This window comes from Lycium barbarum, chromosome 11, assembly GCF_019175385.1.
Source record: "Lycium barbarum isolate Lr01 chromosome 11, ASM1917538v2, whole genome shotgun sequence".
Taxonomy (NCBI): Eukaryota; Viridiplantae; Streptophyta; class Magnoliopsida; order Solanales; family Solanaceae; genus Lycium; species Lycium barbarum.
In genome coordinates this window covers 113,172,938-113,317,116 of record NC_083347.1, presented here as the reverse complement: position 1 = coordinate 113,317,116, position 144,179 = coordinate 113,172,938, and the positions used below count along the sequence as shown (strand labels likewise).

General features: G+C 34.7%; 9 protein-coding genes, 1 long non-coding RNA gene and 2 other non-coding genes across 20 annotated transcripts; 5 read left to right on the top strand and 7 right to left on the bottom strand.

The window, feature by feature from the left end:
• The first annotated feature begins 27,442 nt into the window (after positions 1-27,442).
• LOC132618643 (F-box protein At4g35930) lies at positions 27,443-30,546 on the top strand. Its single transcript, XM_060333669.1, has 5 exons — positions 27,443-27,591; positions 28,283-28,809; positions 29,699-29,773; positions 29,867-29,976; positions 30,064-30,546. The coding sequence occupies exons 2-5, from the start codon at positions 28,423-28,425 to the stop codon at positions 30,323-30,325; spliced, it is 834 nt and encodes a 277-aa protein (XP_060189652.1). The 5' UTR covers positions 27,443-27,591; positions 28,283-28,422; the 3' UTR covers positions 30,326-30,546.
• Positions 30,547-33,974: 3,428 nt separating this feature from the next.
• Positions 33,975-46,474, top strand: LOC132620420 (vacuolar protein sorting-associated protein 35A-like). Of its 3 annotated transcripts, none has more exons than XR_009574892.1 (23): positions 33,975-34,269; positions 35,406-35,502; positions 37,606-37,729; positions 39,043-39,228; positions 39,701-39,788; positions 39,989-40,045; positions 40,139-40,228; positions 40,334-40,456; positions 40,862-40,936; positions 41,009-41,068; positions 41,932-42,048; positions 42,229-42,468; positions 42,552-42,617; positions 42,751-42,840; positions 44,094-44,183; positions 44,466-44,555; positions 44,768-44,836; positions 44,922-45,002; positions 45,141-45,248; positions 45,345-45,448; positions 45,684-45,797; positions 45,903-46,167; positions 46,241-46,474. XR_009574892.1 is itself a non-coding variant. In XM_060335094.1 (22 exons), exons 1-22 carry the CDS (start codon positions 34,177-34,179, stop codon positions 46,111-46,113), a joined length of 2,373 nt encoding a protein of 790 aa, XP_060191077.1. In that variant the 5' UTR covers positions 33,975-34,176; the 3' UTR covers positions 46,114-46,474. The 3 variants fall into 3 exon arrangements, 1 of the variants encoding a protein (XP_060191077.1); XR_009574891.1 differs by having other exon boundaries at positions 33,976-34,269; positions 46,244-46,474; XM_060335094.1 differs by having other exon boundaries at positions 45,903-46,474.
• Positions 46,475-47,219: 745 nt separating this feature from the next.
• On the bottom strand, positions 47,220-49,526 carry LOC132620421 (ubiquitin-conjugating enzyme E2 10-like). The gene is made up of 4 exons (XM_060335095.1): positions 49,355-49,526; positions 48,762-48,889; positions 48,112-48,216; positions 47,220-47,580 (listed from the first exon to the last, which is right to left on the bottom strand). The coding sequence occupies exons 1-4, from the start codon at positions 49,422-49,424 to the stop codon at positions 47,437-47,439; spliced, it is 447 nt and encodes a 148-aa protein (XP_060191078.1). The 5' UTR covers positions 49,425-49,526; the 3' UTR covers positions 47,220-47,436.
• A 1,841-nt stretch (positions 49,527-51,367) lies between these two features.
• TRNAE-CUC (transfer RNA glutamic acid (anticodon CUC)) lies at positions 51,368-51,440 on the bottom strand. Its single transcript has one exon. It is a non-coding gene; the product is annotated as a tRNA-Glu (tRNA).
• A 1,497-nt stretch (positions 51,441-52,937) lies between these two features.
• On the bottom strand, positions 52,938-58,743 carry LOC132617082 (rac-like GTP-binding protein RHO1). Of its 2 annotated transcripts, none has more exons than XM_060331971.1 (8): positions 58,565-58,743; positions 57,169-57,416; positions 55,569-55,656; positions 55,317-55,426; positions 55,162-55,225; positions 53,777-53,841; positions 53,474-53,539; positions 52,938-53,383 (listed from the first exon to the last, which is right to left on the bottom strand). In XM_060331971.1, exons 2-8 carry the CDS (start codon positions 57,265-57,267, stop codon positions 53,282-53,284), a joined length of 594 nt encoding a protein of 197 aa, XP_060187954.1. In that variant the 5' UTR covers positions 57,268-57,416; positions 58,565-58,743; the 3' UTR covers positions 52,938-53,281. The 2 variants fall into 2 exon arrangements, with proteins under 2 accessions (XP_060187954.1, XP_060187955.1); XM_060331972.1 differs by lacking the exon at positions 58,565-58,743 and adding an exon at positions 58,300-58,528.
• Positions 58,744-64,723: 5,980 nt separating this feature from the next.
• LOC132619331 (protein POLLENLESS 3-LIKE 2-like) lies at positions 64,724-68,345 on the bottom strand. The gene is made up of 4 exons (XM_060334266.1): positions 68,049-68,345; positions 66,628-66,840; positions 66,362-66,517; positions 64,724-65,728 (listed from the first exon to the last, which is right to left on the bottom strand). The coding sequence occupies exons 1-4, from the start codon at positions 68,214-68,216 to the stop codon at positions 64,928-64,930; spliced, it is 1,338 nt and encodes a 445-aa protein (XP_060190249.1). The 5' UTR covers positions 68,217-68,345; the 3' UTR covers positions 64,724-64,927.
• Positions 68,346-70,465: 2,120 nt separating this feature from the next.
• Positions 70,466-75,512, bottom strand: LOC132618394 (uncharacterized). The gene is made up of 3 exons (XM_060333453.1): positions 75,365-75,512; positions 72,353-72,466; positions 70,466-70,791 (listed from the first exon to the last, which is right to left on the bottom strand). The coding sequence occupies exons 1-3, from the start codon at positions 75,404-75,406 to the stop codon at positions 70,663-70,665; spliced, it is 285 nt and encodes a 94-aa protein (XP_060189436.1). The 5' UTR covers positions 75,407-75,512; the 3' UTR covers positions 70,466-70,662.
• TRNAI-AAU (transfer RNA isoleucine (anticodon AAU)) lies at positions 75,513-75,586 on the top strand. The gene has a single exon. It is a non-coding gene; the product is annotated as a tRNA-Ile (tRNA).
• Positions 75,587-80,568: 4,982 nt separating this feature from the next.
• On the top strand, positions 80,569-91,089 carry LOC132616704 (uncharacterized). 4 transcript variants are annotated; one of them, XR_009573343.1, is made up of 3 exons: positions 80,569-81,916; positions 83,123-83,211; positions 89,987-90,177. It is a non-coding gene; the product is annotated as an uncharacterized LOC132616704 (long non-coding RNA). The 4 variants fall into 4 exon arrangements; XR_009573341.1 differs by lacking the exon at positions 89,987-90,177 and adding an exon at positions 90,513-91,089 and having other exon boundaries at positions 80,569-83,211; XR_009573340.1 differs by having other exon boundaries at positions 80,569-83,211.
• Positions 91,090-96,510: 5,421 nt separating this feature from the next.
• LOC132617346 (26S proteasome non-ATPase regulatory subunit 4 homolog) lies at positions 96,511-107,945 on the bottom strand. Of its 2 annotated transcripts, none has more exons than XM_060332338.1 (11): positions 107,810-107,945; positions 107,563-107,676; positions 104,367-104,472; positions 102,074-102,188; positions 101,781-101,990; positions 101,387-101,696; positions 99,100-99,223; positions 98,178-98,281; positions 97,981-98,049; positions 96,952-97,021; positions 96,511-96,863 (listed from the first exon to the last, which is right to left on the bottom strand). In XM_060332338.1, the coding sequence occupies exons 1-10, from the start codon at positions 107,819-107,821 to the stop codon at positions 96,980-96,982; spliced, it is 1,206 nt and encodes a 401-aa protein (XP_060188321.1). In that variant the 5' UTR covers positions 107,822-107,945; the 3' UTR covers positions 96,511-96,863; positions 96,952-96,979. The 2 variants fall into 2 exon arrangements, with proteins under 2 accessions (XP_060188321.1, XP_060188322.1); XM_060332339.1 differs by having other exon boundaries at positions 96,952-97,018.
• A 6,708-nt stretch (positions 107,946-114,653) lies between these two features.
• On the bottom strand, positions 114,654-115,178 carry LOC132620135 (uncharacterized mitochondrial protein AtMg00860-like). The gene has a single exon (XM_060334836.1). It carries the CDS (start codon positions 115,176-115,178, stop codon positions 114,654-114,656), a length of 525 nt encoding a protein of 174 aa, XP_060190819.1.
• Positions 115,179-124,345: 9,167 nt separating this feature from the next.
• Positions 124,346-132,676, top strand: LOC132618253 (uncharacterized). 2 transcript variants are annotated; one of them, XM_060333317.1, is made up of 11 exons: positions 124,346-124,531; positions 125,491-125,620; positions 127,014-127,158; positions 127,502-127,592; positions 128,508-128,717; positions 128,843-129,084; positions 129,292-129,423; positions 131,247-131,314; positions 131,417-131,478; positions 132,006-132,146; positions 132,268-132,676. In XM_060333317.1, the coding sequence occupies exons 2-10, from the start codon at positions 125,499-125,501 to the stop codon at positions 132,137-132,139; spliced, it is 1,206 nt and encodes a 401-aa protein (XP_060189300.1). In that variant the 5' UTR covers positions 124,346-124,531; positions 125,491-125,498; the 3' UTR covers positions 132,140-132,146; positions 132,268-132,676. The 2 variants fall into 2 exon arrangements, with proteins under 2 accessions (XP_060189300.1, XP_060189299.1); XM_060333316.1 differs by having other exon boundaries at positions 124,347-124,655.
• The last annotated feature ends 11,503 nt before the right edge of the window (positions 132,677-144,179 follow it).

Genomic DNA, 144,179 nt, shown 5'->3' with positions numbered 1-144,179 from the left:
GGCAGGCTGCAGCAATTCTGAAAATCGGCTGAGCCCATTTAGCCCATTTACTCTTCTGTTTTATTCCATTTGGTGCATTTAATTTGTAATTGCATAACTAACACTTCACCTATTTTTTATTTGCTTAGATTAGGTGAACCTTAGCGGAACTAATGGGGTTGATTTTATTAAAATGAGTAGGAAGAACCAATAATTAATTTCGTAGTTTCATTTTTCACATTAAATTATTTATAGTACCTATAATATTTATCTATATTAAAGCAATTGATTTTCAAAGACGTGAAGTCGTTAACATATACGTTGGATTAAGATCACATTTCTATTCTTATTTTATTAGAAATTTCAAAACGTCACTAAATAACAATTTAAATATATCGTATAAACTTTGTTCCAAGATTCTTCTAACCACACATGTTTTAAATCAAATGTAGTCAAATAGAATTAATACAAGAGAAAGAAAACTCACTTCCTTTTGCTCTCCATTAAAGAATAGTCTAAATTCTCTATATATTCATATTCATATCACATTATTCAAAAAAATTCAATTTTTTCGCGAAATCTTCTTTTAAAGCTATTACTCATATGCAAATTATTTTTTACAGGTTTTATTTTAAAATAGTATTTAAAATTATATCAACATATTTCTAAGTGTTACTTAGCATTTCGAACCTTCTCTGTTAAATGGCATTTTGAAATTCCCTTTCTATACAAATTATCATATTTTCTATTCATCTTATTCGTCTCATTTAAAACCTTAGTAATAAGCATTATTTTAAAATAGCATTATCATATTTTTATCCTTTTTAAACCTTAGTAATAGTTTACGAAATTATTTTCTTAAGTATTATATCCACATTTAATCCCAATTAATTAACTTAAGTCTGGTCGGATAACCGTAAGTTAACGGATTCTAAAGGATGCCTAACCCCTTCCCTTTAGGATAATATAGAGCCCTTACCTAGAATTACACTGGTTAAGCAGACTATTAACAGAGGTTTAGTTAGCTTTACCTTAGTTAACATTTAGGTGTCCTAATTCACCGTTAAATTAATTAGGTGGCGACTCTTTAAAACAAATAATTTAGGAATCCCCAATATGTCATACCCTAAATCAACCCGGTTAAAATGGGGTGTGACAGCTTGAACTTGCTTTTCTTATGGGATGTTTATCAAAGACAAGTCAGGCATTTAACTTGAGTATAGAAAGAGTGTTTGATTATCCATTTGTTGTTTGGTTTCAGTAATCTTAAGTTTGGTTATAACCTGTCCTGTTATATGTTAACCTTAAACCATAGACCCTGCTATGTGTTAATCTTGAACTACAAATAACATGGGGCACTTAATGTGAACTTATCTCAGGTGTCAATAGGAAAACTAACTTAAAACTAGTTTGTTATGTGTTGAATCTGCTACCTAGATGTCATTTATTTTGAGTATGGTGAGCTGGTCATTGTATGCTATTGTTCAAATTTCTATTTTTTTTTTAAAAAGCAACATAAAAATGGTACAGTTAGGTCCTATTTGCAACTAAGCCTGATTAATGTAAGGTTTGGCTCTAGTTAAATCCGGCAAATGGTGTTGATCCGTGTTAAGTTGAAACTTGACTTAGTCTTTAAAAATATAGATTCTGGTATAAGAGATGTAGTTTCATCATTTGTTTAAACTTCATGCTAGTTGTTTGAGTGTTGTCCTCCTCTTTGATTAAGACCATGTCTACATTTAATCAACATAACCTGTATTCCCTTTCCTACACTGTTTTGTAGCAACTCATTGAAGGATCATGTTTGTCCCTTGTTTAAGTTTTTGCTATGAAATAATGATATATGATGATTTTAATATGTCTGTGTGTTGATCCTATATGCACCGTTTGGCATTATCAGTTCTAAGTGTCCCTTTCTTTTCTAGAAGTTAACCAAGGCAGTTGGCATGTATATCTATGTATCATCTAGTATACCCTCATCTAATACATTAATAGAGAGCTTTGAGTGGTCATTAAGGATCAAGCTTAAGCCCTCCCCTGTGTTTGCCATGCCTAGGGGTCAAAGAAACCCGTTGAATCTTGTGCGACATCGGGAATAAATGGGGTAAGAGCTTTCGTATAATTTACCATTCAAGAATCTCTACGGATGTGTGTGATCATGTATACTATGGGTGTATATAGATGTATTCCATCTCTTTTTTGGTCTAAAGATTGAATATTTTACTTGAATTTTGTACTGTTTTTGGAAGTTCTTTTTATTTGGATTCGATGGTTTGTTCAAATGTTGGCCTAAGTGTGTATACATGATATTGGTTCCTTATCTTTTATTTATTTATTTATTTTGGGAATCCCCTCTTTGCAGGGTCATTTCTCTACAAATACAAGGATTGGGCCTACTTCTGCCAGAGTTGAAATTCGTTGTTTGCAAGGGAAGCTATGTTTTTTGCAAAGGCCCAACATAGGTAAAAACTGGGAAGACCCAACTATGGGTGAGAATAGTGTTAGTGGGTGCGGGTAGCCCATTAACTAAGTTTGTTTGCTCTCTCTTGCTTGATCATATTGATGTATTTTTCTTGTTGTTTTTATGTAAAATTAAACCTCTACTATTAGTGAAACCCTCATGAATATAGACTAGGATTAACACTCAGCTAAGTAAGTCATTATTTTTAAATGTGCGCAAATCTTTTTTTTTTTTCTAACAAAATCTCGACTTTTATGAAAAAAGAAAAATGTTTTGCTTACTTGGCCTTTAAACAATTTTGGGATATAAAAACGGTGAAGATTTGTTAAAACAGTCTTGAAACTGGATTAAATGGATTATTTCAGCAATGGAAAGGCATTTTTTAAATTAATTTCGTGAAATAAATTGGCTAATAGCTTTGAATTTAAATGGTCTGTCCAACCAAATAATAGTCCTTTGATACAAAAAAATGTTTTTTAATGGATGATTCGTTTTGGACCTGGAAGTCCGCATAAACTTGGACCAAAACCATTTGAAAAAAGAACGTCTGGGCTACTCTTCTTTGAGAAAATAAGGCACGTTTTTGGATCTATTGAACTTGAGGAATTTGGGCTAAAAACGGGACTATATCTTTGGACTGAAACTGAAAATAGGCTTTGCGTGAGGAATGACTTTTGAAAACCAGTCCCTTGGGCTGAAAATGTTGTGACACGTGATGGGCCAAATTCGACTGGATTGAAAAAAATAGATCTTGGGCCTGGTTCAAGGTTGGACGGATCAGATTATGTGGAATATAGTATGGACATATTGGGCTTCACTGAAAATGGGCTTAATAATATGGACTTTTATATATATACACATATATTTATATCAAAACGGAAATATATCCCATATTTCCATAAGTATAAAAACCGTAATTACTAAACACATTTCGTTAGGACTAGAATAGTAGCGATTCTACTCGGTAGCGATCCCGGGTATGTCCTAGTCCGGAAACGAAGTGGGTTGAACACTTACGCGGATTTAAAAAAAAAAACCCCTTAGTTATAAGGGGAATTTTTGCCAAATTTGGAGATGATGATATAAATGCTATACTTTTGCGAAAAAACTTTAACACATAAACAAATGAATAAACCTTACAGTGAAGCTCGTAGGTCAATCGTATTCTACGGATCTTTAATACTAGAGTGCTTAAAACCTTCCCTAGTGGATCACCAGAACCCTTACCTCGAACTCTGATCCAAAAGACTTTTTTCTCAGTTTGAAAAAATTCTTTAAATCCGATTTTCCCTAATTTTTCTTTTGAATAAATTAGGTGGCGACTCTAAAAATATAAAATCCAAATAGAGTACCAACTGTCACACCCCATTTTAACCGGGTTGATTTAGGGTGTATGACGTATTGGTGATTCCTATTTATTTGTTTTAAAGAGTCGCCACCTAATTAATTTAACGGTGAATTAGGACACCTAAATGTTAACTAAGGCAAAGTTAAAACTAAACCTCAGTTAATAGTCTGCTTAATCAGTGTAATTCTAAGTAAGGGCTCTATATTATCCTAAAGGGAAGGGGTTAGGCATCCTTTAGAATCCGTTAACTTACGGTTGTCCGACCAACTTAGGTTAATTAATTAAGATTAAATATAAAATTTAGAAAATGACTTTAAAATATTCCTGAAGTTTTTAAAAGAAAATAATGTTAGTTGGAATAAGATTTACACAAAAGAGGACTTTAAATGCTATTTTAAATAAACTCATAAATATTACTACGGCTTTAAATGAAATGCTATTTTGGAAATGAAAACTTATGAAAAGATAGTTTGCATAAAAGAGAATTTTAGATGTTTAGATAAAGCTTAAAATGTTGCTAAGATTTCATATGAAATATAGTAACTATTATTTAAAATAAGACTTGTAGAAAATATAACGTGAATGTAGCAATGTAAAAAAAAAAAATCTGAACTTATAATAGGATTCAAAAGGAAGTGAATTTTCTTACTAATTATGCCCAGTTAAAAGTATGCATGATTGACTCCAAATTTGAAGAGTTTTTTATAAATATACTTGAATTTATATTTGCATATTGACGACGTTTTGAAATGTTTAGGTAATAAGAATAAAATGATTCTCTTTACTTGATATACATACATACATACATACATACATATATATATATATATATATGTATATATATATATAACCATCCTATTTTGTAAATTGATTTTTTAAACATAATAAATATTAGACATTGTAAGGGATTTTAACATGAAAAGGAAGGAGTGGTACTTATGAAACTAATGTTAATACCTCACTTAAATTAACTACCCGCGACTAAAACTAAACCTACTAATTAATCACGATTTATCCAAACTAATAAAAAAAAGGAGTTAGTTACATGATATAAATTAAGTGCACAAGAAAAATAGAAGAAGAGATAATTTAAATGGGGCTCAGCCCATTTTAAGACAGGCTGTTGTGATCCGTTCACGCTATTGGGCTTTGGCCCAAAATTCATTTATTTCTTTTGAATATATGCTGCTATATATTCTGTCGTTTGGGCCTCGGCCCAATGCATTTTTATTCCTGCAGGCTGCAGATTTGGGCTGACGCGGAAGGAGAGTTTGTTGGGCCTTGGCCCGACGCTGAATGCGGGAGATGACGAGTCGCTTGGACTCATACGCGATAGTCATGCAAAAATAAAAGGAAAAGGATTAGGATATAATCGAATAAACGAGGTCAAACACATTAGATATACCCAAACAAGTTAGCCATGCAGGTAGATTGTACGTATATTTGGAATATACTTTACATAAACATGGATATACCACCTCACTGCCTTAACAAAATGAATATATATAAAAAAAAAAAAGGCACTTATAGGTATATTGGGAATATTCCAATCAATCACACAACAGCCAATGACCACTGCAAAACTAACTACAAATGCGCGAAGACGAAGAATCTGCATCGCGGTAGCAGTAACGGAGGATTTTCAAATTATGAATGATTTACGAATCATCTAATATCACACATGAACATATCACCACAATGAGCAGGGCAGGATTCTGAATCCCTCTGCCAGATAATGACCCAAAACAAAGGTGAAATAAAAGGTATTCACAAATGGTAGAACCAACAGGTTGTACGTATATCTCGTAGTTTTCGATTAGGACCGACAAACATATCCTTTCGTCTTTCTCAATAAAGAGGACTAAACATTTAGACATCCTAAGCAAATCAATATCCTAAAAGAACAGATCAGTCAATTCTGGGTATTTTGAGATGAGGGGAGCATATGAGTAATGAACACCCGAAAATATTCATCTTGTAATGTTGCATATTCAGATAGACAAACCCATTTACTCTTTACTCTCATTCATACCAACTGATGACTACCAGAGAAACAAATGATCAGCTTCAACATTCAGCAAACACAATATGATGACCAATTAATTACACAACCAGTCGATATATTAAAGTTTAAAACAGACACTGTCCTAAGCAATGAAGCAGAGATCAATTATAATCTTATTTGACAAATCTGGGCAAAGTGTATGTGTATCAAGATTACCATTCATACCACAGGATTATCTTAAGTAATAGAGACAAACATGTCGATGTCCAATATCACTTGTCTATATTAGATAAGAGTGACACCTATAATTATCAACCAAATAGTGTTTCAACATGCACATGAACCATAATGAATATTCAGCCATATTCAAACAAGCTAAATACAAACTTATAAAAAAGCAACACAGGCAGTCATGGACAAGTTTTAAATTGAACCAAGCCATGCCAAAAATGGGAAACTATATAGACACAAAACAACAAGTTTGTAGAGCAAGGCTGAAGTGAAATTGGAAAGTAACGCAATACTAATCTGATGATGGAGTCAAACAATGAGCTAAACATGTTGGAAGGCCAAGTAAGAATTTTGATTCAAACTCCTATATGCATATCTAAACCCCAATTCGACTTCATACATACAACCTCATTATACTACTGACACATGATAAGGACCAATATTTGCCACAGGAATGAATTAACAACATACCCAGATCTTGTAGAATATACTTCAGATAATCAAGACACGAAATTTAGTTAAATATATGCTAGCAATAGGGTCTGGAAATTGATGATTCTCAAGTCACATCATCTCGACTGTGCAAAATAAACTAAACCAACATGAACATGTTGGCTGGAACATAATTAATCCAAGCTATCAGATAATCATACTAAGCAGACCCACACCTAAGCATTCCAAACAAAGAAGACTATGATAACTAATGCATAATCATGCTTAGCGGAGTGGAATGATCATATAGGACCTACTGATCTTAAGCTAATCCAGGAATACCGTACAGGTTTAACTATTAGATAAGGTAGAGAGCATTATTTATCTGATTATGCTCAACAATCAAATAAGCTAACACATATAACTTTATTAAGGCAAATTAAACTACACATGATATGATTCTTATATCTAGGGCAAACTGAATCAGTAAACATACTTAGCAAAATAACTAATCCTCATGCTAAATCGGAAATCAATACGAAACTAAACTAATCAGACTACACAAGTTTACATAGAACAGAACCGAAGCAAAGGGAGAATGAGGATCACTGACCTTTTGGGGGTGCAGCGAAATGAGGCGAAGGTCTCGATACCTACTCGAACACTTTGAAATTCGAACTCGTGTATGTTCGGATTCGGACGAATATCCACAGCAAAAAAAAGAATAGGATCTAATATTTATGACGATATTGAGCAAATCGAAAGCCGAGGTTTTAACAGGGGAACTAGAACAATTAAAGACTCGTATCTTTTAGAGAAATTTGGCGATTCAAGCACTTCGATTCTTAGGGGGTTTTCAGACTGCCTTGGTTCGAATTTTCCCCTGTTTCTTGAAGGGATTTTGGGGATCCAAGACCGAGTTTTAGTAAGGGGTTTCAGGTATTGAAAGAGTTTATCTTGTAGGGGTTTTTCAAATCCAAAACTCCTTCCTCAACGATCATAGAAATCAATATTTATAGGGGAGATCTAGGGTTTCTTGAAGGAAAGAGAGAGCGGCGTGGGGAACAAAATTGAGTGGGGATGACAGTGGTGTGGGTGTCGTGGTGTAGTGGAGGGTGTCAGAGGCGTGGTGTAGTGGAGTGATGGGTGTGACAGAGGTGTCGGAGGCGAGTGGGATGTCGGTGGTGAAGTGGGGATCACGTGGTGAAGTGGGGGTATGGGGTAGTGATGGAGGATAGATGGTTGCTGGTGATGGAGGTGGGTGGCGACGGAGATGGGAGATGACGACGAGAGAGGGAGGCGGAGGAAGGTGGGGGGAGGTGAAGCGGCGGTGATGAGGTGGGAAAGAAATGAGGGGAAACCCTAAAAGGGTTCCCCTTATTTTCACTGAAATGGGTCAGACCCGGTTCATTTACGGACCGGGTCAATTTTTAGACCGGGTATTAAAAATGGGCTAATGAATTAAAAATATGGACTGGTCTAAAAATTGAGATAAAAAATATGATCTAGTCCAAAAAATGTTAGGAGTTAATCGGACTTTGATTTGAGGTCCGGTAAGTCAAAATACGGACCGAGTGCAAGAAATAGTTTGGCTTTTAAATTTGAATAAAAGATCCATTTTAATTAATGATATACCGAGGGTGACAAAATATTACTTAATACCAAAAAAAATGTGTGATTATTAGACTCGGGTAATAAGATCATATGGTGTTATAATAGCCGTGTAATAATATATATTATTTTTTTCTTCGAAAATCCGCACTAAAATAAATACTTTTTATTTAATTATGCAAAGATAAATGCGATGCGTGCGCGTAAGCTGGTAAAATGCCGAAATGCTAAAAATTGTGAATAATAATAATAATAATAATAATAATAATAATAATAATAATAAAATACGGTAAATAATAATAATTGATAGAATGATACAATGGCGGTATTGATAAGAGGCTAATAATTATAGTAAACATAATATATATTTTTTTTATTTTTCCCAAAAATATTAGAAGCTTAAAAATAGGTATTTTGGCAGAGAGACGGGACAAAATTGGGTGTCAACAACTTGTCCCTCTTTGCCCGGTAATGATGAAAAGAGTTGTCGGGCAAAGACGTTGACTTAGTAGCCTATTTTGTCCCGGCTAAAGGAAACTTGAGAGGATTATGACCGGACTCCGGTCTCTGAGTTGCCTACATATCTCGGGCTATACGAGAATCAGGTCGAGTGTAGTTCTGGGACAATTACGACACTTGAACCCCAATTGGCGCGAAACTTGCAAAATATTGTCCTAGGGCTGAATTATGATAACACTGGGTATTGTGATAGAAACTTTAGAATTCTGAAAATTGAATTGTTGGAACGCAAGAGAATACTTGTAATTAGAGGCGAGTGTTCGAGGTAGATCTTTGACCCGTGTCGGGAAGTCTGATTATCCTTCCCGACAAATTGCCCCAGTTCGCTGCCGAAGAAATAGTTCCACGATTTGATGTGTGATGCCAACTTTGATGTTGTCAAAAGCCACCAGCTAAAAACAATTGTTAGCAATAAAGAAATATATGTAAATAAGACAGGGTTGGAGAAGTTACACTTGCAGCCCCTGTTTCGAAAGTTGAATCCACATTCGGAGGTGGGTGCCTGAATGAAATGTAAGATATCTGCATTCGGAGGTGGATGCTTGAACTGAAATATAAGATACCCGCATTCGGAGGTGGGTGCCTGAACTCGAAATATAAGATACCCGCATTCGGAGGTGGGCGCCTGAATTGAAATATAAGATACCCGCATTCGGAGGTGGGTGCCTGAACTTGAAATATAAGATACCCGCATTCGGAGGTGGGCGCCTGAACTTGAAATATAAGATACCCGCATTCGGAGGTGGGCGCCTGAACTTGAAATATAAGATACCCGCATTCGGAGGTGGGCGCCTGAACTTGAAATATAAGATACCTGCATTCGGAGGTGGGTGCCTGAACTGAACATTGAAATACCCGCATTCTAAGGTGGGTGCCTAAATTGAAAATTGACATACCCGCATTCTAAGGTGGGTGCCTAATTTGAACATTGAAATACCCGCATTCTAAGGTGGGTGCCTGAATTGAACATTGAAATACCCGCATTCTAAGGTGGGTGCCTGGATTGAAATTGACATACCCGCATTCTAAGGTGGGTGCCTAAATTAATTTTGAAATACCCGCATTCTAAGGTGGGTGCCTAAATTAAATTTTGAAATACCCGCATTCTAAGGTGGGTGCCTAATTTGAACATTGAAATACCCGCATTCTAAGGTGGGTGCCTAATTTGAACATTGAAATACCCGCATTCTAAGGTGGGTGCCTGGATTGAACATTGAAATACCCGCATTCTAAGGTGGGTGCCTAAATTAAATTTTGAAATACCCGCATTCTAAGGTGGGTGCCTAAAATTGAAAATTGACATACCCGTATTCTAAGGTGGGTGCCTAAATTAAATTTTGAAATACCCGCATTTTAAGGTGGGTGCCTATATCATGTCCACTTCCCATGGTGCAAAAAATGTAAATCCATATCCACTTTCAGGGTGCAGAAAAATAAATCCAAGTCCACTTTCACAGTTCAAAATATAAATCTACGTCCGCATTTCACGGTACAAAATATAAATCCACGTCGACTTTGACGTCCGTATTATACGGTACAACAGTAAATTTACATCTACTTTTACGTCTGCAATATACGGCGCAAAAATAAATTCACTTTTACTTTCGAAAACATAAATCTGTATCCACTTTCTACAATTATATGTATATTTGTTTTTTGTAATATAATTCTATTTCCACTTCCATGCGCGCATCCACAATATAAATGTAATCCACGTCCACTTTAGAGATAATATCGTAAAAAGATATCCACATCTTACTCCATGTCCCATTGTGACGGAAGTTAAATATATAATTAACCCCCACAATTTGATATACGATGCAATATTTCGATCTTGTTATCTTATTAACATACTTCATTCTAAAAGAATTTGATAATGATTTGAACATGTATGAAGTGATGACGAAATTGAGGAATTCTAACCAATAACAGGTGATCAAGGTCAGTGTCCATGATTATATGTATTCGATCCATCGATGAATGTCACGAGCTAAAACAACTGTTAGTGATAAGAATCAATAGCTGGGTCTAAAAGAATTATACTTACAACCCTTGGTTGAGAAGATGAACTTGTGTCCACTGTTGCAATTGAAATTTCGTGATGAGTGGAACGACGCCCACCGTTCGGCATAAGCTACCTTTGCATCCACGCTGAAGAGTATTTGCATTTTGAAGAAAGTTAACTTTTTGATCACGCCCATAATTTAATACATGCACCGTGTTCATGTTAATTGGACCTGTCTCAACAAAGAAAAATTGTGAGTTTAAAAGAAAATTGGTTGACTTGTGCATGTCGGGGAACTTGGCCCTTGAATTGACTTTTGTCTCGGTCGCGTCCACGTTCTTCGATGTCTCACCACATATCTTGCTTTGCCGGGGAGTTTCAGTTATAAAAAAAATGTATTTTGAAAATAAAAGTAATGAGATTTGGATGACTTTGAAAGGAAATACTTAGTGGCTCTAATATGTAACATGATTAAGAAGACTCGATTTTTGAATTTACTCACATTTTAGAAATATGGATGGACTTTTGTTTAAGACCACTTTTATGCTACTTCTAAAAATTTGTCCCAGTTTCAGTCTTAGAGATGCTTGATTCTGGACAATTGAAAAATAAGAACTTATAATGAAAGTTTTCGAAAGTGATTTGACCGACTTCGAAATTTGTCCCAGTTTCAAGTCCTGGAAACGCTTGGTTCTAAACGATCGAAAAGTGAGAAAATTGTAATGAAAATTTTTTGAAAGTGATTTGACCGATTTCAAAAATTTGTCTCAGTTTCAAGATACTAAGACACATGAATTTAAGCGGTGGGGAAGACCAAGTTTTGTATAAAAATCCTTATGTATTTTATAGGAACCAAAATGTTTGGACAAACTGAAAAATTTCAAAATAGAAGGGCCGAACCCGCCTCGGGTTGCCTACGTATCCCCAAAGGAATTAGGCCAGACGTAGTTCGTGATGAACATAAAGATTTTTGAGTTTGTTTTGTTTTTTAATAAAGGGGGGGCCGAACCCGATATGGGTTGCCTACGTATCCAAAAGGAAATCAGGCCACACGTAGTTCCACTCATACAACAAAACACTGAAATATTTTGAAAAAGTGGCCGAACCCGATGTGGGCTGCCTACGTATCCAACAGGAAGTCAGGCCAAACGTAGTTCCAACCACAAAACAAAGACGTTGAAATAATTTGAAAAAAGTGGCCGAACCCGATATGGGCTGCCTACGTATCCAACAGGAAGTCAGGCCAAACGTAGTTCGTTACAAACAAAATGACAGAATCTTAATTTAAAAAGGCCGTAACAAAACATAGAGGCAACATGACAAAAGGAACTAAATGTTCTAGTTGATGCCTCCGGCCTACTACAAAAGGAAATTTAAACTGAAAATACTGAAACTCCCGACGAACCGGGGATAATATAGAAGTTCAATTTTGCAACTCAAGTCCTGGCTCAGCAGCCTATAAAGTCAATATTTCAGCAAAGTCTTTGATTATCGCAGCATGATCATCTTCATCTTCCACGAACAGGTTCTTGACTCCCTCCACGATATCATCATAGGCAACTTCAACAATCAGATCTGAAGGTTTTGAGAAAGTTTGATCAATGGTAGGAATAGGTTTTGGCAACGCAATCTCCTTCCTTTTATTCTTTCGTGCTTTCTTCACTTCTTCCTCAGTTGGCTCATATCCCAAACCGAATGTAAACTGTTGCGTAGGGAGAACGACTTGCTCAACCCGCCCATTTAGTGTTTTCCCTAGCCCAAAGCCAGGTAGGTACCCATTTCTCACCATTTCTTTTGCAACCATAATTGCGGCGCATGATCTTTTGAATTCTTGAGTTTGACACACTTCACTCTCTTTAGTGACATTCACAACCTCCCAAGCGTGGTAAGCTGCTCCGTCGAACCCTCCTTCTGCCTCGACGAATGGGGTGGATTGCTCTAGATAGAAAGACGTGTCTCCTTCCCCGTGTATACATATTTGTTGCTGATCCCACTCGAATTTGACAGTTTGGTGCAACGTAGATGGTACGGCCCCAGCCAAATGGATCCACGGTCTACCTAACAACATGTTGTATGTCGTGGAAATATCAAGTACTTGAAAATCCATAATGAATTCAACAGGACCAATCAACACTTTCAACTCTATTTCTCCAATGGGGCGCCTCTGAGCCCCATCAAATGCTCGAATATTCAAATCACTTGTCTTAAGCTCACTAACATTGTATCCGATCTTCTTTAAACTTGTTAATGGACAGATGTTGAGTCCAGAACCCCCATCAATCAATACTTTAGCCACAAACATGTTACGACATTTGACAGTTATATGGAGTGCTTTGTTATGCATGCATCCTTCTGGCGGCAGTTCTTCATTATCGAAGCTGATTCGATGACTGTCAAGCACGCGCTCAATCATCCCAGCTAACGCCTCACTAGTTGTTTCGCTTGGAACATATGCTTCATTCAAAATCCTCAACAGTGCATTTCTGTGCATATCTGAACTCAAAAGCAAAGAGAGAATAGGAATTTGAGCATTGGTCTTTTTCAACTGATCCACAACTGAGTACTCACTAGCTTTAATTTTCCTCAGAAATTCTTCTGCTTCGAATTCAGTCACGACCCTTTTGGGAGGTACGTTGGTTTCCTTAAGTTGCCCCAATCTAACTAGTTCTTCTGGAGAATAGCACCTCCCAGACCTTGTCATTCCTGACGTCTTAACCTTGTCAGTGATCGTGTCCTTTCCTCGACATTCCATCACAGTTTGTTGATAATTCCATGGTACGACTTTTGTATCGAGCACTGGCAACTGATTTGGTGCTCGAACTACTTCCACAGGTATTGATGAAGCTCCTAATATCTCGACAGGCACACAACCCCTTATCACTACAGCCGGAGAAGCAACGGCTACAAAATCATGATCCTCCACACGATCCACAGGCACTATAAATTCGGCTGGGTCGTCAACATTTTCATCTATTCCAATCATATTTATCGTGGCCCCATCATGGGTCGGGAGTGGATTGTTAACCACATTTGGTGTTGGTGGTTTGACCGTGATATGTTTTGCTTCGATAAGATCCTCAACCTTATGCTTCAATGCGTAACAACGATCAGTGGAATGGCCTTTTACCCCCGAATGATATGCACATGTTTTAGTGGGATCAAAGCTTCTGGGTAATGGATCTGGAATTCTACCTTCCACAGGATATACTAAGCCTGAAGCTTGCAGCCTTTCAAAAACAACGCTCAGTGGCTCTCCTAATGGTGTGAAATTGCGAAACGGTTTATTTGGGCGAGGTGCGGATGCATTGTTTGGATGATGAGTTTGTGATGGTGGAGCTGGATATGTTGGTTGTGTGTTGTAAACAGGGTAGGATATTTGTGGTGATTGAGGTTGGTAAGATGACAAAGTTTGGTCGTATGTATATGGAGAATATTGGAAATATTGTGAGTGGTGAGCGTTAGGCTGGTATTGTGGTGGTCGTTGATGGCGGTATGATGTGTTTCCCAAGGCCATCACCGATGCTGCTTCTTTCTCTTTTTTCTTTCCATTTCCGAGAGTACCAGTTTGTATAGCCCTACTGGTAGACTGCAAAGCTGCTAGACTTGTTATTCTCCCTGTCTTAATGCCATCTTCGATCATGTCCCCGGCTTTGATCACTTCTGCAAAAGTTTTTCCACTCATTGTCACCAAACGTTCATAGTATTCCGGTTCTAGTGCTTGAATGAAGAAAGTAACCATTTCTGTCTCATCCATGGGTGGGTGTACCCTAGATGCTTCTTCTCTCCACCGTATAGCATATTCTCGAAATGATTCGATCGCCTTTTTCTGCAACTTTGTAATTGAGATTCTGTCAGGAGCGATCTCAACATGAAACTTGTAGTGATCCACAAAAGCATTTGCCAAGTCATCCCAAGTACGCCATTTGGTTGTATCTTGCTTAGAATACCACTCCAAGGCTTTTCCACTCAAACTCTGATTGAATAGTTTGACTCTTATCCCTTCATTCTTCCCCACACCAATCAACTTTTCACAATAGACCTTCAAATGGAAGAAAGGGTTCCCCGACCCATCAAACTTCTCAAATTTTGGAATCTTGTAACCTGGTGGCAATTCTACCTCAGGGAATGCACATAATTCTTCATATCTTACGCTTTGGTTACTACCAAGTCCACGCAAACTTCTCATGGCATCCTCCAAACTTTTGAGCTTTCTATTTATCATTTCATCATTAATTGACCGTGCCTCATTTTCAACTTCGACATAATGATCAACATCTGTGCGACATTGTCCCTGGATTTGTGTCATGGGTGGAGCTGTGGTATAAGTATACACTGGCGGACCTTGATGTGTATCATGTGCCGGCGGTATGAATTGAGCTTTTGAAGAGGTGGTTGTAAATAAAAAGGGAGCATTTTGAGTGAGGTGTTCGGAGCGAACTGGCTGAGAAGTGGTAAAATAATTTGCTTGGTTAAATTCGTCCAAATTTGGGAATGGAGGTGGCATAGGCAAAGTCTGACGAACCCCATGAGATGGAGTCATATGTGGTGGCGTTTGAGAAAATGACCGGTTGTGAAGTACCATGTGACTTAATTCAGCAACTCGTCGCTCCAAACGAGCAATGATCTCCAAATGTGTTTCTGGTTGATTAGAAGATGTGGGATCACTCGTGATCGGCAAACTAAGAGATGGCTCAGATGAAGTGGTTGCATTGATCAAACTTTGATCCATTTTAGAACGAGTCTTTTTAGTTAACCAGATGATTAGTGATGAGTCAGAGTCTGATTTCTTGGCTCTAGACCGTGTGAAATATGGATGCTCCGCCAGTTCCCCTTTAGCACAAGTCAACCTTTTACTTTGAAAATAAATTTTAAAAAGAAAAAAGATAAAACAAGAAAAAGAAAAAAGAAAATGAGTCAGTATACGGTAAGGACATATTATTGCATATAAACACATTATTGCACATAATACATCGCGTTTTATAATGCAAGGGACCTCTTTATGCCAGAGGTAGGCCTAACGAATATTTGAAGGACAAAACATGTCTTTTATGTATCATTCCACAACTCCTCCTAAAAGTAATTTACAAGAAAAAAAAAATTATTACGTGCCAATCAATAATACATCTCGAAATCAACCTAAGATATCTAATATTTCCACTCCACTAATTTCCTTTGGTTGTCTTCAATCTGCGGCATTAATTTTGGATGCTCCATGACAACCTGCAACAAAAGGTCAATTTTCTTGAAATATTTATCTATAGAGTATTAGGTCCACATATTCCACATCTTTGTCCTTCAAATAATGCACATAGATAGTGAGTAGTGTCACTTAGAGTCATAGACTCATTTGGACATTTGGTAAGGTTGACTAATGAACTTAATACACCAAGGGTATTAAGCTTCCTAGGTTTAAAATGATGCATGCCCTTACAAGGTTTTGGTTTCGCTCTACCCTAGGTAGACTAAGAATGGTTTTCCTATGACACAAGGCTCCCCAAGCGGACAACTTGGAAGTGGAAAGTCTGTGGCCGTCGACTGCACCGCCGATCGACTAAATCCACAAGACCAATCCAACTAAAGGGGTAATTTAGTAGTGTACGGGCGCAAACTGCGAAGCCGCTTTAAGTGTGTGAATATGTGTGAGTTTTCCAGGAGTGGAAGAAATATGAGCGAAATGCCAATTTAAGGAAAGCAATAATATACATATTACATAGAAAAATTTACATAAGGAATAAAATACAAACACTTAAAACCATATAAGGGAAACGCAATAATGAAGGCAAAAAGAAAACAAACAAGATATTCAACAAATTAACTATTAACCTAAGTCTGTTATGGTTAGAGCCTAAAGTCCCCAGCGGAGTCGCCAAGCTGTCACACCCCATTTTAACCGGGTTGATTTAGGGTGTATGACGTATTGGTGATTCCTATTTATTTGTTTTAAAGAGTCGCCACCTAATTAATTTAACGGTGAATTAGGACACCTAAATGTTAACTAAGGCAAAGTTAAAACTAAACCTCAGTTAATAGTCTGCTTAATCAGTGTAATTCTAAGTAAGGGCTCTATATTATCCTAAAGGGAAGGGGTTAGGCATCCTTTAGAATCCGTTAACTTACGGTTGTCCGACCAACTTAGGTTAATTAATTAAGATTAAATATAAAATTTAGAAAATGACTTTAAAATATTCCTGAAGTTTTTAAAAGAAAATAATGTTAGTTGGAATAAGATTTACACAAAAGAGGACTTTAAATGCTATTTTAAATAAACTCATAAATATTACTACGGCTTTAAATGAAATGCTATTTTGGAAATGAAAACTTATGAAAAGATAGTTTGCATAAAAGAGAATTTTAGATGTTTAGATAAAGCTTAAAATGTTGCTAAGATTTCATATGAAATATAGTAACTATTATTTAAAATAAGACTTGTAGAAAATATAACGTGAATGTAGCAATGTAAAAAAAAAAAAATCTGAACTTATAATAGGATTCAAAAGGAAGTGAATTTTCTTACTAATTATGCCCAGTTAAAAGTATGCATGATTGACTCCAAATTTGAAGAGTTGTTTATAAATATACTTGAATTTATATTTGCATATTGACGACGTTTTGAAATGTTTAGGTAATAAGAATAAAATGATTCTCTTTACTTGATATACATACATACATACACACATATATATATATATATATATATATATATATATATATATATATATATATATATATGTATATATATATATAACCATCCTATTTTGTAAATTGATTTTTTAAACATAATAAATATTAGACATTGTAAGGGATTTTAACATGAAAAGGAAGGAGTGGTACTTATGAAACTAATGTTAATACCTCACTTAAATTAACTACCCGCGACTAAAACTAAACCTACTAATTAATCACGATTTATCCAAACTAATAAAAAAAAAGGAGTTAGTTACATGATATAAATTAAGTGCACAAGAAAAATAGAAGAAGAGATAATTTAAATGGGGCTCAGCCCATTTTAAGACAGGCTGTTGTGATCCGTTCACGCTATTGGGCTTTGGCCCAAAATTCATTTATTTCTTTTGAATATATGCTGCTATATATTCTGTCGTTTGGGCCTCGGCCCAATGCATTTTTATTCCTGCAGGCTGCAGATTTGGGCTGACGCGGAAGGAGAGTTTGTTGGGCCTTGGCCCGACGCTGAATGCGGGAGATGACGAGTCGCTTGGACTCATACGCGATAGTCATGCAAAAATAAAAGGAAAAGGATTAGGATATAATCGAATAAACGAGGTCAAACACATTAGATATACCCAAACAAGTTAGCCATGCAGGTAGATTGTACGTATATTTGGAATATACTTTACATAAACATGGATATACCACCTCACTGCCTTAACAAAATGAATATATATAAAAAAAAAAAAGGCACTTATAGGTATATTGGGAATATTCCAATCAATCACACAACAGCCAATGACCACTGCAAAACTAACTACAAATGCGCGAAGACGAAGAATCTGCATCGCGGTAGCAGTAACGGAGGATTTTCAAATTATGAATGATTTACGAATCATCTAATATCACACATGAACATATCACCACAATGAGCAGGGCAGGATTCTGAATCCCTCTGCCAGATAATGACCCAAAACAAAGGTGAAATAAAAGGTATTCACAAATGGTAGAACCAACAGGTTGTACGTATATCTCGTAGTTTTCGATTAGGACCGACAAACATATCCTTTCGTCTTTCTCAATAAAGAGGACTAAACATTTAGACATCCTAAGCAAATCAATATCCTAAAAGAACAGATCAGTCAATTCTGGGTATTTTGAGATGAGGGGAGCATATGAGTAATGAACACCCGAAAATATTCATCTTGTAATGTTGCATATTCAGATAGACAAACCCATTTACTCTTTACTCTCATTCATACCAACTGATGACTACCAGAGAAACAAATGATCAGCTTCAACATTCAGCAAACACAATATGATGACCAATTAATTACACAACCAGTCGATATATTAAAGTTTAAAACAGACACTGTCCTAAGCAATGAAGCAGAGATCAATTATAATCTTATTTGACAAATCTGGGCAAAGTGTATGTGTATCAAGATTACCATTCATACCACAGGATTATCTTAAGTAATAGAGACAAACATGTCGATGTCCAATATCACTTGTCTATATTAGATAAGAGTGACACCTATAATTATCAACCAAATAGTGTTTCAACATGCACATGAACCATAATGAATATTCAGCCATATTCAAACAAGCTAAATACAAACTTATAAAAAAGCAACACAGGCAGTCATGGACAAGTTTTAAATTGAACCAAGCCATGCCAAAAATGGGAAACTATATAGACACAAAACAACAAGTTTGTAGAGCAAGGCTGAAGTGAAATTGGAAAGTAACGCAATACTAATCTGATGATGGAGTCAAACAATGAGCTAAACATGTTGGAAGGCCAAGTAAGAATTTTGATTCAAACTCCTATATGCATATCTAAACCCCAATTCGACTTCATACATACAACCTCATTATACTACTGACACATGATAAGGACCAATATTTGCCACAGGAATGAATTAACAACATACCCAGATCTTGTAGAATATACTTCAGATAATCAAGACACGAAATTTAGTTAAATATATGCTAGCAATAGGGTCTGGAAATTGATGATTCTCAAGTCACATCATCTCGACTGTGCAAAATAAACTAAACCAACATGAACATGTTGGCTGGAACATAATTAATCCAAGCTATCAGATAATCATACTAAGCAGACCCACACCTAAGCATTCCAAACAAAGAAGACTATGATAACTAATGCATAATCATGCTTAGCGGAGTGGAATGATCATATAGGACCTACTGATCTTAAGCTAATCCAGGAATACCGTACAGGTTTAACTATTAGATAAGGTAGAGAGCATTATTTATCTGATTATGCTCAACAATCAAATAAGCTAACACATATAACTTTATTAAGGCAAATTAAACTACACATGATATGATTCTTATATCTAGGGCAAACTGAATCAGTAAACATACTTAGCAAAATAACTAATCCTCATGCTAAATCGGAAATCAATACGAAACTAAACTAATCAGACTACACAAGTTTACATAGAACAGAACCGAAGCAAAGGGAGAATGAGGATCACTGACCTTTTGGGGGTGCAGCGAAATGAGGCGAAGGTCTCGATACCTACTCGAACACTTTGAAATTCGAACTCGTGTATGTTCGGATTCGGACGAATATCCACAGCAAAAAAAAGAATAGGATCTAATATTTATGACGATATTGAGCAAATCGAAAGCCGAGGTTTTAACAGGGGAACTAGAACAATTAAAGACTCGTATCTTTTAGAGAAATTTGGCGATTCAAGCACTTCGATTCTTAGGGGGTTTTCAGACTGCCTTGGTTCGAATTTTCCCCTGTTTCTTGAAGGGATTTTGGGGATCCAAGACCGAGTTTTAGTAAGGGGTTTCAGGTATTGAAAGAGTTTATCTTGTAGGGGTTTTTCAAATCCAAAACTCCTTCCTCAACGATCATAGAAATCAATATTTATAGGGGAGATCTAGGGTTTCTTGAAGGAAAGAGAGAGCGGCGTGGGGAACAAAATTGAGTGGGGATGACAGTGGTGTGGGTGTCGTGGTGTAGTGGAGGGTGTCAGAGGCGTGGTGTAGTGGAGTGATGGGTGTGACAGAGGTGTCGGAGGCGAGTGGGATGTCGGTGGTGAAGTGGGGATCACGTGGTGAAGTGGGGGTATGGGGTAGTGATGGAGGATAGATGGTTGCTGGTGATGGAGGTGGGTGGCGACGGAGATGGGAGATGACGACGAGAGAGGGAGGCGGAGGAAGGTGGGGAGAGGTGAAGCGGCGGTGATGAGGTGGGAAAGAAATGAGGGGAAACCCTAAAAGGGTTCCCCTTATTTTCACTGAAATGGGTCAGACCCGGTTCATTTACGGACCGGGTCAATTTTTAGACCGGGTATTAAAAATGGGCTAATGAATTAAAAATATGGACTGGTCTAAAAATTGAGATAAAAAATATGATCTAGTCCAAAAAATGTTAGGAGTTAATCGGACTTTGATTTGAGGTCCGGTAAGTCAAAATACGGACCGAGTGCAAGAAATAGTTTGGCTTTTAAATTTGAATAAAAGATCCATTTTAATTAATGATATACCGAGGGTGACAAAATATTACTTAATACCAAAAAAAATGTGTGATTATTAGACTCGGGTAATAAGATCATATGGTGTTATAATAGCCGTGTAATAATATATATTATTTTTTTCTTCGAAAATCCGCACTAAAATAAATACTTTTTATTTAATTATGCAAAGATAAATGCGATGCGTGCGCGTAAGCTGGTAAAATGCCGAAATGCTAAAAATTGTGAATAATAATAATAATAATAATAATAATAATAATAATAATAATAATAATAATAATAATAATAATAAAATACGGTAAATAATAATAATTGATAGAATGATACAATGGCGGTATTGATAAGAGGCTAATAATTATAGTAAACATAATATATATTTTTTTTATTTTTCCCAAAAATATTAGAAGCTTAAAAATAGGTATTTTGGCAGAGAGACGGGACAAAATTGGGTGTCAACACCAACAACCTCGTAGTAACTTTTATACCTTAACCCGTGTAAAAGTGAACCGTAACAGGGAGTAGACGCGTTTTTGAGATGACTTGTGGAAATTGCCATACCTCTTTTCAATCGCTGCCAAGGTATATGGTGGCTCTACAACATTTTAATGCTGGTACTGTTGTAGAGTGGCAGCTTATAGAGGGTAAAATTTTCAACTTCGTATTTTGGACATTTAAACCATGTATTGATGGGTTTGCTCACTGCCGACCAGTGATATCCATAGATGGCACGCATGTGTATGGATGCCAATGGGTCAATATTCCCTCTTGCTTTCACAATTGCCGCTAACGAGAGTAACGACACATGGGGGATCTTTTTGACCCATTTGAAGGCTCATGTTATTAAGGATCGTACAGGCATATGCGTGCTGTCTGATCGTCATAAAGGCATATTGCACAATATGGATAATTTGTTGGGGTGGCAGCCTCCCCTTGTTTATCATCGCTATTGCTTAAGGCACTTGAAGGTAAATTTGCAATCAAAGTTTCACAATGACACTCTAAACGAATTGATGTGGGGGGCTACAATGGAGCATCAACAAAGAAAATGGGCTGCAAAAATGGATTTGATCAGGGTAGTTACTGAACCCGCATACGTTTGGTTGATGAAGCTCGAAATTGAAAAATGAATGCTTCATGCTGATGGAGGCAAAAGATGGGGCATGCTCACAACAAATAGCTCAGAGTCTTTCAATGGCTTGCTGAAATCTGCTCGGGGACTACCTGTCACCGCAATGGTGAGAATGACTTTCAAGCAGGTTGTGGAGCGATTTGTGATTAGGACAAGGCAGACCAAAGCGATATTATGGATGCCAAAGCCCTTCAAAAAGATGGAGCATTATAGAAAAAATGTGAGTTTCACCAAATGACCAAGTATGACCCCATTCAACGTGTGTATGAAGTTAGGACGAGTTATTACAACGGTAAGGTTGGAAACGTGCATATCGTTTATGAGGCAACAAGAACATACACTTGTGGTAAGTGACAAACGTACCACAGGCTGTGTTCTCATGTTGTACGGTGCTTCGAGAGAATGACAAAAACGGTAACAAGTTATGTGGTGGGGGAATACAAGGTCCACAGTTACCTTAAAGCATATTCCGGCCAATTCCGGCCATTTGATAATGAAGCTTATTGGCCAAACGAGCTATTTTCGATGGTTGCTAACAAGAATTACATCAAGAAATTAGGCATTAACTCACGGAGTCGTAGACCCAATCAAATGGATTTTAGTGAAAGAACTTACTCTCGCAAGTGCTCTACATGTAAGCAATATGTCCATGACAAGCGTTCGTGTGGGCAACAAGGTCGTGGTGGTACAAGCACGTCTCGAAGTAATAGAGCCTCTAGAACTTGAATATTGTATTGTTATTGTAATTTAGTAATGTATTGCTTTGAATTAGTACTGTAATTTAATAGAATGAATTATTTTTGAATTAGTATAAACCTCTCGTATTGGATGAATTATTGTTAAATAAAATATTTATATTTTTACATTCAATTATAATATTTAAACATAAAGATAACAAGTTTCCAAACAATACAAAATACACATTACATTAAAAAAAATGCGGATTACACAAAAGACATAGAAAAAATAAAAAAGACAAAAAAGAAAAATAACAACATAATATAAAAAATTGAAGGTAGATCAAAATATTTTTATTTGTACATTCGATTTGACTAAATAATAAAACACTTAGATCAAAATCCTATAAAATATGACGCTTAAACTTAAAGATGACAAGTTTTCAAACAAACAAAACTTACTTCGGGGCACTTTATAACCCCTAAAACGACGATCCAAACATTTAGTTATACTTGATGTAATGAGCCGAGATTATTGTATGAAAAAAAATAGTAAGTTCTATATAAAATATTGATATTTCGGAATTTTGAAGCATGACTAATCTTTGCCCTAAGTATAGAAAAAATGTGAGTTTGATAGCTTAAAACAAAAAGAGGTAGCCTCTTTCACGCACAGAATCTATGTGTGAAAGGACCAAACTGTAAAGTTACAGTTTGGTGTGAAACCTACTTTTGTATTATTATTTTTTTGTGTTATTTTGGTTCCAATTTTTTGTTTTTGTGTCACTTAAGTCGCAGACTCAAGACTTTGCAAAAAGTTTTGCCTTATGCAACATACTTTGCCTTCAAGCATAACTAAAAGTTTGTCCCATACGGCAGAACTTTTCCTTATGCCTTTGCTTATAAGGCAAACTTGCTTATAACGCAAACTTTTAGTTATGCCTTAAGGAAAAATTCTGCCTTATGAGACAGACTTTTAGTTAAGGCATAACTAAAAGTCTACCCTATAAAGCGAAACTTTTCCTTAAGGCATAGACTTTGCCTTATAAGGCGAAGTTCTACCCTCTTCGACAGACTTTTAGTTATGCTTCAAGGCAAAGTCTGGCGCATAAGGCAGAAGTTTTCACAAGCCTTGCCTTGCGATTTATTTTTATTTTTATGACTAAGCCGGGATTCGAACTCAGATCCTCGGGATATTCTAGGCGAAGGGAAAAAAATTAAAGACCAACAATTTGAGGGGCAAAAACTAAAGACCACCCCTAACGAAGGGCAATTGTGCAAATTTCCCTTTATTTTTTATTCGTGATATGGACGGTCCGGATAAAATCTTATGATAAGAAAAGTTTAAATTTATCAATCTTAAATTCTTAAAACCTGAAATGGATTCTAGATAGCTGTAATTTTATTTTTAGATCACTAAGGGTTTTTTTCCTTCATTTTTTTTGTCAGGAATGCCCTTCAAAGGCACTGGTTTTTAATTCTTGTCCCTCAAATCGGTGGTCTTTAAGTTTTACGCTTCGCTAAAAACTCCTTGGTTTCGGGTTCGATCCGTCGCTCAATCAAAATAAAATAAAATTGCAAGGTAGAGTTTAGATTCACAAGACGTAAGTTGGGTTTCAAACTCTGCCTTGACCCAGAGTTTCAAACTCTGCCTTACGGCATAAGTTGGGTTTCAACTTATGCCTTAAGGCAAAAAATAAAAATAAAAAAAATAAAAATTACTTAGCTGGAATTTTGCGAAACTGTGCCTTAAGGCCTAACTTTTGTCCCAATAGACCTAATTTTGAGCAAAAGTTAGTCCTTAAGGCAGAAGTTTGCCTTAAGGTCTAATTTTGGGGTAAAAATTCGTCTTAAGGCCTAACTTTTGCCCGAATAGGCTTAATTTTGATACAACCTTTGCCTTGCGTTTTTTTTTTTTTTGACTAAGCCTAAGTTCAAACCCAGGACCTCGGGATATTAAGCGAATGACAAAAATTAAAGACGAGAGCCTTTTTCCTTTAACAATTGTAGAATCTCTGTTGTCCAATTTAATCTGAGATGTTCTCTCTTTAACTATGTGAGCAAGAAGTAAATGGCTTAAGCTTATGAATTTGAAATACAAAGGACAATTCCTCCATATAAAGCGTCATAAATTAATTTGACAAATTTTATTCATCAACCAAATAAAGTAGCAAGGACAATAAGCGTGACATGGAGCGGTGGAGCATCGTTTGTGTGAATGAAATAAGTTTATCAAATTACTTCTTCATGTTTCCATGAATATTTCAACATGGTACAAACACTTATGTTTGTGTTTTAAGATGTTTGGTTAAGCTTATAAGCTAATCAAACTTGTTTATAAGTATCTTTTAATAAATATTTAAAGTGATAATAAGTCAAGTGTTTATAAGCAAAAATTAGTCAAAAGTTATAAGTTAGTTATTCCTATCTTATGGAGTATAACAGCTTTAAAGCATATGGTTTGATCAAACTTTGTACGGTTTTATCTCTAATATCTTTTGTATTATGCAAAATACTCTTTCTAAAATATAACTTTTAATTATCTCTCGATGATATTTCTATCATTCATCATTTTTTTATGTAAAAATACTTCTAAATTTATATTTTTTTAAAATAACTTTAAGGTTTAAGTTATTTTAATAAAAATAATGATTATCAATGCCTTTTTACCGAACATACCAATTACTTATTATTAATTTCAGCATTTAAAAGTGCTTCTCAACCTTTAACATTTATTCGTTGCTTTTAATCAGCTAATCCAAACGGAATTATTTTGGAAAATACATTCATAAGATATTACAGTGAGGTATGTTTATACGCAGTACCCTATCTTTTTTTTTTTAACTAGAATTTACAGTGGCCTTTCGGTATAAAATACTGTATGTTTTAAAACTAGCATCCTAAACTTTCCTTCACAAGAGAATCCAATGAAAAAGAAGTTGTACAACATAAGGTCTTTAATCCTCTTAATATTCCTTTCTCCTATTCACATAGGATCCTTTTATAAGTAATTAATAACATTCAGTTAAACACATTTTAAAATCATTTTTTCCATCTAGACAATTCATTTTTAACTAACCGAATTCTCTATTTTTCCAAAATTTAAAAATTATTTCACATGTTGTTTTAATTTTCTTGTCAACATACTTTGTTCAATGATAATTGATTGGGTTGACGTATGTGAAATTTTTTTCTTATCGACATATTTTGTTCAATGTGGATAATAATGAACCACTATGAATTGTGATGGGATAAATATGATTCTTTCACCTCTAATCAGTCAGATCAAAGCTTTTGGTATGAAAAAAAATCTTGGTAGGAACTTCTCCTCTTGTAATATAATCTTTCTGTCCCAATTTATGTGATATAATTCGAATTTTGAGAGTCAAACTTCTTTATATTGACTGTGAATTAGGACATACAATCTTTCAGTTTTTTGATAAATAATTTACATATTTAGAAACTAAATAAAAAGTTCTATGAGTCACAATAAGTAACAATATAAAATATTTAAAGGGCATTAAAATAAATTGTGGTCAAAGATTTTCTTGTTTAACTCTCGAAATCTGAATCGACCCCATACGAATCGTATGTAATGATTGTTCCCTCTCTCTTTATTGGCTTGAATCCATAACCAATACGATTTCCAAAAGAAGATTATCACATAAATTGAGACAAAAAAAGTTATAGGTTTTACAAGGCGCAAGATTAAATTATTCGAGCCTCAATATGAATGTCGAATCGAACACAGAATGAGAAACCAAAATAATAGCCACCACGAGGAATTTTTTCTCGTATTTTACTCTGAAAATAATTATAAAAATACGGATAATATCTACTTTTTTATCGGATAATACCTACTTATCACACAAAAAAAATCTACAGTAATTGTCAAATCAATTTTCCCTCCCAAAAATAATATTTTTTTTTTCCAACCCAAAAATAATTACTCAGTAAATTTTAAAAAGACAGACAATATCTATAAATTAAAAAAAAAAAACTAATTACAAGTCAAGTTTGCCGCCATCTACGCCGTAGGGAAATACCCCACGTCAGAATCCCAACATTGGATTCCTACTTGAGCCCTTAAAATACTGTCAGTACAGCCAATAGGGACTCGACACGTCAGCTTTATCTATTCCCCATACCCCACGTGGGCCAAGCCCAGTGTCCAAGTCCACAACGTGGGCCCTAGATTCATCAGATTTGATTTTATTTGAGAAGATAACTGCACTCTGGTCCCTCAATTATTGATCAATTTTGGTCTTGATCCTTATAATACAAAAAACTTACTAGTATAGTTTGACCTTTAATTAACTAAAATATGAGTTTTTGTCCATTTATATAGGAAATATGTGATATTTAAAATATTTTAAAATTAAATCTCAAATATGAAATATTAGTACAAATTTAATATAATACGTCGATAAATCAATCTTTTACTTGAGCTGAGCGTCTATCGGAAACAGCCTATCTGCATTTAGAATGTAGGGGTACGGCCATGTACACGCCACCCTTTCCAGATCCATTAATTAATGAAGATTTAAGAGATCAAAATGCACATATTGATTTATTAAATGTTAAGTATTTATAATTGAAATATCACAAAGAGCAAAATTAAAATTTATTGATATTTAAGGAATTAAAAATGATAATTCGAATATTATAACACTTAATAATTCAATTTATCAATGAAAACTCACAATTCGAGGTATAAAAATTGCATACATTCATTAGTCAGGTTAAATATTCGTAACGGATAATTATAAGGATCAAAATAATATTCATTAATATTTGAGGGACTAGAAGTACTAATATCACTTTTTATTTTTATATTTATAGTATAGGAGTATAATAATATATGGTAACAGTTGGTGAAAAATTTGGCGGGCATTTACAAGAAATTCAAATAAATTAAACCAAAACCCTAGCACAATACTTACTTCCCTCTATTTCATTTTCCCTTTTTTCCAGGGTTTTGGTTTCTCTCTATTGGGTTCATCTCAGGTTCGTAATTTATTTTTTATGTGTAATTTTTTATTTTCAATTTATGTTCTTATTTTTATTTTTTATTTTTATTTTAATCTTTTGTGGAATTTTTTTAAATTTACTTGTTTAGGACTGAGGCGTGGTTTTTGTGTTATAGCTGTTTTATGTAGTTTTGAGTTTAATTTTTTTTTGTTTTTAATTGTTCTTTTTTTCTCATGGAGGTTCTGGTTTTGTTGTTTGCATTTATCTTTTGTCAAACAATGGGTTAGGGTGGGGGTGGTGGAGTGGGAGGTGGTTTGGGGGGGTGGAGGTGGGGTGGTGGGTTGTTGATGGGTGGTGTGAGGTGGGTTGGTGGTGGGAGTTGGGTGGGGCTTGCTGTGTGGTGGTCGGTAGGTGGGGGTGGTGTGGGGTGGTTGGTGGTGGGGAGGTGGTTTGGGGGGGTGGAGGTGGGGTGGTGTGTGGTTGTGGGAGGTGGGTGGGGTGGTTGGTGGTTGGAGGTATGCTCCAATATTTGATTTTCCGTGTGTATGCTTGTTTCTATTTTGAGTGCTCTGTTTCACCCGGATCCAGTTGTTTTAATTCTGAAGCAGTTAATTATAACATCCATTTGTTGTGGTTTTCTGATTTTGATGTCCTTTGTTAGTTGGTTTCTTAAAAGTTGGATCTTTTCCAGTTTTGATGTGTATTTTTGGAATTTTTTCCTTTCCAGGTCAATGTTGAAGAGTAATCTGAGTTAGATTTGGTCTGATTTGATTAATAAGCAAGGGAAATGATTAAAGTTGAGACCTTGAGAAGTTAGGTGATAAATTGATTAAACTGCTCGGTGAGTATAAATTAAATCAGAATAAGATGGGTAAAGTGTCACCCAAAGATGGTCAATCAAAGACTCCAAAACAGAAAAGGCGGTCGAGGAGTACAAAGGGAAAGTATTTGAAACCAGGTGCTTTGGCACAGCTTCGTTACACTAAGGTATCAGCTGCTAAGTCTTGTACGGATCTTGGCAAGAAAAGGGTGGCTGTACTGACTTCAGATGAACCAAAGGATCAAGCTGCGGTTCAAAATAATATTGTTGATGAAAGTCCTGCATTTTTATCACCCGTGAAGTTTTGTTATGGTTCTGTTAATACACCCATTGACGCATCTAAGCTGACTAAATTGCAAATGACACCAAAGACACCTGGTGCTTTTGAGTGCACATCAGAGTCAAGACTCGAGTCGCTTCCAATGGATTTAATGGTATACAACGTTCTCTTCCTTTTGCTTTCATAATTGATCGTATGCCATTACTTGCATGTTTTGAACTGTGGATTCTGGATCTTGTCTCACATGTAGAACGAAATAAGAGACACATGTTCATTAACAATCTCGCACTGTTCTTGTGTCATTTTGATTTAAAGTTTTGATGTGTTTGGATATGTGAAAAATATGATGTTTAACATTTATAGCATTTGATTTCATTAATTTGTTCGGAAAACCTTGATGAATTGAAGCTACATAACTGTGTCTGATACACAAAACATCATATCAGCTAGATCTGTTTTTTGGTTTCCTATTGGGTTGATGATTCCTTAACAGTGTGAATCATCTACTGACTCATGAGTATATTTTAGTATCTGGCCACCTTCTTTTTGGTTTCTGCTGTGTTTCCTGTCTCCTATCGTTAGCATCACTCAGATAACCTGCTTACTGTCTGTTAGATTTGTAATTAAACCGAATTAAAGAAAACACAAAGGAAAAAAAGGAGGAAGTTGGAAGGACTAGGTGATCAGCTGAAAATAGCTGATCTGAAAGTGTTATGACATATTCCAAAGAGTAATGGCCTTTGTGCCTTATAAAAAACTAGTGGGTTTGTGAAACATGATAAGTTAGTTGATGTTTGTGCTTTTTCTTTATATAGAGTCTCAGTTGATCATCAAATTGTATTCATCTGAAAGAAGTTAGTTGTATAAATGTGCTCTGCATTTGCTGAAAATTGAATGGAAGACCTGCACGGCGTGTGTCTTAGTCTTTCCGTGAGTGCTACTCTTGTTGATATGATATAGGAAACCAATCTTTTAAGTACTCTGTTTTGCTCCATTCATTGTCTGGGCTGAATGACTGATAGAATTTTTACTTTTTGATTAAGGTCAAAATACTTTGCCATCTGCACCACGACCAGCTTAAAGCAGTTTTCCATGTCTCTCAAAAGATCAGGAAGGCAGTGAGTCTCTTGCTCTCTATCTTTCTCCGTGTTCATCTCTCTTTTAAACATGGGTAATGTATTGGAATCTAATTAATGGTGCAAACTCAATAGGTAATTCAGGCAAGACTTTTCCATTTTAATTATACTACTCCAGATAGAACACGGCAGGAGTTGTTAAGCACCATGACTCCTCTCCCCACTGATCACTGGCCTTTTGTAAGGTAATATTTAATCTCATCTCCATCCCCTCTTGATGACTAGAGTAGACAAATAGCTGTTGAATTTTCTCATATGCATGTCTCTTGCAGCAAAGAGAACGGAAAAGGCGCATGGCTCAACACTCCTCACACTCCTAAGGCTCCAAAACATGGTCCCCGTCCTCCATCCCGTGTCAAGTTCACAGAGATGAGTCATATTGCAGCTGTTCTTTTCCAGGAGTCTGCATTTCCTTCAAGATGCTTGGTTCCATCTGTTATACCAAAGCCCCTATGCAAGTCCTTGGGTTCTAATAGAGTTCTATTCTATGAGGATGAATTATGCCAGGCTGTTGCTCAGAACAAACTCCGTTGATTTCGGGTGTTCTCATCTCCTGATATGTGTATAATAGAAAACTATCTCGTTTTCATCTTTGGTAGCAAAATGGATAGGGTGCAAGTTTTGTAATATTACCGGGGGCACTCGTTGAAGGTGGTTTAAGATTACTAGGTTTAGAAAGATTTGAAGGTTTTCGCGAATAATATATGGAGACTGGGCTTGTGTATAATATATAAGTTCTATTTATTGGGTTTTGAGAGTTGCTTGCTAGTCTCGGTGTCCGTCTGTTATAGCCCTCAGTGTGTCCACAAAGAAGCTTCAACAAGAGTTTGTACTAAAGGAAATTTACAACAAAAATTGATAATCTTCATTTAATAGAGGGTATTCCACTTTGTGGAGCATATTGCATATTGAAATAAAGTAACTTTTGGATTTCTCATAATGGGTGCATTTTCCAGTTGTCTACTGATTTCTTGCAACAGTATTCGATTTCAACTACAATTAGAGTACGAAATCTTATCGATGTGTTCTTGTAACCAAAATGCAATTTCTTTATGAGTTTGTTGAATGTATAAAAGCATAATGGTGATTCTTTTAGGTATATGAGCATATAAGATTGTTCATATTTCTTTAGAGCCTTGTACATTTGAAGCAGATGAACTGCATTTGTATCAATTCCTGGCTTTTCTATGCAAGGAGACTTCTGGACCTCTTCATATATCAAACCAACGTAAGTGAATGGACAAACCAACTACAAATGACTATCTGGTAAACAAAACTCAAATACATAGGTACAAATATAAAACAAGAAAAAGACTTATCCTCTAATAATTCTCAATTTGGAAATGAATTTTTTTGGTAAGTATGTAGTTATAAAAATGGGGTACCAAATACAATTGTTCAACTGCTATTTTAAACGTTTTGTATTCCAAAATGAACCCTGCCGGTAAATTAAAAATAAAATTTAAAAACAGTAACCAAGACCCAATCAAAAGCAATTTGGGAAGGCATTAGAGGTGGCTTGAGGCCAGTAAAGCCATTGCTTTAGGCCCCCAATTTTTTTAGGCCCCAAAATTTAAGGATGGATTTTATGATTTTTTTTATGTTAGACAATGTTGAAAATTGTGAAAAGAAGTACAATATTTATATAATAAAAGAAAGAAAGAAAGAAAGAAAAACTGTCTTCTTTTGAAGAGAAATATTTTTACAACTTTGAACTAAACAAATAAAAATTTTATAATAATATCCAACGTAATGTATTTAAAATACATGGCTAAAATCTTATTAACTTGAATCAATCCTCGCTATTATAAATATCAATGTTACTATGTGAAGTAAAAGGCAACAAGTACGGGAAAAAAAGAAAAGAAAAAAACAACGCTAAATATTCTTATATAAGTGCATGTACTTAAGCCTCACATTAAAATTTGACTTTAGACTACTAATTTCATTGAGACGCCCAAGGCATCAAATATGAAAAGTAGGTCTTTCAAGCCCACTTAAGGGAAATAAACTCTACTTAATCCTACTTATATTAGGATTACAAATCTACTTTCTCCATGATTCGGATTTCTAATAATACCTATATGTACACCTTATGTACTCTCCAACAAAGTATCACAAATACTCACAAACTCTTTGTACTGTTTTCTCTCGTAAAAGTTAAAACGTTAATTGTTATGAAAATGGTGGAGTAAGAAATTAAATAGGGTTAAACAAGGCAATATGAAAAGATAAAATAACGAAGTGACCATACCAAATCGATCATATAAAATGAACGAATTTAACGATTCACTAGGCAACCAGTTAACAACCATCCAAACAAACAGTTAATTTCTTTGTTTCTTCGTTATGAGCCATTGTTAATGCCTTCTTAAAATCTTTTTTTTCTGTTTTGGGGGATGAAATAAACTATTTTTTGAAAATTTTACAGGTTACATAAAAAAAAAAAAAGGATGGTTTATCCACCACCGTGATTCAACACCACTACTAACCACCATATAATTCTTAAAAATATTTTATTAATACAATATTAGACTAATTAATATTTATTTAATTTCATATTTATTAACAATATAACATCTATTGTATATATATTCATATTTAGGTATCTTAATTTTAAACACATATTATTATTCGAATGTGTATTATTAAGCCAAAAAGGGGGGGGGGGGGGGGGGGGGGGGGAAACCAAAGTAAGGGCAAATTCGAATTTTGCAACGGACCCGACCCAATCTGTTTTCTCTGACCGGCAGTCGCTAGAGCGCAATGTTACCAAATTGAACTCAAAATACCAAAAAAAAAAAACCCCAGAACCCAGAAAGCTCTTCAAACTTATGAAATCACTGATAAATAGATCGAAGAACAGTATGATCCCTAACAGAGTCGAAGATGAAGACAAATTCCTATCAGCTTGAATCACAGGCCTTCAACAGAACGCCTTTTGACATGCATTGCGCTCTTGTATTTTCACTAAACCCCCCAAATTTTCATACATTTATGTTTTTGGTTTACAGAAACCTAAATTTTGAGTTTTTTGCATGGTTAATGAATGGTAGGACTCGAGTAATCTGAAAGATGCACTTAAATTCTAATAACCTAAGAATTTTTATGGAGAAATTGCATGATTTCCCCCTTCAAATAGGCCGTTCTTTCATTTTTTTTCCTTTTCAAATGAGCTGTTATTTATTTTTTGCTCTTCAAAATTGAACTTATACCTAACAGGATATCAGTTATTTAAAGCGTGGGGCATACTTTGTGTGATATTAGGAAGCAAATATATAAATTTACGTCTCGCAAAAAAAAATACGTTTCTCGTTGCAATTTATGTGACACACTTTCCATTTTAGTTAGTCAAAAAAAAAAACACATTTCTATATTTAAAAATAATCTAACTTTATAAGATGATCAATCACATAAATATCTAAAAAAGTTTTTGGACAACAAATTATAAAAAGTTTTCTTTTATTCTTTTTTTAAACATCGTACCTAATTAATAAGGGAAAATGACATAATAATACTACTTAAAACTCTATATTACTAAACATAAGAATATTTTTCCTTATTTACAAAATATACAACTTAATTAGCAAACATATCAGATTTGAAAAAATTAAAAGCCACCCTTTCCTTCCTTTTCCCCATTCTCAGTTTCATCCAAAACTGAGCCACCCACCCTTCTTTCCCCTTTTCCCTATTTTCTATTGTTTTAGTTGTATTAAATTTATATGAATATTGTATGAAAGTTGAATATAATATTGTTGAAGTTGTATTAAATTTTCTAAAACCGAACATGAGCTTTATACAACATGTATACAATTATATACATATTTCATAATCACTTTTAGACAGTTTTTATTAAAAAAATCATGACCGAAATTCTAAGCCTTGAGTCATACACATTTCGTACATGACAAATGTGAGCGAAATTCTAAATCCTAAGAGATATACATATTTCATACAGTTTTGATACACAAAATATTGAGTGAAATTTTCTAAGTCTTGAGCGAGAAATACACATTTCATGCATAAATTATTAAGCAAATTTTTTTATAAGAAATCTATTATTATGTTCTGTAAACTAAAAGATATCGTCATATTTCATAAATATATCCTATTGTTATGTATATATATATATATGTCATTCCAACAAATAATGAGCATTTGTTCTGAGGGACAAAATTTATAGACCAACACAAAATTGCGGGCAAACGTAAGGTAAAAAAAGGGCAAATTCGGGCTTTGCACCCGACCCGACCCGACCCATTACAGTTGCAAGACGCAATGTCACCAAACTGAAGTCAAAAGACCAAAAAGAAAAACGCAAAAACCCATCAAAGTTCTTCAAACTTGCAAATTTCACCCATAAAATCGAATCGAAAAGCAGTATGATCCCTAACGGTGTTGAAGATGAAGACAAATTCCTATCAGCTGGAATCGCCGGTCTTCAACAGAACGCTTTTTACATGCATCGCGCTCTTGTATTTTCACTAAACCCCCTAATTTTTCTATATATTTACGTTTTTGGTTTCCAGTAACCTAATTTTGAGCTTTTTCCATGAATTGTAGGACCTAATTTGAGTTTTTTTCACTGATCTGATCTTAATTATTGCTCACTTGATCAATTGAAACTTAATTTCAAAATTTTGGTTATTATTATAGCTCCTTAACATTATCAGTATTAGAAGTGTGTTGTTGTTTGTTTGTATTTTTTTTTTTTGAAAATTACTTTACATGCACATTGCTGATATGCTGCAAAATGTTGAATTTCAGTATTTGAGTTTTTTGCATGGCTAATATATATATATATATATATATATATATATTATTTTTTTTTCCCACCGATTTGATCTTAATTATTGCTCACTTGATAAATTGAAACTTAATTTTCAAAATTTTATTTATAATTATAGCTCCTTAACCTCAGTATTAGAAGTCTGGTATTTTCACAAAACCTCCTAATTATTCCATATATTTATGTTTTTGGTTTGCAGTAACCTAATTTTGAGTTTTTTGCTTGAATTATAGGACCTAATTTGAGTTTTTTTGCATGAAATTAACACCTAAATTAATTTATATGTAAATTTCAGCATTTGATCTGAAGCTCTTTAACCTCAGTAGAACATTGTTATTGTTATTTTATTCTGTTATTTGTAAATTTCTAAATTTGTTATAATCTGAAAGATGCATTCAAATACTCAGCAAGGTTACTAAGCTTATCTCAATTATTGCTCACTTGATAACTGAAACTTAATTTTTTTAAAATTTTATTTATAATTATAGCTCCTTAGCCTCGGTATTAGAATTCTGTTGTTGTTTGTTTGTATGTTTGCTCTTTTTAATGACAAATTTCTAGCTGCTGGAATCACCGGCCTTCAACCGAACGCTTTTTACATGCTTTGCGCTCTTGTATTTTCACAAAACCCCCTAAGTTTTCATACATTTATATTTTTGGTTTCGAGGCACCCAAATTTTGAGCGTTTTGCACGAATTGTAGGACCTAATTTGAGTTTTTTTGCAAGAATTGTAGCACCTAAATTCCTTTATATATATATATATATATATTTTAGGTTTCCAGAGACCTAATTTGAGTTTTTGCTATGTTAATGAATTGTAGGACTCGAATAATCTGAAAGATGCACTGAAATACTCAGCTCAGATGTTGTCGGAGCTCCGAACTTCAAGGCTTTCCCCTCACAAATACTACGAGCTATGTATGTATTTTTTTCACTGATCTGATCTTAATTATTGCTCACTTGATAAATTTGAAACTTAATTTCATAACTTTATTTATAATTATAGCTCCTTAACCGCAGTATTAGAATTATACTGTTGTTTGTTTGTATTGCTTTTTCCTTTAAATTACTTCAAATGCACATTGCTGAAATGCTGATTTTTTTTTATATATAATTATAGCTCCTTAACCTCAGTATTAGAGTTATGTTGCTGTTTGTTTATAAGTTTGCTTTTTTAATAACTTTAAAATGCACATTGCTTATATGCTGAAAATTTTAAATTTCAGCACAAATACTACGAGCTGTTTGTGTACTTTTCACTGATCTGATCTTAATTTTTGCTCACATAACTAAAAAACAACAACAACAACAAAACACCCAATGTAATCCCACAAGTGGGGTCCGGGGAGGGTAGTATGTATGCAGACCTTACCTCTACCTTGGGAAGGTAGAGAGGCTGTTTCCGGGAGACCCTCGGCTCATAGAAAGACGAAAAAGGCATTAGCAACAAGCAGAAACAATAGCAAGATAATAAGATAACCGCGGCTAAAGAAATAACATATAGTAATAAAAATCTAAAAATAAGAAAATACAAGAATAATGCTAAAACTCCGGGAACGGAAATGAAAAGCGCCCCATTACCCACTGCCCTTCTACCCTAATTCTCGACCTCAACACCTTCCTATCAAGGGTCATGTAGTTGCGCCGTGTCCTGCCTAATCACCTCACCCCAATACTCCTTCGGCCTACGTCTACCCCTCCTCAAGCACACAATGGCCAACCTCTCGCACCTCCTTACCAGGGCATCTGCATCCCTCCTCCTCACATGCCCGAACCATCTCAGCCTCACTTTCCGCATCCTATCATCTACGGGGCGCACTCCTACCTTGTCCCGGATATCTACATTCCTAATCTTATCGCTTTTGTTGTGCCCGCATATCCATCTCAGCATCTGCATCTACTGCTGCTCTCATCGTTTGAACATGGGAGTTCTTGACTGGCCAACACTCCGCCCCATATAGCATAGTCGGTCTAACCACCACCCTGTAGAACTGGCCTTTAAGTCTTGGCAGCATATTCTTATCACACAGAACACCGGACGCGAGCCTCCATTTCATTCACCCCGCCCCAATACGATGTGTGATATCCTCGTCAATCTCCCCATTACCTTGGACCCAGGTACTTGAAACTTCCTTTCTTGGGGATGACCTGAGAGTGAAGTCTCATGTCCACGTCCACTTCAAGAGTCACGTCAATGAACTTACATCAAGTATTCAGCTTTAGTCCGGCTCAACTTGAAACCTTCCGACTTCAGGGTTTGTCTTCAAACCTCCAGCCTCGCGTTAACTCCACCTCTCATCTCATCAATCAGTTCTATGTCATTCGCAAATAATATGCTCCAAGGCACCTCCCCTTGAATATGTCGCGTCAGCACGTCCATCGCCAAAGTGCTCACATGACTAATTGAAACTTAATTTTAACATTTTAGATCTAGCTCCTTAACCTCAGTTTTAGAACTGTGTTGTCATTGAAATTGATACTTAGTTTCAAAATTTTACCTCTGTATTAGAACTGTGTATGTTGTTTTTTTGCATGTTTGCTTTTTGAAATAATCTTAGATGCACATTGCTGATATGCTGAAAATTTTGAATTTCAGAAACATTGCTGATATGCTGAAAATTTTGAATTTCAGTATTATCCTTCATTTTAGTTTTAGTTCTCGATAAATTATATTTAATCTTTAATCAATTGAAATGTGTATTTTTTATCTCTTAGACTTCTTTTAAAATTATATTACCCTTAAATATAGAATAATAATACAAATTTAACATAACACATAGGTAAATAAGTGGTGGAACAGTTGATATTTATGGTAAATATCTGAAAATTCACAAGTAAAGGGATCAAAAGTGCACGTCTCAATTAATTGAAGGTTAGATGTGCTTAGTTAGATATCAAAAATTAAAATTAGAAGTTATTTGAAGCTTCTTAACCTCAATAGAACAGTGTTGTTGTTATTTTATTTTATTACTTGTAAATCTTAGTTTCTTTTAAATTTTAAAATGCGTATTGCTTTGTTAGATATGCGAGCATTTGATGAATTGAGAAAGCTAGAAATTTTCTTCAAGGAGGAGACGAATCGGGGTTGCTCAATTGTGGAGTTGTATGAACTCGTGCAGCACGCTGGCAACATTTTGCCTAGACTGTAAGTTGTAGTGATGATCCGACTGCATATTCCTGTTTATCTCCGTTTTCTGAAAGCTTTATCTTGAAGTTCTTCAGCAAGTAATTTGATGTTTTCGGATTGGATTAAAGATTTGCAGTGTGTAGCTATTTCATATGTTTCCAAAGAGGGTTACTTTGGGCTTAGATTATCAGGAATAAAGGTTTTGTAGGATAGTAATCAGATTAAAGACTCAAATAGATCATAGAGAAAACCTATTAATGATGGCCGAACAGTAGGAAGAGTAAATAATATACTTAATGTGTTAGAGGATTAGGAAATCTACACCCAAAAAGGCACAGGCAAAACAGTAAAGAAGATCCGATAACAGGTATAGTGAAAAAAGTCTTTAGCTCACACCTATTTTTGATGGAGAATCCGCAAATTTAGGTAGAAAGAACAACTAGTGTCACAGAGATGACTTTTGTTGAACTTTTGTTTTACATGAAGTGAAGTATTTGGGACCTTTTGCATTTGTTCTTTGCTGAATTGCTCTTAAGTTGTCATGATAATCTTACAGTTGTTCTTCGCTGAACTGATTACAGACATCTCCTCTCAACCTTTGTTTGGCCTTGGTTGGATGTACCTTTACGAATCACATGAATGCAAGTTTTGCTGCTTTAGCAGTTTGGTTTCTAGAAATCAAGCTAGAGCTTGCATTATTGTTTATTGAAACTGGAATATATCTAATAAATTATTTAAATTTTTCTGGAAATTGCTGTCCCTATCTGACTTTTTGTCTTGTTTTCTCTCTTGAGCCGAGGGTCTTTCGGAAACAGCCTCCCTACCTTTCAAGGTGGGGGTAAGGTCTGCGTACACTCTACCCTCCCCAGACCCCACATTGTGGGATTCTACTGGGCATGTTGTTGTTGTTGTTGTTGTTGAGAACTGGTGATTGCCGTAGCAAATAGGAAAGGGTAAGTGGAAATTATGCTAATTTGACTAGTTTAGGATGGGTAGGTGGAGAGGTCAGGAAGTTAGTGGGATAATTTAAGACATATAGGGGTTTGGGATGCTGAGATACTAAATTTCGATACTAAGTGTCCACTGCTATATAAGTTGCTACTTTTATCCCAGATCTTGATAAAAATATGGAACTGTGGAGTGGTAATAATCGCGCATCATTTCGTTGTTTCCTTTATTCTTTAGTTGACTTTTTTTGTTCTTTAGTTGTTTAACCTATGTCAAAGAGATGTTCATTTTATTATTTGGTTGTTTTAAGCTTGTCTTAGGTTTGTTCTTTATTATTGCTCATCAGGATGTCTAAAGTTCATACCCTGCTTTTTATTCCCCAGGTATCTACTTTGCACAGTGGGGTCTGTGTATATCAAATCCAAGGAGGCTCCCGCCAAGGATATCCTTAAAGACCTGGTTGAAATGTGCCGTGGTATACAGCATCCTTTACGTGGACTCTTTCTGAGGAGTTACCTCTCCCAAGTCAGCAAGGATAAATTGCCTGATATAGGTTCTGAGCATGAAGGGTAAGGGTGTATCTCAGCTCCATGGTGTTTTGCCATCAATTTAGTTATAAGAATTATGTGTCAGTGTCCAAGTTTGATAACAATGTTCTACCTGCTAGATGTAAGTGCTTAGGAGAGAAAAATACACAACGATGAAGTGTCAACCTGAATGCACGAACCACTGACATGATTCAAACTGATTGCCAAGACCAACAGTATATCCATATGCTATTTTAATTTTAAATAAAATGCTCGACTAGTAGATTATGCTGTTCATATAATCTGCTCTATGGTTGTCTACTGCCGAATTGATTAATTGAGGGTTTCCTCAACTACATAAACATAGTATGATCTTAACACAGGAAAGAACATATAAAAAAAGAAAAGAAAAAAGGGACTATGTTACCTTCATTTTAAGCTTCTTTTATATGTAATTTCACCTGTAATATGAACATTATTGTTGGATGCACTAATGTCTTGTTCCCTTCCACAGTGATGCTGACACCGTTGTGGATGCTGTAGAGTTCGTTCTCCAAAATTTCACGGAAATGAACAAACTGTGGGTCAGAATGCAACATCAGGTTGGTTGAAACATCTGTGGATGCTATAACATGCTCTCATGTCTTGACATGCATAGTACCACAATGCTTGCATGTCATGAAGGTAATTGTAAATCATGAGGGCATAATTTGTGGTCATGCAGGTGTTTTAATGCTTGTGAATGATTCATACTCTTTGCTGATCATGAGTTGAGGCTAGCATCGGGCTTTCTCATCTGCAGGGACCTGCTCGGGAAAAGGAGAAACGCGAAAAAGAAAGGAGCGAGCTTCGTGATCTCGTATGAGCTGTTACTTCATCATGTTTACTAGCACCCAAATAAGCAGTGGAAGTTTACACTCATGCGGGGATATTCCTTTTTTGCTTTTGGTAGGTCGGGAAGAACCTGCATGTTCTCGGTCAAATTGAGGGTATCGACCTTGAGATGTACAAAGAGACGGTGCTTCCAAGAGTTTTAGAGCAGGTGATTTGTCTAGGAATTTAGTGTCCTGATAATTTTTGCAGTTTGTTTAAGCCAAATATGAACCTTTTTTTTTGTCTCAAAATGTGTAACTCTGTTTGTGTTTAGGTTGTCAACTGTAAAGATGAGATTGCTCAGGGCTATTTGATGGATTGCATGATTCAAGTCTTCCCTGATGAATATCACTTACAAACTCTTGAAACATTATTGGGTGCTTGTCCCCAGCTTCAGGTGTGTATTGTTGGTTTGTAAAACAAGCTTCTAGTTAAACAGAACAGTTAAGTGTAGAAGGAAAAATGTCATGCCTGGTAGGATGCCAGGAGTTTGAGATTGGTTTACTATCTGCAACAGTGTAATATGTAACATGGGCTTCCTCAGAAGAAAGGTTTGGTTTGATGATTTATAAGGAGTGTTGTTTGTTTATGGCGTTGGATGTTGGTTGACAACTTACCCTATTAGGCATACTTAAGTTCGTCCTAAAAAATGGTAGATTGAAGTTCAGTATCTTTATTATTGGTCTTCCATAGGATCTTAGACAAATGCCAGTGACAGTTCTAGATAACTTCCAATTAATGCTTAACTTCTATTAGAATTTAAACTTCCAAGCACTGTTTTCCATGTCATTTGCTTCTTCAGCCATCTGTTGATATCAAAATGGTGCTTGCTCGGCTTATGGAAAGGCTCTCGAACTATGCTGCTTTAAGTACAGATGTAAGTAACACATTATTATTTTTCTGGAATCAGATTCTGTATATGCAGTTTCTAAATCATTTCCAACTGCAGGTCTTACCTGAGTTTTTCCAAGTGGAAGCTTTTGCAAAACTAAATAGTGCCATAGGGAAGGTAAATGAGATTACCACCCTCAAGTAAAATGCACTTCTTGCTTATGAAGGTGTCAGATGTTGTAAAAGATAACTCTCCCAGGCCTGCGTTTTCTACCTCCAGGTGGAGATTAAGTGGAACTCAAAGAACTTTATAAAACTCTTAACCAATTCTTTGACTAATTAAAAAATTAGTAAGATGAAAAATAGAAATTGACCAAAGATCTGTGGATATCGGTGGAAAGTTAAGTCATGGAGACTCTGCCTTTGTCACAACTGTAGAGTGGTACTATTGTGATTTATGCATGCAAAATGCCACAGATGACGTGGAGGTTGAGGGTTAGGGTAGACGGTTATTAGGTAGTGGTAGAGCATGGTTTCAGTCTGGAGCACCTATCCGTTCCCTTTACCAGTAGTATTATTATTATGCTATTCTTCTATTCTTTTGATACTGGTGGGTTGTTTACTTTGGTTGTTTTTACTGTCATTACTTTTTTCTTTCTTCAGCATTTTCATTATAACTAGCGTCTCTTGCATTTCTTCCAAACCTGTTCTGAAAAATGATTTCCTTGAGCCGAGGGTCTATCGGAAACAGCCTCTCTACCTCAAAAAGGTAGGGGTAAGGTCTGCCGTCTGTGTACACCACACACTCCCCAGACCCCACATGTGGGATTATACTGGGTATGTTGTTGTTGTTGTTGTTTTAGTGCCACAGATGGTTATGATTTTCTTCCAACTTTTGCCTCCCCAAACTTATCCTCTTTTGACTTTTTCTTGTTTTCTGACTTGAGGAGTAATCGTACGTTTTTAACCTTCCCAATATCAATGGTGTCCTCTGACTTTTCAAGTAGTTCAGGTATGATGCCCATCACTGTCTTGGTGCAGGTGATAGAAGCCCAAGAAGACATGCCTATAGCTGGAGTTGTGACTCTATTTTCATCTCTTTTAACTTTTACTCTTCATGTCCACCCTGATCGCCTTGATTATGTGGATCAGATTTTGGTAGGTCAACTCTTTTCTTTTCCTTTTTCTTTATCAGCCTTTAATGCTTTTCAGATATGATTTTTAGGTCAATAAAAAATAAGGTTGATTAAAAGCTGCATGTATTTAAATAACTTTCTGGCCTGCCTTGTGCATATGGTACCGATAACGTGCTAATGATTACTCTATTTGTCGTGTCAGGGTGCATGTGTTAAGAAACTTTCTGGTAAAGGAAAGCTCAAAGACAGTAAAGCAACAAAACAGATCGTGGCCCTTCTAAGTGCTCCACTGGAGAAGTATAAGGATATTGATACTGCATTAAAGCTGTCAAATTATCCTCATGTTATGGAGTACCTTGATGACGCAACTAGCAAAGAGATGGCTAATGTTTTAGTTCAAACTATTTTAAAAAATAAGACTTGCATCTCAACAGCTGAAAAGGTTAGGTTCCTTTTGATTCTTGTTCTTAAATTTTGTTTGTAATAAAATAACCTTTGTATTACCTGAAATCATTCGTCTGTCAGGTAGAGGCTCTTTTTGAATTAATGAAAGGACTTCTCAGAGATTTGGATGAGAATCTTGATGATGAGGTGATCTCTCCTTATGTTATTAGTTTCCTCATATCTTTCGACCTTCTTTCCAATGTGTTCTTAGTGGCTCGTTTTCTGAAAATTTGCTTGCTAAAATCATTACGTCTAAGTTTCTTCATCCTTCCATTTTCAGCTTGACGAAGAAGATTTCAAGGAAGAGCAGAACTCGGTAGCACGGCTTATTCAAATGCTTCACAATGACGACCCTGAAGAGATGCTGAAGGTAACGAGTGATACCTCTTTCCAGATTCTTTGCATATTCCTTTGATGGATAGCCTCTCTACTTCTTATTGCTGGAAATATATGTTGTATCTGTTCTACTTATATTTTGGGGTTGAATTTGGTCAAGTGTGTTTAGTCAAATTTTGTCATATTTTTTGTGGAGCATGTACTCAATTCATTTTCCCTTTGGTCAATTACCTTAAACAACTATTATATGATTAATGAGACAGCACCACAAAGATACCTAGAATTTTCTTGTTTTGATTAGTACCACGGAGATGCGTAGGATCTTTGTTGTTCTGATAAGTAAGTTCAATAGAACAATTATAAGACCATCCATGTTATATGCAAGTGACCAGCAATGTTATATCTTAGTGAATTTTTGGCCGTTAAAGTTAAACACATCCACAAGATGAGTGGCGCAGAGATGCAAATGCTAATATGGGTGTGTGCTCATGAAAGATTAAACTAGATTAAAAATGACAATATTCGCCAGAAGGTGCAAGTATCCTCAATGATAGAAGGTTGCTTGAGATGGTTTTTTCATGTACCTCGTTGACCTCTGGATGCACCAGTTTGTTGGTGTGAAACCATGGAACATGAAGGTGTTAAAAGGGGGTGAGATAAACCTAAAATCACATGAAAGTTGTCTTGAAAGACCTACAATTTCATGGAGTCCATGCTAACTTAGGGAAAGATGGTGCACAATGGAAGAAAAAGATCTATATAAATAATACCAATTAGTTTGGAATATGTTCTAGTGATGTTAGTCCATTTACATCAGGGCTTATGCTTTCTAGGTGATTTTTTCGCCCTATTCAGCTTTTTCACCCTGCAGGAATTTCATGTTTTGTCCTTGCTCTTCGTTGTTAACAAGTGAAATATGAAAAAAGTATTGAGATGATACCATTTAACCTATGAAGCAGTAGCTTTAGAGATGTATATGACACGATTGACTTGCCACTATGGAATAAAAATTCTAAATCAGGTTAGATCAGATAAGCATTACCATTTAAATTTTACTCAAATATTGTATAAAAATTCACATTAAATCAAGATGAAATTTTATTCATCTAGCAAGTAGCAGTGTGATGTTCTTATTTTTCTTTTATATGTTTGTTAGTGCAAAATAGTGCGTCAATCCAGTGTTATGTATCTATGGGGCTATAACGTTTATATCTCTGGCTATAGCCTATAGGTGTTGGTTTCTTGCTTTTAAGATTTGATATGGTTTACCAATTTGTTGTTTTGCAGATAATTTGTTCTGTCAAGAAGCATATTCTGAGAGGAGGACCAAAGAGGCTTCCCTTTACAGTCCCTCCCCTCATTTTTAATTCTCTTAAGGTTTGAATTCACAACTCAAGGACTACAAGATGGGTGGAGTGTTAAATGCCCCATACTTTGTCTTCTTCGAAAGAAATGAATCAAGTGATCAATTTTTGTATAATGCATTTTAAGATGATCCTTTTCCAATGCAACTGTGTGTTCAAAGGAGTAAATAACAGAAAAAAGAAATCAACCCCCTCCCCCATTTTCTAAAGAAGAGAGAGTGAGTGAGTTTTCTCTGTCGTACACAACTGACTGTTTTATTTACCTACTGATGTTGTAATTTTCCTTCTTTTCTAGTTGGTAAGGCGACTGCAAAACCAAGATGAAAATGCTCCAGAGGAAGAGGCGTCTTCTATGCCTAAGAAAATTTTCCAGTTTTTAAATCAGGTAAATAGCTGAATGGGGTTGTATGTGATGCATTGCATTTCAAGCTCTTAAGAGTTGGGACAACCACCATTATGAATTTTTGGTGAAACAGCTTTTCTTCTTGTATCCCTTTCCGTCTCTAGCTTCTCTTCCTTCATTGCAATAATAATCTTGAGATACTTAAGATCGTGCCGAGGAAATACGTCTTATGAATTGCATACCCCTTGTTTCAGATAATTGAGGCTCTCTCAAGTGTTCCAGTACCTGAACTAGCACTTAGGTTGTACTTGGAGTGTGCTGAGGTACATGAATTTATCTTGTTTAAGATTTCTGGAATCAGACCTTATAAAAAGTGTGGGTTTACTAACCTCTAGTTTTGTTGCTCAGGCTGCCAATGACTCTGATCTAGAGCCTGTCGCCTACGAATTTTTCACCCAAGCTTATATACTATACGAAGAAGAAATTTCGGTAGCATTTGCTCATCCTATCTTTACTTTATTATGAACTCCATTTTCTCGACTTCCTGGCATTTCAATAATCTGCATTCTTGATTGTACATTTTATGCATTGCTGTTTTTTTCTAATTCTAGTTGAATGTTTTGATAGGACTCCAAAGCACAGATCACTGCAATACAATTAATAATAGGGACTCTTCAGAGAATGCACATCTTTGGTGTTGAGAACAGGGACACGTTAACGCACAAGGCCACAGGGGTAATCATTTTACCACCTTTTTTTTTTCCCGCTGATTTAAGCTTCATCATTCTATGATTGTAACTGGTTCCCCTATCTTTTCTTAATATCATCTAGTACTCCGCAAAACTCCTGAAGAAGCCTGATCAGTGCAAAGCTGTCTACTCTTGTGCACATCTTTTCTGGGTTGATGATCAGGACAGCATCAAGGATGGAGAGAGGTTAGTAATTATGCTATGCATGAGGGATGAAATTCACTTTTATGCCACTCTGATTATGAGCATTTCTTAATCTGGTTTATACCTGCATGAGATGTTGGTTATGTCATATGTGTTTATGGGTCTTTTCTAAGCCACTCCGATTTTTGCCCCTTTGGGTTCCGCTCCTTGATTTCAAGCATTTGCTATAACTTTCATATGTTACGAGTTACGGGGTTGTTTCTTTTTCATGATCCAGGGTTTTGCTTTGCTTAAAACGGGCCTTAAGGATTGCAAATGCTGCTCAACAAATGTCAAATGCAACCCGAGGCAGCAGTGGATCAGTCTTGCTCTTTATAGAAATTCTAAACAAGTAAGATAACGCTATGCATCCTTGTTTATTTCCCTTTCTTGGATACGGTCTCTGTTTTGCAGGTCATTGACGATAGATACACTTTTATCATTTCTATGGTGTCAGGTATTTATATTTCTTTGAGAAGGGGGTCACACAGATCACTGTTGCATCCATCCAGAGCCTAATCGAGCTAATAACAACTGAAATGCAAAGTGAAAATAAACCAGCTGATCCTGCTGCAGACGCTTTGCTCGCAAGCACTTTGCGCTATATCCAGTTCCAGAAGGATAAAGGTGGTGCAGTTGGTGAGAAATACGAATCCCTCAAGTCTTAACGAGAAAAGACATTTTCTTGCAAGGGGTTTGCATTCTTGACGTTACAGAAGCAGGTAACTTTTTTCCCAGTACAAGTTAATTTTATTATTTTTGTTTCCCTGTTAGTCAAGATTCTGCATTTTTTAGCAGGCTAGTGGAAGAAGCTGCAAATATCTGTATATACTAACTTGTCATGATTTTAATTGTTGTAACAATTTTCTCTCATAAAAATCTCTGTAAATTTGAGGCTATATTATGAGATCAAACTCGTGCTTACTAATAATTGCTGGACTAAGTTTGTTTTGGAGGTTCATAGTCACATGCCCTAGCTCTTATGTAGTTTCCCAACATGATGGCTGATGACATTTGATTTTCCTTTTATTTCCTCTTCCATTTCTATTGATGTTTAATGCATCTCCTTGAATCAAAATAGATGTATCAGAGGAACTTGATTTCTGTTACTTCAAAAGGTCCAACATGACCACACTTCAATAGTTAATAGAAAGGTCATTGGAAAGAGTAGTCAGATTTAACTGGTAAATTTTTTGACATTTGTATTATAATACTTTAATCCTCCATTTGTTTGGTTAATCGACAATACAATAGTAGGAAGTTGGTGCCTCGGCAATAACATAACATGAAAATAAAAGCCACGAAATGCAATGAAGTTGATCAAACCATAGGCGTTTGGACAATATTTGGTTGTCACTAATTGAGATAAAAAGTATTTGAACCTAAAGACGAAAGAAAAGTTAGTGAAATTTGTTTGTATTGAGCACAAATTTACTTGGAAAAAAACAGGATGCAGATATGCGTATGAGAACCATTATTCACTTGAAATGATCCTCTAATAAGTTTTTAATACATTACTAGTATTCAAATTCTGAAGTTTATTATATGCAAATATTGATGGCCAAAATTGATTTTCCGTATTTTCATATGCTGAAATATTATTTATGGCCAAACAACACAAAATCGAATCATTCAAAATGGTTTTTATTCAAATCAAAGAAGTATGCCGAAAAAAGGTTTACCTAATCAAATAAAATTTTGATGGGATCTGATGCATTGTGAATTCTAATTAGTCGGGATCTTAAAGTGGGTAGCGAACATCGGATGGCAAAAATAAAATAAAAAATTCATTCAGAACATTTTATATTGTTTAGTAAGAAACAAAAGAAAAAGAAAAAAGAGACCCATTTATTTAGCCCAAATTTGCATAGTTAGATATCTCAATGAAGAAATCATGGTTAACAAGTAGCATGAGCTTTTTCTGCTTCTTATAATTGTGTTGTCCGAGTCTGCTCTTGCACACCTCGACTAATTCCACGGGATACAATAAGTCAGTTCATAGCATATTTTTGAGTCCAATTACGAGCCACTGATTCATACTTGTTTCTATCAGTCTTGTACATATGAGCAATTTCTGATACCAATGGATCATCTGGATTTGGATCCGTTAGCAGTGAACATATGGATAGCAAAACCTGCACACACAAATGGATAAACACTTTTTTGAACAATTTAAATCATACAAGTAAAGATATTTATTGGTATATAAGAAAGAAAAAAAAGTGAATGGGAAAATTGAATTGATGATGACATAGAATTCTGAATTACAACAATAACTAGACTGATGATTAAGAAAGAGAATTATTGACTCATCAATCTAGTTGGTACAAGGATTTCATAAGTCTAATTGTTTAGGATTATTTATTTACATGTCAAAAGTTTCTGGTCTACATGCTAACCTTGTAAACTAAACTAGTTATATATAGTGGCGTATCTAGACTAGACACAACAGGTTTGACAGAACTTATTATGTCTAGTTCAAACTATAGATACGTGTGCATGTGCGTAAAATAAAAAGGTAATTATATAAAGGGCAGAACCTACTGACTCTATGTTAAATGTGTCATTAAGTTTGGCACCATGTCACAAAAACTATGAAGAAGTAGATTAGTAATCAATTAGGGAGAGGAAAGGAAGAGCAACATATATTAACAATATACAAGTACCTTGGATATGGTGAGGGCAGGACTCCATTGATCCTTAAGAATGTCCAAACAAATATTTCCATTATTGTTTATATTTGGGTGGAAAACTTTGGTCTTGAAAGCCACCTGCCAATATTATGAATGATATTTATAATCTTTTCTATGATGTTTTCCCCACTATTCCTATTTTCTTTTTTTTTTGTGAGTGAGGATGATAAATACTAATTTACATTCATATTTACGTAATACTATTCTTATTAATTTGTTGTAGTTATATGCCAAATTAAGGTGAAAACACTTAATAATTCCATGATTAAAAGATAAAAGTTTATCAAACAAATATATGTTGTGTTTTTAATCATCTGTGTAACATCAAGTATAAATAAATCTTTTTCAAAATGACCATTTATTTGGCTTAAAAAGGAATTTTAACATTTTTAGCCAGCCGACTAAAGAATTAACCCGTTTGACCATAATAGGTTATAGCCATCGCCGGTGTAAACTCAATGTATAACAAGTATATAATAAGTGTAAGATAAGCGTATATTAGGATAAGTAGACATACTGATTAGACTGATTAAAATTTGTAAAAGATAAAAATTAAAGTTATTATGTTATTAATTTTGTTGAGATGTTATATAGTGTAATTTAAAAAAAAAAAAAAATCATACCTTGGGGGGTTTGAAAGGGTAATCAGGGGGGAAATGGATGGCCACTTGAAAAACACCACCTGCATAAGGGCTGTCATTTGGGCCAATAATGGTTGCTTGCCAATGAAACATATCCTGAGCCACAGGACCTGAAAAAAAAAAAAGAATAATTGAAAAATAGCCAGTGTTTGAAAATTTATTGATAAGTAGTTATTTATTGATAAGTAGTTAATTTATTATGATGAAACATAATATGATAGTGTCGTGAATTTCGAACTTAAACAAGTGAAAAGTTCAAGATACTAAAGTGAATTTTGAATTTCATGACAATGTCATGGATTACGCCAAAGGACCCCTTAGTAAATTCAGCCTCGTTCCCCGTTGCTTTTTCCCACCCAGTTCAAGTATCTGTTTTGAAATCTGACTAATTTGACTTCACATCGAATAACGCTCTCTATCAAAGACGACTTCGTACCAAGGGTCCAGCACAAAACATTTGATTAAGAATGTAAAAGGATTTACCATTCCATTACAATAATGTAAAAGGATTTACCATTCCATTACAACCCTTTGGATGACGGATGATAAGTACATTAAAAAAAACATTTTTGTACCTGCACTACATGAAGTAGGAGGGTCTCTTTGCAACTCCCTTAGTTCCTTGTGAATTCTCCTTGATGCCATTAATCCTACTCACTTCTTGGATTGAAATAAAAAGGAATTTGTGTTTTGCCTAAGAGAATAAATTAGAAGTTATAGAGAGAATATCAAGTTGATGAAAGATTTCAAGAAAGGAAGCCAATATATATATGCAAGAAAATAAGTAGGAAAGAGAATAATTTCTTCTTGAGTAATTAATCAGTGGTCACTCATTGGTATAGATTCTGTGACAGAAAGCATTTTGTAAAGAACCATGCACTTCAAAAAGGGACGATAGATGATATTTCAAACTTGTGAAGAAACAAGAAAATATTAAATAAATAAAGACTATTCTCCAAGCTTTAGCTTTTCTCAATTTCCCAAAATAAACATTTTCAATTTGAATAGAATAAATTAAAACTATGCAGCTATTTCTAGTTCTTTCATTTCTGTGTCATGTAATTTCATCTTACTGTAAAGATTATTCTTACTGTATATGTTCATGGTATTTCCCAGCTCATTAGAATGATATTCTTATCCTAAAAAAGGAGGTTACACATCCATGAATTAGTTTATTAGTTGGATACTTCAATCTTGTTTTATGGATGGTTTAGACCTAATTTTAACCTAGACATTAGTTTTGCACTACTTAATACTTATGACATAGATTATTCGTTTGGGAAAACAAGTTGAATTTGCACTTGTATTATGTGAAATTGAGCAACTTTGTTCTCCATCAAACTCGTGGTCTAATATCATCCCTGTTAGGAAACAATCTCTTTTTTGCCTTTTTTCGGTTAGAAGTTGAGGGTTAAATTTGAACCTTATTTTCACGGAAATTTTGGACATGTAGATCCACCCATTTCACATTGCAACTCCGCTGATGGCAAGGACAAATACAAGACGATTGGTATGAATGAACCAAAAATGCTCCGGACAGCAAAATTGAGCAATTTCGAATAGTAATACAGAGGTAGCTTTGGACATTCTCTTATGCAATCCTTTACCAAATAAACTCTTGCTGTAGCCTTTCTCTGTCAATTTCAGTTTCTAGAAATAAGTTGTCCCTCCTGTTTGGCTCTTTCTCTAAGGGGTTATTGTGTAACAAGCGCATAATGTCCGCTGGAGCCCTGTTAGTGATAGAGAGCATTTCTAGTTTAGCTTTTCATTGACCATCAATATATTAGGAGCACCAACGTGTCTTTTGTAGGAACTTATAGAGCGCTTGATGTAACATGTAACTTCTTTACTAATTGTAATTAACATCATATCACGACACATGCATTATGTAAGAGACTCTTTAATAGTTGGGTTATACGTTTTACTGTGCCAGGACGTGAGGTGTAGGTAGTAATGATCATCCTGGGGGTGTAGGTAGTAATGAATAGCTAGCTAACTTATAGGTACTCCACAAACTCCACAACAAAGCCATTATGGTTTTCATGCATTTGCTCGTTTTCAATATAAAACTAACCACTACTCCCTCCATTTCAATTTATGTGAAACTATTTAACTGGATATGAAGTTTAAGAAAAAAAAAAACTTTTGAACTTGTGGTGTAAAATGAGGCACATATCAATTGTGTGACTATAAATTATTGCATAAAGATAAATAGTTTTCATATATGAAAAGGAGTCATTCTTTTTGGCGCGGATCAAAAAAGAAATAAGTTCACATAAATTGAAACAAATGGCGTATTAGAAAACGTCTCTCTTGTTTTTTTATTTTCTTGTGAACTCGATGTGATATGTTGAAATGGGTGTCACTGATAACGAATGCACATTTTAGTTAATTAAAGGTTAAATGTGCATAATCAAATATTATAAGGAGTAAGAAATATTTTTTGGGACCCAAAAAAGGAAATAATTTCACATAAACTGAAATATAGGGAGTATTAAAAAACGTCTTAATTGAAGGTTAAATGTGCATAATTATCAAATATTATAAGGAGCAAGAAATATTTTTTGGGACCCCAAACAAAAAAGGAATTCCGTTGCCGGGACTTGAACCCGGGTCTCTCGGGTGAGAGCCGAGTATCCTAACCAACTAGACTACAACGGATCTTGTTGGTTGATATCTTCCCAACTCATTAACTAAATACCCAACGATGGAATTTCTCCTACTTCCTCCAAAATATCCTTTTTATTGATCAGGACGTTTTAATACACTGAGAAGTGAGGTGCTGATAGTGATGACATCTTGGGAATGTCTTAGCTGTAACATAGTAGTTGTTGCTTTCACGGATCAATTGCTCGTTTTTTATATTAACATTAGTGAAGTAGGAAATTTCGTGAAGGGTGTTCAAGGATTGATATATATGTATAAAAAGTAACATTTGACCTATATACACAATATTACATTTTAATCACCCTTCGGCATATATAGCTACGCCCTCGATATAGAACTAAATATTAGAAAATGATTTTTTTTTTTTGGACTCGAGATGATATTTTGAGACCGGTGTAAATTCATATGTTCTTTTGGATCAAATGTGATGACGATTCTCTACTCATGTGCTTGAGTGATCCTCAAGGGCATCTCTCCCATTCATTCTTCTTCCTAGAGCTTCTAAAAAAGGATAGAATCCCCACTTTCATTAAATAACATTAAATAACAGGAGTGTCACAATTTTCCTCCACAGAAAGAAAAAATAATGCAATGAACCTTAGCCCCTGAGCTATGACAAAAGGAGAATCTAATCTACCCCTAGTAACTAATGAGTGGCAATCAAGTTTGCCACTTCGTGCCATGTTTGTAAATATAACATTCCTTTTTTTTAATATTAAATTAAGAAAATAAAAAAATAAACGACTAAGGTCAAATGGCCTGCTTTGTTCACAACAACTATAGAAAATGAAAAGAAGAAAAAGAGTGGATCACCTCTATTCAATGGGCATATATCTATCTACTTTCAACTTCACAGAGAATATTTTTTTTTCCGTTAAAATAAAGAAAAAGAATTGAAAGAGATGAACAATTATAGGAACTCAAAGAAAAGGCAGTAGAGTTGCGTCATGATCAGGCCACATCTTAAAAGGATAGTTTAGGTCCAACGACATTGAATTATCTCACACAAAAATGTTGCGTTATAATCTGTTGAAGTATCTCACACTGTAAATGTGAGTTCATTTCCACACTAAGAGTGTAGCCTAGTGATCAATAAGTGTGAGTTCAGTTCTGCACCCAAGAATGTGATCTCGTAGTCAATAAAATGGTACCCGAACTATGTGATCTCGGTTGAAATTTCAACGAAGCAAAAATAAGTAGGTAATTTTTTTCAATATGTCTAAACCTTAGTGAGCAAGTTACCCGGAAATTATGCTGGTAGGAGGTAATATGTACTCAATGTCGAGGTGCATACAAATTGACTCCAACGCCACCGTCATAAAAAAAAAAAAAAAGGTGGTGAGTTCAATTCTCATTGTCCCTCCCTTTCCTCACCCTGATTTCCAAATGTAATAGAAATCTTCTTTTAAGAAGGAAAAAAAAAAAAAAGGGAACTCCCACCCAGATTCAACAAGGAACTTAATACACTTGGGATCATTTTGACGCAAAAAGTTGAGCTAACAAATTCCTTTAGAAGAAAATTTCAAAAGTAAAGATGCAAATAAGAGGCATGAAGAAGCCCAACATTCCAAAAAGAATTTGTTTTCCTAACTGGATCATTCAGTCGTTAATACATAAAACCAAATCAAAACAAAGGGCACGCTAGAGTGGCCTACAAGGTGAACCAACCACAATTATACAGAAAAACCAAGCCACCTGACACTTTCGAGAGATCGTTAGTAGTTTTTCGAATAAGACAAACGAGGACCTCCTACTTCCTCCGAGACAAAGGAAGACAAAGGGATGCGATTACAACGAGAATTGTGACCAGCAATACCATTGGACCTACAGTTTGATCACAATATCGAGCAGGACTTTTGTGATTTTCCCTTCTTTTTCTTCGTCTTGGGAGGCTGGAGGACGACCTTAATGGCAGCATCAAAGACTGCTTTCACATTCTGCAACAAGGAGATGCAACCAAATGCTTCAACAAGAAGTACGTGAAAAGATGTTCGGTGCAAGAAATAGATGCTATAGGGAAAACATACCTGTTGTGTTTTTGAACTACATTCAATGTACGCAGGTGCACCAATTGTTTTCCTTAGCTCCTCACCCTTAAAGGTTAGAATAAGAGATGTCAAGTGAAAATGGACAAGAGGCACAAGAAAAGCATAATTCCCACCTATGTTGCTCAGACTTTTCAAAAATGCCAATAGTGCGTGTTGAATCCTCCAAAAATAGTGCAATTTTTTGAAGGATCCAACACGGTGCAGCACTATTTTATGGGAGATCGGGCAACATAGCTTCCCACAAAGGCGGTCAAGAAGAGGAAGAGTGCTAGTTATCCATACCTGAGCAGTAGTAATTGGCACAGCACCAGGATGGTCTACGAAGAATTGCTTATCATCCCGAAGATCTGAGTACAAAATGGGAGTAAAGTAGGCTAGTTAGGCCTTGATAATTGGAAGCCAAGAACACTAAACATATAAAAACAACCTCAAATTCATTTATTTATTTTGGGTTTCCCACCCTGTGTCCGGTACCCGCATTGGGGCCCGACAATCCGGATTCGCGCCGGCAAGTCCCACACTGGGGATAAAGCGCTCCTAACAAAGGCGACTCCTTACCCAGCAGGACAACCTAAAACATATACATTATCCACACATGTTGATAACCAAGCCTTTTTTGAGAATGAGTTTGATGATTTTACATCCAAATTCAAACAGCACGGCTCTCCCTTTTAAGTTTTGTTTTCTTTTGTGCAAAGACGGCTTAGTTCTAATTATACTAACTCATCCTTGTCTAGGTACCTACAGAGAAAGTCCATTCTTTCAACTCAATGAAAAGAGGCACCAACGAGAAAAGAAACAAAGGTGGGAACAAACAAACATTTACCAGCCACCAACCATTCCACAACTTCAATGCCCAGACGGCCCCCACCATTCTATTCTATTTGCTCTTCAGCAGTTTCCCTAAAATCTATTCTCTTAACTGGGACAAATGTTCCTTCTACTTGAAGGACAGCAGAAATCTCTACACTCTTTTACCAGTAACAACCTAAGCATTATCAACTTAGGCTATCTGTGCTACGCGAGCCCATTAGTGGCAATGTCATCTAGCACTGAAGTATCTTCCTTTGATCACTGAGAACTTACAAATATTACTCCCTCCAGTCCAAAATGATTGATGTTTTAGGCTTGCACACATGGATTAAGGAATTCACTTACTCCTATAAATTAAGAGGGGTTTTGACTAAGATACCCTTAATTATGATTTTCTTTTCTTTTTAAGTTGTTGTATACATCATAAATTTGTACATTGAACTGGGACTATGTCAAAGGCAAATTTGGGAAAAAAGAATTAAATCCCTTCTTGCTGCAGTTATCTTATTATCTTGCTATTGTTTCTGCTTGCTGCTAACGCCTAATTTTTGTCTTTCTATGAGCCGAGGGTCTCCCGGAAACAGTCTCTCTACCTTACCAAGGTAGAGGTAAGGTCTGCGTACATATTACCCTTCCCAGACTCCACTTGTGGGATTACACTAGGTATGTTGTCGTTGTTGTAATTAAATCCCTTCTTGGTTTTGAGAAACATTGACCAACTTTTAGAGGCTAAAACATCAATTATTTTGGACTGGAGGTAGTAAATAAATAAGAAGATTGCAGACACAATTGATACCTCATGCAGATCTACGAAACAAACTGCAGATTAGATCGTGTTTAAATAAAAGCCTCACCAAGTTTTGTTCCAACAAGAACTATCGGGACACCAGGAGCATAGTGCTTCAACTCAGGAATCCACTGAAAACAACCAATAAAAATAGTAAATTTTTCATGTACAGAACAATAAATTAGAAAGAACACTAGGAGAAATACATAATAAAACACTCACCTTCTTGGAGACATTCTCATAGCTGGCTTTACTAATGAGAGAGAATGCCAAAATGAAAACATCGGCCCCACGATAACTCAGAGGTCTTAATCTATTGTAATCCTCCTGTCCTGTTAAAGATTTAATGACGTCAGGTCATAACAATTTGGACAGCATACAGGTTGGCACTATAGGTATATGCATTGGAACACATTAACATGTTACAGTTATCAGAAGCTTCAAGCAATAAATGTCGAGCAAATAAATAATTACCAGCAGTATCCCACAACCCTAGATTGACAGTGGCTCCATTGACGACCACATTTGCACTGAAATTGTCGAACACAGTGGGCACATAATCCTGTCAAACAATTGCATGAATGAGGGAAAAGCAATTGATGTTAAATTAGGGAAAGATGAAGGGAATACTTCCCGGAATATAAAAACTTAGATATTCCAATTGACAATCCAAAAAGAGTAGATTCTAGGCATGTGAAACCATATGTCATAATACAACATTTTCCCTCAAAACCACAAAAAATTTAAATGCATCAAAGAGCAAACGCCGGACAATAAAATGGCAGCCCGGTGCACTAAGCTCCCGCTATGCGCGGGGTCCCGGGAAGGGCCGGACCACAAGGGTCTATTGTACGCAGCCTTACCTTGCATTTCTGCAAAAGGGTGTTTCCACGGCTCGAACCCGTGACCTCCTGGTCACATATAAATATCACCAAGTTCATATTGAAGTAAATTCAATGTCTTCTCTTCCTTACCTTTAAGACTAATTATCACAAATTTATTTAGAAGGGACACGTGATGAATTTGATAAGAAATAACTCAATATTCTTATAAAAGTATAGCATAAACAAACAAACATGTACACCAAGAAATATTTGTGTAAAAATGACGAAAAAGGTAAAATTTAGCTCGTAACAAGATATTAAAGCAACAGATCATGCAAACCAAGTAATTTATCCAAAAGATGGAAACTGGGTCCCATTTAGCTCACGACAAGATATTAAACAAACCAGTCTGGTTTTTAAGTGGAGAAGGGTAAAAGGGCGGATCCATCATCCATTGAGTTTCAAAGCTGGAAATACAAACAAAACATGGAAACCAAGAAATTTGTCCAAAAGATCAAAACAAGATAACGACTTAGCGCCCGACAAGATATTAGCACGAATAGACCTTCAATAAGCAAACAAATCAAAACACGCAGCAGGAACTTGTTGACATGCCTAAGCAAAAAGCTGAGACACTCGAATTTCTTTTCAAAAACTGAATAAAGGCTAACAGACGCGCACTTTTTACATGATGTTTATCAGTATATATTCATGAATAAGGCCTGAAATGAATCAAATTATGGATATAAGAGAATAAACAGAGAAAATGAGGCAAGAGGATGAATGCAATTTTACAAGGTAATACACATTGAAAAAGGAAAAAAAAATAGAAGAAAAAGGAAGGAAGAGAAAATAAGCTGTGTATTTTCTGGAAGATGATCAGAAAATGATTATCCAAGATAAAACATTTTTCCAGAAACACCTTTTCCTTTAAGTACCATTTCTTTACAAACACGGTTTTTTTTATATCATTTTCCAGGTTTGATGTAAATGCAGGTGACGTACGGAATTGCTAAGATACACAAATTGAATCTTTATTAAACTTTAGAGCAAGGATTTACAATAATGTATAAGAATTCATCAACAAAATGGCTTCTTTTTTCCTCAAAACATTGTCGTTGGAGAGAGAGCATTTTCAGCAAATCAAGCTAAACAAACAGGGGGAAAGAACCAATTTTTTCCTCATTACCAAACACACCCTTCAAAAGGAAAATCAAACAACATGAAGCAAAGGGGATTGAACAACAAACCGTAGGGAAAGTGTTGCTTGTGTAAGAAATCAAAAGACACGTCTTTCCAACAGCACCATCACCCACCGTAACACACTTGATAAACCTCGAAGCACTCATCTTTTTTTTTTTTTTTTTTTTTGTGGGCTAAATAAACAATGAAGACCGACTTCTTCTCAGATCTTCTTGAGAAGACCTGATCAATAAACAAACGAAAAACGTAACACAATGTGATTCCTTCCTGGTTTCAGTTCCTTTCAATGATCCATCTGCAAAAAATGGCAAGAAACCCACAAAAATAAAAATAAAAAACAACAAATGATGGCAATCCCAAATATGAATTACAGTCGTATAGGCAATTAATCAGGGCAACAATTTATTCACAACTGAGCATAAAAAACTGAAAAAACTAAATATCCACAATTTTCTTTCTTTCCTTGCAATATCCACCAACATATCAAACCCCACAAAAGAATCGCAACGCAGTTTCCCTAAATGGCCAATTATCACATTTTCTCTGATAGTGCAACTTATTATAAATAGATTAGAGATTTCAAGATTACCCAATAAAGCATAATTTTTTTTACAGAAACCAAATTTCACAAAAATATTGGCAACCCATTTTCCCTAAATTCCCAATTATCACATTTTTTTTCTCTAATTAGTGCAAACATATTATATATTAGAGAATTCAAGATTACTGAATAATAAAGCATACAACTTTACAGAAACCAAAATCACAAAAATATTCTCAACCCCATTTTCCCTAAATGCCTAATTATCACATTTTCTTATAGAATAAAAAGATTTCAAGATTACTCAAATAATAACAACAACAACAACAACAACCCAGTGGAATCCCACACCATGGGGTCTAGGGACGGCTGTTTCCGAAAGACCCTCGGCTCAATAAAAGCATAAAAAGAGGTCAGATATGGCTAAGAAATTCAAAGCGATATGTAAATGCAAATAACGAAAGCGACACAGATAAAATAGAATAATCAAAATACAGGAAATAACAGATAATAGCAGAAATCAGAGCACAAGAAATTATCCTGCCATAATGCGCTTACTAATAATGCACAAGATTACTCAAATAATAAAGCATACAAATATACAGAAACCAAAAAAAGCATGAGATAGTGTAAGAACCTAAGGTGGTGGCAGTAGCTCAGATTAATGCATAAAAATAAAATAAAAATAAAAAGTATGTAACTTTTTATTATTAGATGATGAGGAAAACCCTAACCCTAAATTAGAAAAAAAAAATGGGTGCAATCAAAAGGGAATTATGGAAAATGGAAATTAGGGAAATGGGGTTGTGGTGTGTAAATTTAGATCTAGAGAGAGAGAAAATGTGTGGGATAATAAAATTAGAGGTAGAGAGAGAGGAAAGGAAAACCAATAACTAATTTACATTTTTCTAGCCGGAAAATACTGCTATTGAACCGTTCCTTGCCTGTGAGTGATTTACACAGAAAAACACTCTTTCTTTCTTTTTTTCTTTCTCTGTCAGCCAACGAAGCTCTCTATTGCCTATGATTGGTGTTGTTCCTCAAGTATCATATATTGCCCTCACTAGCCACTTTTCCATTCAATTTTTGAAAAATAGTCGTTATTTTAAATAGACGTTTGGCTATGGATTTCAAATTGTTTCAAATTTATTTGAAATTTATGAAGGTGAAATTGTGTTTGGTTATACTATTGTAAGGGAAAGAATACAAACACCTTATTGAAATTTATGAAGATGGAGTGAAAAAATAGGTTATAAACTATTTTTTAAATTTGAATTTAAGTCGGATTTGGAGTTTTCATGGCAAAATATTGATAAAAAAATAGTGAATATTTTTTCATGGTCAAACAGGTCCTAATTTCACCGGTAAAATTTTAGGACAAGTGTATCAAAGTTTCTTTTATGAAATTTAAAATTTCAGGATAGTAATTGATTTTCAATTATAGAGATTAAAAAGAGAATATTTATAAATTTTACCCAATTGTGAGGGAATGTGAGAGGAAAAATTTAGCATGAGACAAGAAAAACAAAGATTTTGTCGCAATGACGTACTCCTTCAGTTTCAATTTATGAGTCAAAGTTTGCATCGATACACAATAAAAAAAATAAAAGACTTTTAGAATTTGTGATCGTAAATATGTAATAATATTTGTGTGATTATAAAGGCTTTTTATTTAGAATAAAATGAGAAGTTTGAGTTTTTATTTTCTTAACAAAAAAAAGATATTATCAGACAAATTGAAACTCATGCACTTTAAGATTTATTGTACTTTAACCATTTCAAAGTCGTTGGGACTTGTGCTATTTCATGTATCTTCACATGAAAGTGTCAACCTAAAATAAGTGACTTCATTGTGTTCTTTGTTAAAACTTTCGTTAAATTGTACTCCCTCCTGCGCAAATAGAGTCCACTTAGACTTTTTTTTTTTGTCAGAAAAAGAGTTTACTTAGCAAATCAAATAAGAATTAATCTTGTTTTTCATATTTGCTCCTATTAAGTGTTATATGATCAAATCTCAATGTCTATTTAATTAGGGGTAGTTTAATCAAATTATCTATTTTTATCTACAAGTTAGTATTTTCTTAAGGAGTGTGCAAATGACTAAGTGGACTCTTTTTTTATCGGGAGGGAGTATTGCTTTTGAGAGATCATAGGTATTTACTATATTTGCAAATAACTTCATTTCATGCGATTTAAGATTTAACTTTATTCTTTCTGACGCTTTCAATTAGTATAGTATTGCATGTGCTGACCATGGCTTATTTTATCGTAAGTGACTTTTTTCTACTTTTACAATTCAAATATTCAATTCTCATGGCAATCATTCATGATCAAGAAAGAAACATTAAAAAGTAACATACCTTAATATGTAATGACGCTTTTTCTAAAGTTTGATACATAGACCACTTGAGGGTAATCTTGCTCCCTTTCCACACCGGCTTTCAACGATTTTGTGACATATTACAAATATTTTCTACCCCTTCCTAGGAGTTTCCCATTTTCAGTCATTTGTTGACTCAAACGGTCAAACTCACGATCTAAAGATTGAAGGTGGAGCATGCTTACCACCTCAACAAATCCTCCTAACATATTATAAATGTTATTTTAGATATAATTTTTTTTATATATATAAAGTTTATAAACTAATTTTTTTTAATTCAAATTATATGTGAACATGAACAGTTCATTTCCTTCCTCGGTAATATTAAAATTCTTTTTTTTTTTAAACTTATGTGAGGCCCTACTTCTATACAATAAATTAAACAAAAGAATAGAGAAAGAAAGAACAAATGGAAGATAATTGCTTTTCAATGTGTCAAGATCTTTGATGAGTAAACGCACTTGAGAGTGCGCCCAACTATGACATCTTTAAGTTTAAATTTTATAGGAGGTAAAAGCATGGGAGGTAACATTATCTCATAAAATTAATTAATCGTGTGTAAGTTAGATTCGAATACTATCGTTATAAAAAGAAAAGAAATCATTAATGAGTAAAAGTTACTCAAATTTCAAGGAAAAGAATTGGGTGGGGTCACCAAAGAATTTTTGTGGGGGTCAAATGGTCAATTACAGTCAATCAACATTATCATATAATCTCACTCTGACCTCATCTGTATCCATATAATTGTGCAATAACAATAAATACGACAAAATGGCAAAGTTTGTCATAAAATATAAGCTGCTAATAATGAAAAAAAGAACATAGCTTACTGGCAAATTGATGGTAATTGACATTTGACTCCTAAAAGTAGACAAGATTCTGCTCAACTGTGGGGGCATGTGTGTGTAGCTATTAAAACGTAATCATGAAAATGCATATAATTATCATATAATGTGGTTAAAAGGTCAAATCATTGCATTGATCATGATATCATCGTGAAATTTATTATCACAATTGAGGAGTGTGGTGTGATAAGTCGAATTACTTTATCTCTAATAAAAGTTTTGAAAATAACTTTTTTGCTAAAAAATATTTTTACTCCTTTAGTGAACTTATCCTATATAAATTTAAATTAGTGGTAATAACTTCATAGATGAATGACTAAATAAAAAATCATTTCGTACTATCTAATCATGCTTGCGCAAGTTGGAGTAGTGGGAGATTTGGGATTGACCAAGGCAAATAATTCATCATCTTCTTCTTCTTCCTCTTCTTTGGTTTTTGATATGGTTTACCAAGTAAATGTCGTGTTCTAGTTAAACAATTTATTCAAAATTTTAATGTTTTTATACATGTTGTAATTGTTAGAAAAAGTACTATAATATTGATAACAAACAACTAAAAATTTGGAAAAACTTATCGATTACAATACTTATAAGTTGCTTACCAGCCAATTCATCAAGAATCATCCATGATTCACAATACTTAGATAATTTCACTAAGGGGTTTCATTTTTTAATTGTGGATTCCCAAGTTCGCTTAACAAAAAGTCCTAGCTGCGGGAAGGTTCTTTTAGTCACCCGTTTGGTAATTAGTATTTAAGTTGGAGGTCTGTTTCATTCAGATTTGTATTGTATAAAATCCATTAAAGAGAAAACACTCTCCATCAGAATATAACAATATTGTTATTGAGCTGACAATCCGACTTATGAATTGAATTGAAGTGGACTAACATTGAATTGACAAATAGAATAAACTGAATAACAAGATATAGCTACATTAAATGTGCAGTGTTGTCTTTTGTTGGGATTGTCTATATGCACTCCTTGGTCTATTTATGGTTATGGTCCTATTTATGGTTGCCAATAAATTTAGCCCATGTCCCACTCCCCCCACCCCCCTACATCATAAAATACTCAAATTTCTTTTTTCACGAGCACATCTACAAAATAAGGAGAGCAGCCGTTATATTAGGATTATTCATGATTTTCGTTTAGTTGATATTCCCTCCATTTCATAATAAGTGGTGTTTTTAGCTTATGTACACCTTTTAAGAAATTGTTCACTCGTAGAAAATTATGAGTGTGTTTTCTAACATACCCCTAATTAATGCCTAAAAAAAAAAACTACTTGATTTTAAATAAGGGTAAGTTTGGAAGAACAAGATCAATTTCTTCTTGAAATCCTAAAACACCACTTATTTTGAAACAAAATAAAAAACCTAAAACATCACTTATTATAGAACGGAGGGAGTATATATTTATTCATTTCATGGGTTCAACTGAATCTCTTTATTCAAAATTAATCATATTGTGTATTTATATAAATTGTGGAATCTCCTTGATTTAGAAATGCATCTACAAAATAAGGAGAGCACTCGTTATATCAAGATCATTCATGGTTTTCGTTCAGTTGATATATATTTACTCATTTCATGAATTGTAAAGTTTTGAGCAAGGGGTTCAACTGAATATATTCTCTTCAATCAAAATTAATCATATTGTGTAATAATATAATTTTTAAAAAAAAAATATATATATATAACAACAACAACAACAACATACCCTGTTGGGATTCAATTGAATCCCACAATGTGGGGTTTGGGGAGGGTAAAGTGTACGCAGACCTTATCCCCACCTTGGAAGGTAGGGAGACTGTTTCCGAAAGACCCTCGGCTAAAAAGAAAACAAGAAAAACAAGGGAAAAGAATCAGATACAGACAATCAAATCAAAACAATGCGAAAATGAGAAATAGCAAGAGCAACGAAGTCATGATAAAACAGCAAAGATTAGTAAGACCAACACATAGAACAACAACAACAACAACCCAGTGAAATCCCACATCGTGGGGTCTGGGGAGGGTAGAGTGTACGCAGACCTTACTCCTACCAAGGTAGGACGGCTGTTTCCGAAAGACTAATACAAGAAGCAGGATAAAATACTCCTAATACAAGAAAGGAAACCTCGCGGCCCCCTACTAGCCCTCTACCCTGATACTCGACCTCCACCCCCTCCTATCACCGGTCATGCCCTCGGTAAGCTGGAATAACGCCATGTCTTGCCGAATCACCTCTCCCCAGGCCTTCTTTGGCCTACCCCTCCCTCTCTTCAGGCCGACCACTGCCATCCTCTCACACCTCCTCACTGGCGCATCAGCGCATCTCCGCTGCACATGGCCGAACCACCTCAACCTCCCTTCCCGCATCTTATCCACCACAGGGGCCGCATCGACCTTATCCCGAATCACTTCATTCCGAATCTTATCTCTCCTGGTATGCCCGCGCATCCATCTCAGCATCCACATCTCAGCTACCTTCATCTTCTGGACATGCGCTTTCTTAACTGCCCAGCATTCCGTCCCATACAACATAATCACAAACGAGGTTAAAAAATTGTAACAAATCACAAGTTCAAATCATAGACACGATATTCTAACATTTTTTTTTTTGAATCCCCTCATCTCTTATGATTGTTTTTACTTAAAAACTTTAGTGTATCATTCTATCATTTGATCTTTCTTTTTTCTTTTTTTTTTTCGTTTTTTGGTAGAAGTAGTTGCTTGGTCCTTTCGTTTCCAAACAACTGGGTCGTCATTTGATCATCGTGCTATAGGTGGGTATGGCCACTTCTATGCCTCTTGTTTATATAGTTAAAACTGAAGAGTTTAAGTTTTTTTATTCCAATCGGGTAAACATTTTTTCTACACTGTTTAATCGCTCATAGCATTTAATTACTCTATTTTCTAAGTTATTATATGAAGACAGATACGAGAGTTACCTTTTGTTATAGATCTTCTTAACTTGATCGTGTAAAAAAAAAAAGTATACCATTAATAGTACACCAAACATAAGCTCAAAACTTAAATGCAACAAAGTACCGCCAGTTTTGGTTGGCAACACTGTGCGGTTGTGTTGTCTGTGATTTAATTACACCCGACGGAACTTGTAATTTTTTTTAATTTACATCTGGTATCTGGAACCAGATCATCTAATCTAGATTCGACTTGCATAAGGCTCGTTTAAGCCGTGTAAGTCTCCATGTTTTTAAATTTCTAATCTTTTTTTTTTTTTTCTATTTATCGTTTATTTTTGGAATTTTAGAATATTTTTAATGAGATTCAATGTGTTGAGTTGGCAACTATGGACAAGTGAATGCCAAATTTTGTACGGGCGAGGGTATAATTGATTCCAACTATTAATGGAGGGTAATTCTATACATTTTCGCAAAGTTCAATGGTAATTTTTTTACCTTTTCCCTTTTAAAAAAGTAAACAATATATATACCTATGTAATAATCTCCCTGCATTATAATTCCTGTATTACAATACCTATATTATTAATATCTACGCTACAATCCCTACATTATTACTCACTGCATAACACATCTCTCAACCAAACAACCTCTTAAATGTATAACGAAATACATGTGACTCTGGAGAGATTAAAGGTAGGTGAGACATTTGAATGAGAGATGAAAGAGTTTTAGATAAAACGGTCGAGGCTATTATAAATGTCCTTCTTAAATAACATGAAATGCATAGAAAGTATAAACCAAAGGTTGGGAGTTAGTGAATAAAGGGTTTATCTGCTCATAATAATAAAATGTAAATAAATAGGAGTGAGTGAATAAAAGGTTATCTGCTCATAATAATAAAATGTAAATAGGAGTGAGTGAATAAAGGTTTATCTGCTCATAATAAATGTAAATGTTATTATTTCTTTGAACAAGAATTTGTTCACAGGTGATACATTCTTGGCAATCTGCATCCCTTCTTGAAGATGAGTACTAGTAGAGGGAGAACAAGTTTCTCTCCAACCTAAGAATTATCATAACTTAAAATTTTCAAATTAGATTAATGTAGTCAACACTAGTAGTGTTATAATAGTCAGGCTCTTGGACTCAAAGACAATGTAATATCTTGAAATACTTTCAATCTTTTGTCAACTTTCCTTGTAAGAAGTATTCCAGCATTATCTTTGCTTCCTTCTGAATTCAGTGCAGCAGCAATTATTGCTTGCTCAAAATCCTTACTGTCTGGCAACAACTCTGTCCATTTATTATCTTCTGTTTTCTCCTCTGTAATCGACCTTGTCCTCTTAAGATTTTCGGGCAAAAGGGTACTCGTTGGTTCGTTTACAATCTTCGATGAGTAAAATGCTGGGGCCCGGATGTTTAGTAAGTTTTCATGTGAAACGATTGGTTTCATCGTACTCTTTGCAGGGACCACCATATGGTTTGTTGCAATGATGTTAGCATTCATGTTCTCATCAGCAAATCTGTTGTGGGACCCCACTTGTGGGATCACACTGGGTATGTTGTTGTTCTGTTCTTTGCAAGGCTGAGGCTGCCAAATTGCGGAAGAGCCCAAAAATGCATCGAAAAGCTTGCTTTGTTCGAGCCTAGTGACCCCACTTTTGTTCATTAGCTCAGATTTGAGGTCCTGGAGCATTTGCTGTGCTCTTTCGTAGGCCTTGAGGTGTGAATCCACACCTCTCGGGCCAGCAGACAATGCCGGTTTTACCCTCCTGAGTGTATCTTTTGCCTCGTCAACTCGCCCTTGTTTCATCAAGCATATGCCTAGATTGCACATCTTGTTATTGTCTGGTGCTATTACTAGTGCCCTCCTATATGCATCCTCAGCTTCAACGTAGTTGTATTGTTGCATCAATGACCATCCCAAATTTCCCTGAAAAGATAGAAAATTTCTTGATGTTATATGCAATACTAAACATGTCATTACAAAAGTGTTAGAATTGTGCTCCCGCTGTTCCATATATATGACACTTTTTTCTTTCGGTTATTTCACTTTTGATCCCTTAATTATTAGTAAATTCTAATTGAATTTGTGCACCTTTGGTCCCTTTGCATAAATATTCACAAATTTACCATAATCCAATTAATTAGCCATGTCATATGTTAAATTTATTGCTTCATAGGAGTATTTGTCAGTAATATTATTCTATGAGTAGTCAAATATAATGTATTTGTAGCATGAAGAGACAAAACCACACATTTTAAGTAATTCAACGTTAAACATGCCTAGTCATATATCACAAGGACTTTAGCAAAATTTACCAATAACTTGGGACTAAAAGTGCTATTATCCTTTTTTTTATACCGTTCCAAAAAGAATAGAGTTGACACCTTTCCATAGTCAAATTTTTATCATTTTACCCTTAATAATGACATGTTTTATAATCGCAGAAATGTGACAACATATTTCAGACCACAAGTTCTAAGGGTACAACGTCTTTCTTAAACTCCGTGACAGATCAAAAAGTGTCATATAAAATGAAACAGAAGTAGTAGTATCGTTCACCAGTAATCTAGTTGCTTCTTGCTCGACAGAAACCTGAAACTTTTTCCCCTGTGATCTCGCCGTCTTGGTTCGCTTACCATTAAAGGCCAAACCTTGTTGGATCAAGTACAACTTGTGCCTCAACAAGTTTGTTTGATCATCCAATCTCCCACATCTCTATAAACATATCAACATTGTAAGCTTGTTACTAATCATGGAATAAATGGAAAATGTAACTGCAGTTATTCTTATGAACCTGTTTTATCATAAGCAAATTTATATTAGACCTTGTATAGGTCTAGTAGGATATTATCAAGTGCTTCTTGTGCTTGATCAGAACATCGACTTCTCAACGATTTAATTGCTTCGATGGCTTCTTCTGCTCTATTTGTTTGCTTCATTACAATTGCCATATCTTTGAGAGCACTGTCCACTCTATCTCCTGCATTTATCGCTGCCCAAAACAACGGAATTGCCCTTTCTGGATCCTTTTCTACCAACTGAGAGATCATAGCATAAAAATGTTTCATTAAATGAAAACACAAGTTAATCAGAAATAACAAAACATGGGCTTTTTTCCATTGAGATTTTTTTTTAATAATTTTTATAGCTAACCAGAAGGTACACTCATAGGTGGATTCAAGATTGTAGTCAATGTAAGTATTCTTGTATAAGAAAAAAATATTTCTCAATCATATATACCATGTAATCCTAACGAGTTCAACTGAATCCATTATATTTTACACCGAAGATAAATAGCTTTAAGTATCTATGTAAAAAGACCATTAAAATTTCAACAAAAACGAAGTTCTGAAACCATAATTGCAAAAAGGTAAATTGATTCAACGGTGAGATAACTCATCAAATTTAAATCTTGAATCTGTCTATGACATCTTAGTCTATGTAATTCTAACGAGTTCAACTGAATCCATTATGTTTTACACCGAACATAACAACAATGTATCTAGTGTAATCCCACAGTTGGGTCTAGACAGGGTAAAGATGTACGCAGACCTTACCGGACATAAATAACATAAATATCTATGTAAAAACCACTAAAATTTCATAAAAACAAAGTTCTAAACCCATAATTGCAGAAAGAGAAATTGATTCGACGGTGAGAACATAAATATTGAACTTATCAAATTTAAATCTTGAATCCGCCTATGACATGTAAGCCTAACTATACCCGATTGGTTCAACCTACGATTGAAACTAAAAGGAGTTAAAAACATTTATATCTTTCTCAATATATCAGACTCGGAAACATTAACATTCCTGGTTCAGTATTTTTTACTCGAAACATAAATATATTTGTGAAAAATCACTATAATTTCAAAAAACACTTATGTTCTGAACCTAATAATGGCAAATGTCCAATCGGATTCATTTGTGAGAACCAGTGGCGGAGCCACATGCATCCAAGGGGTGGCACCGCTTTGCTGAAAAATTACAATTGTGTAGATACGTAAAAAAAAAAAAAATTGTATGTATATATACTATGTGTTGAATCTCCTTAATTTCTTCGTATATTTACTTTTTCATATTATGACGCCCCTTAGTAAAAATCCTAGCTCCGCCACTGGTGAGAACGTAAATATTGAACCCATCAAATTTAAATCTTAACATCCCCTTACTATACTGATTGATTCCAACTGAAATTGACACCATAAGGAAATTAAGAAAGTTAAAACTTCATCTCTCTTACTTGGACATTTTTGGCTCTGACATAAGGGGTATCACCAACAGGTACTTTAGGAATAACATGAAACGATTCGGAACGAATCTTGGAAATTCCGAGTGGTTTTGCTGGTGAAGACGGAGCAGATTTTGTGGGTCGAAAACCAGGAGGTCCATTCCATATCTCTTGCAACATCTTTCAGCCTCGTACAATTTGTACTTATCGAGTATAGAATAAATCTGCTTCTCTTCGTTTGTACGAATAACCGAAAGTTTGCTGAGAAATTTGCAGAGATTAGTGGAAGGAGAGAGTGAAGATTAATGAGTGGGGTCTGATTTTAGTGATGATATTTTTTGAATTATTCGACCGTTGAAATTACTAGCCGTTGTCTGTATCTCCTTTCAACGAAGAAACAGGTTGTTTATTACTCCCTCCGTTTATTTTTATTTGTCCACTCCTTAAGAAATGCTCCCCCCTTTATTTTTACTAATCTGAAAATATATTTTCACTTTGAGTTGTCACTTTCAGCATATTAAGAGAAGACAATTTCTTTTTTCCTGTTTTACCAATGGTATTAATTACTCATTTCTGAATTATTTTTAAATCCATTAAAAAAATACACAAATTAATATAGGTATCATGATAAATTATGCACTTCATTTATTATTTCTTAAGGGATATGCAAAGTCCATAGTGGACAAGTAAAAGTGAATGGAGGGAGTAATAAATAATAAATGAAGTGCATAATTTACCATGATACCTATATTAATTGGTGCATGTTTTTAATGAACTTGAAAATGATTTGAAATGAGTAATTAATATTATGGGTCAAATAATTTGAAATTCTATATTATTTGGTCATGGCTTCTTCACTTATGTTTTTTTTTTCCAAACTGTTTTGAATTGTTTTTCCCTGAGCCGAGGATTTATCGGAAACAGTCTCTCTATCTTCCAAGATAGGAATAAGATTTGCATTCGTTCTACCCTCCTCGGGCCTCACTTTGTGGGATTACACTGGGTATGTTGTTGTTGTTGGAAGTTAATAGAATGAGTTAAACCTCCATGAAATAGCATAAAACTTTTTAAACTTATTAATGTAAATGATTAAGACTTATCTGTATCGCGTGTTTATACCAAACTAATGAATACATAATATATGTTTGAATATACACAAAGATTATTTAACATGATTAATTAATGTACATTTTTACTCATTAAATCATTGAACCTTAATATGATGTAAATGCCCAATGCGGGTACGTATTTATTTATTAGAATGAAGTAGAAGTGGAGAGGGAATAAAGGAGAGCCAAAATAATTCATTTTTACTAACTACTTTAGTACATATCCATAAATGTTTTCTTTGATATAAATAGGCGCTTGGATAATATTCCAGCTGAAAATTAAAATTAAAAAAAAAAAAAAGGAGTCAAAGTTGAAATTGAAGAAAAAGTTTTGTGGAAGTTGCAATTCAGTGGCAAAAGACATGTCCTCGCATTGATGGTCATAACTTGATCAAAAAATTAATTACTTAATTAAGTGATTTGTATTATCACTTTAATTTGTGACACTTACCATTAAATTACTTAGTCTGACCTAAAAATAGGATGCAAATAAATATTTTCTCGGACATCTTGTCATATTGCTTAGTTTCCTTTTGTGGTGCTACTTCTAGCTTTTAATCTTGAGTACTTTAAAACTTTATAGATCAGCTTGCAGGTCCCATATTTTAAGAAAGTGCCAAGGGATCGTGTGGCAAATTTGAATGAAGCATGTGGCTCCCAGGCTTGAGGGGAAGTGACATTTAGCTAAATTTCTTAAGAATTTAAGCTGATAATGTAAAAATTATTTATACTGACAGCGATATTTCTTAAACTCATTTCTTAAACCACTCTGGATTTTATATAGTACTAAAATGTCGCTCTTGCTATTGCTTCTCCCTTTCAAGTAAGTATTATTTTAGAAAGTTGGCACAAAATGTTCAAAATCTGAAGAATTTCTTCAATAGTCGAGCTATGTAAATACCAGATCAAAAACTATTCATCAATTTGTTTCTTTCGAAAATAGCCTTTCCAAAGAGCATGTATGTTCAAAATCTAAAGAACATATATGCATGTTGAACTCTTTTTATTTTTTATTTTTTTAACCCCCCACCCCCACCCCCAGGAGCTCCCTCCTTTGCTCCCTTGGTGACTCGAACTCGCAACATTCGATTTGAAAGTGGAGGGCGCTTACCATCCTGAACAACCCCCTCTTGTCACTTTGGTCTTACTTAAGTTACGCATATTTGTTTCTTACTTCTATCAGCCTTCCTTTCATTTGTTTGTAAAATTATAAACACCCCCCAAAAAACACACACACAAAAAAACAACCACCACTCTCCCCAAAAGCATAAGCATGAAAATAATCTCATTCTCCAATCCTCTAAACAAAAGATTCATCCATGCAGGTAAACTATTTAAAGCTTCAATTCCTTCATGAATAAACGTGTAAATATCAACGTGACATGAATCGTACAACTGCAGATGCCCATACTACTCTAATATGATAAATTTACACTTCCACCAAAGCAAATGACGATAGTTGTATTTTAAAAGAGACTGAACTAACCAAAACAAAAACAATGTTGCAGTTTCCGTGTCTAGAGACCTTTAAAGCTATCTGTTTTATCAAGTCTTGAAGTGCCCGAGCTCGAGGACTCTCCCATTACATCAGGAGAAGATGCAACACGTCGCTCCTGCTTCAAAGAAGTTGGCAATCCTGAGATCTCCTGAAGAAAGTTGAATAGAAGCAAAACAATACTTAGAACCAATTAAAACAACTTTATCGCTAGTGGACAAGTGGTCCTTTCAGATAGTTTGCGATGTTTCTTAACAAGTAAAGTGCAAAAAAGAACCAGAAAAAATTTATTTGAGATGATCAATTGCCACACTGCAATTCAAAAGCAATCAACTATATCAGATGCACAAGTCTGGTGTGTGTGCATTAATGAACAGTTGTATCATATTTGGAGTATATTAGTTCTTTCGATAAGAAAAATAATTTTAGTAAAGGAAAAATCCCCTATATATAAGCAGTATACCAAAAAGTAGAGAATCTATAACATAATATGATTTCTCCTATTTCTTCCCTTAAACGGGACCCACATATAAGTAATAAATTTTTACTGAAATTATTGGAGCTAGTTTAGTGGTTTTAAGAAAGAAATAGTAAATGCAATACAGAGTAGTAACTTTCTATTAAGCAAAGTTCACTTCAACAGTTTCAAATGGGGAGGAAGTTAATATCATGAACTAGAAACCCAATGGAGCAACCTTTTAGACCAAACAATTTTCGACAACAACAACATACCCAGTGTCATCTCACAAGTGAGTTACCTTGGGAGGTAGAGAGGATGTTTCCGATAGACCCTCGGCTCAAGGAAAATCATATCAAAGCAGTGCGGAAAAGGAAATAACGGCAAAATACTAAAGACAAACAAACAGTTTCCATTCTAACTATTTAGACCTCAGGATAAAAAAAATTTGAAGTATCAATCTCATAAAGTCGGTTGAGCAACATTCTCAAAGATGGAATACTAAAACTGTTGCATAGAGTTACAACTTATATGGAGTGGAGTTCACTTGAATATGATTCTTTTATGAATCCATTGTTTTGAAAAGAAAACATGAAGGTAAAAGGGGACGGAAAAGATGGTAAGTAGGGCTGGCAAAATGGTTAAGAAAACAAGTAATCTTCCAATCCGACCCATTAAATATGGGTTGGATAACTGACCAATTAAAAATGGATCAAATGCGGATATTCATATTATTAGTACTACCCATTTGTCTGCTTGTTATTTTTCATTAGTTCTTGCTTTCTGGGAGTCTAAACTTATTTTGGCTTATAGCTTTGTGTTCTCACCCGATTATTCCTGAAACCATGGATATTCATATTATCCGTCGGTTAACCCATTTTTTCCGTGTTAAATATGGGCGGATCAGATATTTTATCCTTTTTTGGTTAATCCATTTTCGACCCACCCATATCCTATCCAACCCGCCCGTTTGCCACTCCTAATGGTAAGGGAGATCTATAGAGAGTGCACTGCAGAAGATAAAAATAAAAGAGGAGAGCAATAACGGAGAGTACAGAAAAAACAAAGAGCTTTCTCCAACTGTCCCTGTGGGCCAATATGCTTGTCGAAGCAGTTGGAGTAATACGGCAACTACAAGGGCATATTTTGTTGGGATGCGATTTCCTGGGTGATTATTACACTCTACTCAAGAAATTATTCAAATTAAATATCATACTGATAAAGCTAATGAACATTCACAAAAGACGCGCCTTACTTTCATCAAATGTAGTCTCAGGTCACAGGGCCGAACTTGATTACCAATGCAGGCCATAACAAAGTTTGAATATCCAAACAAGACATCTGCAGCAGCTTGTTTCTTTTCTTTGGCCTGAGTTATACTCAATGGTTAAAAGCTAATAGTCAAAAGTTAGAAACAAAAATCACAAAGGAATTATATGAACAGTTGGGAAACCAAGGTGTATCTTTCTAGCAGTCAAATGTCACTCCAGGATAATTCAAAAGACCTACTGATACAAAAGTCAGAAACTCAGAATAATTTATAGTGTTGTTTTCATGTCATTCGCACAAATGCCCCTATTCGGGGTGGTCTTTAATTTTTGCCCCTCAAATTTGTGGTCTTTAAGTTTTGCCCTTCAACACTTTTTACGCGGCATAAGTTTATATTTCGTCCCGACAAGTTATGCTGAACATGGCAAACTTTCAAAACTCAACATAAAAATGACCAAAAACACATCAAACTCCACAAAAACAGGCACGAAAAAGGATAAGAACATATGCCCCAAAAGGCATAACTCCAGTTTCTCAACACTACAAATTCTGAAAGTACTACAACTTATGCCGTATACCTTAATTCCTACAGAACTTATGCCGAGCGAAGCAAAGGTTCAGTTTCCAAAGATAAATGTTACAGAACTTATGCCGAGCGAAGTAGGTCTGGATATTTTCATTAAATGAGCAGCAGGTGCAAACATTAAAAACCACAGATTTAAGGGAAAAAATAAAATATCAGTGCGTTTGAAGGGAAATCCGTGCAAAAACTTCTTGCCAGTCATGCTTACCGTTGGAAAATATTGTCGGGTCAGGTCCACCCATAAGGGGTGCTAGAATGGCCCATAAGCCCACTAATTAGACCTCCTAAACCCTACTTATAACCTATAAATACACATTATCGCTGTAGAGAAAAGTAGGTTTTTTCCTAATGTTTCTGATGGGAACCAAATGACGGCTAGGGTTCTGAGTATTGCAAATTGAATCTCTGCATCAAGAGGATTAGTAGGCTGTGGATAAAGGGGATTCATCTTTATTGTGAGGATTCCCGACGAACGGTAATTCCAGGTGTGGGTGCTACAGAGAATCAAGGAGAAAACCCGTAAGTCTCTTAATTAGAATTTACTTCACTTACTTTCCTTATGATGAGTATAATTCTCTCATACATGCACTATCGATGGTGCCTAACAAGTAACAAGCTTGGAAAATATGCAAACAAACGCCTATGGGTTATTTTATTTTGAAACAGGTAACATCAAACGCCTATGTGTTATTAGGAACATGTTTATCAAAGAACCAATCTTAAGAGGTAAGAAATCAATCCTATATCTACCGAAGACCTATATTTCACAGTCAAATGCTTTCAGCCATCCGTATAAAGTCAAGGACTCTCTTTTCGCTGAGAGTCCCTCTTTGCAGATATGTTATCAATCAATTAGTATCCCAAATTGTTTCACAAAAAATAAGCTCACTCTTTTTTCCCTTTTCTATAGTTGTCTAAAATCTTCTCTAGTTGTGGCAAAGGGCAGTATATCAAAAGGTAAATACATCAGATCGATAAAATTATTATGTGAAAGCTTCAGTTTTCCCCCTTCCTCAATCCATATCCCATAGGTACATCATTCGCATCAATAAAGAACATTTTGTAATGTATCGGAAACAACCTCTCAACTTGCACAAGGTAGGGGTCAGGTCTGCGTATACTCTACCCTCCCCAGACTCCACTTGTGAGATTACACTGAGTATGTTGTTGTTGTTATGACTCGATATAATTCCATTCCAAATCCTTCTCTAAACCTCCTGAGGAAAATGTCAAATTTTGATCCGACATTGACGGGTTTGTCTGAGTTCTGAAAGATCCTGGCTTGGAAACTAAACCTAGATTGCTGTCATCTTAAGCTTCTGTGATTTCAGTTCCTGCAATTGCCTTTACGCACGCGTAACCACTGGCCATACAAGTAAAATTCCTAATACATAATCTATATATCAATTGCCCACTACTTGATCAATTGCACTATTATTGCTTTTTTGCAAATCTAATCACTCAAGCATTACATCTCAATCCCATTTTTGCATTACAAAATTCATTTAATGTGTACAAATAATTTATTCAGAACCCAGCCAGCAAACAAAATTGCGGTCCAGTACCTAAAAACTAAAAATGCTCGCTCCGTCTCCAAGTTGACGGCTATTATTCTCTTATATTAAGGGTCGTTTGGTTCGCGGACTAAATTATTCCGAGATTATACTCCTGCATTATAATCCTTGGACTAATTTATCCCACATGGGAGGTGGGATAAAGTAATCCCAAGTTAGAAGGGGTAACATAAATTTATACTATCAACCAAACACAGTATAAATTTAATCCCAAACTTAAACCAGGGATATCCCACCTTATCTCATCTAACTTGGGATAAATTTATACCGCGAACCAAACACAGTATAAATTTAACCCCAGACTTAATCCTAGAATATCCTACCTCATCTCATCCACCTTGGGGATAAATTTATATCGTCAACCAAACACAGTTTAAATTAATCCCCGACTTAATCTTGGGATATCCCAACTTATCTCATCTAAATTGGGGACAATATACAGTCAACCAAACACAGTATAAATTTAACCCCAGACTTAATTCTAGAATATCCTACCTCATCTCATCTAACTTGAGGATAAATTTATACCGTCAACCAAACACAGTATAAATTTAACCCCAGACTTAATCCTAGAATATCTTACCCCATCTGATCTAACTTGCGGATAAATTTATCCCATCAACCAAACAAAGTATAAATTTAATCCCAAACTTAATCCTGAGATATTCCACCTTTTCCTAGTACCAAACAACCCCTTAAGTGAATGTAAATTGAAGGGAAAGAGAACTATATCAGATTAACCCTTTTCTCAAAAACAAAAAACATACTTAGGGTCATGTAGCAAGATAATTAAAATTTTAAAAAAAAATCAAGCATAAATATAACTGTTAATTTTTGTTACCTCATAATCATCTTTCATAGCTGAAATCTTGGTTTCTTCCATTTTAATTTTTCCCCCAAACTCACTTCAATGCAAATACTTAAATTGTATAGGTGCCACTGAGTTTTTATAAGTGAACTATGGTTTCTTAGAGTAATCAAGCAAATTAGGCCCATTAGCTCAGTTGGTTAGAGCGTCGTGCTAATAACGCGAAGGTCGCAGGTTCGAGACCTGCATGGGCCATTATTTTTCATTCTTTTTTGTCCTGTTATTTGAAGTGTTCCATGGTAAAGTTGCTTGTAATGTTCCGTGGTTAATCTTTTTCTCCTAAATATTTTATTTTAAATTAGAAGCATGAGTTTGGAGGTTGTATCGTCGTCCACCTCCTACCCATGTAAAAAAAAAAAAAAAATTAAGGTTGGTCCACCTCCTACTGATGTAAAAAAATAAATTAAGGTGAGGATGAAAAAATATTTACCCGAAATGACTCATATTTTTAGTATTACCCAAAATGACAATTTTATACATTATTATACACTTTTATATAAGATCGACACATTATTTACAGTAAGTGTATAATGTTGTATATTGTGTGTATAAACATTATTGTAAAAAAACGTTGGCTATATAGATGTAAATTAAAAATATAACTATGTGGATGTAATATTTTATGTTGGATTGTATATTATTGAAATTATTCCTAAAATTAATTGCTAAAGGCAAAAATTAAATGCCAACCCATTTGAAGGACAATTCCTGCAATTTTTTCCATTTTTTAATTTGTATTACGCAAATTCCTTTTTTTAATGAGCTATAATGAAGAAAATTGTCTTACACCTTATCCAACATCTCAATCATGTTAATGACAAGAATCACCTCACTAATTTACCAATTTCAAACATTTGCTTATCAAATTTTATTTTAAGGTCAATTTTTTATGTCAATTTGATCAACTTCTAGAGCAAATGAGGAATCAATTTACTTTTATATGACTTAATAAATGTTTCATTAAAAACAAAATATCCTACAAACCTAATACCTTATAAACGGTACAACATATTTTTTTTGAAAGATGAATTTTTTTCTTTCAACAATTTGTGAAAAATATAATGAATTAGGCCCATAATAGTAATATGAAAAATTGAAATGATTAGTAGTGTCCTTCAATATTTTTACAATGATAGGATCCAAATATTTTATTAGGATAAAGTTATTAATTTGTAATAGATAAATTCCCTAATAGTTTAAAAGATAGGAGACAATTGCAAAAAAAAAAAAATTAAATAATGAGAATAAGTTCAGAAAATGGTAAAGGTACGCTTAGAGAAAATTTAAAGAAGATAAATTTAGGAAAAACGAAATAACGATTTAAATTAAACACAAAAACTGCTAAAGAAGTCATAAAACCAAAAGATTTAAAACTTATACCTTTGGGTAAGGATAAAAATGCACTAATTTTAGACACATACGTCTCGCACAAATAATGAGGAATAATATCAAGAAGACGAAATATAAATGTCACGACCCAATTCGCGAGTCGTGGTGGCACCTACACTATCCCTCCGAGTAGGCGAACCACATTACTAATAACAAATTAAATAAGCGAAAAATTAAATAAGAATAAGTTATCAAGTCTTAAATACTTATCATAACTAGAAATGTCACGACAATCCCAAAATCTGGTCAAAGGGTACAAGAGCGCTAACATAGTACGGAATATAAGTCTGAAAATACCCGAAGGCTATATATTGTCTGTCGAATGCAAAAACAGAAATAAATAGAGGAGGTCCTTCAGGGGTCACGGATGACCAAGTAGCTCACCCTGAATGACTGAAAGATGTCACCCTCGCGTATCAGCCACGGGGTGTAGAACTGGAGCCTGGATCGTACTCTGCACTCAACAAAAGTGCAGCAAGAGTAGTATCAGTACAACACTAGTACCGGTAAGCATCATAGGCCAACAATGATTAGATAACGCATGAAGAAGTGAAAACTAACAAGTAGCACATAGAGCAAACAGGTATGATCACATATAATAAACAAGTAAGTGTAAAGGAATCATGAAATCAACCAAGACAGATATAGTTCACCAGATGATCAGTCAAATGTATGAGTGAATGAATGCAATGCAATGCAACCGTCACCTCTCTCACTCCACTCTCGTACACACATGCTAAGGGCAGTGCCTCGAAGCCATGACCCATGGGGGACCCGCTAAGTCCATGTACCACTCGTGCTCTCCGGCAGAAACCTCGGAGGCTTTCAATCACTCTCAATCTCCGGCAAGGACCTCGGAGTCTCTCTGTCACTCTCAATCTCCAGCAAAAACCTCGGAGTCTCTCAATTACTTAGCTCACCATCATCACAAGAATAATATGGAAGACATGTCATACATGATATCAGTCTCAACAATATCACCAATATACAATCAACAAATACAATTCATATTAATGTTATCATTCCTTTTTATATAATGAGGGAGCTAGGGTATGACAGAGATACAAACAGGTGATAATCACAGAAAATAACACATATGGCGACAAGCCCACAAAACAGCTGACAGAGCCAACCTAAATGGAATCCACCTCCACTTCATGCCCGAAGGCCTATATGCTATCCCCGTCACTTTCTACAACTACATACGATTCTCTAATCAAAGTCTAACTAAAGTAGACCGTAACTTACCTCAATGCCGAGCAGGTGCCACGAACTCTCACACCAAAACTTTTCCCTTCTGAAGTGCTTCCAAACGGACAGTGTCTATCAAATATATAACTTACGTTAATTACGAGTCTAAATCCTAACTTAGGATTTAATTCTCACTTTCCACAACTCAAATACCATGAATTTGAAGGTTTTCATATAATTCAATACACTCAATATTCCATTACATCTACACAATATATAAAATTAACAAAAAGAATAAAACTTCAAATTGCAAAGTCAACCACCTCTAATGCATTATATATATATATATATATATATATATATATATATATATATATATATATATATATATGAATCAGTAACCAAACCAATTGCCTGGTTTAATCTAATCTATATATGATCATGTTTTCATTTAATAACCTATTAAGTATACTTAGTATTTTTTTTTCCTTGTACTATTATTAGTAAAAATAATGACTTCCTCCAAACAGTATACTCACTTAACAAACTAGGACCTACAGTGGCAATGGCTAATTTGCTACAGACACAAACTAAAGTAAAATAGAGAAACAATTACAAGGACATAAAAGATAACTCTAAAAGAAAAAGAAAACAAAAAGAAAACTGTGGCTTCAGTAATAAAGGTTGAAACTCAAGAATTGCTTTTGACTTTAATAGACTCAATATGCCAAAATTGAAGTTGTAATCATGATGAACAAAGAGAATTTCAAAACCATAAGAAAAATAGGGACTCGCTGCTTTCCATCAAACAAGAAACGTACAAATACCATTATCCAACAACCATTCTATATTATTTTATCATTAAATGAACCCTCCAATCATTGAGTCATCATTATGCTACCTCTAAGTTTCACCAATTTCTAATATATAAAGACAAGAACTGCGCACGAATTAGTGGAGGGTACTATGAAGAAATCAATTCAATTATCTAACCTGAACTAGTATTTGATGGGAACTGCACTGCCACTTCTTCTTCTCACGGTGAGCAGTTTTTTTTCTTTCTTTCTTCTGTTCGTGCAAACTTTTAATCCCAAAAGCCAATAATAATTCTTTCACCCTAATATATCACATATTCTAGTATGTGGACTAGGAATAAATGGGCCTATCCCACTCTTATAAATTACCCAAATTACTTAGTCACCCAACTAATATGTAACAATGTAAATTAGGCTCACTAGCCACCAAATTAATTCTCCAACTTATACCTTATATAACTGCAAATAAAATTCCTATGAATAAGCTATTCACACATTAAATAAATATATTTCAAGAATTACACATCAATTATATAACCGTGCTCCTATCCCCACAAGTTAAGAATACCATTTAAAGCTACGAAAAGGGTATTTTAACGAAAAAGAATCCAAAAGTGCTAAACGACCAAACGGGTCGTTACAATAAAAGGTCAAGAAACGTATACACATATTTTTTTAAAATGATAAAGTTGGTCTATACTTAAAAATTTAAGGCTACAACATATGCTAACACATAAAAGCGTTTTTCAGTGTTGTTGAGTAGAAAGAGATAATGGCATTAAACTCGGTAGGATAAAGTGTATTTCAAATCTTTCAATTGGAGAAGCAAACCAGAAAAGTCATATATAGGAGAAGCGGATTACGTAAAATAATTTATTGATATTTTCAATTAATTGAATTATAAAACATTCTATAATAAAAATTTCATAATTATATTACTAAAAGGTACTCTCTCTGTCCTAATTTATGTGACATAGTGAAAAGTCAAAAGTAACAAGTAAAAGTACGCGGAAGAAATAAATATGTGTCAGAGAATTAAAATTGAAGTGCATACGTGTATGTGTACATGAGGAGAAAATAAATATTCAGTACTATGACATATGTCCACCTAGGATAAAATAGTTTAGTAACGTGGCCAAGTAATATGGGACCGGGGGGGGGGGGGGGGGGGGAGTACTTCATTTATTAATTTTTAAAGAACTTGAAAAGTCAAAAGTTAACAAGTATAAGTACACAAAGGAAATAAATGTGTCGGAGAATTAAAATTGAAGTGCATATGTGTATACATGAGAAGAGATAAATATTCAGTACTATGACATATGTCCACGTGGGATAAAAAAATAATTGATTATGAAATGAAAGATCTTTGAAACTTGTGGTCTAAAACAAGTCATAGATATTTGCGTGGATTTAAATCATTTCATTGAATGTAAAAGGGGAAGTTTCAAGTTAAATGATTTCTAAACTTAAAAATATATCATTCTCTTTTAGATAGACTAAAAAGAAAAGTGTTTTATTTTTTTGTGTTGGGCCCGTGCTTTCATTATATATTTATTTAGTTTAGTTTAGTTTATTTTTAGTTTAGACTATTAATAAGTGAAATTTCATGATACGACAAAGGGTATTCCGATAATTTTATATTGTCCAACTTTTTCCTCCTTCTAGACACATCCTAGACAAATCCTTTTCTAGACGGATCATATTCTTTTCCACTTTAGTGCCTTATTTCTCCTTTCTTTTCTCCATTCTGCTTTAATCTTTCTTTCAGGTATTCAGGTAAGTTGTCATTCTTTCTATTTTCCTTCTCTCAAATGTTTTCATTTATCTTTTAGATTATTTTATGTGCTGACTTTTGGGTCTTTGATTTTCTCTTGCTACTTTTTTATTTAATTTATGTTTTTCCACTGCTTTCTCAACCATGGATGTGTTTCGATGTTATTTAAAATACAATTTTAGGGTCTGATTTCTCTAACTTGCATGTGTTAGCTAGGGTTTTAAATAAATAAATAGTACTAGAAGTTAAGACTTCCCCTCTAATTTTATGTTGTGTTTCATAGTGCAGATTTTGCTATTATTGAGCAGAGTAGTAATTTGTTGTTGTGATACTGTGCTGGAGTGAACGTCGTGGTGAGTCTTAATCTTTTATTGCCACAAAATTTTAGCTAGAAATCAGTTAGCTTTTCTCTTGATATCAACTGAGAAATCAGTTGGTCTATGTTGCTTTAGATTCGATTCTGTGTAGATTGTTAGAAATAGATTCAATCTCAAGTATCCTTTCTAATCCCTTGACATGTAAATTAAAAGCATAGTTGTCTAGATTTTAATTGTACTCTACCCAGAAAAGCTGAACAGATGGATATAGTAAAGTTGAAAGTTGTAGCAGATAAGTTCTTTGCTAAAAGAAGTTCATTTTTATTTTGGTCCATAGATTGCATAGGCATTAATTGATGGTGCAGTCATAGTAATCTTTCACATATTCTCTGTTTGGGGGATGTTCGATGGAAAGTAGGAAGAATCCTTTGAACTAGGGAGAGCTTAAATCTGGAGGTACTCCTATGTTACCGAACAAGCTAACTGTGAATAGTTTAATAGTGAAAATTCGAATTTAGTGTTCCCTGTTGGAGGTCTTTGATTGAATGGGAATATAATGTGCTTTGATTTCCAACGATCAGTAAGAAAATAGTTGCTAAGCTTATTTAGACCTCCTAAACTTGGGCTAGAGTTTCATAGACGTTCTTACCATATTCATGTTAGTGCCAGTTCTAAAGAAGGACAGACTACTAACCTTCTTTGATTTGTGCAAATAAGAAAAAGAAGTAAGAAAGTAAGTGGGAGGTGGGTTTAGTATATGCAAGAAGGGAAATTGATTGTGCAGAAATGGAGGTTTGGTAGTTGGCCTAATGGTATACAGTCCATGGTATGGTTTTTTGACCTTTGCTTTTCTATTTGAGTTTATGTGTTTGTCAAGAATGTTATTTTAATGTTAAGTAAGGCAAATCGTTTAGTGTTGGAATGAAATATATCTGAATAGAGTGGAACGGAAGCTGAAGAATGGTATTATCGACCTCAACTGATTTGGGATTTGAGTTAGTCCAGTGAAGCCCATGCTGAGTCCGGGCCCAAGATCAAGGTAATAATGCACTTCATAGGTTTTAACTGAAAAAATAATAATTAGTGTATGTTTCTTAGGCACAACTCTTTTAAGATGATAGCATTTAATTTCAATCCACTTGGGCTTCCTTTTTACCAGACAGCATGTTCCGGTCATCGTCCAGGCTAATATTTTGCTCTGCCTCTGTAACACAAAAAGGCAAGAGATAATGAATGCTTCTGTTTTAAGAATGGCCTTGTAGAATTTTGCCTTATCAGGAAAAAAATAAAAAAATAATGATCTTGAAGATGTTTATCTTCACTTATATATTACTAGACTAGATGTTGTATTTAGGCAACTACATACATGTTTTACTTTTAGACAACTTATAGGCGTTATGTTTCCCTGAATCAAGCTCTATGAAAGTCAAATAAACGAAGCTGTGTGAGTTGAATCTGCAAATTGGTCTAACCTATAGTTTTATCCCTGTCACTTCTATTGGCTCAAATGATAAGTCAATAGTAACAAAAGGTCCACAACTCTTGAACATTTCCCTTGTTTGATTAAGGGAGCAATAAGATGGCATATCCACTTAAACTTATTTATTATAGGATAAAGTTCAACTATATGAAGCACATATATGGACAGTCCCTTTGAGCTTCCTCTGCCTTTTGACCTACAAAATACAAAAACTAAATCTAAATAGTTAATGAAAAAACTGATTTCTTTCAGGAAACTTATCAAACACATATGACACAAATAGTATAACCTAAGGAGTTAACAATATACAATTTTATGAGCTCATATGGGAGAATATTCAAACATTGTATTGTCTTCTTTTATGGAAGATTTGATTGGTTGAGATGTTGAATAGGTCATAGCTGTTTAGACACTTTCTTTACTGAATCTCTTTGCCATCGCTATGTCTTCCATATTAAACCAGACCACAACTTTCCTTTTTAATTTTCTTTCAATTTTTTCCTGTAACATCTTCAGCAATATTAATTTAGTGCACAAGTAAGAGTGAATTGATGACTGAAATGAATTCTGAGGATGTCGTGAAATTCTGTTTCTAAATCTGTTGTACCTAAGTTCGCAGACATGCACACCTAATAACAATTTCTTGTCGTAGAAAGAAATTGACTGGTGTTATGATTGGGGTTATAACGTGTATTTCGTGAATTTGTATTTTATTTAATCCATTATATTATATAAAATCACCTACTTTTTTCATCCGTTTAATAGGCATATAATGGTCCTACAATTTTGATTGCGCAATGTTTGGAAAGTAAAGTTGCTTCAGGGGCACAAAGGAACACTGTTGCGACTTAAAGGTAATTTTGCCTTTGGTTTCACATTATTATTAAATTACTGAGTTAGTCTGTATACCCAAATTTGATCAGTTTATTTAACAAGATGTGAGGAGATTAAGAGTCTATTTGATTTAGATTTATTAGAGTAATTATTTAGTAACTTCCATGTCAAAAGCCATCTCAAGGGAGAGATACCATCAATGTGAGTATAATTGTTTGGAGAGAGATACCACCAATCCGATTTCTGTAACTGTTTGTCTTCATATTTTATTACTATTTTTTGTTTTTAATTGTATAGGTGTGTGCGCTGTAAGAATATATTAAATTTTAACTATGACCAAAAAAAGCTAATGAACATTCACAAAAGATGCGCCTTACTTTCATCAAGAAACGTATACACATATTTTCTTAAAATGATAAAGTTGGTCTATACTTAAAAATTTAAGGCTACAACAGATGCTAACACATAAAAGCGTTTTTCAGTATTATTGAGTAGAAAGAGATAATGGCATTAAACTCGGTAGGAGAAGGTGTATTTCAAATCTTTCAATTGGAGAAGAAAACCAGGAAAGTCATATATAGGGGAAGCGAATTACGTAAAATAATTTTTGATATTTTCAATTAATTGAATTATAATACGTTATATAATAAAAATTCCATAATTATATTACTAAAAGGTACTCTCTCTGTCCTAATTTATGTGACATAGTGAAAAGTCAAAAGTAACAAGTAAAAGTACAAGGAAGAAATAAATATGTGTCAGAGAATTAAAATTGAAGTGCGTGTACATGAGGAGAAAATAAATATTCAGTACTATGACATATGTCCACCTAGGATAAAATAGTTTAGTAATGTGGCCAAGTAATATGGGACCGGGGGGGGGGGGGGGGGGTACTTCATTTATTAATTTTTGAAGAACTTGAAAAGTCAAAAGTTAACAAGTATAAGTACACAAAGAAATTAATGTGTCGGAGAATTAAAATTGAAGTGCATATGTGTGTACATGAGAAGAGATAAATATTCAGTACTATGACATATGTCCGCGTGGGATAAAAAAATAATTGATTATGAAATGAAAGATCTTTGAAACTTGTGGTCTAAAACAAATCATAGAAATTTACGTGGATTTAAATCATTTCATTGAATGTAATGGGGGAAGTTTCAAGTTAAATAATTTTTAAACATAAAAATATATCATTCTCTTTTAGATAGACTAAAAAAAAAAGTATGGTATTTTTTTGTGTTGGGCCCGTGCTTTCGTTATATATATATATATATATATATATATATATATATTACTATATTATATAAGAGCAAATGTGAGGACTTTTGTAGTCCTCACAATAATTTTCCACTTTTTTAAAAACTTTTTAATTAACTACTTTTATGTCCTAATCTTATTTATTTAAGTCAATTTTTTTTTATTTTTTGTTTTTAAGGTCTACTTTTCAAAAGCTATCGAAGTTGGGGACTTTTGTAGTCCTCACAATAATTTTCAATTTTTTTTAAAACTTTTTAATTAATTACTTTTAGGTCCTAATCTTACTTATTTAAGTCAATTTTTTTGTTTTTTGTTTTTAAAGTCTACTTTTCAAAAGCTATCGAACCTCCTACCTCATTTTTCATGTTCTTTGATTTTCTGATTGGTGCTCGATATCCGCATTTGAGCTCAATTAATCCAGATAATTCGCACTGTAACGCGCCTATTCGGGGGAGCACTTCCTCCAAAGATTTTTTTCCATATCCATGTTCGAACCCCTAATCCCTAATTAAGAGAGGAGCAGCTCCATCCGCTGCACAAGTTAAATTATGTATTTGTCTTAAAAGTTCATTAACTATGTATAGATTATTTATTTAGAACTAAATAACTTCAGAAAATTAGGATACATAAGTTATAAATGTCAAATTCTGGCTCCACATTTGATTTGAAGTAAATAATTTCATCAAAAAGGAAGTTAAAATATTAAAGGAGTGGAATAAAAATTTTGCTTTCATATAACTACCCACTTGTGGGACTACAATGGGTATATGGTTGTTGTTGTTGTTGTTGTTGTTGTACACTTGTACTAACACAAATTATATATTTTTAGTTAAAATATCTACTTTTATATCTTGAGTTATCTGGGCCTCACATAACTAGTATATATATATATATATATATATTCTATCGAAGGACGAAAAAGAAAGAAAAACTACAATTTAGTCAAAGTGGTGAAATCCCTCTTCAAAGAAAAGGACAAAAATATGTCCAATCATACCAGAAAAATAATAATGGCCCGTGATAGAAAAAAAAAAAACTATTCTGACGAAGGATGAAAGAAAGAAAAAATATACAATTTAGCCAAGGTGACGAAACCTTACCTTTTTATTATATTATACTAGTTATGTGAGGCCCGTGCTAAGTTCGGGCCCAAACTCAAGATATAAAAGTAGATATTTAACTAAAGAAATATAATTTGTGTTATTACAAGTGTACAACAACAACAACAACCATCATATACCTATTGTAGTCCCACAAGTGGGTAGTTATATGAAAGTAAAATTTTCATTCCACTCCTTTAATATTTTAACTTCCATTTTGATGAAATTATTTACTTCAAATCAAATGTGGAGCCAGAATTTGACATTTATAACTTATATATCCTAATTTTCTGAAGTTCTTTAGTTCTATATAAATAATCTATACATAGTTAATGAACTTTTAAGACAAATACATAATTTAACTTGTGCAGCGGATGGAGCTGCTCCTCTCTTAATTAGGGATTAGGGGTTCGAACATGGATATGGAAAAAATCTTTGGAGGAAGCGCTCCCCCCGAATAGGCGCGATACAGTGCGAATTATCTGGATTAATTGGGCTCAAATGCAGATATCGAGCACCAACCAGAAAACCAAAGAACATGAAAAATGAGGTAGGAGGTTCGATAGCTTTTGACAAGTAGACCTTAAAAACAAAAAAATTGACTTAAATAAATAAGATTAGGACCTAAAAGTAATTAATTAAATAGTTTTAAAAAAATTTGAAAATTATTGTGAGGACTACAAAAGTCCCCAGGTTCGATAGCTTTTAAAAAGTAGACCTTAAAAATAAAAAACAAAAAAAATGACTTAAATAAATAAGATTAGGACCTAAAAGTAATTAATTAAAAAGTTTTTAAAAATTGGAAAATTATTGTGAGGACTACAAAAGTCCTCACATTTGCTCTTATATAATATAGTAATATAAGTGGTTAAGGAGGATCAACACAACAATGCCTATTTGTACCCAAAGCTTTACAAATTGTACACGCAATGAATACTTGTACCAAAAGCTATATAACTTGTATATTTTAACCAACTTCTTTTTTATTTCACATGGACATATGTCATAGTACTTAATATTTATTCTATTCACATGTATAGATGTTGCACTTCAATTTTAATTCTCCGACCCATTTATTTCTTCCGTGCACTTTTACTTGTTTACTTTTGACTTTTCACGTTCTTGCTGAATATTTATTCTCTTCTCATGTATAGATGTATGCAGTTCAATTTTAATTCTCCTACACAAATTTATTTTCTCCGTGCACTTTTACTTATTCACTTTTGACTTTTCACGTCCTTTAAGAATTAATAAATCCCACATGGACATATGTCATAGTACTGAATATTTATTCTCTTCTCATGTATAGACGTATGCAGTTCAATTTTAATTCTCCGACACATATTTATTTCCTCCGTGCACTTTTACTTGTTCACTTTTGACTTTTCAAGCTCTTTAAGAATATTTACATAAGTTATACTCCCTCTGTTTCAATTTGTTTGAACCTATTTCCTTTTTAGTCCGTGCCAAAATGAATGACCTCTTTCTTAATTTGGAAACAAATTCACTTTATGAATGATTTATAACCACACAAATTTCAAGGCTTATTTTGAACCACAAGTTTCAAAAGTCTTCCCTCTTTTTTAAATGTCGTGCCCAGTCAAATAGGTTCATATAAATTGAAACGGAGGGAGTAGTAGTTAATATTTATTCCCTTCTCATGTATAGACGTATGCACTTCAATTTTAATTCTCCTACACATTTATTTCCTCTGTGCACTTTTACTTGTTCACTTTTGACTTTTCACGTTCTTGCTGAATATTTCTTCTCTTCTCATGTATAGATGTATGCAGTTCAATTTTAATTCTCCTACACAAATGTATTCCTCCGTGTACTTTTACTTGTTCACTTTTGACTTTTCTCGTTCTTTAAGAATTAATAAATTTCACATGGACATATGTCATAGTACTAAATATTTATTATCTTCTCATGTCTACACGTATGCACTTCAATTTTAATTCTTCAACACATATTTATTTCCTCCGTACACTTTTACTTGTTCACTTTTGACTTTTCACGTTCTTGCTGAATATTTATTCTCTTCTCATGTATACATGTATGCACTTCAATTTTAATTCTCCGACACATATTTATTTCCTCCATGCACTTTTACTTGTTCACTTTTGACTTTTCACGTTCTTTAAGAATTAATAAATGAAGTACTCCCTCCGTCCCATATTACTTGGCTATATTAATAAATGAAGTACTTCTTTCGTCCCATATTACTTGACCACATTACTATACTTGACTTTTCACGTTCTTTAAAAATTATTAAATGAAGTACTCCCTTCGTCTCATATTACGTGGCCACATTACTAAAAATATATGTCTATTTTTCTATTCTATATTTTTCTTATATTTTTTTATATTTCTATTTTATATAAACTCCCAAGGTGGACGAACACAACAACAATAAGTTGTACAAAAAGCAACTGAAATTGTACTCTAAGTAGGGACTAACGTGTGTACATTTCAGAAGTTGAACATTAATTCTACCTCTTGTGTGTTTACTTTTTAAGTCCCACGGGTCCGCAGTGTCTCAATTGTCCTTTCATTTCCTTTATTTGGCATATACTCCCTCTATCTCAATTTAAGTATCTGCGTTTAACTAGACATGGAATTTAAAAAATAAAGATACACTTTCAAATCTTGTGGTTCTAAATTAAAAATGTGTATAATATAGTAAAATATCTTTTGAATCTTGTGATTATAAACATGACATGTAGGATATTTAAATTGTCAACTTACTAAATATAAAAAGAGGCAAACATAACCAAAATAAGATAAATTTTAACAACAATTGATAAATTAAGGAAAAAAAATAAGAGGAAAAGAAAAAAAATATAGACACTCACTAAGGAAAATTGCAGTATGTTTTGCAAAACATACAAACTATAAAGACTAACTAAATTGAGTAATCAAATTAATCATGTTGAATCTCGTGCATCGCACGGGCATAGTTTGCTAGTCTTTAAAGAAAAGGATATAAATATGTCCAATCATACGAAAAAGAAAATAATTTTCCATGGTCAATCTTTCTGACTAACGCTCAGCTACGCGATAAAAGTGTCTTTTTAATTTTGTTGAAGGATGAAAATGAAAGAACAAAATACAATTTGGTCAAGGTGGTGAAACTTTACCTCTTCAAAGAAAAGGACAAAATATGTTCAATCACACGAAAAAGAAAATAATAGCTCATAGTGAATCTTTTTATTTACGAAAAAAGCCAAAATTACCTCTGAACTTTGGGAAATAGTTCATTCATATCCTTCGTTATATTTTAGGGTCAATTATATTCTTACCGTTATATTATGGGGTCAATTATACCCTTATATTTAACAGCTGTCACGTGGCATCATCCCAGCCCTTCAAAAATTATTTTCCCCTCAAATAATTTTTTACCGACTAAAATAACTCAACCCGACCCGATTTTTTTTTCCAGCCAAAGTGATACGGACCCAACCCATTACCCCTTGGCTAGAAAAAAAAATTGGGTCCGGTTGAGTTATTTTAGTGGGTAAAAAATTATTTGAGGGGAAAATAATTTTGAAGGGCTGGGATGATGCCACGTGGCAACTGTTAGACATAAGGGTATAATTGACCCCATAGTATAACGGTAAGGGTATAATTAGCCCTAAAGTATAACGAAGGATATGGATGAACTATTTCGCAAAGTTCAAGGGTAATTTTGGCCCTTTTCCGTTTTATTTAACACTTAGCTAAGTGATAAAAGTTTTTTTTTTTATTCTGTCGAAGGATGAAAAAACAAAAACTACAATTTAGCCAAGGTGGTGAAATCTTACCTCGAAAACTTTTTACTCGCCTCTCCCTGCTTAGCAATTCTTTTTTTTTCACTGTTATTTAACTAAAATTGACTAATTCAAAATGATAAAACTAGTTAAGTAGGTGTTAAGCCGTTTCTTCTAGTTAACCCATTTCTGTTTTATCCTGCTTTTAATTTTCCAAAAACTGTTTTAACCCACTTCATAGGTTTCTACCTCATTGCCATATCTAATGTCAACAACTAAGGACCAGCATACATCGTATACGAAGAAAGAAATAGTTCTATGAGCCTGTTTGAATTAGCTAATTTTAAATAATTAATAAGCATTAAATATTGATAAGCACTTTTAAATGTTAAAATTGATTTTATACATAACAATGACATGTTTGGCAAAGCCTTGAAACTGATAAATTAAACAGTTAACATATTTGATAAAAGACATAATACATAAGTAGGCTCTCTAACTTGGCTCGAGCTGGCAAGCAGGGGCGGAGCCAAGTGTAACCGAGGGGGTTCGGATGAACCCCCTCAGCAGAAAATTACAGTGTATATTGAAGGTTAAAATTATTTTTTTATGTGTATATGGTAGGTGTTGAACCCCCTTGGCTTCTTCGTATGTTTACTTCTTCATATTTTTGAACCTCCTTACAGAAAATCCTGGTTCCGCCACTGCTGACAAGTATGACCTTAAACTTTGATATTGCACAAGTAGGCACTTTAACTTGCCAAAAGTTGAACAAGCATACACAAATTTATGACAAGTGCAATCGCTCCTACATGGATTAGTCACCCAATCAGAAGCTGCCAACTAAATTAAACGTAGGTTAGACCAAAAAAAAAAAGGAGGAAATATGGTAAAGTTAAAATGGTAAAACTCTTTCAACCCATTCAATGCATAGAAAAGCCTAAGCCCCAACGACTGAAACCCAAAAAATCACTCGATTTCTCTTCAATTTGACTGGAAATTGTTCAAGATCGGTGTTGAAGCTTCAAGGACTTGAAGATTTACCCATTCTTCACCCTCAGTTTAGCTGGGGTATATATATATATGTATATTTTTTTATTTTTTATTTTTTAACTTTTGCCTCTTGAAATTGTAAATTTGTGTAAAGGCTAGGGTTCTTTTATCTGTCAAAGGGAAGGGAATATTTACTGTAAATTTTGCTCTTTTTCGCAGGTTTGGTCACATAGGTGACCATATTATTACTATTTTTCAACATGGGGGTAGGTTTTTTAAAGGTCGATATGTGTCAAATGTGAGAAAAGGACAAAAATGGTCCCTTAACTATGATAGTAGGTTCAAAATAGTCTCTTAACTATGCACTTAACGGTTTTAGTCCTTTAAGTTTGTTACAAGTTAACAAAAATGGTCCCTTAACTATGCACTTAACGGTTTTGGTCCTTTAAGTTTGTCATAAGTTGACAGTTTTAGTCTCGACAAAATATTCATCAAACTCTGTTTGTTAGATTTGACGAGAACTACGAAAAAAAGAAAAAAATTAATGAGAACTCTAGATCGGTCAAATAACTCGGGACAAAACCGACGGACGTTAGTCGGTTATAGGATGGACTTCTGCGCATTTTTCCTCAAAAATAACCGATGGACTTCCGTTGGTTTTCGTAAAAAACAATAAAAATTAAAAAAAAAAATAGTGTCCCTCGATTTTATCCATCGGTTTCCGTCCATCATTTTTTTCGCTTGTTTTTTGTAGTGACAACTTTTTTAGTTTCTGCTATTTCTAATTTATTTTTAAAATCTAGTGTATTTTATTTAGTCGATGGATTCCCTCAGTTTTAATCGATAGAGTCCGTCGGTCTTTGTGTTTCGAGACATCATTTTCTGACATTATCAAACCGTTAAGTGCATACTTAAGGGACTATTTTTAACCAACCCTCATAGTTAAGGGACCATTTTGTCAACTTATGGCAAATTTAAAGGACCAAAACCGTTAAGGGACTATTTTGAACCTACTCTCATAGTTAAGGGACCATTTTTGTTAACTTGTAACAAACTTAAAGGACTAAAACCGTTAAGTGCATAGTTAAGGGACTATTTTGAACCTACTATCATAGTTAAGGGACCATTTTTGTCCATTTCTCTGTCAAATGTCGAGAAAGCTGTGTTTAATTTAGATAAGGATCATTTCTCTTTGACCGAACTAAAATCTTATGCAAAGGACATTCGGTATGATGAAATTGAAGCTTTTTTATGTTGATGGCCCTACTATCCATAAGGCAAGCCTCTGCCTTGAGGCAAAAGAAGAAGAACTAAAGTAAGACTTTTCGTGAAGCCTTGCCTTACGATTTTTTTTTAACTGACCGAGATTTCGAACCCAGAACCTCAGGGTATTTTCGACCACTTTTTAATCGAAGGAAAAAAATAAAAACCAGCAATTTGAGGGCTAAAAAATAAAGACCAGTGCCTTGAAGGACAGTCCGTGCAAAAAAACATGCACGTTGGATTCAATTCGGGTCATTTGCACTTTTGTTCTATTTTGTGCTGGCCTTTAATTTTGGTCCTTCAAATGGGTGTTCTTTAATTTTTGCCATTCAAATGGGTGTTCTTTAATTTTTGCCATTCAAATGGGTTGGTCTTTAATTTTTGCCTTACAAGTTATGTCATTACCCTTAAATAATTTATGCCCGATTACGCATAAGTTCGATTGTGAAGGGAAAAATTAAAGACCAGTCCATTTGAAGAGAAAACCGCGCAATTACTTCAATATGTCAGTCCATTGGCAAGAATGCCCTATTTTGGGCTAGTCTTTAATTTTTGTCCCTCAATCTGAGCTCTTTAATTATTCCCTAAAGCTCTTTAAGAAAAAAAATAACAGGACTCCCTGACACCGTAGCATATAAAAACAGCAACGTCCCTGACAAAACTCAAAACCAATCACAGACGCAACTAATCTTCCCGACATTTCTACGGAAAAAAACAACCTTCCGGCGACGTTGTGGTGGTCGCTTTTTGCTGCAACCACGCCGGAAAAGTAAATACATGAAATTTTCCTTAAAATTGAACGTTATTCAACACAAACATCGTAAATCGATCAGATTTATTGCTTTGATTCGATTTAGATCAGTTTATTTCAGTTATTTTTAGAAAATAACAATAAATCATATGTGTCTTGTTTAATACGATGATTGTTCAGAAACAACTAATATTTCGATGAAATCAATTTTGCTGCTGATAATTTCACTCAACAACCTAGAATCTATCAGATTTGTTGCTTTGTTTCGATTTCGATCAGTTTATACGGTGCTTTTAATCAATATACAATACTTGTTCAGTTAGACTTGAAACTATAATGAATATCAATTGAATATACGAAGCAAACCACTTTAGTATCATATAGATTCTGAGCTACATACTTTTAAACATGTTATGTCGTAGTGATAAGTATAATCACCTACCTACACTTACATATATAAAAACAAACCTCTGCCTGATAAGGCAAAAATTTACTATAAGGCAGACTGAGGCCTAGACAGTTTTGAAGAAATTATGTCGTACGGCATAGGTATAATCACCTACCTATGCTCATAGAAAAGTAAAGAAGAAACTCTGCCCATGAGACAGACTGATGCCTGGAGAGTTTTAACAAATTATGCCTTATAGTATAAAATCATAGTAAGCCTGAAGAAAGACATTCATATATTCACCAGGCACGGATAAAGGAAAAGAGAGAGCCGAGAGTCAGAAGCGCAATAAAAAGATTTTGTCTCCCTGTAGGTCGAGCCAAGTATAATTATACACTCATAGAAAAAAAAAAAAAAAACTCTGCCTGATAATGCAAACTTTACTATAAGACAGATTGAGGCTTGGAGAGTTTTGAACAAATTATGCCTTGCGGCATAAGTATAATAACCTACCTACACTCATAAAAAAGAAAAGAAGAAATTTTGCCCGATAAAACAAAATTTTACTATAAGATAGACCGAGGCTGAAAAAGTTTGGAACAAATTATGCCTTACGGCATGCATAAGTATAATTACTTACCTACACTCTTAGAAAACAACAAAAACAGCTTTGCCTGATAAAGTAAAATTTACTATAAGACAAACTGAGGCCTGAAGAGTTTTCAACAAATTATGTCTGACGAAATAATTATGATCACTCATAAAAAATAAAAATAAAAACTCTGCCTCATAAGGCAAATCTTTACAATAAGCCAGACTGAGACTTGGGGAGTTTTGACCAAATTATGTCGTACGACATAAGTATACTCATCTACAGGGTCGTCTCAACATTGGGGGTCTAAAGTCAAACTTCAGAGAGAGACCCTAAGTAAGAATATCAACAATGACAAACTTTCAATGAAAAAATATAAAATAAAGTTATAATAATAAAGCCGGCTGAAGATTTTGATAAGTCGATATAATGATATCGAAATAGTCTTGCGTTGCTTTAATATAATGATTGCTTGTTGTTATGTCCAAAAAGCAATTTTTTGATCTTTCGTAACTTGTAACTCACAGTAAGTTCTTGTTTGAGAGGCTTTTCAATATTGAGAATAAGAATAGTAAAAGAGAGAATGAAAAAGATAAATATACGAATAATAATGTGCGCCCATATTAGTTATTAGGATATAAATGGGGGATTAAAATAGGTACCCAATTACCCACGTAAGGAAACAATTCCCTAAAAATTATTCAACTCTTCAATTATTGCAACGTTCCCACATTAAAATGTAAAAAATTATTGTAGTTTCTCTCCAAAAATTCGTTTCAAATTTAACCATACACCTTTTTTTTTAATAATATATAGTATACAATAGTACATCTTTAAGGAAAAAATGCCCCCCCCCCCCAACTCCCCCACGTTCCCCCCACAAAAAAAGGTTGAGGCCCCAAGCCGTTACTTTATTGGCCTTATGGTCGAGCCGCTGCTTTATTGGCCTTATAGTCGAGCCGCCCATGCTCATCTACTACACTTGTGTATGACTAAATACCTGAAGACTTTTAAACTACTTATGTCTTGGGCATCAAATAAACTCAGCCACCTAAACTTCTCTATGGAAAAAAAGAAAGAACAAACTTGTGCCTAATAAGGCAATTACTTAATTATTAATCAATTCAACCGCAAATAAGCAATGAGGTAGATTTTTTCATCATGCATCAATTCATATATATATCAACTACGCAACATGTAAATCGAATGGTGGCTCAATGACATCTTAATTAATCATAAAGAATACCAATTAGAAAAGCATATTTTCACCGAAAGTACTTTTTTGAAAAACACTTCTCAAAATATGCTGATTTAAAAATTTGGCCAACCAGGCTATTAGTCAAGGTGGTGAAACATTACCTCTTCAGAGAAAAGGACAAAAACCTTACCTCGAAAACTTTTTACTCATCTCTCCCTGCTTAGCATTTCTTTTTTGTTTGCTCCGTTTATCCTTTTTTTCACTGTTGTTTAAACTTAAAATGTTAAAACTAGTTAAGTAGGTGTTAAATATTGATAAGTATTTTTAAGTTTTAAAACTGATTTTATACATAACAGTGGTGTGTTTGGCAAAGCCTTGAAACTGATAAATTAAACAGTTGACGCATTTGATAAAAAAAAAAAGAGATAACTTGTTCTGTTTGTACAATAACTAAAGTACCCTTCAATGTATTATAAAATATTATAAATTTAAAATACCTTTGTAAAGAAAAAGAGAAACAGCAATATGGGATAGAGAGGAAGGATTTTATTTTGAGAAAAATATTAAAGATAAAATAGTAAAAATTTAGTTAAACTAAACGTGTTTATAATATAAGCTAAAAAGTCATTAGTTAGCGGTAGGGGTATACAAAGTAAACCGACAAACCGCACCAAACCGATAAACCAAGTCAAACCGAGAAAAAAACCCGACTAGTGGTTTGACTTGATTTGGTGTTGGAAAAAAAACTCGACCATAATTGGTTTGGTTTGGTTTTAATTAAAAAAAAGTCAAACCGAACCAAACTAACCCGACATTACATGTATTCAATTTTTAAAATATTTTATACATAAAAATATTTATTTGTAATGTAATTTATAAATATTTCTTAAATTTTTTCGTAATTTTTTATCTATTATCATATTATTCAAGCTCGAACTTAGAATTTTGAATGTCAATAAGTTTTATATCCTATGAATGTTAGTAACTCAAATAAAGTCCAAACCAAAACCAACTCAACACTAATGCTAACAAAAGAAATTCAATTTACCTCTAGGAATGACAATAATGTTGGATATCTATTATTTAGTTTTGCATAATTGATTTAGAAAGTAAAAATACATAAGTTAAGTTTTTTTTCTTTGTCATGTAATTAATACTCACTTTAGCATGACTTAGTATTTTTAGATTATGATCATTTTCTTTTATGGCTTGTTACTTAGCAATATTTATTTTAACCGATTATATTAGCTTTTGTTGAATATTTTAATACAATGTCATCACTCTTCTCACATTTTGTGTTATTTTCTTAAGAAACACCTTAATTATATAGTTGTATCTTACTAGGACTAAATAATATTTGAAGTAAAAGTTTTATGTTTTGTATCAAGACTATTCCAAAAAAAAACCCGAAAAACCCGAGAAAACTGAATAACCCGAGATTGAAAAACCCAAATTTTATTGGTTTGATTTGGTGTATAACTTTTAAACCCCGACGCAATTAATTTGGTTTAGTGTTTAAAAAATCTGAACCAACCCGATCCATGTACACTCCTAGTTAGCGGTGACAAACTTATGACTTTTTACTTGGCTTATAACCCCATTGGGTGTTTGCTAAACACATAAATATACCAAAAGGTTCTTAGAAGCCAGTTTGACTGGGTTATACTCCCTCCGTCCCAAAAAACTTCTTACTTTCCTTATTAGTTTGTCCAAAAAAATTGACACACTTCTATATTTAAAAACAATTTAACTTTATGAAATGATTTATATCCACACAAATATCTAAGGCTTGTTTTGGATCACACATTTCAAAAGGCTTTATTTATTTCTTAAACTCCGTGTCAAGTCAAACTAAGACAATCTTTTGGGACGGAGGAAGTAATAACAACAACATACACAGTGTAGTTCCACGTGGTCTGGTAGAATGTACGCAGACCTTAACCCTACCTTGTGAGGTAGAGATGTTTCCGATAGACCCTCGACTCAAGGCAAGCAAATGAAAGTGGTTCGAGAAAAAGAAACAGCTGCCTGAAAAGGAAATAGTAACTAAAACAAAGTAATGCGATAATCGAAACATCATCTATAGGTACAACCCCGGCAAACCAACAAAAGTATGACATCAAAACCGAGCCAAACTCAAGACTACGTCATGCAATGACAATTAGGCACCATGTTTCTTGCATTTCAATAGAGAAAATAGAAATCACAAGTGGGACGATTGGCATTTTCTCAGTAAACTATACTTCAAATTGAGAAGCATGGGGCAAGAGTAACATGTGGTTTAAATTCTTTTCCACAAAAAACTTCTTTAAGCCCAACTCCCAGAAACAATTTCATCAATCTGCATCATTTGTTGATTACAATCTCAACTTCTTAGCCTACATAGGAAATTAGTCACATCCATATGAGCACAATTAAGAGAAAATTCAAAGCCACAATAGGAAAACACTGCTTAGAACATCATACCTGTGGTGTATATTAGATTTAGGCATCATCACTTCTTGTCCTCTTTTTGTTCCTTGTCTTCATCCTTCTGCTGTGATGAAATAGACAGAAATGAGACGAAATACTAATAAAAACTAAAATATTCAATATTGTGGCTTAGTCAGTCCACACAAATCCAAAGAAAACATGAGATTCCGATCAAAGTTGACCCACCCAATCATATCCATACTATTTAAAGTGTGTGTCAATACAAGACGCTAAGTGCCTACTGGATTAACGAATGGGGCAGAAAGAAGGAAATGCGGTACAAAAATCAGTATAACATGATTCAAATGCTAGGGAATTATGAGCTTTTCAATACTTCTATTTCCTTTTCCCAGCTTTTTCTTATGTTAGTTTAGATAGCTGAAATCTACGAAGAACACAAGCTTCATATTCCTTTTGTTGCCTTCCACCTCATTGATCACCTCTCTTTCTTGCCTTCTATTTCTTTCAGAAAGATTTGGCCCTAAGAATCTTGCACAAAATTTCATTGCTTCAAGAATGAGCTCAGCTTAGTCTAAAAGTTTTCTTAGATTCTCTTCTTCTTTTTCAGATCGTTGGCAAGGTGTAAAAATTGAAATGCTCAAAGTATCTAGGAAAACAAAAGGTGTTCCCCTGACCCAAAAGACAGCTATACATAATCACTTTCAGCAAATTAATCTGCACAAAAAAGACCCTTGAATTGCCTTTTAAATACACACTAGCTGCTAGTTTAACACACAAAACAGTAGGTGTGCCCAGCTGTCTATGGTGCCACATTTCTTAGATTAACTTTCAAGTTCTAGACTATATTTCTGAAATTCAAGGAGTCTGTCTGTTTTGACATCTGAAAGAGCTAATATTTAACTTATCGTCATCACTAAACAAAGCAGATACAGTATTAGAAATCTACAAATAGAAAGACCGTCGAACATGTAAAAGACGCATAAATTAGAAATAGATGTGGCACTAAACCAAAACTTTACCAGCATGCTTTTTAATATAATCTTATCAACCAAATTAACTCACCTCAGACTGGCCTTGCATAGAAGCAAGTAAATCTTTAACTGAAGGATCATTTGGATCAACACCTGGAAGCTGGGTAAGCGAAAAAACCATGAAATGAAAACCAAAGGAGATATGAAGTGTGATATCCATTGGATAAGCAATTACTTTGTGATAATACTAATGGGAGTGTCATCTTTTACTCAGCATAGAAAACTTACTGAAGCAAGAATTGATGACACGAATGATTGGTCTGCCAACAATTTAGTCACATCTGGCTGGTTTAAATCATCTTTTGCATTGTCCTGCACAGACATTTGAAGAGCTGCAAGCACACGAAGCAACAGGACATATCAGAAAAAACATAGCACATTTGCATCAATGGCTGACGTAGTAAAAAGGATTCGGCACAGTTGCAGTCTTTTGTAGCAATTAAAATTTTGATAGGACTAACCAATGTCATCTAAGAGGTAATAACAGTGTCTTGTACACCTTTTGTCATTTAAAGAATACTTTGGATGATATAAAGGAAGGCAAAGGAAGGTTGAAAGAAGACTCATAATCTTCTTATATTAACGACATTATGCAAAAGTGCAAACTATTTAAAAAAAAATGAGAGGGTAATTACCGGAACCTCCTTTTTTCCTGTGTGTCTGTGTGTTTTTGGTTTGGTTTGGGGGGGGGGGGGGGGGGGGGGGGCGTTGGAGAGGGGAGACAACCATACTTGTAATGACCAAACAAAGCCAGAAACAACAGAACGTGAAAGGAAAAAAATGATACTCAACAAGATAAAGATACTTCCCATAGACTTCATTAAAAAAAAAAAAATACCCATATATCCTTTCATTCTTCAAAATTCCACCACATCTTCTCCAAAATACATTAGACGCATTACATGAAAACAATCCTATCAAAGAACAAGCACCTAATCAAGTTTGAGACAGGCACATATTATACAATATATATATAGTAGTTGGTAAAATTCACCTGATACTAGAAATCAATTGAAAAGACAAGAAGAGCTTGAAATAATGTAAATGAACTACTGCAATTAGGTGGACTTGCTAAAATTTAGAAAAATATTTCTATGGCCTAATGATATAAGCCAACAAAAGAACTTGGCCTGCAAATATAGTAACCAACCTAGTGCCAAGTCTTGATCTGCAGAAGCTGCTTCTGACATGTCCACGTCTTTTGTAGCAATGCTGGAGGAAGAATCATCCATCGACATTGCAAGTGCTTGTTGTAACAGGGCATTCTCATCATCCTGTGAGGGATCAATTTATTGCTCAGGAGTTAGTTTCATTGTAGACTAACAAAAGGCCAGGCATTACAAAATCTTCAAGCTGAACTCATTTTCTTGAAAAGTTCAATCTCTACAAGTTTCTCTGCTAGGTATGAGTAGATAAAATAAAATGCTATAAGACATCTTAAGTTAACTAACATATAAGTATGCTTCGTGTTAACAGTCTCACAATGGTTGAGGGTATTGGCTATTGTCTCCTCACATGGCCAGCCTAGGCGTGTGGAGGAGATATGTCAAGAGAACCACACTGGATTAAGGATATGGGTTATTGGCTCTTTATACTACCGCCTTAGGAAATGCTCACCTCATGAGCTAACTTTTGGTATTGCTTTAAACTCAAGATCTATTTTCTTCACACTCAAGAAAATAAGGGATTCAAGTAAGTACTACTATTAAGTCTCAATCCCAGAGAAGTTGAGGTCCACCATATGAATCTGACCATGTTTCTCCTTTTGGCTAACAAGTAACATCCTTCTTCCATACCTCCCCCCCCCCCCCCCCCCCCCCCCCCCCCCCCCGGCCCACCCAAAAAAAGAGAAACAACAAATATACATGCAACCCTCTCAAATCCGGGCAATTAATAGGCACCAGGACAATGTGGAACTAACAAAAGGTGTACTAACAGCATGTCAGCTAAGTATAAGTCAATAGTTATACTTTCATGCCTAAGAACTTCAGATACAATCACGTCAATGAGATGAAGTATCCCCGAAATATTGAATGCATTGTTTCCTTAAGAGCGCAGATATTTTAAGAGGGGGGTGGTGTGTGTGTGTGTGTGGGGGGGGGGGGGGTCAGACAGGGACTTTTTCAGCGCCAAGAGATGATAGCTAAATAAAAGAAAAATCCATGTAGGGAAGAGAATGGATTGAAAGCTCAGTGGAAGTAAGAAACTGAACAACATTCATGTTATGATATAAAAACTAACCGTGGGCAGCAGCCTCTCTCTGTTATCAGCAGCAATGGTTTCCCCAATTACAAGGGGAAGTGGCGGAGGATCATATTTCTAAAAAAAAAAGAAAAAATTAAAGCTCTTCTTGTGTCCCCTAACTCCATTTGCTCCCATATATCTCACTGGACCACTTGAAGGTTGGATAACAGCATTAGATTGATAGCTTGAGGCAGATTCTGGAAAATCTCTCATCATCATATGAATAATTGAAGGATGGATAAAAGCATTAGATTGATTTCTTGAAGCAGATGAAATACCACCATGGAAGTTTGTATGTTGCTCACTGAATGTTAAATGTGTACTATTTTCCACCAGAGCTATCCTTAAGCTCCAGGAAAGTGCATACTCTGAGAAGATGAAGCTGTTGGAGCATGCCATAAGCTTTGCATTTGAAGAGAGCTTCTGACATTGTTTGCTCTAGGGATGTGAGAAATTGAAGAAGAGCTGCTAATTTTGAGAAATGGAGTAGGGCACACAAGAATAGCTGCTAATTTTTGAGAAATAATATTGATCCTCCACCACTTCCCCTTGTAATTGAGGAAACCATTACTGCTGATAACAGAGGGAGGCTGCTGCTCGCGGTTAATTTTTCTATCTTAACATGAATGCCATTCAGCTTCTTAATTCCACTGAGCTTTCAATCCATTCTCTTTCCTACATGGATTTTTTCTTTTATTTAGCTGTCCATCTCCTGGTGCTGAAAAAGTAACACCCCCCCCCCCCCCCCCCCCCAAAAAAAAAAAAAAATCTGCGCTCTTAAGGACACACTGCATTCAATATTTCGGGGATACTTCATCTCATTGATGTGTTTGTATCTGAAGTTCTTAGGCATGAAAGTATAATTATTGACTTAATACTTAGTTTAAATGATGTTAGTACATAAGGCTTGGTCGTGTGTAAAATCCCTGATAGAGACTCAAATCTCCTTCAGTCCCAAGCTCCAATAGGCCGAGCAAAATTGGAGACCGCCTTAATGATCGCCTGTAATGGGCCTATCATTTACCATACACATGTCATGTGCCAATAATGAAACCCCCACTCCCCACCCCCAAAATTAAAATGGCAAATCAAAAAATTAACATTCGAAAGAATACCAGTTTCTTCTTTTCTTCTCCAATTATTCTAATAACTCAAAAGGTCCTCAGAAATTTCTAAAATAGCGAGATACCAACCATTAGATCAGCCGCATTGTTTTCAGTTTCAGACGTTCTGGCACTGACATTCTCAGTCATTGTAACATCCTGGGAAGTTGATTGCATTTCTCCTTTTTCTTGTTTTGCAGCTTCTTCTGCAGCCTTCTTTGCTGCAGCTTCTTGTCTAGCCCTTTCCTCCTCCATTGAAACTCGAAGTGCCAGAGCAAGCTCAGGATCCAAGTTAGGATCTACACCAAAATCATAGCCAGGCCCTGCACCAGCAGCAGCTGCAGCTGCTGCTGCAGCAAATCCACTTCCACCCTCACCATCTCCGGTGCAGATAGGAGTACTGCCAATTTCAGATGAACAACATGATATGTTATGAAGGTTATCTGAAGTTAAAAGTAAAAGACAGTAAAATATCACTAGCTACCTTATTAGCACATCAGCAAGAGCAGTAGGACCGGGAGGAATATGAAAGATGTGACTGCTATCACTGTTGTTAACTGCAGCAACTAATGCCTCAAGCTTCTCAGCCTTCTCCTCATCTTCTTCACCAAAATTAACAACATCAAGAGCTACGCTATTCTTCTTCAACTTTCTTCCAATCATTTCCAAAACCTTCTTGTCTTGTTTAACAGGGCTGAACAAATAGTAAACGTCAATATAGAAAAAAAAAAAATCAACAGTTGTGGCAGCAAAGACTACACAGGAAAAAGCCATTACCTGCCAGCAAAAAGAATGATCCTCTGCTGTTGCTTTTTGTTTTGCCGATGCTTCAGAGCCAACTGTGCCACCTGGAGTCCAGCAGCCAAATTCATCTCACCACCGATATTTAATCCTGAAAAAGGTAAGAAAAAAGGCCAGTCACATGAGAAATAAATAGAACTATTTAAAGGAGCTTATTAGACAATATATATAGTTAACAAAACATCTGAAGATGACAAGGATGTGAGTATCATACATAAACATTATAGTCAAGTATACACTGGCTTTGAGATTTATATTTCCACAGCCATCTTCAGTTGAATAAATTAAATAGGGAGGCAATGGACAGTTTATTGTGATTGCAAATACATAATACAACGTAAAAATGAGTAGCTAAAAATTGAGGAAAGCCAAATTGAGGACTTTACTGACTTTCTATGCAGAAGTTCAGAGAGAAATCCTCAATTTTTTGCCCAATCCTTCGGCATTACACGTCCTTTCGGTTCCAAATTTGGGCCCTTACTCATCGCCGCTCTTTCCCTCTCCCGATTTGATGTACTAATATGTTTTTACTGATATCACATACCTGCAGGTCTTTATCCTACACCCCTCGTTTCATCCTAAGAGCCTCATCCTTCTCACTTCGTTTCATTTCTTTTCTTTCGTTCGACTGGGCATTCAAAAGCTTCCTCCTCTGCCTTTGCCAAATAAAGGACTGAAAATGCTATGAACCTCATCCTTCTCACTTAGTTTTTTTTCTTTCATTCGACTGGCATTTAAAAGCTTCCTCCTCTGCCTTTGCCAAATAAAGGGCTGAAAATGCTATCAGATGAAGTGTAGGAACAGGTTATCTTTTATTACATCTTATTAGCAAAAGGCACTTTCTCTTTTGATAAACGAGAAATTCCCAAGGGCAGTGGCGCACGGTATGAAATGGATAAAGGGCTAGCCCCTTTACCCTTCTCCACTTTAATACCAAGTTGTCTTCTACAACATTCGACCCCATGACATATGCCTAACCCACGCATCATGTGACACACATATGCTATTAAGGGAAGGGCACTTTTATTATCCCATGAGAGTCAATCATTTTTCTCCTTAATTTGTCTTCAATTTCATTCTTTGAGAAATCATTTGATTTCAAATTCTTTGATTTAAAAAGTAAGAAAATTTACATCTAAATATCTAATTCCATTTCATTTTATAAGGCGGCATTTAACTGGGCACGGAGTCGAAGAAATACCAAAAAGTATCCTTGGAACTTGTGGTGTTAAATATGCCATGACATTAGTATCCTTGGAACTTGTGGTGTCAAATATGCCATGACATTTCTATGTCTATAAAAGCATGTCATTAAGGGTAAAATTGGAAGCTTAAAGTTAAACAATTCTCAAATATAGAAAGGTGTCTTTTTTTTTTTTGGACTAGCCTAAAGAAGAAAAGCAATATATAAAATCGAATCGAGAAAGAGCGCAACATTACAAAAGAATTATATCTTTTTTTTCATTTAGATAGTCGTCCTTCTCTATGGTAATGCCCATACGTTTGGACTCTAGGAAGGGCAAGCAAACTTTTGAGAATTTTTTTTAAAATTTATGAAGGGTATAAGCAGGTTTCATCACAAAATGAAGTGGTGATATTGGGGATATTTGGCAACCCTCTTATGTAAATCTTCCATCGGAGGACAAAAATGTAATTACACAACTAGTAAAGAAGGGAGAGCCTGGGCAGGAAGAAACAAGTGTCTTTGGGCGCATGCAAGTGAACACCAACAAATCTAGAGTCCTATCTAGAAAATTTTGGAAATACCTTTGTCAAGATCCTCCGCAAGTGGTACTAGAACAGCATATAGAGCCCGTTTGGATTGTCTTATAAGTTACTTATAAGCTGTTTTCAGCTTTTTTGAGTGTTTGGCTGGCCAGCTTAAAGTCATTTTGTGCTTAAAATAAGCTCAAAAAAATAATTGGGCCCATTTGACTTAGCTTATCTAAAGCAGCTTATAAGCTGAAAACAGCTTATAAGCCAAAAGAAAATAAGTTAGACTACCCCAACTTATTTTTTTTAGCTTATAAGCTGCAAACAGCTTATAGGCATAAGCCCATCCAAACAGGCTCATAGTCATATTTCTAAACCAATAACTAATCTTCCATACTTGTTTCGGCATCAAAATCTCAAAATGTTCTAGTAAACCTAGCATCCATTAAATCTAATGTCAAAATAGCTAGCTGCAAAACCTATAGAAGTGATTGTAACGGCGTCTACAGAGTAATGAATTACTAATACGAAAAGATAGCCATGAGGAGAAGCTTACCATGCATGCAAGCTAACATTTTCCCTAGGTCGCTGGTCGGAGTGACTAATACACGAACTCCTTTGCCAGCCATGGTCAATGCTCCAACTGTATTCTCAGGATTTGACTGCAACAGATAAACAAAATCACAAAATGGAACAGTTGAGTATAAAGTTGGTGCTTAGTGCTTACTAAAAGTTAAGAAATTACTGAAATACATTATAATGCCATTGAGTCAGCTATTCAGGGAATCCTAAAAGAGGAAAACTCATAACCAGTTGGTTTCGGAGTACCACTGCACCCACTACTCAGCAATAATTTGCAAACTTAGTATAAGCATACATCTTTGAAAAATCTTCGACTATATACACGACAGTGTTGTCAAAATCTCATTTGAGGTGCACTTAAGCCTGAAGCTAGGTGCAAAACATGTTGAGCTTAAGTACAAGGCAACAAAGCACTATATCGGTTGTCTCATTACCCATGAGCTCCCTCTCGAAGAGGATGACACTAAACAATAACTATTTCAGTTAGTAGTATTTTTGTCAGTTCACTTTCCCAAATTAATGGTTGTTTATATTTCTAGTTATTGTTCATAATGTAGGTGTGGACTGTGGAGTACCACTGCACCCACTACTCAATGAAATTCCCATACATTATATATTTTTAGAAAACCTTCGACTATATACATTTTAAGTGTCGTCAAAATCTCATTTGAGGAGCAATTAAGCCCTGAAGCTAGGTGCAAAAAATGTTGAGCTTATGTGCAGGCAGCAAAGAGCTTTGACATGTGTCTCATTACCCAGTAGCTATTCCAGAGGCAGAGGGTAACCTATGAGTTCACCGGAACCCAATAGTTTTTGCTCAAACCCTCTGTGTGTTAAAAACTCACTAAAAATTGAAGTGTTGGAACTATAATGGTGAAGCAGTACAGACCAGTTGTGGCAGTTCTTTCTCAAAATGAAAAAAATCAACTGGGTGAAATCAGGAAGTATAAAAGAAGTAATGAAGTTTTGGAACAGAGATGGTATTGCAGCAAAGGAGGAGGAGAGATGGAAGATTGTCCCAGCAAGCATATGGTGGACAGTTTGGAAGGAGAGAAATCAAAGATGTTTTGAAGATAAGCAGAGCAGCATGCAGCAATGAAGATGAATTGTTTAGCTATTTACTATTTTTGGTGTAAACAGGAAATGTTAGATCAAACAGTAGATATTTTAACAGCTATTGACTGGTTGTAATTTAGTGCAAATAGGAAGGCAATGTAAGCTGTAATACTTTTGAAGGGGGACTACACATTTGGATGTAGTTATACCTGTGGATATATAGATTAATTGTTACCATTCTCAAAAAAAAAATGGTGGAGCAGTAAGACAAAAGAAGTGGTGGAAACTTGTCCCAGCTTGTACTTGGTGGAGAATTTAATAGGAGAGGAATTGTAGAGTGTTTGAAGACAAATGCAATTCTGTGCAGAAAATCAAGATGAATTGTATTATTTTGTTTCCTTTTTTTTCTTTTTTTTTTTTAAAGAAAACTATGAAGAGGAGACTGAATCACTAGTTGATATGATAGGCTCCTTGTGAAGCAGTACTAAGCATGGTTAGGTTTTGTAAGTATTGCTTGCACTGTTATGGTGCAAATTTTATATATATATACACACATACACACACACACATGCTGCCAGTCTAAAAAAAAAATCACTAAATATCTATAAAAATTGATTGTGAGCTCAGTTATTACTATTATCTATTGCTGCATTTGCTTTGTATCTTGCTACTTTGCTGCCCTATTTTTCTTACAATCTTGCTTCGGATACATTTCTTTTGAGCCGAGGATCTATCCGAGACAGCATCTCTACCCCGCAAAGGGTAGGGGTACGGTCTGCATACATCCTACCCTCCCCAAATCCCACCTGTGGGATTACATTGGGTATGTTGTTGTTTGTTACACAGTTATGGTTGTATATTAACTCGAGATCGTTGTAGGAATCCATAAACTCCAAATACTGGATCGGCATTTGTCATTACCCATGGGCTCCCTCATGAAGAGTTATTATTCTTGAATTACATGTATACTCTTTATATTTCCTACATTTTCCCTTTCTTTCATTAAACTCTACGCTATACTTTGTCCTTTTTATAGGTTCACCTTTCGCATTTGATAACACTGATATCCAGTTTGTTAAGACCAAAACGCTGCCGATATTGCTGTTTATATTTCTAGTTATTGTTCTTGAATTACATATATTCTTATAATTTCTTACATTTGCCCTTTCTTTCAGTAAACCCTAAGCTATACTTGGTCCTTCATTCACTTTTCGACTTTGATAACACTGATACACAGTTTGTTATGGTCAAAATGCTGCCAATATTTTTGTTTATATTTCTAGTTATTGTTCTTGAATTACATATATACTCCCTCCGTCCCAATTTAGGTGGCATAGTTTGAATTTCGAGAGTCAACCAAATTTTTCTTTGACCGGAATTTCTTTATATGCCTTTTAATATTTTAAGTTGTCAATTATCAGAGCTTCTATAATGGAGGTCTCAGGTTCGAAACCCCTTGCCTACGACAGCAGGGGATTTGCCTTCTGGGTCGAGCTCGTCGCACGGGGCTTGTCTTGTGCAGGTTATCTCTCCTATTTGGTTTACCCTGTGGGCACCCGAAGGGTAGCAGCTGCGGGTTCCCTTGTCATAAAAAAAAATTATTTCGAAAAACTTAAAGCTTCTAACCAGCAAGGGTAGGCTCAGTTGGTTGAACATGGGACTTCCATAAATGGAGGTCTCAGGTTCGAAACCCCTGGTTACAGCAGCAGGGGATTTACTTTCTGGGTCGAGCTCGTCGCACGGGGCTTGCCTAGTGCGGGTTATTTCTCCTGTGTGGTTTGGGGGCAAGTGTACAGGAACGGGATTTACCTTGTGCGCGCCCGAAGGGTAGCGGTTGCGATTCTCTTGTCATTTAAAAAAATAAAATTAAAAGCTTCTATGTCCAAATTCACGGTCAAAGTTTAGAAGTTTGAATCTCGAAATTTCAACTGCGCCACATAATAAATTGGGACAGAGGGAGTACATTTTATATTTTCTACATTTGCCCTTTCTTTCATTAAAAACCCTACACTATACTTGCACTTGTTTTAGGTTCACTTTTCGCCTTCGACAACACTAATACACAGTTTATTACGATCAAAACAACGCCAATAAGCTATGTAAAAGTTGAATACCTGAGTTTTAGCACCACAAATGAAACTAAAAGCATCAGATTGAGCTTCAAATCGATTACGTGGGTAATCACCATTACGCATCCACTCAGAATTATCAATACATATCATTGTAGCCTGAAAGAAATAATTATTATAAAAAAATAGCACTTAATAAGCTTGTGATAGAGAAAGTAAAAAACCCTAATTTGCAAGACCAAAAATTTACAGATTGAACTGAATACTCTAACACAAACGCCAAGTTACTAACCTCGAGTACCATTGTTAACCGATCAAAAGATTTTTTGTGGAAAATGGGTTTTTTTTAGTGAATAAGTGATTTCTATCCGCTATACTACAGTTTTTCACTTTTCAAGGTGCAAAACAATATTATATAGCCACTTTTAAATGTTTATATTTAATCACCTTCCGTCCCATATTACTTTTCCACTTTTCTTGTTACACACCCTTTAAAAAGTGATAAATAAAAATGTATTTTTATTCTATTACCCTAATTAATTGCACTATAATTAATATTGATTATTTTGAAAAACAATTAATGTTAAGGATAAAGAAGGAAAAACTTAATTAATTCTATCTTGATTTTATAAATGAACAAGTATTTTGAGACAAATATTTATAATATTGTGCTCAATTAATATGGGACCGGGGGAGTAGCTACAATTTAAAATTAGTGCAAATTATAATCACTCCCTGGTATGAGTAGTAATTTTGGGACTAAACTATCTCGAGATTATATTTTTTGAAATTATGATTTTTAGACTAATTTTTTTTACCTGGGAGGAGGGATAAAATACACCAAATTTGATGGGATAAGATGAAATATTCAGAATTAAGATAAATTTATACCTTCAACCAAATAAATTATAAATTTAATCTCAAACTTAATACTAGGTTACCTCATTTTATCCCATGAACGAAACGACCCTGAGTTTTGCTCTTTCTTTTTGTTGATTAGGGTGTGCGAATTTCAATTTAATCGATAAATCCAATAAATGTTAGTGATTTTATCAATATTGTATTATCGATTTAGTGGGTTTCAAATGATTTTTTTAATATTGGTATACCAGTTTGGTTATTGGTTATTGGTTTTTTGAGTTTACTTAAAGATTAAATTGATAACTCAGTAAGATCATGTTAAATTTATATGTTTATTCCTGATTAGATAAAGTTCCTTTAAAATTAGAATCCTAATACTAATTTTCTATTTTCCTTTCCTAGGTTCCATTAGTCTCAGAATATAATGCATTAAAAATTGTTATAATTAAATAAACTTATGATTCATAATTAACCAGAGATTTTCTATTTGATGAATGATTGTATTGATATGTACCATCCATTTAGTAGCACTATATTACATCCATTTAGTAGCACTATATTTCCTGATACTAATGCACAAAGTGCAATCAAATTCGAAATAACAGATCTAGAAGTTGAAAACTTGAAGAACTGTAAGCTAAGTTCAGGGTTCAACCGAGATATTTAGCTAGAGAGAGAGAATCTATTGAGAGAAGAAGTAAATTGTATTGACATAGATGATGAATTACACTCTATTACAATGTATTTATAGAATGAAATTGTGACTAAGCATTTAACTAACTGGATTACAGCTCATCTAAATGGTAACTAACTTCTGGAAGTCTGTAACTAACTATTTGACAAGCTAACCGACTTTGTGAACTGGAAGTTAACTAACTTGCCAGCTGGCTGTGTATATCCCACGTATATTCAGTGCATATCTCTTCATAACTTGCATCAATACCCCTACAAAACTACAGACTTGTCCTCAAGTCTGAAAGGATAGAAACCTGTGTTGTAAATCAGACAAGAACTCCCAAGTAGCATCACTAACATCAAGATCAGTCTACTTAAACAAAACCTGAGCAACAGCTTTATTTCCTCTATTCACCATCCTCCTATCCAAGATAGAATCAAGCACAGGACAATAAGGACTAGAAAAGTGAAAGACTGGAGAATGATTAATCTCAGTAGGCAACTCATGACACTTTTTCAACTGAGAAACATGGAAGGTGTGATGAATTAACACATCAGCTAGTAAGAGTAGCCTATAAGCAACAACACCAATCTTAGCATAAATCATGTCACGACCCAACCCCGTAGGCCGCGACTAAGTACCCGAACTGGGCACTCGTATACACATCCGTTAGCTACATGTTCCGTTCACAATAAACACCATATGGAAACTTATAACGACCAAACCTTGGTCTCAGGACTGTCGCATAATTATTCATAAAAAGGCAAGCCGACAAGGCTGCTACCACAACATGATAATATCTGCAAGCCGGTGAGGCTGCTGCAACGATAGAACACACATACTGATAATACACACACAACTGATCACGTCTGAACACGACCCACACACATGTCCACAGAACTCTAAGAGTTTCAACAATAAAATATAATGGGACAGGGCCCCGTCGTACCCTTAAACAACATATGCATATATTTAGATCAAGAAGGATTTATACCAAAGTCTGGGCTCCGGAACAACGGAACTCTCCAAGATAGCAGAAGGGAAGTCTTAAACCGGCGGTTCACCAAAGCGTGTATCTGTACCTGCGGGCATGAAACGCAGCCCCCGAAGAAAGGGGGTCAGTACGGAATATGTACTGAGCATATAAAGAGTGAAATACAGTAAAAGGATCATAACTGGAATATGGAGTACAGTAAACGTGTACAATATCCAGAATACCAAAACACTTGCCTTTGTAACATAATCATATTTGTCAATATCATATATCATATGCATATTCATATATCGTACCCGGCCCTTTAATGAGGGACTCGGTGAATAAGATCATCATATGCCCTCCTGGCCGCCATAACATGTCATCATATCATCATATCGTCATATCATCATATCATCATATACATATATACCGTACCCGGCCCTTTAGTGAGGGACTCGGTGAACAATGCAGTGAAGATGTGCACGATAACATACCCGGCCCGGGACTCGGTGAAAGATACATCGAGGTATGCACGAGTAGAGTAGTGAGAACCATATGCAATTAAAAACGTTTTTAAGGACTCAATAGAATAGTCAATGCGAATCATCGTTCGCAATTTCAATAATAGTCATATCATTTACCTTTCGGATGTCCCTGTGTATTATATCAAAATGGAACTTTAAAATCATGTGTACATATCAATATATATGAAGTAAAACATAAATTATGTGAATCAAGGTCAATAGCCATCCTAGTGGCTCTAGGAATAGGAATTTCCTCTGGAATCGTATATATGTCGTATATTCATTTCACAACGATCATGCCAAAAAGAAAGAAGGGTTAGCTTCACATACCTTTAGCGCTTATTTGTCACACAATATGTATACGCTGCCCAATAATACTTCAACCTATATTAAGACGCCAACAACTATGGTTAAGCTACAGGAAGATTTAAAACGTATTCTAACGTTAGTAACTCCTTTCTAGATGTTTAGACGACGTTTTCTCTTGTAGTCAAACCAACTACATACAACCAATCCCACATCAATAATTATACGTTCAATACCAATCCGGACAGCCCACATAACATTCCAAACAGTCCGCATTCACAACATTCAATCGCGATTCACATACGGCTATTACATTCTCAAGTTATTCGTAATAGTTTGTAGCCTTAACGTTTGCATGTAACAACTTTATAACAGCCCATCCAACATACAACATAATGCATAACCTTAATTATTATTAATTTTCCAAGCTCAATAAGAACCACAATAATGTGTCAAAACAGTCCGTACATTACAACACCCAATAATAGTCTACATGCGATTATGACACGTCCAATTTATTCTTGTTAGTCTATAGTCATAACATTTCGTCGAAACGATTCTATAACATCCCAACCACTATGACAACATGATGTATATTCTTAACTATAATTAGTTTTTCCAACTTAGCCAAAACAACACGTCCAAAACAGTCCCTAACCAACAACACGTCCAAAACAGTCCCTAACCGACAACATAACAATGTTCGGAATTCTTGCAAACGTTTACGAACATACTAAGCAAACCACATATGATTCTTACACATTATTTCATGTCTTCTTTTCATATAATTTCAGTAAGTTATGACCAGCAATCACATGACAACTACATCATCAATTCATACGCAACTAAGCTACATCGTCATCTCTATAATCCTTACAACAACTCACAAACGACTTTAGTTCCAACTCCAACCATTAAACACCTTTGTTTCCATCATAAAATTCATGACAATAACAATCAAAATATCAAGTAAAATCAGTTCACTAACTTCCACACAAAACAGTCCACTACATGGCTTAACCATGTTTCAACATCACACACATAAAATCATGGATTCAATTATTTTCATACTAACACAACTTCAACTTTAACCTTCCAATTCCTTTCATTCTTTTTACCATGCAATCTATGATAGCATCATCCATAATTACTAAAGAAAATCAGTCCACCATGGCCACTAAAACAGTCCCTACGGCCATATCAACATTCCAACACCAACATTCATGATCTTATGCATGCAATTCATGTTCATCAAGTTACAACCATACTTCAACATCAACATATATAAGTTCATGTCTACTATCATGTTCCAACATCAACACACATCATTTCATGCATGAAACTTATATTCACACATCTACATCACCCTTAACACATGTAAAAGAAAGTTAGATCTTACCTTGACAATCCGACTTTTCAACTTGGCTAGAGTTTGTGAATTGAAATGATAATGGTTCTTGTTTCTCCAAAGACTATCTTCATGTTTCTAGGGACCTTCTAAAGGGTTGAAATGCTTGAAGAAATATTTTTTTGATCAACACACAAGGAGCTCTAAAATCAGCCCTTTGGCTGTGAGCTCTCCCCTCTCTCCCTCTAGGTTTTCTTTCTTTGTTGTGAAGTTGAAAATGAATGTAATGGCTGATTCCTTAGTCATTATTTGGTTAAATTATGATGCCTACAAGTTGGACACAACACATGCTCCACTCATGACATTGAGCACTCAATTAACTTTACACAAAATTTCAATTTTTTTCTCTAACTTTCGGCTGAACTTCCCCCTTTGTTCCCTTTCTTCTTCTTTCCATTTAATTGTTTACAAGACAATTGCATGTGTAGTGGATGATTCATACACTAACCTTTGTCCATTGCAATCATACAAAGATGAATGTCAATATTTAAGTGTGCAAGGATTCTTCCTAACATGTGTGTCTTCATAAAATAATGCATGATTTTATAAAGTAATAGATGCCTTCCATATTCAAATGCATGCCTCACATGGATGTCTTCTTTTTTAGCCACCTTGGCCGAAATTCACATGTATTTTTCTTCCAATTTAGTTGTCCACAATATGATGAAAATGTTGTGGATGAATCTACATTTAAATGCATATTTGTATGTCTTCCATAATAGCCTTATTTTAGATGATTTTGAGTCTTCTTTTGGACATGGCATGTTAATGTTCACATTGGCTCATTGTTGCCACTAATTTTTACTTAACACCTCAATTAAGTAGTTCCTAATTTCCAACAACATTCTTATACTAAGTAAAATTTATAACCGATTAGTTCTAGTTTAGAAATTAAAAATCTGAGGTTCTATCTCACGTCGATTCCTTCGCGAATAACTCGACGTATAAAATACGGGGTCTAACAAATCATATAGGGACCAAAATACTTTGCAGCCAACTTGTTGAAAGGTCTGATGGCCATTGAAACTTGCCTGTAGGGTTGCAACTTTAGATACACCCATTCACCAACTTCAAAAAACTCCTGTCAGTTCTGTGTTTATCATCCAAATCTCTCATCTTTTTGTTATGCTCTTTGAATGTGAAATTTGAGAAGAAGAATAATAGCTTCTCTAGCCACCAGTGATCTATCAACCATCTCACAAGAAGATTCCCCAGCTAAGTAAGGTAAATGGAGAGGGGTTTTTTGTCCATAGACCACCTCATAGGGAGTGCACCTAATAGTAGTGTGATAAGTTGTGTTATACCACCATTCAGCTAGTGGCAAGTACTTAGACCAATCACTAGGGCAATCAGAGTAAAAGCACCTCAAATAAGTGTCAAGTGTCCTGTTTAACACCTCAGTCTGACCATCATTCTGAGGATGGTATGCAGTAAATCTATGTAGTTGGACACCTTGTAGAGTAAAGAGTTCATTCCAAAATGTGCTAAGGAAATAGGATCTCTGTCACTAGTAATGGTTGAGGGTAAACTATGCAGTTTGAAAACATTATCAAGGAAGCACTAAGCATTGTATGGATAGTGTAAACACATAAAATGACCATACTTACTCAATCTATCCACCACCACTAATGTAACATCTTTACCACCAAATTTTGGTAATCCTTCAATAAAATCTTAGCATATATCAGTCCATATACCTTCAGGAACAGGCAATGGTTGTAGTAAGCCTGGATAAGCAGCAGCATCATACTTATGTCTTTGGCAGATATCACACTTGTTAATGAACTCTCTAGTATCCAGGATGAGTGATTTCCAATAAAAGAGAGATTGCAATCTCTTGACAGTGGCATCCATGCAAGAATGACCTCTTTGAGTAGAAGAATGCCATAAACCAATGATGTTCTTCCTCAGTTGAGCATCATGTCTCACCACTAATCTCCATTTCCATCTTAATTGATCATTGCACTAAGTGAAGGATTTGTAAGGCTGAGCTTGTAACTTCACAATCAGGTCCTGCAGAACTGGGTCTATGGACTATGTAGCCTTAATTTGCTCATATAAGTCATCGTGTGGAGTAAGTAAGGATAATGCTAACAACTCAAAATTAGGTTTCCTAGATAGAGCATCTGCAGCTTTGTTCTCAGACGCCTTTTTATACTCAATAGAAAAGTCAAAAGCCATCAATTTAAAAATGCCAGCAACTTGAAAATCAGTGTGAATATTTTGCTCCAATAAGTACTTCAATGCTTTCTGGTCTGTCTTGCCCACAAACGGTTTACCAAGTAGGTAATGAGACCTGAGTGTTAATAATTCCCTGTCATATACTGACATAGCTTGATGCCTAGGTGCTAAGGACTTGCTTATGTAAGCAATTGGATGCCTTTGCTACATTAGTACAACACCAATTCCTTTGCCACTTGCATCTGTCTCTACCAAAAATGCCTGAGTGTAGTTTGGCATAGCTAACACTGGTGCAGAAATCAGTGCTTGTTTAAGCTTGTTGAATGCAAAAGTAGCTTCTTCAATATAATGATAACCTTCCTTCTTGAGAAGATCGTGTAATGGTCTGCATATGGAGCCATATCCTTGAATAAATCTTCTATAATATCCTGCAAGGCCCAAGAATCCTCTCAACTGCTTAATATTTGTGAGAATAGGCCATTGTTCAACTGCTGCAATCTTCCTTGGATCAATTGCCATTCCTTCTTTACTGATGAAATGGCCTAAGTACTCCACCTTAGGCACTCCAAAAGCACATTTGGACATCTTGGCATAGAGTTGGAACCTTTGCATCAAATCAAAAACCACTTTAACATGCAAGATATGATCCTCCATATTCTTGTTGTATATGAGAATATCATTAAAGAAGACTGACACTGTTTTCCTCAGCAAGGGTCTATCGTACCCCATTTTAACCGGGTTAAATTAGAGTGCAACATATTGGAGATTCCTATATTGCTTTATTTTAAGGAGTCGCCACCTAATTGATTTTAAGGTGAATTAGGGCACCTAATTATTAACTAAGGTAAAGCTAACTAAACCTCCGTTAATAGTCTGCTTAATCAGTGTGATTTTAGGTAAGGGTTCTATATTATCCTAAAGGGAAGGGGTTAGGCATCCTTTAGAATCCGTTAATTACGGTTATCCGGCCAAACTTAGGTTAATGAATTAATGCTAAATACGACGCTTTAAATTTTAAGAAAAAGTGTTAGGAAATGTTGCTAAGGTTTTTAAAGAAAATATAAGAATGTTGCTTAAAATAAGACTTAAGAAAATATGCTAAGGCTTTAAATAAAAACGTTGTTTAAAACAAGACTTGTAGGACAATTTGCACAAAAAAGAGACATCAAATGCTATTTAGAACAAACTATAAATGTTGCTAAGGTTTAAATAAAAAATACTATTTTAAAATGAAGCTTGCAGGAAATACGATATTTTGCATATAAGTGATAACTTTTAAGAAAGGACTTAGCACATTTAAACTTTGAATAAAATCATGTGACATGAAAGTGGCAATGTAAAAATATAGACTTATTTTTTATAAATAGGATGCAAAAGATGATGGATTTTTTTTTTCTCTTTTTAACTTTATTTAACTATGCTCGGCTAAAAATATGTATAATTGGATAAATCTTGAAAACAATGTTTATGAAAAATGCTTGAGTTTATATTTGCGTATTAGTGACGTTTTGAAATGTATAGGATAGTAAGAATAAAATATGATTCTCTTAAAATATATAGTCATGCCATTTTGCAAATCAATTATTCCAAATAAAATAAATATTAGACATTATAAATAGTTTTAACATGAAAAGAAGGGAATAAAACTTATGGAATTAATTTTAGTCTTCCTTAAACTAACTACCCATTACTAAAACTAAATCTACTAATTCATTAGGATTCATCTAAGTTGAGGTTAGTCATACAAAGCAAATAAAAATACACAACAATAAAATAAGGAAGAGAGAGAGAAAGAAAAAAAATGAAATAGATCCGGCCCATTTTAAAGGCCCAACTGCTAGAACTGTCCACGTGATTGGGCTTAGGCCCAGTGAGTTTTCTTTATATCGCTGCTGCGGATGGGGCTGGACACGAAAAGGAGATTTTGTGTTGGGCTTTGGCCCGACACCGAATGTGGAGGGAGATGAGTCCCTCGGACTCATATGCGATGGTCATGCATAAAAAGAAAGATAAGGATTAGTATGCAATCAACAAACAAGGCTAAACATGTATAATAAAAAAAAAAATTAAAGTGGGTATAACAATAGCAGGCAGAAGGCTGCAACAAAAGGAAAAATCAATATAACACCTAACTACTATATTCTGTTATAACTTGTGCATTTGACAAAGACTTATGCATCCGTTTGGAACATAATTACCGTAACATAATACCAACAAAACATATTGAGATCTACACTAGCACGTACATATTCGGACAGAGAACTCCCTTAAACAGATCTGATTTTACCAAGCAATCTAATTATTTTATATCCACATTTTTTCCATTCTTGAGATTTCAAACAGACAATTGAGGGTTGCATTATGTGGAAGGAGGTAAATCAAAACAGATTTTGCACAGGCTAGTGACTTCTTTAAATAAATATAGAAAGGTACTATAAACTCAGGGGCTAACTTTTCCTATCATAAGTCTCTGAGGCAATTTATAAATAACTCAATTGTGACCCTTACCAATATACATAATAAAATAAGTAGACTATTAGTAAAAGCAAAATTATTAAGTATAATGGAAGCTGCAAGAGAAGCGAACGCTAATATTCATCATCAGAAAGTGATAAAGAAAAAGAAAAATGAAGGCCTTCTAATATAAAAAAAAGTCAGACACAGAATTTCCTGCAATTGACATGCAATCAAAATAGTAGTGACCCAGGCACAATATATAAAGAAGGTTGCTAGCGATGTAGATAAGCATCAGGAAAGCAATTAAAGAACATAAGAACAACAAGTATGCAAATGTATTCGACAAAGGTATTCCTATCTGCAAATGGACATATTTATAGATATCAAGATGAGATACTAGATTCAAATACAGTGGGCTACTTCATTATGCCACATTCTACAATTCATCGTATACTCCGAATTTTCGGGTTAATAGAATTTACGCCTAAGCTTGAAATAGATTTATTTCTTATGTTCTTTATTCCATTTCACTCAGATAAGCAGCAAGATAAAGGTGGACTGATTACACTATGATGCCTAACCAAACTGAATTCAATCATGCATAGGCTTTATTATATATTGATCGGTTATCTACTCTTATCATGCTAGTATATTAGCACAGGACATGCATTTAGACTAGACAAGAATGTTCATATAATGGTCAAAGACATGCTTTAAACGGACCAGATTAACAACCAGTCATGCTAAACAGATTAAATGTCTTAAGTCTACTGAACGACAGAAAATGCAGCCAAACTTAAAGCATATAATCTGAACCAAAGTAAGAAGACAACTAACAACAAGAAACTGAACGAAACAGGGACTAATTGTCACCAATGGTGCCTGGTAAACTTAACAACAACAAGAAACCAACTATTCTAACACATACGCAGATTCAGACTATATACACAAATCACATAACAAAACAGTATTTGGTTTGACACAGAACCACTAAGTCGAAAAGTGAAATAAAGACATAAAAGGGAAAGGAGAATCACCTGCTTCAGGTGCAGCGAAATGGGACTTTGAGTCTTCGATCTACGCTCGAATTCGAAAGATACTAGGATCCTTTTAAGTGCGATTTTCGTCTATAACAGAATCGAACCTTCGTTTCTAAGCCTCGACTCACTCAAACAGAACGGAAACAGAAAGAGAAATTAAGATCCGTAAAAGACAGGCTAGACTCAATAGAAATTCTATGGCTGAAAACTTCTTATTTCTGGAGATTCGATGGTTGGAACTTCTCTTCTCAAATTTCCCCACTCTCACAAAAAAAAATCCCCCCTTAAACTTACTTGGAAACGACTATTTATAAGGCGATTTAGGGTTTGTTGCGAAGAAGAGAGAGAGCGTGGACAGAGGAACGTGGGAATGGCAGAGGCGTGGGGAACAGGAGGAGGTGGAGGCGACAGTGGCGTGGGAGAGAAGAGAGGGAGAGAAGGAGAGAGAAGGGAGGAGGAAAGAGAAAGGTAGGGGAGGCAACGGCTGAAGGAGATGAGGGAAATGAGGGAACCTTAGGGTTTCCCTTGTTAAATGAGAATTGGGCCTGTTCCAAGTGATTTAATGGACTGGGTCGGCTAAAATGTGGACTGGGTCTGAAGATGTGGGCTGGGAATATAATGTGGGTTAATCGATTCGGGCTAGTGATTTAAAAGAACGGGCTGATTGAATTGAAATGTGGCCAGGTAAATTGAAAATGTAGGTTGGTTTTATGAATTGGTCCGAAAATAGTACGAGTTGATTGGGCTACTACATTTAAATAAAGACCTATTTAAATAACTCGATACTAGAGATTGTTAAAATATTACTTAATATAAAATATGCAATTATTAGTGCTCAGACAATAAAATTATATGTCGTCGTAATAGTCGTGCAACAATATTTTGAAAGTCCACAGTAAATAAACATTATTATTTAATTATGCGAAGATAAATGCGATGCGTGTGCGTAAGCTGGTAAAAAGTGCCGAAATGACAAATATGTGAATTATAATAGTACTGGTAACATAATAATAATAATAATAATAATAATAATAATAATAATAATAATAATACTAATACTAATACTAATAATAATAATAATAGTAGCTAGTAACTGTAATAGATTAATGAAACGCCAGTATTGATAAGAGTAAAATATAAATATATTTTTTAATTTGCCAAAAATATTGGAAGCGTAAATAGGTATTTCGGAGGAAAGGCGGGACAAAATTGGGTGTCAACAGGGTCTAAATACAAAATTCATAAGACTTTGAAATGAAGATGGAGCATTGGTTAAGCCAAAAGGCATGACCAAAAACTCATAGTGGCCTTCATGAGTTTTGGAAGTTGTCTTATGAGTATCCTCTTCATGCATTCTCAGTTGGTGATAACCAGCTCTAAGATTAATCTTCGAGAACACTACTGCTCCTCCTAATTCATCCAATAAGTCCTCAATCATAGGGATTGGAAACTTTTCCTTGATAGTCAGCTGATTCAACTCCATATAGTCAATACGCAACCTCCAACTACCATCCTTTTTTCCCACCAACACCAATGGAGAGGCATAAGGACTTGTACTGTGTTGTATGACAACTTTATCCAGCATCTCTTGCACAAGCTTCTCTATAATATCCTTCTCGACACCAGGATATCTGTAAGGTCTTTTACTGACAGGGTTGGCAGAATCTATCAGTGGTATTTTGTGATCAAAATCTCCTCTATGGGGTGGAAGAGTTATTGGAGGTTCAAAGATACTGGAATATTGACCAATTAAAGCAGCTAATGCAAGTGGAGTAGGATCACCTTGGTTTGCTTGAATATTGTGGCAATGTGAACTAGTTGAATTACCAGAAGTTAAAGTCATCATAAAGAACTGAGATTCACCCTTTTCTATTCAATTTATTGACTTAGCTTTAGTTGACTTCAACTGACTACTTGCTCCTCTTAGTACATGCTTCTTGCCTTGGTACTTAAATTTATGGTTCTATTCTTGAAATCAAATAGTATTCTCCCCAGAGTATTCAACCATTGAACTCCTAATACAATATCAATATTTCCCAAAGGCAATAAAAGAAAGTCATAACTGAATGTTGTACCTTGCAAAAGCCACTTAAGGTTTCTGCTTACTGAAGCAATTTGCACCTTTCTACAATCAGCAACACTGACTGATTGAGCATGGATATTGCTAGCTTGACATCCCAATTTCTTTGCCACCTCCTGATCAATAAAATTGTGTGTGCTACTAGTATCTATCAAGACTTGTAAGGGTCTTTTTTCATGATATTTAGTGACTCTAATGGTCTGATAACTAGTAAAACCAGTGAAAGCTTGCACAGAGATGGTCATGAACTCATCTACTTCCTTAATGAGCTCACCCAATGACTTTTCTTCATCCAGAACTGCTTCTACCTTATTAGCATCTACCAAGAAAAGTTGTTTATAAGAAGTGCACTTGTAACCAGGAACATATTTTTCATCACAGAAAAAACATAGTCCTTTATCTCTTTCTTCATCCATTTTTGCAGAAGTGAGCCATCTACCTGGCATTCTATTTGTTCTAGTTGGTTGTGGATCAGTTGGTTTCTTAAAAGTGGGATTAGAATTGGTTGACCTTTGAAAGGTTTGTTGTTTATAGTGACTTGGGGTAGGTAATATGGCATTTTGAGTTGGTTTCGACACTGTCTTCAGTCCCCGTGTCTTTGCTTGTGCTTCAAATATTTCTTCATGTAATCTTGCAATTTTATAAGCCTGCATCAAGGTCTTAGGTGATTGTATCTTAACAACTTTGTTTAGTTCTGGTTTCAACCCTCATAGGAAGCAACTAATAGTATTCTCCTTAGACAAATTCACAACAGTCAACAACTTATCAAATTCAGCCTGGTATTCCTTGATAGGGCTGGGCATAAATACCGAAAACGGAAAAACCTAACCGAACCGAACTAGTTTGGTTCGGTGTTTGGTGTCCACCATAAAAAAATTGAAACCGAAATAGCCGAACCGAAGTTTGATAAAACCAAACCGAAAAACCGAACGCGCACCGAAATTTAGTACATTACCCAAAAAAAATTAAAATAGTCCAGGCCCATTAAGTTTAAAGCAAAAAAAAAAAACAATTGTAATAAGTTCTTTTTTGCATTTGTATCCCTAATTTTCCACCTCAATTGAGAAAATCAAATATCCTTAACAAAGAAAGGTAACTAGGATGTGTCTTCAGGATTAATGTATGTCCTTTATGTGTTTTTTTAATTATTCTTACGGTATGTACATAACACCTAGTAATCCTATATCATGATTATAGTTTTATGTTCTTGTGTATCCTGTTTGTTTGATTTTGATTTCAATTTATCAGTTTTATGTTTTATTGCTTTTAAGAATATGAATTAGTGTCAATGGAATCGCTTCTAATATTATATCAAAAAACCGAATTGAAAAAACCGAAACAGAACCGAACCGAACTTTAATAAATCGAAACAGAAAGAACCGAACTAGTTTGGTTCGGTGTTCGGTGTCCACCTTTAAAAAATCGAACCCAAAATAGCCAAATCGAAGTTCGATAAAACCGAACCGAAAAACCGAACCGAAAAACCGAACGCCCACCCCTATTCCTTGACACTGCCAGTTTGGGTAAGATTTTTCAATAACTCCATGTGATCTTCAAACTCCTCCCCAAACCTTTCATTCAAAGCTAATACATATTCAGTCCATGTTAAATCAGCTATAGAATTTCTAGCCTTCACATATGATCTATGCCACGCAATAGCCTCACCTTCTAAATGCATAGATGTCACCTTAACTCTTTGATCAAAGGGAATCTCATCCATAGCAAAGAATTGATCCACCTTATACGACCAAGTTCTCAAATCTTGACCAGAGAATTTAGGGAATTCTAGTCTAGAATATCTAGTAAAGAAATTACCAGAATGTGTATGTTCTTTAGTTCTGATTTCAGGCCCAATCTCCCTAAACAATTCCTATCCTCAGAAGTTAATTCTGCCTTTGTCACTTCGTGTTCCTTTCCCTTCCCAGTAATGTTGTTGATAGTGGTCCTCATTTCCATCATCTCCTTATCAACCATCAAATTACGCTCGTTCATGCTGCTTATTCCCTCCATTAACTTCAACAACTGGTCTTGAATTTGAGACAGTTTATCCCCCAGTTCATCTGGTGTTTGTTCTTGACTTTTGCTTCTGGTTATAACCTCATTACTTGGAGTCATTTTGTGCCGAGAATCGTGTAGCTCTAATACCAAATGGTGCAAAAAGTGCAATCAAATTCGAAATAACAGATCTAGAAGTTGGAAACTTGAAGTACTGTAAGCTAAGTTCAGGGTTCAACCGAGATATTTAGCTAAAGAGAGAATATATTGAGAGAAGAAGTAAATTGTATTGACATAGATGATGAATTACACTCTATTACAATGTATTTATAGAAAGAAATTATGACTGAGCATTTAACTAACTAGATTACAGCTCATCTAAATGGTAACTAACTTCTGGAAGTCTGTAACTAACTATTTGACAAGCTAACTGACTTTGTGAACTGGCAGTTAACTAACTTGCCAGTTGGCTGTGTATATCCCACGTATATTCAGTGTATATCTCTTCATAAGTTGAATCAGATACAACTCAATTAAACTAAAGTAAAAATCAAGGATGGAGCTTTGTTCAGGTTGATGCTAAAAGGTTGTTGTTTTGCATTAGGTATTTCTTGCGCAAGAAGGGAAAGAAAAAATATCTAGAAGAGCAGGTTGGTTGTTGACCCCTAGGAGACACTATCTTATCGGCTAATCCAATAATCGAATCGTTACAAACCACTAATCGATTTATTAACCGACAGCGAATATGTTATCGGTTTTATTATATATTTAGCATGTTTATAAATCAATAACTGAATAATCGAACCGGTAACACATAAATTCGAACCGAATCAACCGATAAACAACCTTATGTTTGATTTTGCTTTCTTCCTCTTGGCAAAATTATCGACCTTAATAGATGCAAAAAAACTCCTATTTCGAACAGTTTAAGGGTGAAATTGACACTTTTCCCCTTATTTAGAGCAACCGTTAGTAGGAAATGTAATCTTGAGCTACTTGAAGAGAAACTCGGACATTGTTAAGCGAATTGACTAAGGATAAGGTCTTTTTTAAACAAAAAGGTAATGGAGGATAAAGTTGACCTATTTCATATAGTTCAAGCATATTTTTGGACCTTTTCACATACAAAAAATTATGAACTTAAGCCAAGGCTAAAGTACGAAGAAATTGCACAGTTTTTCCTTCCGATGGGCAGGTCTTTAATTTATACCTTCCGAATCGAACTTATGTCTAGCCGGTATAAGTTTTTAAGGGCACGAGACATAACTTGTGTAATATTATGATGCGAAAATGTAGGCTTATGTCCCGCAAAAAGTTATTTGCCTTGAGGGCCAAGAATTAAGGACCAACACAAAATAGAGACAAAAGTGCAAATGACCCCTAAAATGCGGGTCCCAAAATCAGCTAAGCGAGTGCAAAAAATTGTGCGCATTGCCCTTCATATGGACTGGTCTTTAATTTTTGCACCTCAAATCGGTGATCTTTAATTGTTGTCCCTCAAATCGGTGATCTTTAATTGTTGCCCCTACTTTTCGTTTAATGAAAATTTGTGGGCAAAAGTGCCATTGTTCGCACGTCCACGAAATCATAGATTGTGGTTCGAACCCCAGCAAAGTAAAAAAAAAAAACAATTTCACAAGACAGTATTTTCATAGAAACTATGCCTATTCGGGGTAAAGTTATGCATTAAGGCATACTTCTATAGAAATCATGCATTAAGACACAACTTCTATATAGTACATATACCTTAAAGCATAACTTTACCCCGAATATGTATAGTTTGCAATGAAACCTCATCTTGCGATTTTTTTTAACTCTGCTGGAATGCTACAGATGTTATGCCTTAAAGACATAATTATACCCCGAAAAGGCATAATTTGTTATGAAATCTTGCCTTATAATTTTTTTTACTCTGTTTGGGTTCGAACCCACAATGTGGATATTTTTTGCCACTTTTTTACCCGAAGAAAAAAAAACTAAAGACTAGCAATATGAGGGATAAAAATTAAAGACCACCCTGAAATAAGAGCCCGTTTGGATTGGCTTATAAGTTGCTTATAAGCTGTTTTCAGCTTTTTTGAGTGTTTGACTGACCAGTTTAAAGTCACTTTGTGCTTAAAATCAGCTCAAAAAAATAATTGGGCCTGTTTGACTTAACTTATCTAAAGCAGCTTATAAGCTGAAAAGAACTTATAAGCAAAAAAAAAAAAAAGGTTAGATTGCCCACAACTTACTTTTTTTTAGCTTATAAACTGTTCGCAGGTTATAAGCCGTTTAAAATAAGCCCGTCCAGACAGGCTCCAAGGAGATTCCTGCGAATTGTCCAAAAGCGAGTGGGCTCAAAAAAAAAATAGCTTAAGCGAGTCCGCCGTATCTACTGGAGTGCGACCCAAGCCCAAGAAATTGCTTGCTACTGTTGTTCTTGCTGCCATTTTATGTGAACTCAGGCGTCTACATGGACATTTTTGAAAGGCATTTGTAGTTCCATTTTTTACAGTTTCTTGTTCATGGTAAAATTGAGCTAACAATAAAATAAAATTTCCCTTTTCCTCCCTGAATTTACTTTTATACAAATTTTTGAGTACATAATCAACAAATCTTCCAGCATATTACATCCCCGATTTTCTCTTACAGGTATTCCCACACAACCCTTTTTTTGCTTTCGTTTTCTTTTTCCCTTTTTGCTAGATAGTGTGCCCAGAGCTGGAGCTACAGTAATTTGTGTTAGAAATACACTTAGTATGTATATATAGTTTATATAGAGCCAGTAATTTTACAGCTTGTTTGGATGGTTGTTACATATCGTTTCTTAATGTATTGTATCGTATTGTTTTGATGAATACTACGTTTGGATAGACTGTACTATCATTTTTCATCGTCACACAATGTCACACTTCAGTAATTTGAAGAATTAATTCATAATATTATAAAGAAAAGTAGGGTACGAGGTAGAGTTATTATAAAAACCAGCAGGGTAAGGGATAAAATAATAACAACAACAGCATACCTAGTATAATCCAAGGTGGGGTCCTGGGAGTGTGGAGTGTATGCAGATCTTAGGGGATAGATTAACATTATTATTAAATAATAAGCAAAAGCAAAATGAGAAAATAATAAGGTAAGGATGCGATAAAACCAAATCGGTCGTGAACTTTCCGTCGATACATAACCATGAGTTTACTGGTTTTAAGCAATAATGAAAACAAACATTGTATGTAAAGTACAATATAATAGCTAACAACCATCCAAACAAGTTATACACCGTCTTTTCTAGAATCCAGGACTCATAAACTCAAAATTCTGGATCTGCCTCTGAGTGTACCAGTTTATAAAATTCTGTTACAGTGAAAAAAGTTCAGCAGAGTAAAGATTTCTGTGTTTGAAAAGTTTTTTTAAAGGATTAATAATGGGTTTCACTTTCTTGACGTGATAAAATTTATTGTGTTTTTTTTTTTTTTTTTTTTTTTAGTTCTGTGGATGATGGATGTGGAAGAAACGTCAAGTTTACCTCTGCCAGATGCTTTTCTTAATTTTCTGAATCAACATGGCTTGGACCCTTCTATTTATACTGCCACTGATACTACACCTCGTTATATAAGGTACTTTTGGAAAAGCATGTCTAGTGCATTAGCTCATTTTCTTTATTACCATTTCCAAATCTTGTCAGTTTCCTCATTGTATTCACCTTTTGCTTCCCATGACAATAAGTAAGGGGAATATAGTGGTGATACTTTTTCTCTTTTTGAGATAACGGTGTTGTCTGGTCCAACTTGAGTGAATTCGACTAATTTATTGGGTTCTTACTATTTCCTATTAGCAGAAATATCGGTAACTCTGTTCACTAAGCCTTTGATAGTTGAGAAGAAATCACATAACGATTTTTCCCATGATAATAAGTAAGGGAATAGAGTGGTACTCACTCCGTCCAATTTATGTGAAGGTGTTTACTGGCACAAAGTTTAAGAATGAAAGGAAGACTTTTGAATCTTATGGTTGAAAATAATCTATAGGTATTTGTATGACTATAAATCATTTTATTAAGGGTAAAATAGTAAATTCAAAGTTAAATTTTTACTAAATATATAAAGGTGTCATTCTTTCTTGGACTGGGATACTAAATAACTATGTCCACCAAGGCTTAAACACATAGGAAGAGAACACCAGTGCTTTTTTGCATGTGTTGGGATTTGAACCGTAGTCTCTCCCATGGTTCATTTTAGCTTTCATTGGGCGCTGGGCCATACCTTTAGATGCTTGAGTGGTAATACTTTTGAAGCTTATTACTTTTCAAAACAACCGTTTAGCATTGTTACAACTTACAAAACCTGTCATAGTCAGCCATGATCGGTAAGTCTATGCTATGTAACATCTTATTTTTCATTTCAGTTGGAAAGTCTATACTCCTGTTCCTGTACCTTTTTGTATGGTTTTTCCATTATTAACTTTAAACAAGAGGGGACGGAGATAAGCTATGGGATGAAAGACTATTAAGCTTAGGTTGCAACTTGTTATGGAGGATAACCTTTTTCAAGGAAATTTTTTCCCATGAAAAATGTTTTACCCATTTTCCACCTTGTGAACTAGTAACTTTTTTGAATCATTTTTCAGTGTTAGGTTGTGCATAAAAGTAGGTGATATATGGTTTTCTAACTGCGGATGATAATAGTGTCTTTGTAATATTTTTGAACATAAAAATAGACGACAATGTCTAACTGCGGATTGAAGCAAGTGGACTGTTGGAAAATATTTTTCTTAAGAATGTACTTTCCACAAAATCAAGATTTTGAAACATACGAAAATGATTTCATCAAGAGAAATATTTTCCGGAAGAGCATACAGACTCTTACTATATTATAGGATATGCCTTCACGAACAACAACAACATACCCAGTGTAATCTCACAAGTGGGGTCTGGGGATATGCCTTCACAAAGACTTGTGTAAAAGATCTGTGTTCAGACTCTCATGCTTGCACATTCTTTTCTTTCTGAAGGTTAAAGCCCGGTTATGAGGATTGTCTTGAAGAAATCGAAACTGATATTAGATGCAAGCTTGAAAAAGTTTGTTGGTTGCCCAATTTCTATTATCTTCCACCTGACGTTCGAATTGCTAGTTCGAAGGCATACCAAGAAGGGAAGGTGAGGCATTTGACTTTTGAAATCATGTTTCTTGCTAACTATGATACGCTTGAGTTTGAGATAATTATTCAATTTCCAGTATGTCCAAAACGCTCTTCATGAAATTCTTTTCCTTGATATTGTCTAAAGATTAGTCCAGATAGGAGTTCGTATCCTGCTCCTACAATAATATCTCTCTCTCTCTCTTTTTCTCTATCCCCAACACTGTCTTTGTTTTTCTTGTTATTTACCCTGTAGTAATCAGCCTTATGTTGAGCGTAACTAGTCTAGAGGTTGATTATAAGATATGATCCATTCTATTATAGTTGATGATTTTGAGGAATTGCTTTTTCTTTGTATCCAGATGTATGGAATTGATGCGGCATCCGGAGCTGCTGTGACAGCTTTGGACATTTCAGTTGGGGATCGCGTCCTTGATCTTTGTGCTGCACCTGGTAACTCCTGACTTAAATATGGAAAAAGTAACTTCTATAATGGCTGTTGATTTTGGCACTTGGTCACCTCACATGTTAGTCAGAATTTTGGTTCAGGGCACGCTGTTAAGAGATGGCAAGAAAGTTGTGAGTGTAGAAGTTATTATTTAGAAGTGTTTTGGATATAAAGAAAGCTTGAGAATTAGTGGATGCCTTTAAAAGTATATAACTAGTTGAAAGAGTCATTAATTACATTCGTAATCCGAGTTATACATATAGGCCATCTATCTGGAATTAAAATATTAGTCCTGTCTTTTAGTAAGAGTACGAGTCTAATTAATAGTAGCTTTTTATTGAATATATTTAGCGGAAAAGTTAATACCTGAATGAAAATAGTCGTAGGAAGAAGTAATAGCAATCAGTATGTCATATCCATCTAAGTAGCTGCTGCACATATGAGACAACACTGTAAATTTAAAGAAGAGGACATTAAAAAAGAAAATAGAACCCATATCTGTGTTTTTAGTAAATTAAGTCTGTATGCACCCCATGATTTTGGATTTTATGCTATATAAACAAAAACGAATAGCTAGAAATCCTCTGAGCTAGGACTAAAAGTACATATAGACGTACTAAAATATCTCTATAAGACAGCTTTTACGGAGTGATCAAATCTTATTTACTGAACAAATATTAGTGTACACATCAAAGCAACTTAAAGTCCTATAATGTATCTAATATATTCTTGGACAGGTGCTGGGCAAGGGTCGGAGAAGGCCATAGCTAAATGAAGTGTATACTATATAGATATGAATTATTCATAGGCGTTTCTGCTAAAGTGTGAAATGTTAGAAGCTCTTAAACTTCCAAGTACCCTGTGTAGACTTTTGAAACAGCATTTAGCCAATTTGTAACTCACTTAATATCTTATTTTAGGTGCTAAACTTTGTATGATGTTGGACATTCTTGGCAGTTCGGGTTCTGTGACTGGTGTTGACATTGCAAAACATCGTTTAGCGGCCTGTAGAACCATGATACAAAAATACGGTCTTGGTGACCATTGTCGTCTTTTTGTTGCTGATGGAACCAACTTTTCCCTTCTTCCTGTCAGGGTCCATTCAGACTCTCCGTTGCAAAATGAAAATGGTAAAAATATTTTACTATCATTCGGTAACCTTTGGTTGCAGATGCTTCTTTGTTTCTTAATGATTTTTGCAAACTTTTTTGGTCATAGTCTTATTTAAAGTTATTTTGTTTTTCTATTAATCTAGCGGATGAATTTGCTTCCGGAGAAAATTCTGAAGTATATAGGGAGTGGAAGTCCCGCAGACCATGGAAAGAAAGGAAGAAGGAAGCTCTAGCGAGAGAAAAAGGTGTCTCCAAGCTATTCTCACCAACTCAAGAACCAGAACTTATATTTTATGGTCGGTATTCTGGGGTGGTTGGGATGAGAAAGAATGAATTATACCAAAAGATGCCCATCAGTGAGGTTTTGCAGCTCGGCTATGACAAGGTAAACCAAAGTTTCGAAACTCCAATTGTTTACTATTAACCTTTAATTGTTTTTGCTCCGACTTGAAGGCTTATTTTCTTCTTCTAAAAACTTATCATCATCAAGTCAGGAATATTGTTTTGGTTCCTATTCAACAGTTTGAATGGCTTGAAGCCATTTTTGTTATATTTTCCTGAATAACTACTGACTGGTTTGAGTTTAAGTCAGGTTCTTGTGGATGCAGAATGTACCCATGATGGTTCTATTAAGCACGTTCAGAAATTTGAACAATGGGGCTGGACAACCCTCGAGCGCCGCGTGCTAGATGCAGAAAGAACCGATGATCTGACTGTCCTTCAGGTGCAGTTAGCTTGTTTTCCCAAACCTACAAATATATTCTGCCTTGAAAACACTCGACTGATTTCTTGCGGCTGACATAGCTAGGGGTTAACAAGAGAGATTGGCTCATAGCTTGTAAAGATTAGTATAGTATAATTTGGATAACTAATTGTGGTTTGTGGTGAGTAATAGTTTGAAAATTGGAACTGCTTATAATAATTTGTCTAACCTCCTTAATGACAATTCTCCTCACTGGAAAAATTAGAAACCGCAGTATAACAGTTTACCAGATTAATAAGCATATATGGAGCAGTTTATGACTTTCCTAGAAATGTTAGGAGTTTAGTAGTTGTATAATTGATGTAAAAAAGGGCAGCCCGTTGCACAAAGCATCCCGCGTTAGCAGGGTCCGGGGAAGGGCCTACCCTAATGCAAGCATTAGCGGTTGCTTCCACGGTTCGAAACCGTGAACTATAGGTCACACGGAGACCACTTTACCGTTGCTCCTATTAGTAGTTGCGTAATCGATGTAGTTCAGTATATTTTGGTCTTTCTAGTTCTATACCTTCTTGTTACCTTTATTAATAATACCATTACCATTTCAAAAAATAAAGATTAATAAGCATATCAAGAATTCCACTACTGTGGTTTGTTTTTGCTTTGGTTATCTTACTATTTTTGCTGTCAATATTTCTCCTCTCTTAGTATTTTCATTAGAGCTTCTTCACTCTTGTATTTTTAACCCTGTTTTTAAAACGCTCTTCTTGAGCTGAGGGTCTATCGGAAACAACCTCTCTACCTCACGCAAGGTAGGGGTAAGGTTTACGTATACTCTACCCTCCCCAGACCCACTTGTGGGATCACACTGGGTATGTTGTTGTTGCTGTTGTTGCTGTATCAAGAATTTCATTGTCTAATTAATGGCTGATGCATTTAATTACTTCTAGAAGGTTAAGGATTTTGTGGAATAATAAAACCATGAGAATCTAAAGATCTAATTGAATGCATTCAACTTGTAATCTAAAGAACTTTGCACCCCATTGTTGATTTTGGTAGTTTCTAACTTTCTTGTTGAATTTCTTGCTGTCTGGATCACGTGTATACTATGCTTGAGTCTTACATAATGGTCTAGTTCTCAAAAAGCAAGAGAACTCCAAAAGCAATGGAAAGAATTCCTAAAGCAATATCTCGGGAAGCACAAGATCTAATCTTGCATGCATGTTGTTGCGTGATAAGAAAAAAAAAAAATCAAACTTTATTGCTCTTCAATATTCATAGAACCAGAATCACAATTAGGTATATCAAAATGAATTTAGTATGTCACTTCCAAGTTTTGCCATTAATTCTGATGCTTGTTCCAGGTCCTAGTAGCACTCTTCAACTGTAACTTTAGTTTGGGGTTGATTTTTCTGTTGTGGGCTGCTAGGCAGTAGTTTGTAGATACTCTTTTAATTGGGAAAGGCTATTGAAGATGTCCTGTCCCAGGCTTTAAATTTTCTTAACATTCAAGAGAAGTTGGTGTCTGCTTTCTATCATCACAAAAAGATAGAACTTGTTTCTTCTGCTATGTGGTTGGGAAGATTCTGCAGCTATATCTTTTTCCATGTAACACTTCTTACTTCAGGGTGATGGGCACAGTTTCTCTGTTACTCCTTCTTTACTGCCCTCAAATCAGCTCTGATGAATACATGAATCTTTCTGAATTCAGTGCCATGTAGTTAATTTGCATGTCTCACTGGAACTTTCTTATCTTGGTGCTTCATTTGTCATTCTGGGCTTTTCTCATTGCTCTAGTGTTGCTTTTTCCTAGGTCTTTGCCTCAGTATTTTATTCGTTTCTTGCAGCTGCAACTTCTGACTAATGGATTCAGATTGCTCAGAGTTGGGGGAGTCCTTGTCTACAGCACTTGCAGGTGTCGTTTACTTGTATCCGTTAGCTACAGATCCTCTTTCTTTTCATTCTATTAAATCCTCATAAACCCCTTTTCTTTATTTTTGTGGTGTGTACCAAATAGTTTAACCTTCACTCAGAACGAAGATGTGGTCGAGCAGTTTCTTTCAGAGAACACCTCTGCAGGTAAAATTTTACTTTTGTAATGAATCTAGAAACTGATAAACAATTAAAACAAATGAATCTAGAAACTGATAAATGATTAAAACAAATGAATCTAGAAACTGATAGCTTAAGGTACTTGTGATTTCATAAGCTGGGTGCCGGATATAATCGAATATGTGGTTAAAGTTGTTTATTTTCCATGGCATATACCTATAGTAAAGTTACCTATCAATATATATACCTACAGTAAAGTTGAACAGTTTGGAAATTGTGTTACCATTACTTTGGCTGGGGACTTCTCAATTAGTTGGCGGCGGATGCTTTCTAATATAAGTTAACATGGTGAAAAAAATTAACAAAAGCCTTAAGCAAGACGGGGTTTATTCAGCTGCTTGTAAATCTGATCAGTAGAGTTAAGAATTGCATGAAAGACAATGTTGAGTCATATTCCTCGTGAATACAGGCTTTCCTCATCTCTGGCACCTTTTCGCCTGTCAGCTCCCCCTTTTTTGTTTTCTTGATACAGTCAGTCTCTTATTTATATGCAGAATTGCTAGAGATTACTGCTGCCAAAAATTGGCCATGCAAAAGTGGTCGGATACAGAAAACATTAAGGTTTGATCCGTGGACATCTAGTACGAGTGGACTCTTTGTTGCCAAGTTCACAAAGTTGGCCATTTAGTCGAAAGGTTTGTTCTAAACCTAATCCATATCCCAGTTTGGGTATCATGGTTGGCTGGCAAATTTTATATTCTACTTTTACCTTTTTTGTTGTGAAAGAAACTCATTATCTAATGTTAATTTGAACAGGACGAATTTCGAGATTGTAGTGATGGTGAAGTACCCTTATTTGGCTTTGCTATATACAAGTGTATTCGGTGTCCGAAACATGCAAGTTCGACTAATCTGGGTTCGCGCCATTGAAGGCTCACCACGAGGCAATTGGATTACTTGAAAAACTTCTATGCAATTTTAAGTGTAGTCTCTGCATACGATAATATCCCTATTTAGGCTCAGTTTGTAGATGAAAATAGCTTCTTCTCTACAGATGGAAACGAAAATCTGTTCCATCAAAAGTTTTTGGAGTACAAAATTTTTTACAATATGTTTGAGAATGAGGTGAAGGTTACTATAACAGATGTTTTCTTCTTAAAAAGTTAAACCATGTACGTGTTATAGACTCCTCCTAAAACATGTATAGATTTTGTTTTATGTGTCATTATTTTGAAAAGAGTAATCCGAGGGTCTACCAGAAACAGTCTCTCTACCTTGGTAGAGGTAAGGTCTGCGTACATTCTACCCTCTCCAAATCCACAAAGTGGGATTTCACTGCGTACATTCTTAACTATGTATCTATGATTACTCTTTTCGTGCATAACAAGCAAATAGTTACTGTTTATGTTTATGGATTTTTGCTTTTGAGTTTTGACTGCTCTGTATGTGTCCAAGAGGTATTCACTTGCAAGAAGATGAACATTACCTAGGTAATTAGTGTGACCTAATCAAATAGTGGTGAATAAACGCTAAAACCGGTTAAAATACATTAATTATCTAAACAATGTATTTAATTTAAGCAAGAGGGAAACTAAGTTGAGGCAAGAAAAATAATATTTCACAAATAAGACAAAAATACATTTGTTCTATATTTAAACTATAGAACAATGTATTTAATGTAAACAAAGGCAGTTAAGTTGAGGGAAGATAGTTGAGGGAAAGGGTTAAAACTGAATGTCTTTCCTTCTAATACAAAAATTGCAATAAGGTCAAAATACATTTTTTCTATATTTTAATCAGTCGAATCTTTTTGGCGTAAATATTTGTAACAAAGGAGCTTCAACAACTGCTTTGGGTCATAAGTCCAAATCCCAAGTATGATTATTCCTAGTTATTTTCTGAATCCTCCGTATAAGATGAGAAAAAAAAAGAAGCTAAATAGTTAATCAACATCTAAGTTAAATTGTCAAAAAAGAAGGAGATGTTCATAGACATAATCATTCAAAAACTGGGGCTAATCTTCGGTTGAAGTTACGGGTTCGGCAAAATTCAATATTTCAAATTTCGAATTTATGTTTAAAAAATTCACTAAATATGTATGATAATCTACCTAGAACTTAGTAAACAAAAAAAAGATACGAGGCCACAAACCTATTACTGTACTAACTTAAGATCCTGAAACCGCCTCCATACTAAAAATGCCAAATATTTCTACACTCCACGGGTAGCCTCTCAAAAATTGCTTTAGGTCACAAGTTCATTCTCCGAATATTTGCTTTGTATACGTTGATCCTCATAAAATCTCCTAATAAAGTCTTCTGCTCTTTGCTCCAAAATTTGCTTCTCCTCAAAAGTAGCTTCTTCTTCATCATCATCCTCACTATCTGATAAATAATTATGCTCATCATAATTATAATCAACCTTTGTATTCCACAATTCTTGGCCATGCAATTTCTCTAGGCAAAAAAAATTTCTCCTTTTTTCAACCTTTTTTCTTTCTTTATCATGATATTGACAATTGCATTCATAAAGACTCGATTCTGAGGAGGAAGTACAAGGATACATTGATTGAGTTTTTTTTCTAATTCTTTTGTTTTTGGAGGGATTATTATTTGAGGAAATGAAGAAAATACGAGAGATTTTTTTGATTATTTTGAACAACATGAGGGGATTGTTTCTTGATGAAGACATTGTGAAACGCATGCAATACTTTGAAGTTGGTGAATTAATAATGTACATGTATTTAAAAGGAACGTTTTAGGGTTTTAATTAATTAATAATAACGCTGGTAAGGGAAGTGATATAATTTGTATATTTTCTATATATCCGAAAGATCTTGAACCAAGTTTTCACGTTAAATTGATCACTTTCCATAAAAATGTCTTTGTGTTTGTGGAGTTAGAAAATTTCCGAAGAATATATTTACTTGCACATCAAATTAATTATGTAAGCCATACGCTGTGCGAATCTGAATTTAGTCAGGCTCAATGGGGGACCGGCACCAGGTGGGAAACAAAAAATAACATCAAATCATGTAAATTTTATTATAGTTAAATAATTTGAAGAGGTTCAATACATGTTAATTCATCACAGTTAAATACTAAAAGTCTATGTACATGCAAACACATGTTGTGCATCTATTGGCTTAGTGTAAGCGAGCCTACAAACTTTAAATAAATAATGGATTTAATTAAGTTATACATATGCATTTTATCCGATCATTATACTTTAATTCCGGTTAGTTACCATTTTTATCAACTTATCAATTAATGTTTATTATTTTTACTTTAATTATAAGTGATCTAAATGTGTTTATTTACACTGCGATTGCATAGTTTTTCTTGATTATTTTGAACAACTTGAGGGAACTGTTTCTTGAAGACATTGTGAAACGCATGCAACAATCTTTAAAATTGTGAATAATAATGTACATGTATTTAAAAGGAACATCTTAGGGTTGTAATTAAAGTTGATGAGGAAAGTGATATACTTTGATCATTGCTATATATTCGATAGATCTTGAATTAAGTTTCTATTTAGTTACATTGATCACTTTCTTATAAATTAAATGTCTTTGTGGAGTTGAAATTTTTTCCGACGAGGTACAAACCACACAATAAATACGGTGAAGCTAGCTAATTGCTTAAAATAAATAATGGATTAAGTTATATGCATTTTATATACTGAGGAAATAGAATCTCTTGGCCTCTTACAATTTGAATAGAAGAATATGTCTTTTTCAGATCGCTTATGTGTTTTTCTTCAGATCTCTTACGTGTAAAAAATAAAAATCTCTTGTAAAAAGATCATAAAACTAAAAAAGTTTGTAAAGGGACGAAAATCCATTTCTCCCTATCAATAAATGGGTAAAATTCCGTAGCTAATTCCATTTAACGACGAATTAATGGCATATTAAAAAAATCATATCAACTGCGAACTACTTATTAGTGATAAATCTCGTAGTACCAATTTTATCAGCTTAAATTGATAATTAATGCTTAGCATAAAAATTTACTTGTAATTACCTTAAGTATAAGCGACCTATTTGGCCACTCGTGTAATACTTTTTACACTACGAGCGCATAGAAATTGACTTCATAAATAATAGGATCTTCTTGCTGTATATTTAATTACTGCATCGTATGTATATGACGTGCGAAATTGGCATACGGACATTTAACTTGGGCACAACTTTAATTTGATTAATATACTTTTTAATGAAAAGAAGCTACAAATTTGCATGTAATTTAAAAGGAAAATTAGGGGTTTAACGTAGATAAGGAAAGTGATATACTTGTATCTTCGAAATATATTCGAGAGATCTTGATGTTTTATTACATGCAGACACTTTCCTTATAAATATCTTTGTGGAGTTAAAATATTTTGGATCTAATTATATTGAAAATGTATAATCTTTCTTCTATTGGGGTAGTTTAACCTAGTATTATCACATGTTATAAGTAATGTTAATTTGGAAAAGAAAATTACAACGGAAATTTGTGCTTTAGTCCCTCAAGGACCAGCGAATTATAATTTTAGTCCTTGTGGTATCTAGCGCACTTAATCTTGAATTAATTGAAATGTGCACCTTTGATCTATCTGCTTGTAAATATTCTCAAATTTAATGAATTATGTACCGTTACATGATTTAGTTAATCCCATATGTTCTGTTAAGTAATTGTATTATTGTTTCATATTTAAAGGCATTATAATTCCAAATTTGTCTAATTGTATCAAGCGTTAATGAGATCAGAAATATATATTTTAACTGATTAAACATTAAACGTGTATATATACATTATAAAGATCAAAATTAGAATTTATCAAAAGTCGAGAAGTCAAGAGTATTGTTAGCCTTACGTAAAAAAAAATGAAAATATCTTACAAAAAGTCATAAAATTAAAAAAAGTGTAAAAGGCTAAAAAACCATATCTCTCAGGAAATGAATTAAGAGCCTGTTTGGATGGGCTTATGCTTATAAGCTGCAAACAACTTATAAGCTAAAAAAAAAAGTTGGGGTAGTTTAACTTATTTTTTTGGTTTATAAGCTGTTTTCAGCTTATAAACTGCTTTAGATAAGCTAAGTCAAATGGGCCCAATTATTTTTTTGAGCTTATTCTAAGTACAAAATGACTTTAAACTGGTCAGCCAAACACTCAAAAAAACTGAAAACAGCTTATAAGCAATTTATAAGTAAGTTATAAACTAATCCAAACGGGCTCTAAAAGACTCAAATTTTAAGAAATGGATAAGGAGGATTCATTAATGATGGTCATCAGAGTGAATCGCACATCCTCCCATGTTTTTCTGACATTGTCTCAAGTGGCTTTTAACCCGAGGAAATAAGATCACTTGCCTCTTACAATTTGAATTAAAAATAATAATTTTTTATATGTTATTTTCAAATCTTTATTGTAAAAAATGAATATCTATTGAAAAAATATCATAAAACTTACTCCCTCTGTTTCAATTTGTTTGAACCTATTTTCTTTTTAATTCGTGCCAAAATAAATGACCTCTTTCCTAATTTGAAAATAAATTCACTTTATGAATGATTTACAGACACACAAATTTTCAAAGTTTATTTTGAACCACAAGTTTCAAAAGTCTTTCCTTTTTCTTAAATATCGTGTCCAGTCAAATGGGTCAGGGAGTATATTTTTTTGTAAAGGACCAATAAACTTCTCCCCGAACCTCTTTACATTAAGAAAGCATGGTATATTAAAATATTTTAAAATTTCATATTTCCTTAGGACAAAAGATTCGAATCTGTCCTTGTACCGCTAGAAATTATTTAAATTTTCGTTCTATACTTTTGATCCATTCATACACTTGTCATTAGTAAATGGTCGTATTTTTGTTTTCTTGCCGTTAACATTGCAGAGCAAAATTGGTGGAGACAACACGTCCAAATTCTTTGGAAAAAGAATCTAAATTTACCTCTCAATTTGTAACCATAATTTAAAAAACAGTCTAGTGGCAGGTAATATTAGCCTACATGTCTAAGGGAGGGTAAAATTGCTCAACAAATTTAACCCTTTTTTTTTTGAAAAAATTATAGTCTAATACCAATTGGTAATCTAATTTGCAAAATATGTACATAATGTATATTTTATATCAAATATACATATACAACTGAGTGTATACTTTTTACTAAATATATATATACTATACTATACATACACAATATATACAACAGAAGTGTATGAGATAGTGTATACTTCAGCCATGTTGGTAAACTAGTTGGCGGAAGGTACATTTACTTAAGCCATTTTTCCTCTCCCTTTTCTTTTTCCCTATTGTTTCGGGACTTGGGGTGGTGGGTTAACATGTCTAACACGATTCCGCAACTTAAATGACCCAAAATGTGTTGAAAGGTACCAAAATACCCCAGAAAAAAAAGTGACCGAACTAACCTTTGCGCACTAATTTAGTGCGCAAAGAGTAGTATCCCCCCCCCCCCCCCCCCCCCTAATTTTAAAGCTCTGAAATTCACATTTTTTTCATACTTTGACGCAAGATTAGTAATGTTTCAAAACTCCGAAATATTAATATTTCATATAGAACTTGATATCTTTTTTTGCGGACAATAATGTCGGCTCATTACATCAAGTTTACCTAAACGTTTGAATCGTTGTTTTAGGGATTGTAAAATGCCCCGACTAAGTTTTGTTTGTTTGAATCTTGTTATGTTTAGGTTTAAGTCTTTTATTTTATAAGGTTTTGTTTTAAGTGTTTTATTCTTTTGTCGAGGCGTTACTTTTTTTCAAATGTACAAATAAAAATATTATATTAAAAAATAACCCATCCAATACAAGAGGTTCAAAATAATTCATTGCAATAACCAAATAATACATCATTATTTACAATAAGAAAATATTTAAAACAATACATCAAGTACGGGAAGCTCTTCTACTACGAGACGTACTTGCACCACCACGGCCTTGTAGTTGTAGGCTACACAAATGCTTATCATGGCCAAACTCCTTACACGTAGAGCACCTGTGAGAGTATGTTTTATCATTGACATACATTTGATTGTGAATCCGAGTTCGTGTGTTAACTCGAATTTTACGGATATACTCCTTGTTAGCAACCATTGAAAATGGCTCGTCTGGCCAATAAACTTGATCACCAAGTGGGTAGAAGCGGCCGGCATATACTTTAGCGTAACTTTTGGTGTTGTATTCCGATGCCACATAACTTGATACCGTTTTTCCTATTGACTCGAAACACTTGACGGCATGAGAACACAACATGTGGTATATTTGCCACTTACTACAACTGCACGTTCTCGTTCCCTCATAAACGGTATGTATGTTTCCTCCCCTACCCTGGTAATAACCTGTTCTGACTTCATACACACGTTCAGCTAGGCTATACTCGGTCATCTTGTGCAGCTGAAATTTTTGCCTGTGATGCTCCATCATTTTTAAAGGTTTTGGCATCCATCTCCCACCCTCTGCTAATATGGCTCTGGCTTGCTTGGTTCTTGTCACAAACCGCTCCACAACTTGCATGAAAGTCATTCTTACCATTGCAGTAACGGGTAGTCCCCGAGCAGATTTTAGCAAATCGTTGAATGACTCCGAGCTGTTTGTTGTAAGCATCCCCCATCTCCTACCTTCATCAGCATGTAATGTCCCTTCATTAGCATGTAATGTCCATTTTTCAACTTGGATTTCCTTCAACCAAGTATATGCTTCTGGACTCACTTCCTTGATCGTTTCCATCCTCACAAGCCATTTTTTTTTGTTGATGCTCCATAGCAGCCCCCCACATCAATTTGTTGAGTGTGCCGTTTTTAAACTTCGTTTGAAAAATTGCCTTAAACAATAGCGATGGTAAGCAAAGGGAGGCTGCCACCCCCCCAAAGTAGACATGTTGTGCATTATGCCTTGATGTCGATCAGATAGCATGCATATGCCCATACGATCCTTAATAATATGCTGCCTCAAATGTGTCAAAAATATCCCCCATGTGTCGTTACTCTCGTTAGCGACAATTGCGAAAGCAAGGGGGAATATCGACCCATTGGCATCCATTCCTAGTACAATTAGTAGCTTGATATCGTATGCACCATATACATGCGTGCCATCTATGGATATGACTGGCCGGCAGTGAGCAAAACCATCAATAGATGGTTTGAATGCCCAAAACACATAGTTGAAAATATTACCGGCCAGAAGCCTCCACTCTACAACAGTTCCAGCATTGAATTTTTGTAGAGCTGCCATATACCTCGGCAATGTCTTGAAAGAGCCCTCCCAATTTCCATAAATTATCTCAAACACACGGCTACCCCTAAGATATCCCTTTCTCTTGCTTATTGTTTTTTAATATACTATCTTAACGTTTATAATGCAATCTTTGATGGGGATCCTGCACAAGTTTAAACAAACAACACTTAGCAATGAAAATTTAATTGATGTAAGAATTATAATGAACTAGATAGAATAGGTTCGGCAACGTCTTTAAGTTGCACTTGAGCAATCATATTTATATCTAAATTAAAATGATCTGCTTGATTCTCTCTCATATCACAAGTGTGACGTTTGTGGAATTTTGTGATAACCCACATACCATTGAGCTTAACAATTCCCCAAAGCATCCATGCACAACCTTGATACTGTCGTCTACAAACTAGTCTCCATATTTTTTTAGTTGAATCATCAACCTATACTCCCTAATTTCCTTGTAACAATAAATTTTGACTGCCCTTTGCAATGCATTTTTTGATCTGAACACCATCTCTTTTTCGAGGTAGCAATCATCTTTTATAAAATCGGCCGGTTCTTTCCACATTTTTTAACGATATTGATCATCTTCTCTGGTAATGACAAAGGCATCAGAACGACCTTGAAGATTGTCTAGATATGGAATATTGTCAGAATGCCATTGCATTAGGCTTTCTGGTCTGGATAAAGATCATCTCCACCGAATAGAGTGGATTGCCAAAAATCAACATTTGGTATCACCGGCGAATTTTGTGAATAATTTTCAGCTCCATCGAATTGAGAGTTTTGCCCAATATTACTCATATTAGGTGTGTAACCCCTACAAAGATACCAAAAATGGATATTTACCAATAAATAAAATAAACACATGCTACTACACAAAATAATAATTTAAAAATGGATATTTACCAATTTTCAGTGTAAGTTTGATTAAATTGCTGGCTTAGAGTTTCCAACGGGACTTAACCACTCAAAATGTGTCCATAAGAACTAAAGTCCCCATAAGTTTTATCATGAGTAGGCTGGACCTGAGGTACTTCTTCATGTATCTTTTGTATATACATTTTAAGAACATAAATGACGACTAAATCTCTATATTCTTCAGGCGCCCTCAAATACTCCCTCAAAGAGTCATTATCATTGATATTCCACACACCATAAAGCACTAAGCCTTGTGAAACGCTCTGTGGATATCTGCCAATTACAGATAATCCATATTCTATGGGATCGGTGTTCATTTTTTTTTGTGTAGGTAAGTGACTAATATTTCGTAATTTAAGGTTGTTGGAAACTTTACATGAGTTTTTGGTTTGTTACTATAACGAACGGTATTATTGTCATCAAGTATATCTCCATTCCAAAATAGAGAAACCTTAACGGTTGAAGAAGGAGAAGACATTTTTCTTTGAAGTTTGAGTTTTTTCAAGAACTTAAAGGACTTAAATTTATGAAATGGATGAGTTTTACCTCATCCAACATTCATATTAAATAGGCAAAATATGAGCGCAAAAGTGAACATTTAAAAACACGGGAACCCTATTTCTCATGAAAATACTGCGCAATACTATTGCGCATGAAAATGTTGCGCAATAGGATAAGATTTTTGAAATAATGTAGCATTGTGTTGTCACATCAAGCATAGTGTGTCATAAAAACCGAACAAATAATGCAGCATTGTGTTGTCACATCAAGCATAGTGTATCATAAAAAGCGGTCAAATAATAGAGCATTGTGTTATCACATCAAACATAGTGTGTCATAAAAAGCGGACAAACATAGTGTGTCATCTATGACTCATATATTGCACATTTAAATGTTGCACAATACAATTTAGTGTCATAAAAAACGATCAAATAATAGAGCATTGTGTTGTCACATCAAGCATAGTGTATCATAAAAATTGGACAAGCATAGTGTGTCATCTATGGCTCATATATTGCACATTTAAATATTGTGCAATACAATTTAGTGTCATAAAAAACGATCAAATAATGGAGTATTGTGTTGTCACATCAAGCATAGTGTGTCATAAAAAGCGGACAAGCATAGTGTGTCATCTATGGCTCATATATTGCGCATTTAAATGTTGTGAAATACAAGCTAGTGTCATAAAAAAGGGTCAAATAATGGAGTATTGTGTTATCACATCAAGCATAGTGTGTCATAAAAAGCGGACAAGCATAGTGTGTCATCTATGGCTCATATATTGCGCATTTAATTGTTGCGCATTACAAGCTAGTGTCATGAAAAGCAGTCAAATAATGCAGCATGGCGTTGTCAAATCAAACATGTCATCCTAAAAACTCATATTTTGCGCATTTAAATGTTGCACAATATAAGTTAATGTTGTCAAATCAAGGAGTAGTATATTACATGATTAACGAACAACTAGCATTCACATTAAAAAGCGAGTTATCATGTCATTCTATATCTAATTTGCTGATATTGGTTCTATTACATGTTTTACCCCACAAGACATATTCGAAGCAATGGATAGGACATGGGAACTTGATGATGATTTTAAACACTCAAATAACCCGAACACAGATTTAATCGATAATACATTAACACAACGAGAAAGGAGTGGGATTGGCGTGTCAGGGAGGCTGCAACACTTGAACAAAACTTGAGGTCATTAGGGCTTAAACGCTCAAAAAAACATGTTGTGTCAATTCATGACACTCCACAAGAGTTGCATTTTGCTCTTAACCGTTTTCATGAAGAGAACAATTGGATGAAAATACGTTGCCTAAGGGTAGAATATGGTCAACATGGTTACGTAAGATTCAGATCCAAGTGGGATTCGATGTGTGAGATGTCTGATGAAGATTAATATTTTTTATAATAAAGTAAGTATGTAGGGTCATAATGACCACTCCCCGAGGGTACTTGGGTGTTTCCATCTATATAAGTAGCCTTTCATTTGTTATTAGACTACAACATATTCAATGTCGAGTAGTAGAAATGTAGATTGGTCTTTATTGCTTCCAAAGGATTCGAATAGCCGTGGTGATGATAGTTCAAATCATAGCAGCTATTCCAGTGAACCAAGTTTTCTTGATAACAATGATTTCAAACTAGATGATTTGAAACCCCACCTTTTTATAGAGCGTAATGATGATTTTTGCATCGTGAAATATTCAGATCCTCGAGAATATTTTTGCAGGTTACACCGAGAATAGGCACATCGGCATGCTGAATCAGAACGTCTTGTTCGTGACTTGGCAAATCTCAACACTCAAATCCCAATAAGGTACTCAATAATCATGCCTCAAGTGGGTCGAAAAACTTACGAGCTTGCCGTACAAAGGATTAGAAAAGAAAACAACAGAATGCTAGCAAGACATTGTAGATTTTACATGCTAAAGTTGGCCGAAGAACAAGCATCATCAACAAGTAGAGAATTAACATCTACAAAAAAAAGATATGTCTTAAGAAACCCAAAATATTATTCTGAGGACGATATTGAGGACTTCTATTCTGATGATGATTAGGGGTTATTTTGGTTCACTCTCTTAGATTTTGGGTAATTTAAGTTTCGGACTCATGCGGTTAATTTGTATTTTTAGTTTATGATGAAGTCACCAATTTGAATATTTTTAGTATATTTTTAATTTGCTTTGATTTTTATTGTCTATTATTAATTTAAATAATCTTCTTAGAGTTAATAATACATAAAAAGTTCAACAATTCACAATTTGAAAAAAACATACTCCCTCCGTTTCAATTTATGTGAACTCATTTGACTGGGCACGGAGTTTAAGAAAGTAGAGTAGACTTTTAAACTTGTGGTGTAAAATGAGTCACATATATTTTGTGTGGCTATAAATCATTACATAAAGGTAAATTGTTTCCAAATATAGAAATATGTCATTTTTTTTTGGCACAGACTAATAAGGAAGTGGGTTCACATAAATTGAAACAGAGAGAATATAAATTAGTATATAAAGGGTGAGGATTACATAATAAATGAAAACGGGCAACTAGTAAAAACAAAGTACATAAAAATAACAAAATAAATAGAAAATACATAGAAAAACAAAATACATAGAAATATTAAACTTAATAAACAAAATACATAGAAATAATAAACAACAACAACATAGCACAAATAATATTTCAAAATTTCAGTTTTTCTTTCAAAACATTTTTCTCGTGTTAAGTTTCTTTAAAATTAGCTAGCCTTGAGCACACTTTGTTTTTCTTTAGATTCTTTTAGCAAGACCTCCAAAAGGTCTATTTTTTCTTTAGCTTCCATAAGCTTAAATTGCAAGTCAAACTTCACGGTATCTCTTGAGATACGTGAAGTTGCGGTATCTCTATCAAGAGGAGGCTTTTTAATCTTCGCCACCACCGTTTTATCCACGGGAATGCTATCTTCCCAATGAAAATGTTTGCAACTACCCATATCCTATAAACATTACAAGAAAATTAATTTTTAAAGGGAAAATATGTAAATAATGTGAAAAAAATTTAAACCCTTAAAAATTG

Bases quoted from the DNA above. Each gene is read 5' to 3' on its own strand.
- LOC132618643 (XM_060333669.1), top strand. From the start codon at position 28,423: ATGGGTAAAGTGTCACCCAAAGATGGTCAATCAAAGACTCCAAAACAG. The intron at 29,774-29,866 runs GTGAGTCTCTTG...CAAACTCAATAG, and splicing joins CTCAAAAGATCAGGAAGGCA to GTAATTCAGGCAAGACTTTT. The intron at 29,977-30,063 runs GTAATATTTAAT...TGTCTCTTGCAG, and splicing joins GATCACTGGCCTTTTGTAAG to CAAAGAGAACGGAAAAGGCG.
- LOC132620420 (XM_060335094.1), top strand. From the start codon at position 34,177: ATGATCCCTAACGGTGTTGAAGATGAAGACAAATTCCTATCAGCTGGA. The intron at 42,841-44,093 runs GTAACGAGTGAT...GTTGTTTTGCAG, and splicing joins ACCCTGAAGAGATGCTGAAG to ATAATTTGTTCTGTCAAGAA. The intron at 45,798-45,902 runs GTAAGATAACGC...CTATGGTGTCAG, and splicing joins TTTATAGAAATTCTAAACAA to GTATTTATATTTCTTTGAGA.
- LOC132620421 (XM_060335095.1), bottom strand. From the start codon at position 49,424: ATGGCATCAAGGAGAATTCACAAGGAACTAAGGGAGTTGCAAAGAGAC. The intron at 48,890-49,354 runs GTACAAAAATGT...TTTTTTTTTCAG, and splicing joins TCCTACTTCATGTAGTGCAG to GTCCTGTGGCTCAGGATATG. The intron at 47,581-48,111 runs GTACTTGTATAT...TTGTGTGTGCAG, and splicing joins CTGCCCTCACCATATCCAAG to GTTTTGCTATCCATATGTTC.
- LOC132617082 (XM_060331971.1), bottom strand. From the start codon at position 57,267: ATGAGTGCTTCGAGGTTTATCAAGTGTGTTACGGTGGGTGATGGTGCT. The intron at 55,427-55,568 runs GTAATTATTTAT...AATCTTTAACAG, and splicing joins AGGGTTGTGGGATACTGCTG to GACAGGAGGATTACAATAGA. The intron at 53,384-53,473 runs GTATGTTTTCCC...TCCTTGTTGCAG, and splicing joins GTAGTTCAAAAACACAACAG to AATGTGAAAGCAGTCTTTGA.
- LOC132619331 (XM_060334266.1), bottom strand. From the start codon at position 68,216: ATGTTGCAAGAGATATGGAATGGACCTCCTGGTTTTCGACCCACAAAA. The intron at 66,841-68,048 runs GTAAGAGAGATG...ATGATCTCTCAG, and splicing joins TCAGAGCCAAAAATGTCCAA to TTGGTAGAAAAGGATCCAGA. The intron at 66,518-66,627 runs GTCTAATATAAA...ATATGTTTATAG, and splicing joins TCCTACTAGACCTATACAAG to AGATGTGGGAGATTGGATGA.
- LOC132618394 (XM_060333453.1), bottom strand. From the start codon at position 75,406: ATGGAAGAAACCAAGATTTCAGCTATGAAAGATGATTATGAG. The intron at 72,467-75,364 runs GTAACAAAAATT...AGTATAACTCAG, and splicing joins CTATGAAAGATGATTATGAG to GCCAAAGAAAAGAAACAAGC. The intron at 70,792-72,352 runs GTAAGGCGCGTC...AACTTTCTTCAG, and splicing joins TGAGACTACATTTGATGAAA to GAGATCTCAGGATTGCCAAC.
- LOC132617346 (XM_060332338.1), bottom strand. The intron at 102,189-104,366 runs GTAAGCTTCTCC...TACCTTTTTCAG, and splicing joins AATGTTAGCTTGCATGCATG to GATTAAATATCGGTGGTGAG. The intron at 99,224-101,386 runs GTTGGTATCTCG...GATCCCTCACAG, and splicing joins ACAATGCGGCTGATCTAATG to GATGATGAGAATGCCCTGTT.
- LOC132620135 (XM_060334836.1), bottom strand. From the start codon at position 115,178: ATGGGGTACGATAGACCCTTGCTGAGGAAAACAGTGTCAGTCTTCTTT.
- LOC132618253 (XM_060333317.1), top strand. From the start codon at position 125,499: ATGATGGATGTGGAAGAAACGTCAAGTTTACCTCTGCCAGATGCTTTT. The intron at 127,593-128,507 runs GTAACTCCTGAC...ATCTTATTTTAG, and splicing joins TGATCTTTGTGCTGCACCTG to GTGCTAAACTTTGTATGATG. The intron at 129,424-131,246 runs GTGCAGTTAGCT...CGTTTCTTGCAG, and splicing joins ATGATCTGACTGTCCTTCAG to CTGCAACTTCTGACTAATGG.